This window comes from Ictidomys tridecemlineatus, chromosome 10 (assembly GCF_052094955.1).
Source record: "Ictidomys tridecemlineatus isolate mIctTri1 chromosome 10, mIctTri1.hap1, whole genome shotgun sequence".
Lineage (NCBI taxonomy): Eukaryota > Metazoa > Chordata > Mammalia > Rodentia > Sciuridae > Ictidomys > Ictidomys tridecemlineatus.
The window spans coordinates 31,186,633-31,329,761 of record NC_135486.1 but is presented as its reverse complement, the minus strand read 5'-3'; the positions used below and the strand labels follow the sequence as shown (position 1 = coordinate 31,329,761).

Here is a 143,129-nt window from a genome sequence, read left to right as displayed (position 1 = left end):
TCTCTCTCTCTCTCTCTCTCTCTCTCTCTCTCTCTCTCTCTCTCTCTCTCTCTCTCTCTCACACACACACACACACACACACACACACACACACACACGGCACTATCCATCCCATTGATGGAAAAGGGGGGCCAGGTCCCTACAAGGAAATAACTTATAACACTGAAACACATACACTGTAATGAATTCCCAATCTTTTCTCCAAAAGAGACCAACAGCTGGGGAAAGACCAACAGCTGGAGAAAGGGAAATGCCAATTTTCATGACTACTAGACCAGGTCTGGGTAAATTCTGATATCCAAAGATTTAAAGCATGATTACAGCCTCCTGTTACAGTGGGAGCTTAAGGGGGCCAGGTTATAAATGGAGTCTTTGCTAAAGTCATGCTTACCATGGGACCACTGTGTCCCCAGACCCACACAGTGAGCATTTTCACAGACCCTGTGTATAACTAGAATCAACATACTTGACAGTTGAAGTCACCCTACATTGGATCCTTGGCTTAAGGGATAGCAGCTATCATAATGGGGAAGATCAAGCCTCTGAAGTGCCCCCAGCCCAAGCAAAGATAGTAAGGAAAAATATTATATCCCAGGTTGGAGGAGGATATAAATGCCATTACAGATCTAAAGGATACAGGGGTGGAAGTTCTTCTCAAGTACCAGTTTAATTCATTAGTCTGGATCCTGCAGAAACCAGATGGATCCTGAAAAATAATCATAGATTATCTCAAATTCATCCACCTAGAAACCAAATCACAGCTGCTATGCCAGATAGGATATCATTGCTAAAACAATTAATAAGCCCTTGGGCATATGCTGTGCAGCCACTGATTTAGCAAATTCATTCTTCTCAATTCTGATTATGAAAGATCAGAAACAGTTCACATTTGTGTGAGACGATATTCATTTTCATCTTGGCCTCAGAGCTGTATTAACTTTCCTGCCCTCTCCCGTAATGCAGTCCAAAGAGATATAAACCTGAGACATCCCACAGAACATCTTACCAATCCATTACATTAATGACATCATGCTGATTAGGCAGGACAAGTAAGAAGTGTCTTAGTTGCTGGAGGTCTCAGTAACAGAGTGAGAGATAAACCCTTCAAAGATTTAGTGAAGTGAGCTTGAGTGATGTCTTCGGGCCAGGGGGATGGCAAGATAGTCTTTCTAATGTAGATAACAAATTGCTACATTTTGTATCTTCTACCTCAAAAGAGGAAGCAAAGTTCCTTCTAGGCTTTCTTGCTGGAGGCAACATTTGTCATACTTAGATATACTGCTCCAACTCATTTACTGGGTGACACTGCAAAGTGCTGGTGTAGAGTAATTCCTGGAGCAAGAAAAGGCTTCATAACAGGTCCAGACTACAAGGCAATAAGCCTTGCCACTTGGGCCAGAGTCCAACAGACTCTTAGGTGTCAGACTTTATAGTAAAAGAGAAAGATGAGGGGTGGAGTTTATGGGGAGCCCCAGCGGAAGAAGCATAATACATCCTCCTGGGATTCTGGAGCAAGGCCATAATCTGCCGCAGAGAATTATAGGCTTTTGGAGAAACAGCTCCTAGTATGTAATGAGAAACCAGCCTCTACCTCAGAGCAAAGCCTGTCCAAGGAACGGGGCGTGGCCCTTGTCCTTGGAAAAGCCAACGGAGCACTCCTAGGCACACACCCACCCTGCTGAGTTGTTTATCTATAAATAACAGGAGAGATCTGCAGAGCCGGGTGTCCCTGACTCAGGCTAAGTGAGGACCTATAGCAACCCCCTAGCAACCACCAATCAGCATGAGACAGGGAAAATACCTGGGATACCAGATGACCCTCCCAGTAGTTTATGGTGGTTGATAACATGTTGGGAAACCATGTAATTCAGCACGTACTCCCTTCGTGGCTTAAACCAATCAGTTCAAAGGAATCCCCCTCTTGTACTAACCAATCACCCTTACCCAACTTGTTCCCGCCAGTGAATGTGCTAATCAATATTAAGAGTTGTTGTTTGATTTTTCCATGATGTGTGATGATTTGCTAACAGATGCTATGATGTATGTGAAGTCCCTGCCTTCCCCAAAGAGTGTATAAAACTGCTGCAAACCCTGGGCTCAGGGCCTCTCAGCGTCACCAGTTGCTGTGAGCGTGTGGAGAATCAAGCTAGCTCAAAATAAACACCTCTTTGCTGATTACATCGATCCTGGTCTCTGGTGGTCTCTTGGGGGTCCTGAATTGGAGCATATTAGTAATTGAGCTCTGTTAGATACAAAATGCTTCTGCATAGAGCACCCAATAACTATGAGTTCAAAACATTCCTTTATGAGCTGAATTCTTTCATAAAGTCGGAAGTCATAAAGTCAGTCAGGCCTAGCAGCAACCCATCAAATGATGAAAACATACATCTAGGATCAAGCCTGAGCAGGTCAGGGCATGACAAGCTCATGAGCAGATAGTTCAAACTCCCATGTCACCCAAAACAGTTGCACCAGACCCTCCCCCAGCTCACACTTTTAGCCATATGGAGGGTCATAGGGGGAGGGTCTGTTGCAGGAGGAAACAGAAAAGACAAACTTGGTGCACATATAGATCTGTTCCATATGTGGTTATGATCTGAAAATAGACAGTGGCTGCCACATTCAGGAGTGACCTTGAAAGAGAGAAGAAAGATCTTCCCACAGAGCAGCACTCACAATTCCTGGTCAGTAGCCAAGGGTGTGGCTGTTTGTTCAGGGACCCGGAAGTAAAAGGACTAGAAGACTGGAGATAAGAAGGACTTGGAGAAGGGAATGGGGAAGAACACACGGGCTTGGGCACAAAGTGAAGATTTTTGTGTTAATACCAGAAAGCTTCTCCATAGAGAAAGCTCTGAAAAACCAAATGGAAAAATGACTCAACCAATTGACAATATTCAACCTGGATATGGCACAGTGGGCACATGAAGAGACTGGCTTGGTGAAAGACGTAGAGGATACATGTGGGGTCAGTGACGTGGACTCTCAAAAAGACTGACCTAGCTACGGCAACAGAGACCAACACAAGTAATCCATATGGCCCCATTCCTTGAGAAGATTAACTAGTCATGAAGACCTTCCAGTCGGTTCATCTTCACAGCAACAGATGTCTATTTGGGGATATGGTTGGTCCTTTCATGCCCACAGTCTCAGGTAGTGCCACTATGAAGGAGTTCATAAAAGGCGCGATCATTAGGTATGAAATCACATACAACATAGCGGGAGACCCACTTCACAGCTAAGGAGGTACAGAAGTGGGGCCCCGTAAGATCCACTGGTCATATCACTGCTGAGAACAAAAGACCTGACAAGAACAATTCAAGGAGAAAAGTTTATTTGGGGGCTCGTGGTTTCAGAGGTCTCAGTCCATAGATGGCTGACTCCATTGCTCTGGGCCCAAAGTCTGGGAGAACATCATGGTGGAAAGTGTATGAAACAGAAAAGCAGTGGGGAGCAGGGGGCCCAAGAAGGAGAGAGAGAGCAAGAGAGAGAGCTCTTGAACATGGTAAAATATAAATCTCAAAGGTACATTTCCAATGACCCACCTCCTCCAGCCACCTTACCTGCTTTCAGTTACTACTCAGTTAATTCCTATCAGGGGACTAATTCACTGATTGTGTTAAGGCCCTCATAACCCAACCATTTCACCTCTAAACCTCCTTGCATTGTCTCACACATGAGCTTTAGCTGGGACACCTTATATCTAAACCATAACAACACACCATCCAGAAGCAGCTGATCTCACCCGGCACTGGAGTCACTTTCTAAAGACACATCTGAATTGCCAACTCAGAGATGGGATTTAATTCCCTATTGCTGAGGGCCATTGCCAAGTAGGAATGACGCATCGGAAATTTCCTTGCCCGCGTACCCCATGTTAAATGGAAATTTGCTGTGACATTGCATGTGTCTTTGAGAAAGGTGACCCTGCTCAAGGACCAGGGTGGATCCAGGTTTAAGGTGTATCCTGCAGATTTTAGGAAGTATCCCAGTTTAAGATAATTTGGGTTTAAGGCATTCCCGGTTTAAGACAAGCTGGGTTTAGGGAAGTTCCAGGTTTAAGGTTATTGCTGCTGGGTATAGGGCGTTCCTGCTGCCTGAGTTCCTGTTGAGATCTGGTGGAATTGAGAAAGTAATTTGGGACGTGAATGGTGCGGGCAGAACTTGGATTTCCCCAGAACGTGTTTTTACAGGGCTGGTGTGAGTTCGGGAATAAAGAATTGCTGTTTGAATCTACAAGGTGTGTGGTGGCTCGTGATCTTGTGCCCAGCCAAGACTGTGGCACCCTATCCCTCCTCCCTTTGTGCAGAACGTGGTTCTGTAGAACTACACAGATGTTGAGGCCCTGGACTTTAGGTGTTCAACTCATAGACGGAATACATTTCTAACATAAAGCAATAGCACTCCAGAAAATCCATTTAAAACAACAAAGAAATAGGTCCTAGTTATTTTAAAAGAGGGTTTGTAGCATGGCAAGACCCAGTCAGCTGACTTGGATAATATTCATGGATCCCCACCTCCAGGTATTACATGCCAGCTGAAAAGTGGGGATAGATTCAGAAAAACTCCAACAACTCTTGATCTTCCAGGTCAGGAGATTGTGCCAATGGAACAGGCAAGTCCTGACCATATCATCAATGGACTTGGGGGAACTTTGGCGCACAGGCTGTATAGACAACTTGGATTGTATGTCTTGCTGGAATGTAGGCTAAGGTCTATAGATCTGCCCAGCTAATATGAACCAAATTCTTTGAGAAGAAAACTGAGACTGCCTGTAGAGAGCCCAGTACCCATTTGAAATCTATGTGATGAGGCCAAAATCAAGGCAAGGATTAATGAGCCTCTCAGAACTTCTCCCAACCTCCAATATAGAAGAAAGAAAGGTTGGTGACAAATTCTGGGGCTCTAACTCTGTCTTCACTAACCACTTTCTGGTTGTTTTTCTTCTACTCTATTACTCTTACACATCTGGGATGTGACTGGGATACAGAGGCACACAAACCCAAGGACAGGTGTTTACTAATGGATTACTGGATGAACATCAATCTTGCATTACTTACAACAATCTTCATAATCTAGACCATTCAGACTCATACCCTACTATCTCCTGCTCCACCCCAAATTGAGATCATTTAGTATGCTTTATTCCTTAGTGTTGCCTTTTAAAATTCTTAATTAAAATTCTAAAATTCCAATTCAAATCCAAATTCATCTCCTCTCTGAAACCTTCCCTGATTACCCAGAGATGGTTAATAATACCTTTTGATATTTTCATAACATTTCATGCCAAAATTTGTTATAGCACTTCTTTCAATCAAGAAATGTATTAAGTTCCTTCCATTTAATAAGAATTGAGCAGGCTGCGGATGTGGCTCAAGTGGTAGCGCACTCATCTGGCATGCGCGGGCTGACGACAAGACATGGGAGATTTGGAGACGTGATGACCTTGATTTTGGTGGTGATTACATGATTATATGTGTTTCTCAAAACCGCAGATTAAAACATGTGACTTTACCATAAAAATCTATATTTTAATTTATAAAAGAAAAAAATAAGATATTAGTACATGCCCATTAGAATGCTTAAAACTAGAAGGATTGAAAATACCAAGTGTTGCCAAAGAACTGAATGAACTGAATTCTCATATGTTGCTAGTGGGACTACAAAATGGCATAGCCACTCTGATAAATGGTTTGATAATTTCTTTTTTTTTTAATACTTGTTTTTCAGTTTTAGGTAGACACAATATCTTTATTTTATTTTTACATTGTGCCTAGAATCGAACCCAGTGCCTCATGCAAGCTGGGCAAGCGCACTACCACTTGAGCCCCTTGGTAATTTCTTATAGAGTTAAATCTATATCTACCACTCAAGTCGGCCATTCTACTCTTAGATGTTTCTCCAAGAGAAATGAAAGCATATATCAAGGGAGAAGGGAAGAATAGAAGAAGTTCATTGGATTAGACAAAGGGGAATGAAGGGGAGGGAGCGAGGATAGGAATAGGAAAGATAGTAGAATGCAGACATAACTTTCCTATGTTCATATATGAATACATGACCAGTGTAATTCCACACCATATACAACCATAAGAATGGGATCCTAATTAGAATAAATAATGTTCCATGTATATATAACGTATCAAAATACATTCTATTGCCAAGTATATATAAAAAGAACAAATAAAAATTTTTTAAAAAGAAAGCATATGTCCAAAGATTTGCATATAAATTTTCATAGTAGTTTATTCATTGTAGACAAAACTGAAACAACCCAAATGTTCATCCAAAGCCTTGAATAGGGCTGGGGATGTGGCTCAGTGGTAGAGCACTTGCTAGCATATGCAAGGCCCTGAGTTCAATCTTCAGCACCACATAAAAATAAATAAATAAAATAAAGGTACTGTGCCCCAACTACAACTAAAAAATAAATATTAAAAAAAAGCCTTGAAAAAACAAAGTGTGATATATCCACACAATGGAATACTACTCTGTAATAAAAGTGAAACAAACGACTGATCCAAGAAATGACATGGATGAATCTTGAAAGCATTTTGCTAAGGGTTAGATATGAAAGACTATATATTGTATGATTATATTTATATTAAATTCTAGAAAGGGTAAACTATAGGGATAGAAAGCATAACAGTGGTTTCCTGGAAAGAGAGGTGATTCACTCTAAAGAACCACAAAGGAATTTTTTAGGATGATAAAACTGTTTTGTATTGCCATGGTGGCACATGCCCATAATCCCAATGACTCAGGAAGCTGAGGCAGGATGATCTCAAATTTGAGGCCAGTCTCAGCATCTTAGCAAGATCCAGTTTCAAATTAAAAATATAAAAGAGACTGAAGATGTAGCTCAGTGGTTAAGTGCCCTGGGTCAATCCTCAGTACTTAAAAAGAAAAAAGAACCATTCTATATCTGGACTACAATGGCAACATAACTATCTACATTTGTCAAAATTCAATGAACTGTACACTTACAATGGTTTATAAATTATATTTCAGTAAAGTGGAATTACAATTTTTAAAACTAACAATTAATTATTCAAATCATACTGACATCATTTAAGTGCATTGGTAGAAAATAATCCCCAAGAAATAGGGATGTATAGAAACTGGATTTATCAGAGATTATGTGGCAGATGAGTGAGGAAAAAATGTTCATTTTAATAAATATCACAAGAAGGCATGGTCATCCCCATGGGGAAAATAATAGGATTGAAACACCTTCTACACAAAAATTTATCCTACATAATTTATAAGAAGAATACACAAAAACCATCATTACACACTCAGAAGCAGGAGAGGAGAGAAATGTTATGTGTAGTGATAAGGATAGTTAAATAGATTGGTGAAAGAAAAAATAGTAAAAATAACCATAAACATTCACAGTTCATAGTGACAAAAATGCCAAGATAATTTTAAGGCTCAGAGAGTCTTTTCCATAAATGTTGCTAAAACAACTGGATGTTGATACCAAAAATGATCCTCATTCCATAAATAAGTATTAATTTGACCTAAAGGTAAAAGTAACTTAAAGGTTAAAAAGACCTACACCTAGACTGAAAGGTTAAAAAATAGAAAGCTTCCAAAAGGGAACATAAGAGAATATCTTGGGATTTGGGCATGTAGCTCAGTGATAGAGGCCTTGGGTTCAATCCCCAGCATTACCAAAAAAAAAAAAAAAAGTGGGAGGGAAAAATCTCTTTAACAACCCTATAATTATATTTTTAAATAGGATGAAAAATCACTGCTCACAAAAAAAATAATAAAAAATTAAACTTCATCAAAATTACATGTAACTCTAATGAAAACTAAATTGCCTTCTTGATCTTCTCCATTTTAACTTTAATATCAATATTATTAAAGATTGGTTGGTTGGTTGGTTGGTTGGTTGGTTGGTTGGTTGGTTGATTCCTAGAAGCAGGATGAATGGAAAGAGAGAAAGAATTAAAAGAAGAGACTTTAAAAAGTGGGAGAGAGAAGGGAAAGGGTTTTTAGTTCAAAGAAGTTATGCAATAGAAGTCTATGGTTTTAAGATGCTTGTCCTGTCAACAACACTATCATAAGTGAAATTTTAAGTGTAGGAAGAAAGAACTAGAAATATAGTTTCCAGTAATGAAACTTCAGATTTTTACTAGACAGTTTTAGGTCCAAGAGAACTAGTGGTTTGAGGACCAATTTACAGTGACTAAGCCAGGTGTGGTGGCTCACAGCTGTAATCCCAGTGGTTTGGGAGGCTGAGACAGGAGGATCTCTAGTTCAAAGACCGCCACAGCAACTTACTAAAGCGCTAAGCAACTCAGTGAGACTCTCTCTCTAATAAAACACAAAATAGGCTGGGATGTGGCTCAGTGGTTGAGTGCCCCTGAGTTCTATCCCCAGTATTAAAAAAAAAAAAAATGCAGTGACTAATAGGAGACTCACTAGACAGCACAGCATGATGCCAATCTGCTGAGGGAGGCAGCCCTGATTTATGTAGGGGCACTCTCCTATAGAAGAAGGGATAATTCAGAATCCACCCTTGCTGATTTGATTCAAACTGACGGGTAATTTCCAAATTTCAAATCACAAGACTGAAAAACTGGTTTTGAAACTACACCTCTGTTTCAATCAATTTGACATCACTGTAAACAAAAGACCTGACAAGAACAACACAGTGGAATAAAAGTTTATTTTGGCTTTCAATTTCAAAGGCTCAGTACATGGCTGGCCGACTCCAGGGATCCAGACTCAATATGAAGTCAAACATCATGGAAGGATGTGGCAGAGGAAAGCAATTCAGGAGTTGGCAATCAAGAAGCAAGGAGAGGTCTGGTTACCAGGACAAAATATAAATCCCAAAGGCACAACCCCACTTCTTCCAGTCACACTCTACCTGCCTAGTGGTTACCAACCAGTTAATCCGTATTGGTGGATTAATCCATTGATTGGGTTAAGGCCCTCATAACCTGTTCATTTCACCTCTGAAAATTCTTGCATTGTTTCACATATGAGATTTTGGGGGGACACCCATAATTAAATTATAAGAGCCTCTATCTCACCCAGAAACATGCTTAATGTGAGATCAGAGAGGTGCACAGCTCCCAGTCAGGGTGAACAATGGTTGTCAGGGGCAGTCTCCTGGGTAGATGACTAGTTTCAGCTACCTCATAGAAGTCACTTTGGGAACTCATCCAAAGTGAAATTCTTGCCCTTTGATAAACCCTCAAGCCATTTTTTTTTCTGTTAGGCAGAAAGACTTCAATGGATACAGCACTCCAAACGCTTTGAAGATATGTACATGAATAGAAATTTTGGGTCACTTTCAGGTTTCCATCCATCTTACCAGCCTAGCATTGGGGAGATACAGCAACAAGCTTTCCTTTGGTCCTTCTGACCTGATTCAAAAAACTGCCTACAGTAATCCTGTAAAGGATCAGACACAAAAGTAAGTGTGGAGCTGAAAGACAAGATGCAATTTATTGATCCATAAAACCCATGAGGAGATTTGGTGTGAATTTGAAGTTTGGGGGAAAATGTAATTAACACTGAACCCCCAGTTTCCTTTTCTTGGCAACACAGTGTTTCTGGTTGGGTCTCCAAGAGCAGATGAGCCAGGGAAGCTCCTCCAGTTAACCCAGGGAGGAGGTGATGGACATAGAAACTAAATTGAATCAAACACTTTGATCTTTGCCTTTCTTGAAATGGGTACACATATGGGGGAAAAGAAGAATTTGAAGGGGAAAGATTAAGGCAATAATAAACAGATCATGGTATCCAGGAGGAAGAATTGGTAATAGGAAGTGGAAGACTTCCAGACAGGAAGAAGACACTCCAAGCTCTCTTTTTATGATCATCATCATTATCACCATCATCATCATCATCTTTATCAGTATTGGGGATTGAACCCAGGGGCACTCTACCAGAGAGCTGTATCCCCATCACTTTTTATATATTTTGAGACAGGGTCTCCCTAAGTTATCCAGGCTGGTCCCCAACTTGCAATCCCCCTGCCTTAGCCTCTCAAGTAACTGGGATTGTGAGCATGCACCACTAAGCCTGGCTCCCCCCATGTTTTCTGAGCAAGAGGCACTCAAGATCCATAGGTGATACAAGCCAGTCACAATGGAGCATGCCTATAGTCCCAATAATTCTGGAGGCTGAGGCAGAAGGATTGCAAGTTGAGGGCCAGCCTGAACAATTTAGGGAGATTCTGTCTCAAAATAAAATTAAAAGGACTGGGGATAGGGCTCAGTGGAAAAGTGCTCTTGGGTTCAATTCCTAGCACTGCAACAACAACAAAAGAAATTCATTGCTGCTCATATTTTTTTTGTGTGTGTGTAGCGGCTCCAGGTCCAGCACCATGTATTCTTGCCTATGGATATGTCTCATGTTTGCTGTGTCCTTATTCCTCCTGAGATTCTTCCTTCAAGAGAATAAAGAACAACAAGTTGATTATAACACAATATTGGTGAGTACCAGAGATGGAGGCTGGACCATTTGCCAACCCATCAGTAGGAAATGTTCACAATTATGTAAAACACTCTAGACTCATCACAGGCTTTCTGAGAGCACTTGGAAAATTCAGAGCATGTCACAGCAGAGATATGCTTTGAACCAGCCTGGAGATATGGTTAGGATGTGCGGAGGGACAGGGAAGAGGAGGGGGCACTGGAGGTGTGGAAAGGGTAGTACACAGACACCTCTGGGGGACTATGCTGATTGGCAAGACCATACTGATTGCCAGAACCGCAGGCCACCAGGACCACATGGCTGCTGCCACCACCCTCACCAGGACCTGACAGGGGACATGTAATTCATCCCATTTCTCACATGAAGGGACTTGAAGTAACTTCTCCACTGTAAACACCTGCGAGTGAGAAGACCAAATCACACATGGGGCGCACTGAGGCTTTGGAATCCACATTTTTTCTTGACTGCCTCAGACCAGCCAGACAGAAGCACAGGGTGGCCTGGGGAAGGGGTGCAGAACTGGGTGTGGTTAGGCTGAGCAAGAGGACAAACTTCAGACTGACCTGTGGCTGTGAGTCCCCTGAGCACAGGACCAGGCCTTGTCTTCAGCGTCTCCCTCAGAACCCAGCCCAGGCCTCAGGAGAGGTGTGACCAGGTGGAGAGAGAGGGTAGCTGAGCCCTGACATTCATTCTCCCTGGTGACTGGGTCCTGGGACTCATTCAGCCTGCCCTCAAGGGGGATGTGCCCCTCAGTTGTCTCCAGAGGGTCTGGGGATAAACCTCATGGCTGATACATATCTATTTTGTCCTCAGATGGAAAAGACAGAAATCCTTCAGCAGACAGTTCAGGAACAAATCAACTCTGAAATCAGTAACCACCTGAAAGTCTTCAGGGAGATGCAGAAAAACTCCCCTCTACTCCAGCATGCCAACTACACACTCCTGGCTGGAGCCCTTCCCCAGGAAAAGAGTGAGTATGGGGGCTGCAGGGAGCAGGCAGACTGGGCGAAGGTCAGACAAGGTATTTTAACTAGAAAAGGGGAGGAGGGCAAAGTGGAGTGAGCTGGTGGCTGGCAAGCACGGGAGGGCACTGTGAGCCAGGGCCAGGCTAGGGAATTCCAAGCAGGTCGCAATCCTGGGTGCATTTTCCTCTCTGCTGTTTACCTCTTGAATGCCCCACAGGATGAGAAGACCATAGTGACCCTGTGGTGGAGCCACCCCATGTGAAGCTCAGTCATGGCAGGTCCCCAGGGAGGAAAGCCAGGATGAGAGAGGAGCCCAGGGGAGCCCTGGGAGAGAGATCCAGGTAGAGGGAAAAGGGGGCGTGTGGGCTCTGTGTCCCAATACATTGCCTGCCAGACCCTGGGGCTTGCAGGGGTCCATGGAGGTTCTCTAATCTAGGTCTGAGTGACCCATGATGACTGAGATCATTCTGAAGGTCAAGGTCTTGCTAAGCATATTTGTCTTTGCTACATGGTGACCTCCTGCATCAGAAATAGCCTAGTCCTTCACAAAGGTTCCCCGACGTCCTTTCAAAGTACTGGACAAAAGAAAACACTTCACAACTTCTGATCCCTTAGTAACTCTCACCTGGACCATACACTCCCAGGGAAAAGAAAAGTGAATTTGTGCCAGGCATGGTGGCACATGCCTGTAATCCCGGTGACTTGGGAAAGAGGATCACAAGTTTCAGAGCAGCCTCAGCAGCTTAGCAAGACCCTGTCTCAAAAAAAACTAAAAAGTTCTGGGGATGTAGCTCAGTGGTAGAGCACCCCTGGGTTAATCCCCAGTACAATAACAACAAAAAGAAAGAAAAGTGTTTGTCTCGGGGATTGGCATGAAGGGGAGGGTCTTAGGAGAGTCCTGGGAACTCTCCACCTTCCTGAAGTGCTAAAGGTCTCCCTGTCTCTCCCAGAGCTGCTGACAGTGGGCATTTCCTCAGTGCAACGCCCCCAAGGGAGCTACCTCCTGGACACCCTGCAGTCCCTGTTCCAAGTTTCCTCAGAAGCTGAGCTGAAGTCTATAGTGGTGCTGGTGCACCTGTCAGACCCTGACCCTGAGTGGCTCAGCCAAACAGTGGCCAATATTTCAGACCTCTTCGACCTACACATTGAAGCCAGGAAGCTGCTTGTGGTCCACGGGCTTCTGGATGACTCCCCGCTGAGGAACATAAACCAATACTCCTCCTGTGAAGAACTTTATTTCAGGCAGAAAGTGGATTATGCCCTCCTCATGAACTTTGCAAGCAACCTCTCTGATTACTTCCTGTTGATGGATGATCATGTTCAGTACACTTTCTATTTTGTCTCTGCCATCTACTGGGCATTATCAGCCTGGAAAGAATTCCCCTGGGTGATCCTGGAATTATCCAGCCTGAGGTTCTCTGGGAAAGTGTTCCACTCCAGGGACCTCTCCCACCTGGCCTCTTTCTTCCTCCTCTTCCCCAAGAACACTTCTGCTCCCATGCTTCTCTCTAGATTTCATCTTCTCTTGGCACAAAATGTTCCAATTCATCTCAGAACCTCCATGTTCCACCACATGGGCAATTATTCTGAACTGGAGGACACATGCTTTCCTGTGGAGAAGGACAAGGTCTTTGGGGAGCCAGACAATCCCACGGCTGTTGTAGCCACGGACATGATATCCATACTGAACATTGTTCCACTATACGCTTATGTTCTGAACGAGGAGCCCTACACTACCTTGGATCCTGAAAAAGGCAACCACCTCACAGTGATTCTGGACAGACCACAAAAAATCATCCGAATAGTGGTGCTGACAGGCACTGAGGAAAACGGGATGTACCGACTGCAAAAGGGCAGAGTCCTACTGGGCTATGACATCATGGAGCATTCCAAACGCTGTGTTCGCTATTTCCTGCTAGGGCCACTGGTACGAGGAAATTTGGACCAGAGGGTATTTTATGACGAAGATTCTATGGAGAAGCTGAGTTGTATACGACTGGAGGTGTCAGAGTCTCAGCAGTGGCTCGTGATCAGGCAGATCAAAGTCTGGACAGACCCCGAGGACGAGGAGAGTTAGAGGTCACAGTGGGCATTCTGGAATAGGGTTTGGGAATAGAGCTACAGGATTCACAAATAAATCCAGAAACTGAACAACAGTTGGTCCTTTTGAATAGGGTAATCACGTAATTTATTCTCCAAACTGGGACCCTTCAGAGAATGGAAGAGAGTGCTATTGAAAACTATACTGGAGGCCACCAGTGTGACAACACCTGCCTGTAATCCCAGCTACTCCGGAAACTGAGGCAGAAGGATCGAAAGTTTAGGGTCATCCTTGGTAATTTAATAAGTCTCTGTCTGCAAGTAAAAAAAAAGGGGGCTGAGGTTGTGGCTCAGTGGTAGCACACTTGCCTAGGTTCATTTCTTAGCATCACATTAAAAAAAATAAACAAATAAAATATTTTTAGAAGAGTTATACATGGGGAAAAAGAAGATGAAAAGACAAGACACAAGCTGGTTTAAAAAATAAAATAAATTAAATTAAATTAAAAATCACCGGGTGTGTAAAGCATGCCTTGGTCAATCCCCAGTAATGCAAAAAAAAAAGCGGGGTGGGGGGGCAGGGGTGGAGTTGAGGGAGGAGGAGAAGAAGAAAAAGAAAATTATTTTAGAACAATAGATATAAACCAGGAACGTCCTGAGCAAAATGAGATGTATGTGTTCACCTAATTCTGAGTTTTCTAGGATTCTTAAGATAAAATGACACAGTCTAATTAGGGATGAGGGACAGAGACAAGTCAATGTTCTTCTGTTTCCAAACACCAGGTAGGAGGAGTCGCCATGAACTGCCTTGGTTCTTATCTGCACATAGGTAAAATGTCCTAGGATCTTTTCGTAAGGGAGAGATTTCTCTATCTAGAGTTGGGAACAGTCTTTTTTAATTTTTTCTTTTTTTCTTTTTTTTTTTTTTTTAGTTGTAGATGGACACAATACCTTTATTTTATTTATTTTAATATGGTGCTGAGGCTCGAACCCAGTGCCTCACACATACCAAGGGAGCATTCTACCACTGAGCTACAATCCTAGCCCAGGACCAGTCTTAATAGCATTGTATTCATGGAGTTAGAACTGACTTTGGCTCCTATTTGTAGACCCAAACCTCCTGTAAGCCATGTTTACATGTTTCTGGAGTAAAGTTTGCTGAGATGGGATTCAGGAAGGGCTGTTTCAAGTATCCATGAATATCCTAGAATTGTGTGCAAATTTGATAGAGGCTCATATATGCCTTTTCCTAAGTATTGGCTATTTGACTTTCATCAGAGCCTTGAAATGTTCCATATTTTCCCTAAAAAGTTTGGAATAGCTAAACCAGCAGCTTTAACCTTCTTAAAGGAAGAAACAATATGTTTCTCATAGAGATATCTATTTCCATTGGAAAATAAGGAGATAGGATCACATATTTCTTCATTCTCTTGTGTATGCATTGAGAAAATATTTGGGAGCATACTTAATGCTAGGTCCTTTTAAAGACAGATGAATAATTAGATGAACCAAGGGACTTAATAGTAAACATCAGTAATTAAAATGAAATGTATCATAAATGTCATTTCTTTCTAAATTGATGAATAAAATTGATGAATATCAATAAAAACACAAATGAGGTTTGTTTTTTTTTATTATTAGTTGTTCAAAACATTACAAAGCTCTTGACATATCATATTTCATACATTAGATTCAAGTGGGTTTTGAACTCCCATTTTTACCCCAAATACAGATTGCAGAATCACATCGGTTACACATCCACATTTTTACATAATGCCATATTAGTGACTGTTGTATTCTGCTACCTTTCCTATCCTGAACTATCCCCCCTCCCCTCCCCTCCTATCTTCTCTCTCTACCCCATCTGCAAAAGAGGTTTTTTTATAGTGTCTATATTTTTGAAAATTTACCTGATGTGTGGAAATCAATATTTGTGTATAGCTTATTGCCTTTCATTATAATATTGATTCTCCCATTTCATTAAAAATAAAATAGTATGTACATCATAAAAAGAACAAAGCTGGACACAGTGGTGCATGCCTGTAATCCCATCTACTCAGGTGGCCAAAGCAGGAGGATCATGAGTTGGAGAGCAGCCAGGGCAACTTAATGAAACCACATCTCAAAAATAAAATAAAATAGGGGCTGGGTTTGTGGCTCAGTGGTAGAGTGCTTGTCTGGCATGTGTGAGGCACTGGGTTTGATACTCAGCACTACATAAAAATAAATAAATAAACAAACAAATAAATAAAACAGCTGAACATGGTGGCACATGCTTATAATCCCAGTGGCTTGGGGGCTGAGGCAGGAGGATCATGAGTTCAAAGCCAGCCTCAGCAAAATCAAGGCGCTAAGCAACTCAGTGAGACCCTGAATACCAAACAGGGCTGGAGCTGGGGATGTGGCTCAGTGGTTGAGTGCCCCTGAGTTCTCTGGTACCCTAAATAAATAAATAAATAAAGGTCCATTTACAAATATATATACACATATGAATTTATTTTTTAAAATAAAATAAAATAGATAAGAATAACAAAATTCCTATGCCCCTTGCAATTTAGTTTGGCTAATAAAGTAAAAGCAAACGTCTCTGGGTTAGCTTTCCATGAAAAAAAATCCAACAAGGGTTTAGTCAGCTGACAGAAACCCTTCTTGGGTTGGCCTGATTATTCTTTAACTTATTACCTCATCGTTTCTTTCAGTAAAATGCATTTTGTATTTTTTTTTCAATCATCTTCAATGAGAGAATTGGCTCAGACTGCCTAGCTTTCTATGATAAAAAGCTTTTACGTGTAATTTGAAAAGATCTTGAAGACACACCATTAAATAAAAAGATCAGACTTCAATAAAATATATACTAAATTATTCATTCTTACATCTCTGTTCAGTGTGATTACAAAAAGAAACTACAGAGGATTCTGTCCTGTGGTTTGACTATGATCTCTACAAAAACTCTCCTGATTGAAACAACTAAATATATTTCATTTAATACTTAAAAGCTGTTTTTAAGTTTCTCAATGAAATTAAAAGAAAAGATATTATCAGAGTTCAAAGTAAGAACCCAGATAGGCACATCAGGGCTTATGCTGGCTTTTGCCCTTGAAAGCATTAGCCAAACACCAATGACACTGAGCTCTTCTTTAAACAGCAGTAGGGGGTGCAAGGGACAAGAGAAAATGTCAGGGATTACCCAAGACATAGAATGTAACTGGAGGTAGATCACCATGTAAAGCTGCAACATCAAAGGACCAGACTTATCACAGAGCTCAAAAAATAAACACATGCAATAAAATAGGATAGAAGTAAAATTAACCTATTTCAATCCATGCACTAAGAGAGAGAAAAAGAAAATCTTCCCTGGTAATTCCTAACATTAGCTTTCCATTTGCAATCCCTCAAATTAACACTGCAGGGTCACCTTTCAACTATTCCCTCTGGCAAAAATGGCAGGCGTCATTCTGACTAAACTGTGGCTCTCAACAGTCCATCAAGAATTTTTGCTTATGAAATTTTACTGGATAACAGTCATGAACATTTGCTCACGCTTGTTTATAACTGCTTTCATGGTATACAGGCAGAGATGAGTAGTTATGAAAGGAATTATAGCCCACAGTCTAAAATGTTTACAGACTGGAAAAGTTTGTCAACCTCTATGTAGAGAAATAAGAATTCTCCTCACTGTTGGTGGTAAGGCAAACCAACACAGTCTGGAAAACTGTTTGGCAGTATCTACAACAATTGAACTTTATGATGGAGCAGTTGCATGCCAAGGCCAATGTCTCGGCTTGGCACCAGAATCACGAGGCACTCACAGCTTTGTAGGTTCAAACAGCAATTCTTTATTCCAGCTCTCACACCACCTCCACACAGGTCCAGGGGCAAACGCGTTCTGCCGTCTACCCGCACAATCCACCTACTCCACGAGGCTATCTCCAAATCCCATTTTAATCTCACGAGAACTCAACGGGAACAAGCAGCAGGAACACCCTAATCCCAGCAATAATCTTCAACTTCCAACTTCCCTAAAACCCATTATCTTAAACTGGCAACGCCTTAAACTCAAGGAGCCGGTTACTTCCTCAAACCTGATCAGCTCTAAACCCGGATCTGCCTAGGTCCTTGAGCAAGGTCACCTCATTAAAGCATGCATGCAATGTTCCATCAAATGTCCTCTAAGCAGCATGGGGTACGCTTGGCAAGGAAATTTCGATGCGTCATTCCTACTTGGTAATGGCCCTCAGCATCTCCCCCTTTCTGATTAATTAAACAACAAGCAATGTGGCTTAGGACCGTGCCTGGTAGGTTGTCCAATTCAACATGTGGTTCTTACCCGTCATGGGAGAACTGACCTTTACACGTCAATTTCCTGTCTTAGGTTGAATCCACTGCAATCAGATCAACCCGTCGCTGACTACCGGTCCAGCATTCAGCCATGCTTGTGGATAGGCCTAAGCACCAGTGGGGGGGTGAGGTTCTTGCCTCACCTCTGTTGGCCCCCAAATTTAACCTTGGTGCCAGTGGGGGGGTGAGGTTCTTGCCTCACCTCTGTTGGCCCCCAAATTTTAGACCATCACTAGTAGAAGGGAGGAAGATACAGAAATGCCACGACACCAAGCCAATTGACGGCTCCTTTGGAAAAATTGCATCACTGGTGACACCATCAGCAAAGATGCCAGCATTACCACAATTAACATGGGGTGCGCTGGCAAGGAAATTGCATCACTGGCGACACCATCAGCAAAAATATGCCAGCAGTACCACAATTCGCTGCACCAGACGATAGTTCACAATGCATGCAACTGATATATAGTCCAGGCAAGTTCTGCAGGCAGTTCAAAGTGGAAGAGTCTATCAATATGTCCATTTCCTCCCAAAGTAAATCAAGTCCTTGATTGAGCATTACTTGTTGAGTTATATTCATTGATGCATCAGTTTATACAGTTTACTGTGGTAGCTATCATAGAAGCTGTAGTTTGGCTTTCTTAGTCTTCACCGGCACTGGGATGGAGATGGGAATTCTGGCAATGATGTTAAAGAGACATTATCCTGAACAGAATTATTAAATATAATGAAAAGGAAAAGTGAAAGTAAACAAACAGATCTGTTAATCACCTTTAAAAACAATAGTAAGCAAACAGATCTATTAACCACCCTTGAAAACAATCATTAACAGCTGTTTACCTAATTAGATTACACCACTTAAATCACGTGAATAAAAAAAAAAATTCGGATCCATTTTTTCATGAGCGCTCCTCATATAAAAATATGGACATACACACATACTGACATGCAACACAAAACAGGGCACACATAACATACAACATATAAGACAATAATAACGGCCTTGTAGCTTTACCTAGGTAAAATCTCCATTGCAATGTTTAAAAACTCCACAGTCAAAAAATAAAACACAGTCAAAAAACAAAACTGATCAGAAAAACATTAACCTAGGTTTGTATGAGCTCAAAAAATAAAATAGAACTACGATGTGGGAAAAATGCAATAATAAAATAGATATTGAAAAAAAAAAAAAGGCACCGTGGTTAATCACTGTCGCAGATGTAAGAATAGCCAAGCTGGAGCTCTGGATTTCAGCTGTTATGGATTTCAGTCAAATCATCTTCTTTTTCTGTAGAAATTGTTTTGGTTAACCTCTCTGGAATCCAAATCGGCTGCTGTTCTCCCTGTGGGAACACACAAACGGAACCCGGACTCCAGACAAACACTGGGTCAGGAGCTTTCCATTGTCCTGTTAGAATATCTTTCCAAAGTACCTTAGGCTTATGTACATTTTTCAGATACATATGTCTTTCCGCAGCACTAAGTCCTGATGAATGCAAATTTAGAAAGTTTAGAGTAAAAAAAGGGTTATTTTAAGTTTATCTTTGGGGGATATGTACCCCTTAAAGATCCTTTTAAATTTAAGTCTTTCAAAAGCATTTTGCCTTAGTTTTTAGAATTACTTTAGTCCTTTTAATTTTTTTGATGTGGTTTTAAACCATAATTGTCTTAGCCTTTTGCATTTCCTATCTGAAATACCTTTACTTGACATTTTCAACTATTTTCTATCTTATTTCTATCTTCTAGTTTTCTTCTAAGGTTTTTATATTTACCCTTAGTTGCTTATTACTCTCCTCGTTTTCTTTTGTTGTTTCCTTTTCTGTGGGTTTAAAATTCTTGTCTTTCTACATCTTTTTTATCTTCCTATATCTTATTTATCTTTCTACATCTTCTCTCTCTTTTTACCTTCCTGTACTTCTGCTTTTGAAGTTTTCCACTTCAAATTTTTAATCTTCTTTATCTAAATCTTTTATCTTATTATCTTCCCATTTTCATGGGTTATATTTTTTTTTCTCCATCATGAAGGCATCTTAACCACCTTCAATTTAACCTTTTAAAGCCTTTTGCAACTTACTTAGACATTTTACAACTTTTTACTTTACCACACAAAGATTATCTCATCTCCCTCTTTTTGGTTTAATAAGTACATTTTAATAGTTAATAGTTTGATGAGTAAAGCAATCTTTTATCTGCCATGAAGGTATCTCAACCACCTTCAATTTAACCTTTTAAAACCTTTTAATTATCATCTACACTGTACTTTTAAATGTACTTTTTCTCCACCTACAGCTTCACTCTTTTAAACGAGGCTTAGATTCTGTTTAAATCGCTTAATGTTAGTTTACATGGCTGCCCTTCAACCAAAGGCTTTTTACTCCATTAAGAAGCTTTGTCTCAATCTGCCATGTACAAATACCTTTTTCTTCTTTCTTCCTTTCTCAAGCTTATAAAGTAAGTCTAGTTTCCTCAAAATCTTTTTAAATGGCATATACAACTTTTTACTTTACCATACAGAGATTATCTCATCTAGAAACATTTATTTAACCTTTAACCTTTTATATTAAAATATATTTCCACATCTTGAACCTTTTTATATCCCTTTTTTAACCATTAACACTTTTTATAAATTCACATTCTGAAACAACCCTTATAAAATTACTCCACTTTAATAAGATGAAATACTTTTGTTTTCTAAGGTACTATTATACTGTAATTGAAACCCAACTGAAACTTCTTATACTCTCTGTATATAAATTACACATGAGAGAATCTTAACACTTAGTAACCTTGTTTAGCAAAGACACAGACCAAAGCAATATTAAACTTTTTTTCCATTTACCAATTTATGAAAACACACATAATGCTTAAATATATTACCTTATGGAACTTAATAAGTAAAGAGTACTTGATTTCATATTTAGTGGTTGATATTTTAACACTTTAGCTTTGTAAATTAATCAGCTGTCTGTAGAAACCAAGATCTTAGACAATTAAACAGAACTAGCCATCTCTTTCTTGTTCAAGAAAAATCCTTCTACAGGATACCATGATGGTCCTATTGATATACTTAATAACTCATCTTTAAAAAACCATGGGCTACATTTTTGTACTGTATCAACATATGCCCTAGCTGTTCTTGGTCTTATTGGGGTGCCTCCTTCCTCTAACAATTTCTCTTCCTCGGAGGCGAAAAACTTCAAACCTTGAGTCAACCATTTTCGCCAGTTTGCCTGAGAAAGTTCTAGGAACAGGCAACTTGAAATAAAAACAAAATAAATCAAAACAAGAACACGTTGTTTTTTGAAATGGTCACCCATTTTTTTGCTCTCCTTCAGGATCGAGCAAATTCACTTACCCCCAAGCTTCAGACATCCCTCGTACGGACCACCAAATGGCAATGCCTGGGCTTGGCACAAGATTCAGGAGGCACCCACACTTTGTAGATTCAAACAGCAATTCTTTATTCCAGCTCTCACACCACCTCCACACAGGTCCAGGGGCAAACGCGTTCTGCCGTCTACCCGCACAATCCACCTACTCCACGAGGCTATCTCCAAATCCCATTTTAATCTCACGAGAACTCAACGGGAACAAGCAGCAGGAACACCCTAATCCCAGCAATAATCTTCAACTTCCAACTTCCCTAAAACCCATTATCTTAAACTGGCAACGCCTTAAACTCAAGGAGCCGGTTACTTCCTCAAACCTGATCAGCTCTAAACCCGGATCTGCCTAGGTCCTTGAGCAAGGTCACCTCATTAAAGCATGCATGCAATGTTCCATCAAATGTCCTCTAAGCAGCATGGGGTACGCTTGGCAAGGAAATTTCGATGCGTCATTCCTACTTGGTAATGGCCCTCAGCAGTTGCATTCTTAGGTGTATATTTAACAGAAATAAAAATCTATGTGTATCAAAGACATGTACAATAATGTATAGAGGAGCATTATGTGTAATAGTCACAAATTGGGGGGAAAACCCAAGTGTACATCTATAAGGTAGATTGGGTAAATAAATTTGGTCTAATTGTACAATGGAAAATGAATTAACTATTCCTATCACAATAATACACATATATCTCTCAAACAATGCATAAGAAACCGACATAAAGAAGATATACTGTATGGTGCCATGTATGAATTCCTAAAAAAGGTAGAACTGATTTGTGGTGTTAGAAATCGATGTAGCAGTTACCTCTGAGAAACACTCAGGAGAAGGTATAATGGCTTCCAAGGTGCTGGTAATGTAAGAAGTAGAACATTACCTGGAGCTTAGTGAGTTTGTTCCCCCAACACACATTTTTTTTCACAAATCAATGAAAACTTACCTGTTTCCATGGTGATGTAGAAAAACCTGATTAGATTGAATTTAACAGGAATGAGAGAGGAGAAATTCAAAGCAGAAAAACTAGAAACAAACCAGGGGCAGTGATGCACACCTGTAATCCCAGTGACACGGGAGGCTGAGGCAGGAGGATGGCAAGTTCAACACCAACCTGGGTAACTTAGCCAGACCTTGTCTCAAAAACTAAAAAAGCCTGGGGATGTAGCTCAGTGACAATGCCCAATGAGTTCAGTCCCGTGAACCAGGGGAAAAAGAAAAGAAAACAAACAACAACAACAAAAAAAAAAACCTAGAAACAACTCTTTGGAGAAGTTTTGCTACAAAGGAAGCCAATAAATAAACAAATAGGTAGAAAATAGGGTCCAGAGAAGTTTTCTCTCTTTTTTGAAAATGCTGAATCCAGTGGAAAATGAGAAGCTGATGATGTAGAAGATAGAAAGGAAAATTTCGAGAGCCAAATCCTTAATAAAATGTGTGTGGGGGGGTGGGATCTAGTGCTGGTGCAACGGAAGTGGGTTTAAATTGATTAACCAACTTTAGCAGGTGGAGAATTAGGTAGGTGTGCGAGCTGGTGTGTGGACGTTCTCTTCTGATCGTTTCAATTTCTCAGTGAATGAAGAAGCAAAGTCATCAACTGAGAGTGAGGAGAGAGAAAAGGTATCGGAGGTTTGTTTTGAGGGCAGAGAATGTGAAACACTGTCTAGAGAATAAAAGAGAATGGACTAAAGAAGCATTACAGGCAGCAGTAAGAGCCACTCAAGGTACATGATCGTGAATTCAAAGAGACACTCATCAGCAGATTGAGCTGCCAAGGTTGGCCGAATAAGTGCAGGCTCCGAATAGACAGAGAAAATTGACCATTGGGTTTAAACAGGGTTGTGGGTTTGCTAAGTTGCACAATGAGTTCAGAAGCAAAGTTATAAGCATAAACAACATAATGACTATAAAAAGGGATCATCGCATTAAATCTAGGTAAGAAAGGGGAAAAGCACATCTTGTGGGTGAAGTCTGACCACAAGCGGAAACAGAGCCGGGTGCAGTGGCGCATACCTGTAATCCCAGTGACTAAGAGGGCTGAGACAGGAGGACCACCAGTCAAAGCCAGTCTCAGCAACTTCTCAGGCCCTAAACAACTCAGCGAGGCCCTGTCTCTAAATAAAATGTTTTTTAAAATAGCTACGAATGTGGCTCAGTGATGAAATCCCTCTGGGTTCAATCCCTGGCACCAAAAAAAAAAAAATGTGGGGGAAACAGTTTAATACATGGATTAGTATGTGGTATCAGTGATATAAGACGAGGGACCCAGGTGACCTTTTGTATTTGTCAGCAATCTTATGCAAGTACCTAGGGAAATCTCCTCCTGGGAAAACCATCCCTTGACTGCAGAACCACAGATATTCCTACAAGCAAAACAAAACAAACAAAAATCTAGCAAAGCAACCCCAAAATGTACATAAGGAACCTTTCTCAATTTCACTTGCTTTTTCAAGGGTGAGTCTGTGGTATGTAAATATCACTGGGTTTTAGGATGGGACTAGAAGGCAGAGTTCATGAATTCTAAACATAGCTCTACCTCTTGGGTAAGTTATTTTGACACACACATCCCTCCCGGGCCTTAAGTGTCTCATTTGTAATACAGGAATAAAAATAGTTCTTAGTAGAATGAGTCAGACATAATTTTCCTATGTTCACATATGAATATACGGCCAGTGGAACACCCCATCATGTACAACAAGGATAATATGTCAAAATATGCTCCACTGTCATGTATATCTAACAGAAAAATAAGAAAATAACTGAATGAAAAAAAATAGTTCTTGCTGAAGGTAGGAATGAGAGTAGACTGAATCAGACATTATTTCCCTATGTGCATTCTGATTACATGACCTATGTAACCAGGTCATGGTACAACCAGAAGAATAAGGTTATACTTCAGTTATGTATGAAGTTTCAAAATGCATTCTTCTGTCATGCATAACTAATTGGAACAAATTTTTTAAAAAAATAGTTCTAACTCATGGGGTTTTGAGGACTAAAGGAGAGTTTGTTTATTTTAACTACTACTCTCATTATTTAAAGGGTTAACTCCGAGTTCTTTAGCAATGATACAAACTAACTACTAACTATATGTGCTGGCTCATTTGCTACCAAACATCCTATTGTAGTCAATCTCTGGAATACCATTTCCCCCTTTAATCTTTAACAAAATTACAATGTTCAAAAAGGGCATGAAGAGCTTGGACTTGATTCAAACGTTAGTCCTTGGGAAAGGTGGATCAATGAGTAGTAGGCAGGAAAACTAAGATCAAAAAAAAAAAAAGAATTGAAAAAGAGAGAGAAGGAATTGATCTCAATAATGCCCAGGGCTCTTTATGTACACATGAAAGAAATTAATCCTCTCCAGATACCGGCTCCTCACCCCTCAGCCTGTGCCACCGCAAGAAAGAGTCAGGAAAGGTACAGCAGACATTAAAACACAGTGTTCCTCAGGGACATGGGTCGTTTTAAATAACAAAGAATAACAAAGACCAGAACAGAGGCAAAAGTAAAAAAGAAGCAATACAGAACTGTTCGGTTTTGCCTCCCCGGTTCCGTCAACCCTCACCCACATGTACCTTCATGCCAGGCTCTCTGCAGCTTATTGTTCCCAATGATCTTCAACAGTGTTCTGAACCAGGAAGATTTTGTCTCTTAGGACCTTTGGCAATGTCTGGATATATTTTCAATTGTCAGAACTGGCGGATGCCATTCACATCTAGTGCAAAGAAGTTGGATATGCTGATAAGCAACAAAATAGTTCCCAAATATCTGGCCCAAAATGTCAATAGTGCCAAGAAATCAATCACCGTCTGCCTTTGTGACAGAGTGAGAATACCAAGCAATAGGCTGGGCTGGGGATGTGGCTCAGTGGTGGAGCATTTGCCTAGCATGCTCTCAGGCCCTAGGTTCAATCTCCAGGACTGCAATCAAACAAATAAATATACCAATAGCAGAAGGTGTAGAAATCACGTAAGGAAAGAATAGATTTTTCAAACAGCAGATGGATCCAAAAAATACTTTCCTCCACAAAAGTCAGGACTACTACCCACCACCCTGAGACATAGTGAACAAATCAAGGAACTAAGACAACCAAAAGTTTAAATTACTGGCTCACATTGGTAGATCCAGATTTAGTAAGTTGCAGTTTAGAAGATATATGTGTAGAAAAAATGTTTATAAAGGAAAGAATTTACAAGAGTGAAAGCAAATCATTTCTATTAGGATTTATTTGAATGTTTTATGATTTTTATCTTTCTTATTTGTTTACTTTTTAAATTTTGTTCCAATCAGTTATACATGACAATAGAATGCATTTTGACATATTGTACACAAATAGAGCACAACTTCTCATTCTTCTGGCTGTACACAGTGCAGTCACTCTAGTAGGGTAATCATACATGTATATAGGGTAATAATGTCTGTCTCATTCTACAGTCCTTCCCATCCCCACAGCCGAACCCTCCCCCCACTCTCCTCTAAAGTTTCTCATCCTTCCTGACCTGCCCCCACCCCAGCCCCACTATGGACCAGCATCCGCTTATCAAAGAAAACATTTGGCTTTTGATTTTGTGGATTGGCTTATTTCACTTAGCATGGTATTCTTTAGTTCCATCCATTTACCTGAAAATGTCATAATTTCATTCTCCTTTCAGGATGAGTAACATTCCATTGTGTATATGTACCACATTTTCTTTATCCATTCATCTATTGAAGGGCATCTATGTTGGTTCCATAGTTTAGCTATTGTGAATTAAGCTGCTATAAACATTAATGTGACTGTGTCACAGTATGCTGATTTTAAGTCCTTTGAGTATAAACCAAGGAGTGGGATAGCTAGGTCAAAAGGTGGTTAAATGGTGATATCAAATGGTGATATCAAGTTTTCTAAGATAGCTCCATACTGCTTTCTATAACCGTTGCATCAATTTGCAGTCCCGCCAGTAATGTATGAGTGTTCCTTTTTCCTACATCATCACCAATACTTATTATTGCTTGTATTCTTGATAATTGCAAGTTTGATGGAGTGAGAGAAATCTTAGATTAGTTTTGATTTGCATTTCTCTAATTGCTAGAAAATTTTTTCATATGTGTGTTGATCGATTGTATTTCTTCTTCTGTGAAGTATCTGTTCAGTTTCTTAACCCATGTATTGATTGGGTTATTTTTTGGTGTTAAGTTTTTTTAGTTCTTTATGGATCTTAGGTATATAAAATGAGACCTCTATCTGAGGTGCGTGTGGTAAAGACTTTTTCCCATTCTGCAGGCTCTCTCATCATGTTATTGATTGTTTCCTATGCTGAGAAGAAGCTTTTTAGTTTGAATCCAACCCATTTATTGATTCTTGATTTTACTTCTTGAACTTTAGGACTTCTTGTTAATAAGTCTACTGTTTCTTCAATTAGGCACAGGGTCTCTGTTCTTGTGCCTAAGTCTTTGATCCACTTTGAGTTGATTTTTGCACAGGATAAGAGACAGAGGTTTAATTTCATTTTGCTATATGTGGATTTTCAGTTTTCCCAGCACAATTTGTTAAATAGGTTATTTTTTCTCCAATGTATGTTTGTGGCACCTTTGTCTAGTATGAGATAACTGTATTTATGTGGTGGGTTTGTCTCTGTGTCCTCTATTCTGTACCACTGGTCTACATGTTTATTTTGGTGCCAATATCATGCCATTTGTGTTACTATTGCTCTGTAGTATAGTTTAAGGTCTGGTATTGTGATGCTACCTGCTTCACTCTTCTTGCTGAGGATTGCTTTGGTTATTCTAGATCTCTTATTTTTCCAAATGAATTTCATGATTGCTTTTTCTTGTCCAATGAAGAATATCATTGGGATTTTAATAGGAATTGCATTAAATATGTATAACAGTTTTGGTTGTATGACCATTTTGACTATATTAATTCTCCCTATCCATGAACATGGGAGATCTTTCCATCCTTTAAGATCTTCTTCAATTCTTTCTTTAGTGTTCTGTAGTTTTCATTGTAGAGGTCTTTCATCTCTTTTGTTAGATTGATTCCCAAGTAATTTTTTTGAGGCTATTGTGAATGGGGTAGTTTTTCTAATTTCTCTTGCAGCAGATTCATTACTTACGTATAAAAATGCATTTGATTTATGGGTATTGACTTTATATCCTGCTACTTTGCTGAATTAATTTATTAGTTCTGGAAGTTTTCTTGTAGAATTTTTTGGATTTTTTAAATATAGAATCATGCTATCAGCAAACAGAGATAGTTCTTCTTTTCTTTATGTATATCCCTTTAATTTCTTTCATTTGTCTGATTGCTCTAGCTAGAGTTTCCAGGACTGTACTGAATAAAAGTGGTGAAAGAGGGCATCCCTATCTTATTCTAGTTTTTAGAAAGAATGTTTTCAATTTTTCTTCATTTAGAATTATATTGACCTTGGGCTTAGCATAGATAGCTCTTACAATATTGAGGTATGTTCCTACTATCCCTAGTTTTTCTAGTGTTGTGAACATGAAGAGGTATGATTTATTATTATTATTATTATTATTATTATTATTATTATTAGGCTACTGGTGATTGAACCCAGGGACAGTGTACCACTGAACCATATCCCCAGTGCTGAGGCTGTCCTCCAACTCATGATCCTCCTGCTTCAGCCTCCTGAATAGCTGCAATTATAGATTACTGGCATGCATCACTGTGCCCAGTGAATTTTTTACAATTTTTTTTAAAGAGAGAGTGAGAGAGGAGAGAGAGAGAGAGAGAGAATTTTTTTTTAATATTTATTTTTTAGTTCTCGGCGGACACAACATCTTTGTTTGTATGTGGTGCTGAGGATCGAACCCAGGCCACATGCATGCCAGGCAAGCGCGCTACCGCTTGAGCCACATCCCCAGCCCTTTTTACAATTTCTTAACGTTTGGATTTATGTGTTTGGTTGAATATAAGTTTTTATTTGATATTTGTAATGCAAAGATAATGTGAATTCTTGAAAGAATTGTATCTATACTTTATAAATCTATAAATGTCCCTCTTATCCTCTCCAGCCAGGATTTTGCTCTTACCACTTAACCAAAATTGCTCTTGTCAAGATTTCTTTTTTTTTTTTTAAAGAGAGAGAGAGAGAGAGAGAGAGAGAGAGAGAGAGAGAGAGAGAATATTTTAATATTTATTTTTTAGTTTTTGGCGAATCCAACATCTTTGTTTGTATGTGGTGCTGAGGATCGAACCCGGGCCACACGCATGCCAGGAGAGCGCGCTACCGCTTGAGCCACATCCCCAGCCCCTTGTCAAGATTTCTAATGATTGCAGAATTTGAGACTTGTCAGCCATAAAGCCATGGGATTACCAAGGACTGAGTCCTGAATTACTTCAACCTTAAGAGGTAGAACAGAAGAAAGGGAACCAGTAAAAGGGAGAAAGGATAGACAGAGAGGTAGGAGGAAAACCAAGTAAGTGAAACAGGAAGACGATATTTCAGGAGGATGGAATAATCATCCGGATCAAAGGCTTCTGCTAGAGCAAGTTCAACGAGGCCTCATCACTGAATTTAGTTGTGTGGAGAAAAATAGCTACAAAAGCAATATAATGACAACCAGGTCCCTCCCCTTTACTAGTTCTGTTCCCAAACATAACTACTTTCACGTCTTTGCACTGTTTTTTCTAGTGTTACACATTTCTTGCCACTTTAGGAAAGGCTTTAGCCCTTTTAATAGGCATCAAACATCCGGGGTGTTTGGATAGCAAACAGCCATAGAAGCTCGAGGTAGTGTCTTTCTCTAGGACAGAGGGCAGATTTGTTTATAAAGTCAAGGAGTCTTTGTAAGTCCCTCAGGAGAGATTTAGAGGCATGGTTCTCTGGTGATGGTTGCAGATCTTATTAAAGATCTCCTTCCCTCCCCAGAGAAGATTTGTTTTGTTTCCTAACCAGGATAACAAAGGTATATGCCTTGGTATAGAGCAAAGTTTGGGCAGATATGGTATTGGTCCCCTTATAAGATCAGGGGTTTCCTAAGCTTAGTGTTTCCCAGGTGTGACAGAGACCACTGTGTATTCAGCCTCCACTGGCTCACTCTGCTTTCCTTCCCATGGTCCCCCTTGGATTTTTTTTTTGTGTGTGTACTGAGAATTAAATTGAGGGGCACTTAACCACTGAGCCACATCCCCAGCCCCCTTTTTATATTTAGAGACAGGATCTCACTGAATTGCTCGGAGCCTCACTAAATTGCTGAAGCTGGCTTTAAATTTGTGATCCCCCTGCCTCAGCCTCCCAAGTCATTGAGATTACAGGTGTGTGCCACCACGCCCACCCTCCCCCTTGGATCTTGAGGCACAGGGCAAATTGTTGCAACATGAAGCTCATATTGCCTGCTGTGTCATGTGTAGTAAAGAGCCTACTGTTTCCTTCCCCACTGGGTTTATGGAAGTCTGGTAAGTCAGCCAGGGAGATACCCTGTGCTTAGGGATTACTTGACCTCTTGATTTAATGGTAACAATCTATGATTATAATTTCTTTCATGTATAATTTTTCCTAGAGCAAAACAGTTTCCTCTTTTCTTGTTTGCACTTTTCAAGGAACTTGGGTTGCATCAGTAAACAGTCAAGATTACTACCTTCATGGAGCTCACAGAAAGGGCAAGAGACAATGCACATAATAAATAAGTGTGGTGCCGAGCAATTGTAGGATTTTGAGTCAAAGAGTGGCATGGTCTGGCTGAAGTGATAGGAGGAGTGCTCAGCCTGCTGTGTGGAAACTGGATGGTAGAGGAAGATGGATGGAAACAGGGCTAATTAAGGTGCATCTAAGAGAATCCAAAGGAGAGAAAGGCGTGGTTTAGATCAGAGTGATGGCAATGGGAGTGGTGAGAGGTAGGTAGATGTTGAGTATGTTTTAAGATCAAACCAAGAGGATTTCCTGAAGGCTTATTGTAGAGTTTGAAAAAAAGGGGTCAGGATAACTCCAAAGATTTTGTGTGCACTACTGGAAAGATGGAGCTGCTATCCTCTGAAATGAAGAAGGTTTCTTAATATGGCTTTTTTTTTTTTTTGTACCAGGGATTGAACTCAATGGTGCTTAACCACTGAACCACATCCCCAGTCCTTTTTTTTTAATATTTATTTTTTAGCTTTCGGCAGACACAACATCTTTGTTTGTATGTGTTGCTGAGGATTGAACCTGGGCTGCACGCATGCCAGGCGAGCGTGCTACCACTTGAGCCACATCCCCAGCCCCCCCCCCTTTTTTTATGAGTTTTATTTTGGCCAGGGAGTTATTAACACAATTAGGCATAGCAATGCATTGTTGCTCTGTTTTTTTTTATGTTTTTATTTATTTTTATGAGGGTGCTGAGGATTGAACCCAGTACCTCATGTATTCAAGGTGAGCGTTCTACCACTGAGCCACAACCCCAGACCCCCACACAGTCCTTTTTTGATATTTTTATTTAGAGACAGGGTCTCACTGAGTTATTTAGGACCTGGCTGCTTTGCTGAGGCTGGCTTTGAACTCAAGATCCTCCTGCCTCAGCCTCTAAGAGCCACTGGGATTACAGGTGTGCTCCACCGTGCCCAGCCTTTATGTTTTATTTTGTTTTGTGGGGAGGGGAGAAGGTGGGCAGTGGAGATTGAACCCAAGGGTGCTTAACCCCTGAGCTACATCCCCAGCCCTTTTAATTTTTTATTTTGAGACAGGATCTCACTGAGTTTCCCAGACTGGTCTCAAACTTGTGATCCTTCTTCCTCAGACTCCCAAATTGCTTGGATTACATAAATTACATGTTCAAAGTCACTGGCTTTGAACATGCTTGACCATGCCCAGCTCTTCACGTCTTTTAAAGAAATTTAATCATTTTTGTCATGCAGACCTTGTACCTCCTTTTTATATTTATTGCTAGGTACTTCGTATTTTTTGTTGATATTAACATATTAAACTATTACTGCAATATTAATATTTTATACTTAGTAATTATGATATAATGAACTTTTTTCTATTTTAGGTTGAGGTTATATCTAGGTTTTTGTTGTTGTTGTTTGGTGGGGTGGATTGTTACCGAGGATTTTGTGGCACCATTGAGCTATACCCCCTGGGCCCTATGAATGTTGAATTTTCTCTTTGTTCCATTTGAGGTAGGATAGAAGAAATAAGAAATGGGTAGAAAGGAGACATCAAGGAAGGACAAAGAAATAAGATTTTATTTATTTTTACTGAGAATCAAACTCAGGCTCACTTTACCACTGAGCCACATCTCCAGTCCTTTATGAGTTTGTTATTTTGAGACAGGGTCTCTCTAGGTTGCTTAGGGCCTTGATAAATTGCTGACACTGGCTTTGAACTTGCAGTTCTTTTGCCTTAAACTTCCAAAAACCATTGGGATTACAGATATGCAGCGCCATTGCATCCGATTGGAAATAAGATTTTAAATTTTTTTTTAAGAGAGAGTGAGAGAGAGAGAGAATTTTTAATATTTATTTTTAGTTCTCGGCGGACACAACATCTTCGTTGGTATGTGGTGCTGAGGATGGAACCCGGGCCGCACACATGCCAGGCAAGCACGCTACCGCTTGAGCCACATCCCCAGCCCATGGAAATAAGATTTTAATTCAGAAGTTTTGCATACTTTTCAGGGCCTGTCACCACTTGAAGCCCATCTCTCTTCCAGTCTGTCTCTCCCAGGTTCCTGGGAAACCTGTAAATCGAGCACTGTGAATTAACTCCCCAATAAAGTGAAGAGAGTTACAATATTTCAAGAAAACTATAATTTAGGGGACTTTGCAGCGCTACCTACTGATCAGATAATGAAGACCATGTCAGCCTAAGGATCTGGAGATTGATCAGACCACCAGAAACCACATTGAGGTCAACAGACTGATATCATTCTTACATACCCTTTACACTCATCCCTTACCAAGTTTCTTTAATAGAAGAGCCAGGAACCCCCCCAAATGCATCTTTCATTCTTGAAAGGACCCATATTCTCCCTTGAATGTAACTCTACTTTCCTAAATAAACCTGTCTATGCTTCCAAATGGCACAGACAAATTATTTTTTATCATGTATGCTAAGAACCTCACTGGTCCTGAATAAGTTCCCCCTTCTCTCTGGAACACCTTGGACCCTTCTCCCTTTTCAGAGACACACCTTCTCTATGATGCATTGATTTTCCTAAATTATCTATGCAAACGCATGTTATAAGCTAATACTGATTATTTTGTTGCTTTCTTTTCAACTTTCATCCCTCATTTACTTTTCTTAAGTTATTGCACTGGCTAGTACCAGAATTAGCAAACCATGGCCTTCAGGTTAAATATCACCCCCAATAAAGATTTATTGGAACACAGTTATGCTCATTGATTTATGTATTATCTATGATTGTTTTTAAGCTACAAAAGCAAAGATGAATAGTTGAGACAGAGACAACATGTCCTAAAATATGTGCTATCTGTCCTAAGGAGAAAAGGGCTGTCACCTCCTAGTCAAGGATTATTAATATCATATCCAATAATATCATTAATTACAGACATTCTAGCTTTGTTCTAAATTAAATGAAATATATCTAAAAGCATGATGTTTACAATAGGATTTTGGTACATAATATTTATCAAGTTAAGGAAATTCCCATTTATTTCTAATTTTCTAAGAGTTATAGGGCTGAATGTTATTAAATGCTTTTTCTGCAACTAAGGAGATGATCAGGTGTTAATTCTTACTTAATCTTTTAAAACAGATTGTTGTAGAGTTTTTATTTTGGTCTTTGCTTTGATACTGGTGATAGTATTCCAGTAGGCACATGCTCTACCACTGAACTACATCCCCAGCCCATTTAATTTTTTTTTTTTTTGAGACAGAGTTTTGCTAAGTTACATAGGGCTTCACTAAGTTGCTGAGGCTGGCTTTGAACTTGCAATCCTCCTGCCTCAGCCTCCAGAGTTGCTGGGATTATAAGCATGTGCTATCGCACCCTGTTTCCTTAATCTGTAATTGGGAAGAAATTCATCCATAGACCTCTTATCTTTAACATCTTTCATTCCTGAGATAAACTCAATATGAAATAATTTTTTTAAATAACTGTTAGATAAAAATTTGCTAATACATTAATTAAGAACGATACATTTATATTCATATATAAGATGGACAATAATTTTCCTTTCTTGTACTATCTGTGATAACAAAGCAGTATAATTTCCAAATGTTCATTGAGCACTTAATATCTGAAAGTATGGAATGAAGGGCTGGAAGTATCCTACCCTAATAGAGGTCAAAGTTTAGGGAAAAAATCAAAAACATAATTAATTACAAAATAAATCAGACATAACCACCGTGGTAAATGCTAAGAAAATGCAGTACAGAGTCAGGATGTCAAATAAGATTGAGATGGTTGAAAAAATTTGCTCTGGGGCTGGGGTTGCAGCTCAGTGGTAGAGCACTTGCCTAGCATGTGTGAAGCACTGGGTTCAATTCTCACCACCGCATATAAATAAGTAAAATAAAGACCACTGACAACTAAAAAAAAAAAAAAAAGTATTAAAAAAAATTCCCTCTGAAGAAGAACGACAGTAAACCAACTCTTTATTAGTTTTCTGTTGCAACATAATAAATAATTGCAAACAGTGGCTTTAAGTAATTTTGAGGATTTTACAGAGATTTTATTAACAGTTCAGATGCTTTATTATAAAAAACAGAAAAACAAATTCAACATGACATAGGTTTCAGACTTAAATATGCATTTGCATTACCCCAGGGTTTTTTAAACCCCATCATAGCCTCCAATTCAATCCCTGGTACAAAAAAAAAAAAAAAAAAAACAGTGGATTTTTGAGTCCAGTCACACCAGTGCACCTGATGTGCCTGCGCCCCTCTGTCCTATCAGGGTGTAGATCACACACTGCTTCTCCTCATAGACTGGCTCAGGGTTCCAGCACATATCTTCAGGCACCTATGGAGTCACTGGTCATGAGCTGTCTACTTCCTTTGTAAACTCCTTGAGGGGAGGAGGTAGATCCTTAACCCTGTCTTCCTAACACATTTCTCTCTCAAAGGGATTGCACAAATAAATTCTTGGGTGATGAAACTATTCTATATTCTACTGTAGTAGTTGCACAAATCTGTACACATGCTGTAATTCATAGACCTGTACACCAAAAAAGTCTCTTTTAATGTAAGACAATTCACAAAAGGAGAATTTTTTAAATGGGTCTACGTAAACTTGAAACACCGACTTTTTTTTTTTTGAGGAAAGGAAGTATTATTGTAGTTATTTTTATGGGTAATAATGGCATTATGTTTACCTTTAAGTCCTTATATCTTAAAGATATCTTAAGTCCTTATATCTAAACGCGTTTAAGCATTTAGGACAAAATTGTAGGAAGTATGATATTTGGTTAAAAGTAACACTGGAGAAGGGAAATGGGTGGGGCACAAATGAAACAAGCCTGACCATGAATTAATAGTTTTTGAAGGTGGGCGATGGGTAATGAGGTTTCATCTTTGGTCTACCTTTGTGTATGCTTAAGCTTCCTTACTAGGAACATTTAAAAGGGGACAGTTGGGTTGTTAGCCTTCCATATCAGGCTGCCTGGTATGCCACTTGACTTTGACACTTAGCTGACTTTGAGCAAGCTACTAATAATCCTACACTTCAATCTCTCCATCCATAATATGAGGATAGTCATGATAATATCTCTTTCACAGGTTGTTTCAGGATTAAATGATTGTCAGAATATGTAAAAAGCAATTTACCTAGCTCTTGCACATGCTGAATAAATGTCAACTTATTGCATCTTCTGGTCTGATTCTTCCATACCATATCCCCTATATGAGCAGGTCTTTCTTTAAGATTCTTCCTGGATATCCTATGGTATTTCAAAAGGATCACTTTATTTTATGCCCTCCTTGAGAATTATGAAGCACATCTTAGAATTTTAACTTCCCCTGCACAGTACATTATATATTCTATTCTTCATTCTATTACTTACCCAGGAAGAAAACCTAAACTTAAAAGATTGGATTTTATTTATTTATTTTTGTTGTTGTTGTTGTTGATTGAGTCTTTTTTTTCTTTTTTTTATGGGTTGTTCAAAACATTACAAAGCTCTTGACATATCATATTTCATACATTTGATTCAAGTGGGTTATGAACTCCCATTTTTACCCCAAATCCCTTTGTTCTTCCAAACAAGGAGTATATGAAAGATTATTATGAGTTATGATGAAGTGGAATTTATCTCCTGGGCTGACATCATAGAACCACAGAATCTGAGACTGGAAAGACATGTGAGATTATCTGGTCCATTCTGTGACTCAGGGCAGCAACCCTCTCCAGCACTTCTTCAGCACCCATTTTCAGGACTAAGGATCTCACTCAGGGTTGCTAAGACCCTATAGCTAAAGTTTCCAGGGTAAGAGCCTTTTCTTATACATCCTGATTCCCAGCAACATACTCATACAACTTAAAATGTGACCCTTTGGATGGTAGTTATGCCCACCTTTCATTTTCTACCTCTCCCTCCCCTGCCACATCCTTTATCCAGTGAAGGGAAGAGGACTGGAATCCCTCCAGCCAGAACTGGACAATGGCAAGGATCAGTAGTTGGCTTCTTAGCTACTCCAGCAGTGGGGGTGTCAGAAGTCCCAGAACATAATTCCTTCAGTCTCTCCAAATAGAAAAGGGAAAGATCCCTCCCTTTCCCTCTTCAACCCTTCTTTCCCACACAGTGTGGCACACACTAACTTCCTGTACAGACCGCTTCAAAAATTCAGAGGGAGCCAGGCATGATGGTGTGTGCCTATAATCCCAGAGACTGGAGAGGTTGAGGCAGAAGGATCGCAAATTTGAGGACAACTTGGCAACTTGGTGAGAATCTGTCTCAAAATAAAAATAAAAGAGAGCTGTGCCCAGTTGCTGGGGCGGGGGGGCAGGCTGAGGCAGGAGGATCACAAGTTCAAAGCCAGCCTCAGCAACTTAGTGAGGCCCTAAGCAACTCAGCAAGACTTTGTCTCTCAAAAAATATATAAAAGGGCAGGGCATGGTGGGGCATGCTGTAATCCCAGCAGCTCTGGAGTCTGAGACAGGAGGATGGTGCGTTTAAAATCAGCCTCAGCAACAGCGAGGCACTAAGCAATTCAGTGAGACCCTATCTCTAAATAAAATACAAAATACGGCTGCGGGTGTGGCTCAATGGTTAAGCGCCTCTGGGTTCAATCCCCAGTGTATGTATGTATGTGTGTGTGTGTGTGTGTGTGTATATATATATATATATATATATATATATATATATATATATATACAGAGAGAGAGAGAGAGAGAGAGAGAGAGAGAGAGAGCTGTGGATGCAGCTTACTGGTAGATAGTCCTAGGTTAAACCTCCAGTACCATCACCAAAAGAGAAAAAAAAAAAAGATGGAGATGTACCCGGATCTGAGTGACATTTTCAGCTAGCTCATAAAGAAAACAAAGCATCTTTAGGATCATTCAACAGAGTACCCCAACTACAACTGAAAACAGGATTCAAATGTCCCTACCACCTTGATGGCATTAATTTAGGCTATTGACAATGATATTTATGGAAATCTCACCCATCACTGTACTTCAAAGAGCAAATGTCATTCATTCTAGTTGAGAAACTTGCATGTGAGAAAGGATGTTAATCTTGGCAAATCTGTAGTTCCAACGACTCCCAGTGTCTATTTCTTACTACTCCTGTTCCAAGCTTCTGCTGCCAACAGAACTCAGTCCCAAAACCCTAAATGAGCCTCCAGTAGCTTCCATCTGTTGAATGATTTACCCTATGACAGGCACTACACTAAGCATGTTAACATTTCGAATCAAAGTCTCACAACAACTCTATAAACTAAATACTACCTAATAGGTGATAATATATTTCCATCCAAGATGGAGAAACTCAGAGTTGATCAAGTTGTTTTAGGTCACAGAGTCAATATGTGCTAGAGGTGCAATTCTTGTTCGGTACAGTCTGACTCCAAAGCCCAGGTCTTTGAGAAGAGAGAACACAGATTAAGACCCAAAGGAAGCTTTTGAGTAATACTGGATGACTTGGCACTGGGAACAAAACCAGTCTTTTGCTCAGAGAGACCAGGAAATGAAGTTGCCATGCCGCTGTTCCTTCCTGAACAGTCCTTCCAATTATCTTGCTTCAATTTAACCTGCTGGAAAAAACGAAGGTAGCTACATGATGATTAATTTTCCTTCCTCTGACTCAAATGCTACATTTTCCATGAACGATTCTTAGATTCAAAGAGTTCCAATTGTCCAACTTAGAGTGGTTCTGTGTTAAAACAGAACTGCCATTCTGTTCTGGCATAAGTGGATCCAAACAGCAGAGACCAGAAGGCTGGAATGGAGCCGCTGGAGCTGCAGTCTTGAGAGATCTTGGACAAGCCTAGAGATGCTCGGCGTCGCCCAGGGAGGGAAAGCGGGGCGGGCCAAAGAGCAGGCCAACCCCGCCCCCTACAGGCCCCGCCTCCCGTGAACCACGCCTCCTGCCAAGCTCCTCCCCCGGGCCCGCCCCGCGGCGCATTGTGGGACCTGTCTGCCTGCAGGGTGGTGGAGGACGCTGCGGTTGGCCATGGGGATCCAGACGGTGAGACCCTCGCTCGGTATCCTGCACCTGGGAACCCCGCCCCATCTAGTTTTGGGCACTCAGCTCAGGACCAGGGACTCCTACGGCCGACCCCGCCCTACAGGGCTCCAGACCCGCCCTGGATGCTGGGGTCCCCGTATTACCCTCCCATCTTGGGGACCCTACCCTCTGGCCTTGGCATGCTTTCGAGTTGGAGTGCGGGATCATCACCCCTGGGGCGATTGGTCATACATTCCCGTCACCACCCACGCCCTGGGCTCTTCCCCAGCCGGCGGTCACTCTACCTCCTCTACCCACAGAGCTCAGCCCTGCTGGCCTCGCTGGGGGTGGGGCTGCTTACTCTGCTCGGCCTGGCTGTGGGCACCTACTTGGTTCGAAGGTCCCGCCGGCCCCAGGTTACTCTCCTGGACCCCGATGAGAAGTACCTGCTGCGACTGCTGGACAAGACGGTAAGCTGTGGAGGAAGGGTCCAGGGTAGAAAGGGGACCTGAGTTCTACTAGTATAAAAGGGATAGATAGCTTTCTTGGTGGTTGGGATGCCCAAGGGAGTGGCAACCAGTCCCACTTAGTGAAATACTTGTGTCATCCATCCTCCAGACCGTGAGCCACAACACCAAGAGGTTCCGCTTTGCCCTGCCCACCGCCCACCACATTCTGGGGCTGCCTGTGGGTAAGGAAAGTGTGCAGTGGGCTTTCCCTGGGATCCTAGGAGGGAGATTCTCCTGGGGTCTGGTGAGACGTGTTGCTTCTATCTTTTTCCTCCACACGACATTGCCCTTCCTTCACTTAGCTCTGGATCCTTCAGGCTGTGTGAGGTGCCACTAGGTACCTTTAGGTTGTGGCTTCTGTGTCCCCACCCATCTTTACCACTCAACAGCTCTCCCTATTTCCCAGAGGACTTGCTTATAACTCCCTCTGAGCAAACACTAACTTTTCCTGTTACCCAGACCCTCAGCTTACCTGCCCCTGCCAAGGTCCTGGTAGTAATTGTTAAGAGTTTCCCCAACAGGGAGGCTGGAGACAGGTCCAGCTGAGGGCTGTGTGGGCTGAATCCTCCAGCTCCTTGGGACTTCAGCAGGAAGCAAGACAGCCTGTTCTCTCAAACCTCTCTGGGTAAAAAGTAACAGGGTTATGGCACATCCACTAGAAGCTCTTACACAGCTCTCCACATGGTCTCCAGGCAAACATGTCTACCTGTCTGCCCGAATTGATGGCAGCCTGGTCATCAGGCCGTACACTCCTGTCACCAGTGATGAGGACCAAGGCTACGTGGATCTTGTCATCAAGGTAAGGGTGTAGGAAGGAACCCCAGAGGCGCCTTACCCCACTCTTTCTGGAATTTGTAGAAACTTCTCTGATTTGTTTGATGTCAGGAGAAGGCATGTCCTTTGTGGATATGAGGAAAGTATGTGGACTTGGAAAAGCTAGCATGTGTATGAGCCTGTTCCAGCCTGTTTCAATGACATTCTAAATCCGGTATTTTTCTCTTGGTCTTATCAGGTCTATCTGAAGGGTGTGCACCCAAAATTTCCTGAGGGCGGGAAGATGTCTCAGTACCTGGACAGTCTGAAGATTGGGGATGTGGTGGAATTCCGGGGGCCAAGTGGACTGCTCACTTACACTGGGAAAGGTAATGACCTGTCTTCTCCTCCAGCCTGCCATCCCCTGCTCTAGCTCCATAGTCTTAGCACAGTATGACTGTGCATGCCCGAGTGTGTGTACATGTATAAGGTCAAAGCTGCCCTTCCTTCCAATCTCAACTCTGATGCACAGAAAGGCCTATTTCTTGGCCCCATTTGCCACAAGAAGTAGGTCTCCATCCAACTGAATTCAGCAGCCATGACAGACAGCTGGGGGGATTACCAAAGCAAACATGCCTCTCTTCCCCTCCCTCCAAGATTCACGCTTCAGGCTGAGCTCTGGAGAGAGCCAAAGGATACAGCTTTTAGCCCTCCCCATGGGAATAGCTGGGTGCATTAGCAAGGCCCTGGAGGTATTCTGTGTCTCTAGGAAAACTATATTCACACTTGGCCCTGTGCCTGTCACCGTCACCAAGGATCGACCCTCTGCCAAAAGTTGCTGATATTCACTGTGTGATCCTGAACTGAGTGGTAGACAGATAGCTGTGGCCCCATTGTCCTTCAAGTGTATTATTGTCAGGGCTTACTCAACACAACCCCCACCCAAGTTCCAGGATCAGATTTCATAGCAGCTGCTCAACTGGCCGTTAGGCATATTTTCAATTTGGCATTTGTTTACTTAGTTTTCTATTTTGACTTTGTTCTTCTCCTCTCTTCACTTGACTTCTCAGGGAATTTTAACATTCAGCCCAATAAGAAATCGCCACCAGAACCCCGAAAGGCGAAGAAACTGGGAATGATTGCTGGAGGGACAGGTTCGTGTCACTTGAGGGGCCATTCTCTCTCACCTTGTTGGCTGTTGCCATTCAGACTCCTAAATGGCCTCAGGAGATTGGATGATCACAGCCAAGCTGGTAATCAGGGGTCCCTAGCAATGTCAAACCTCCCCAGTAAGTCAAAAACAAAACCATAAACAATAAAAACAACAACAACAAAAAAGTTAACTGATAAAATGAAAACAATAAATCAGGTGGGCTCTCCTCAAGTTGAATGAATCTAATAATTTTTAGGTGAAAGTAGAAAGAAATAGCTCAGAATAGTCAAGAAAGAAAATTAGGATTGGATACTACTATATAGTCAACATGGTGTAATCTGATAGATAGATTGGATACTACTATATATTCAACATGGTGTAGTCTGATAGATAGAACTAGTCCATTTTTGTGGTCTAGTTCACTACTATGTATTAGACACATATGTATCTCTGAAGTAGATACTACTAGCATTTCCCTTTTATAGATGAAAAAATGAGATTCAACTTTTAATGGCAAGAGGTAGGATTAGTATCTGGCTTTGCTTGACTCCAAAATACTTAACCTCTATGTATTCAGTGTTCCAGAACTGTCATCACTGAATCAGGAGGAACATGTAGTCATCTATGACTTTTGTGTCCCTGTCCTCCAAGGGAACTTTTAGAGGAAGAGTCTTAAGTTGGTTCCTTCCAAAGATTTCCATCTAATGAATTTATGTAAATATTGAGGATGTCCAGATATGGCCAGGGATATGAAGGAGGAGATTAGAGGATTAGGGTACTAAAGAAAAATGGAGTGGAATGTGAATGAGTAGAATTAAGATGAAAGGGTGAATCAGCTAAGGACCCGGGACAGAACGGAATGTGACCACCACATCTCACCATGGTGTATCTCATGTAGGTATCACCCCAATGCTACAGCTGATCCGGGCTATCCTGAAAGTACCTGAAGATCCAACCCAGTGCTTTCTGCTTTTTGCCAACCAGGTTAGTTTGCTTTTCTCAATATTGAGACTTCAGAGTTGCTATGTGGGTATGGACATGAGCAGTGGACCCAATGGGCAGAACTGGCCTAGTGCCTGTTCTAGTCTCTGAGCCAAGGCACCTTCTGCCAGGTACAGGACCCTCTACTACAATAAGGAGGAAATAGGACTGAGCATTGACTCAGATTTGTACCCTGATCCTCAAGGAAAGAAGAAAAAATTTAAGGCATCTAGTGCTAAGCAAAGACCCTTGGGTCTTCTTGGTTAAATACTTCACCTTTATTCCTTCATGATATCTAAATAAAGGTGTTCCCCTCATCCTAACTCCTTAAAACTGCTGCAAGTGTTGCTTATTCCCTAGAACTTTAGCATGGCTTTAGCAGCCTTTTTCTCTCTTGGTTGGACAGTTGTAATAGCAGTGAACTTTTTTCTTTTTCTGTTCTATTCTTTTTTGGGATAGGGTCTCAGTATGTTGCCCAGATTAGTCTCAAACTCAAGATTCTTCTGCCTCAGGTTCCCAGGTAGCTGGAATTACAGGCATGCGCCACAACCCCTAGTCAGAGATCTTGTATGATGTAGGCCTGAGAAGGTTTCCAAGACTCTGCTTTCCCTTTGCATTTCAGACAGAAAAGGACATAATCCTGCGGGAAGACTTAGAGGAGCTGCAGGCCCGGTACCCCAATCGCTTTAAACTCTGGTTCACTCTGGACCATCCCTCCAAAGGTATCCTCCCCATTTCTGTGGATAATGATATCCCCTCATTATCAAAATCCAGGCATTGCCCCTCTGTAAGTTTTAGGTTTACTGAAACCAACCTTCCCTGACACTGCCAAAGTCCCAAGTATGAGTACAGAGACACAGTGGTCTCCTGATCTCTTTCCTTTGGGTTTCTGTTTACCAGTGGGCGATAGGGATGGCTGTAACTGCTGTTACAACCTGAGACCTTCTTAGGAGCCCTTCAGGGCCCTCTCCTATGATCTGTTCTCATGGTACCACATTCCTATGCCAGCATGGGTCAGTTCTCTCTTTTCCTCTGTGCTTCAGATTGGGCCTACAGCAAGGGCTTTGTGACTGCTGACATGATCCAGGAGCACCTGCCTGCCCCAGGGGATGATGTACTGCTGCTGCTCTGTGGGCCACCCCCAATGATACAGCTGGCCTGCCATCCCAACTTGGACAAATTGGGCTATTCACAAAAGATGCGATTCACCTACTGATTCACCTACTGAGCACCTTCCCAGCTGCCCTGGTCCCATGTCTGCAACTATACCCAGTCAGTACTCAAACACTACAAGCCCTAGATTTTTTTTCCAGAGAATGTCAGCCCTTGGTATCTTGCACTGGAACTACAATGTAGATGATACCTGCAGGAACAACATTCCTGTAGCCATAGAAAAGGGCCAAGGCTGAGATATTCCCATCAAGGCCCTCAGATCTCCCTAGGTGAGGCCCCTGGAGCAGTCTCGTTCTTAGGGTTGAAAACAAGGAGGCATGTACATTTGTTCCAAGACTGGGCTGGTTCCTTGATAGCATCACATTCTCACCTTCTTTGTGTCTGTGATGAAAGGAACAGACTATGCAGAGGGTTTTGCTTAGTCTTCAGTACTTAAACCATGGGCAAATTTTGCTTATGTGATTGCAAGTTGATTTACAAAGGCAGTCTTCTAGAGACAGGGAAAGGAAGAAATGGTTTCCTAAAAACTTCAGACTAAGAAGGACTGTGAAATATGTTTTTGTGTTTGTCTCTCTCGGCCTCTGCCCAGGCTAGAGAGAAATGGCTATCTATAATCTAAGATTGCTACTTACACAGGAACCTCTGGCTCTTAAAATAAATAGGCTTGAGGCCCCAGTGTGATATATGAGGGGTTGTTGTGTTTCGGGTCCTTGTTTCAAAATGCCTACAGATCTTGGGAGAAAAGTCTTCCCAGCACAAAATCTCCTGGGTTTTCCAAAGAGCCTTTGAGCAGTTGTACTGTGTGCTGAAATGTGAGCTGCCACCAGACTCCGTGGTCATCTCAGCAGCTGTTTCTGCAGAGCCAGAGCTCAACTCTTCCCTGGAGGCTTCTGAGGTGGGGGAAGGAGAACACATGCTAGAGAGACGTTTTGGGAGCACAGGTACCCCTCCCAATGGTCCTTTGATTTGGCCATTCTTCCCCTCTTCCTTCGCTTAGCCTTTCTCTCACCATATTTATTCTTCAGGTTATTTGGCACACAAATCAAAGGATTGCCTTTCCATTTGGAAGGGAAGCTGTCTTTAAAAAGTAACCTGACATCACCAGCCCCAAACAGACTTGGTATCTGAACAAAGTTGGCCTCCCCCAGTACTATCTGTCCCAAGCATCCTTCCCTGCTATGAGAGCATACCCCAATCCACTCCCTTCTCCCAAGATAAAACTGGGGAAGCCTCTTCAGATTTGTGTTAGTGTCATTGGGAGAAAACAATGCTTGCGTTTAGGAGGGAGGCTGACATTGTTTTTCTTCATGGATCTGTGAGTTTCTGTCTATGGAGCCACTGAGAATGGCTGGTGGGACCCTCAGATTCTTCAGTCAACTCTGTTGGTAGTATTTCATCAAAAATTTCTTGATGTGCTAGTATGTATATGACATTGTGTTTGGTAAGCCACCTCAAATACAAAAAGGGAAAAAATATATTTTTGGAATTGGAAATTCAATGCAGGGACACTTTACCACTGTACATCCCCAGTCCCTTTTATTTCTGAGACAGGGTCTCACTAAGTTGCCCACCTTGGCCTTAACCTTAGGATCCTCCAGCCTGAGCCTCCCAAGCCCCTGAGATGATAGGCATCATGCCTAGACAGAAAGAAAAATCCTGCTTAGGATTACTGGGCTGCTAAGAGAATTTTCTACAACGGAAACTCACCAATCCTTGTTTCACACAAGACTGAGTGAGCCTCCTTCGTTCAACATACACATATTTATTAAGGACCTTTCATATGGTAAACACTGTGCTGGGCCCTGAGGATACAAGACCAAAACTGGTGTTAGACCCTCCTCAAAGAACTCACAATCCAAGGTAGACAAGTGACAATCATTACAATACAGTGTGATTGATACTATTGCAGAGTTGGGTGTGGTGGCACACTCCTGTAATCCCAGTGATTCTGGAGATTGAGGCAGGAGGATTTAAAATTTGAGACCCAGCCCTGAAGTCTGGGCTCAGGGTGTAGCTCAGTGGTAAAGCACTGGGTTCTATCCCCAATATTCCAAACAACCAACAAACAAAAAAGTTATCACAGAGATACATACTAGGTATAGACAGGAAGGAGTTGAGAAAGATTCAGAGAAGGGGGAAGAGAAAAAAGGGAATTATCATCTTTGATAACATCCCATGTACTGGGTACTGTGCTAAGAATTTATGCTAATCCTGTGAGTTGAAGATTAAGGATTTGCCAAAGGAAATACAACTGGCCAGCCGCTGATGGAACCTGAATCTGAATTTAGGATTATTTGGGGCCAACTAGAACTGGGCTTGGATCTTTCATCAGACAACTGGGCAATGTGGGGTAGGCAATTCAGCAGAAGGTTTAGAATATGCAAAAGCTACATGAAAGAGAAGTTTGCATTTGAAGAACCTAGAAGTTCATTGAGGCCCAAAATGCCAGAGAGAAATGGAAGAAGATGAATCCTGATAATAGGTTAGAATTAGCTTGTAAAGGACCATGCTGAAGAAACTAACTCAAAGCTGAAGGATAGCAGGAAGCTTCTAAGGGTTTTCTCAGTGGACAACACAGTAACAGCTCATTTATGAAGCATTGACTATTTGCCAGCCATAATACTAAAAGCCTGCAAAAATGATCTCATTTAATCCTGACAAAGGTCTAATGAAATAACACTATTTTCCCCATTTTCAGCTGGGGTAATTATCATTTAGAGGGCTTCAGTAATATGCTTACGATCATAGTCTAGCTGGGGAAAGGAAACTAGATCTGTGTGACTCCTCAGCTCACTTGTAGCCAGCACCAACATCACTGATCCCACTGCCCTGATGTGTCCACGCAACATAATGAGCTTCTTTCTCTGCATCTGGGATGGAATTAGTGCACACCATCCTTGGGAGAACAAGAAAAATGGTGTACCCCATAGATCACTTCTGTGTGTGTGGTTCATGGGTGTCAGGGTTGCCCTACCCTACATTGCCTCCCAGATATGCCCTTTGGGTGCACGTGGGAGCAGGATCTATGGTTGGGAATTCTCAAGCTAGACTGGTTTAAAAAAAAAAAAAATCCCGCCGTTTCTGATGAGAAATAACAGGAGCCAAAACAAAAGTCTAGCTCAGCGCCTGGCACAAGGAAGTGGGAGGAAACCACGAGACTCGAGAAGGTATTAAAAACTGTTCTGGAGATGAAACGATAGGCGTTGATAATAGGAAAGATGTAAATTATTTCTCGTCCTAGACAAGGCGTTTGATGGGAAATTATGCATTCCTTCCCAGGGTACGGTCTAATTCTCTGGAATTCCTTCTCCATCACGCGCCGCCGTTGGAGCCCGGCGAGGTAGGGTCTGCAATTGGACAGCGCGAGCGCCAAGCTGGGGGCGGTCGGCGTGAGCGATTGGAGCAGAGTCGGGAGGTGGGCCCCTCCGGGAAGGCGGGCCCGTGGGGCGGGGCCTAGGGAGCCGGCCCGCGATTGGGACTCCGGGAGGAATGCCTGGGATTGGAGGGGGTGAGGTAGAGCCTCGAGGGGGTGACGCGGCTGCGGAGGTGACGCCGTGTGGTCGCGCGCCCCTTCCGGCGCTGGGAGGGCGCTGAAAATCCCGGGCTGCTCGGCCGCAGGCCGCGTCCAGTGCCGCGGGATGTAGCTGGGGGACCGCGGCCCCCAGCAGAGCCTGCCCACCCGGCCGTAAGTTTCCTCGGGGCTGGCCGGTGGGCGGGGACTCGGCCTGCGCGCGGACTCCGGCAGCCCCAGCCCAGGCCTGAGGAGGGGACAGCCGCGAAGTAGCCGGCCTCGAGGTCCCCAGGGTCCCCGGCTCCCGCGCTGGAGCGGGCGCGGGCCTCCCGGCTTCCCGGCGGTCGGGCTGGTAAACATTTCCGGCCCCTCCCACTGCGCGCCGCCTGCGAGGCGGCCTCCAAATCCGCAGCCCCGGTGCGGGTGGGCTGCTGGTGCCCAGCTGTCCCCCGGCGCCCGGCATCCCTGGTGAGTGCTGTGCCCTCAACCCCACGGGGGGTTGGGACGCCCGGTTCCGGCCCTAGTCGCTACCGGACGACCAAAGCTGAGCCTGCGAGTGGGGGTGCGGGCCTGGGTTGCAGAACCTCCACTCTCAGCCGGGAGCACCCACCCGCCCTGGGTGACCGCGGGAGCGTCAGGCTCCCAGACCTCTAGTCTTCGGCGAGTCAGACCTGACAGTACTCTCATCTTGATGTGGTGGGGGGGCGGAGATTGGTGGACAGTTGTAAGGTAACCCTAAAAGCTGAAGTGTGAGCAAAATCCAAACTACTTTGGGGAAACGAAATTTCATTCGCTCAGAAATCTAGGATTGATGTAGGCTGAATTGGGGTCTTCACGCCCTTGGTGTTTACGAAAGTAAAATAGATAAGTGCTTTCCCTCCGTTTCTGGTGCTTCGTGGGAGTATAGGAAATCGACAGGGAGAATTTGGGTTTACAGTTTCTGATGTCAGCGGAGCAAAAGGAGGCCTTGGTACTCTACTAAATTAACCATAGCATTTCCCTCAAGTATTTGGAAGATGGATTAGGAAGCACCATGGTGAATATTTAGGCTGCTGTCTTCGATCAAATGAGAATGGAGATGGTTGGTTCTTTTCTAAGCTGAAGTAATAATGGGGTCTGTCCACTGCTTTTCTCTTTTGATAGTGGCTGGTTAGGGTATGATGGTGCAACCACTGTTCCTGAGATTTTATAGTATCTGTACACTGCCAGGAATTTAGACAGGGTGGCGCTAAACAGATTGCACAGATTGCAATGTCAGGGTTCCCGGCTTGCAGCCACTAATTTCTTTATTCTAGGAGTAATTTCTATGGTTGGTACTTGGGGACTCACTCTTAAAATTGGGGAATTTTAAGTCCATCTTAACATAGACCTTTACAAAATTATCTAATTACAGAGTAGAAACCGAAAACATTTTGTTCTCAGTGGTCAGGAAATGACATGATTCCTAGGGAGTAAATAAATAAATAAGTGACCACTTTGCCTACAAATAGGAGAGAATCTTAGAAAACTAACAGGAAGCAACAAGGCTCACTCCCCATTGCTAATGGATAAAGAATACCATCATAAGCAGGCTTTTAGGCTATCTTCAGTTTCTTCAGTCTGGCCTCATTTTACCTAAAACTCCCTTATGGAAAAGTGAATTATTCGTGCCTTAGGGGCTCTGTTCTTTCCTTCCCTTGTTTACATTGTGTACCCTCCTGGAATGCCCTGCTTCCATCTTTACTTATCAAGACCCTTTTAAAAAAATCCTTCCACAAAGCTCGGTGCGGTGGCAAATGCCAGTAATACCAGCATCTCTGGAGGCTGAGGCAGAAGTATCTCAAGTTCAAACCCAGCCTCAGCAACTTAGCGAGGCCTTAAGAAATTCAGCAAGACCCTATCTCTAATAAAATATAAAAAGGGCTGGGGATGTGGCTTTGTGGTTAAGAGCCCCTGGGTTCAATCCCTGGCACCCTGCCCCCCCAAAAAAATAGCCTTCCACAAAACTTAGTCTGGTAGTGATGTTATAAGAAAACAACCATTATTTCCTCCTCTTAAAATGGAAGTCAGCAGCTCCTTCAAGCTCTGACTCCTCTGTTTGCCTTTTCTCTGTACCCACATCATGTATATTGTATTAACCAGTGTAGTCTCAGATTAATAAAGAAAAGAATTTGCCCTTCTTTCTAGGCTAGTAAATTTGTTCTCTGTTTCCCTAGGAAATTTTCTTTGACTACTGTAGTATAAAGTCAGACTGAAAATTTTAACACTCTACTGCATTATCCTGTCCCATCTAGGTGAGATCATTCTGGTGAACTTAATAGTCATCTTCATAGCTAGAGGCTTTGTTAGTTAGGGTGGGTTTTTTTTTTTTTTTTTCTGGTGGTGGTACTCGTCAAAGTTGTTACATTTTGTCCTTAATGTTCGTTTGTCCCTAATGTCATTTACAGGTTTTTGTTCCTCTCACTGTGCTCAAATTTAATTCCCTTTTACTGCTCATAAAAGTTGGGAGCATGATTAATGTTTACAAAGTTTGTAGTCATTTTGGATTGAAAAGGTCCTTGAAAATGCCCTCTTACCAAACCAGTTCCAAGAGATTGGTTTTTAGACATGCACCTAGTTTGCTTTTGTTTAATTAGGGTTTCTGGGGTGCATGAAATAAATTGAATGCTGTTTTGTAACTGTATTGACCATGTATCTATGATGTACTTGAAAGTTGGTATTGAAAACAGGCTGGCATGAACATCTCTCATATGCCTGTATGGTGATTTTTTTATTTTGTTTTGTTCTGTTGGTTATACGTCATTAGGAAAGTTTATCTGTCTCTGTTGGGACGGAAAAGAACTCTTCTGTTGACAGCTTTAACAAGAAGAGAACTACAAAGGAAGTTGTTGTGATTTTTCCCTTCAGATTCTAAGTTGCTGACACTTGGCATCAAATAGAAGAGCTGAGACTTCATTATTGCAGTTCCATACTTTCAAATAGGCCTTTGCCTTGATTCATTTTTCCCCTTCAGAAAGGAGAAGATGGATTTCTCTATACTGCTAGACTTGTGAGAACAGTGAGAATCATGCTACTGGAGAGCCTCCCCACAGAGTCTCTAAGGGTCCAGAAACCCCAGATAAAAACTCATAAAAGCTTGAGTCAAAACCAAGGAGAATGTGTGTCATAGTCGGAAATTGTTTCATAGAATAAATGTCTCCAAACACTTGTAGGGGAAATAACTCTCTAGCTGCTGATTAAGAATCAACCTTTTCCTCAGGTTTGGCACAGGATTATCTTATTTGTAAGAGCACAAACACCTCCCTGCTTCCACAGCTTTACTTTTTAATATCCTGGGTTTATCCAGTTGGAAAGCTTAGTGGTTAAGGTTTATTAGCTTGAGTTGAAGAAATCCCATCAAAAATGCACTTGATGGAGTTTGGCTGTTTATAATTTGTTGTGCTGGGTGTGGCTAGTTTGAGAAGAAAGGTGTTTCCTCCTAAATACCTGAGGAGATAGAAAGCTGGCAGAAACCTGAAGTATATTTTGGCTTTTCTGAGTCACTCAGAATCAGTCGAATACTGTAGGGTTTGTGCTGATTTTATGTAATAGACTAAAACACTTCTTGTAATTCCCAGTTGCTTGCAAGTGGTCAACCTTATAGAAGTGCTATTTTTAGGGCCTAGTATTACTTGCTCTTCTTTCTTGCCAGACCTCCAATCCCTATCTCTTCCTTTCCTGACTCTGTGTTGCTACAGTTTAAAAGACCAAACTGGACAATGGACTTTGCTCACTATGATGACATGATCTCCATTGACCTCCATTGTATGTACTTTAATGCATGATGATATATTTTTTTTAAAGAGAAAGTGAGAGAGAGAGGGGGAGAGAGAGAGAGAGAGAGAATTTTTTTAATATTTATTTATTTTTTCTTAGTTCTCGGCAGACACAACATCTTTGTATGTGGTGCTGAGGATCGAACCCGGGCCGCACACACGCTAGGCGAGCACGTTACCGCTTGAGCCACATCCCCAGCCCCATGATGATATATTTTTATATGAGTTGTAGCTGATGGCTGGTTTATGAGTTGGAGTGTCTGTTAGGTTTGCTGGCTCTGGGTCTAGAAGATGGGGTGGGGTGATATAGGAGCTAGTGATGGAAGAGTTGGAGGGAATCAGAAGAATTTTTCTTAATAGCAGGTGATTTGGACTGAAAAAATAAAAAACTTCAATGGTGACTAAGAGACTTGAGGATATAAAAACTTTTCAGATCAAATGAGGAAATTAGTAAGACTACCAAGCTGGATTCTGCTTCTGATCTTTGGAGCCTAATTGTCCAGCTTAAAAGTTTGTCTATATTATTCTCACTGCCTCTAGTAAAATACATACACACTAAGTCTTGTGTAGCACCATGTGACACCATTCAAGTTGAGGGATTATGTTCTTTCACTGTCCTCCTGGAGCAATGTCTTGTATCACTTAATTTGGAAATATCATGAACTACCTTATGCCATTGGATCAAAAGTTCTTTGAAGACGATGATATAACTTATTCAACTTTGTATTTTGTACAGAGCCTTAGAATGTCTTAGTGGATACGACTAAATATGTTTGTTAAATATTCAATGACTATGTTTGTTAACTCTGGGGAAGGGGATAAGAGAAAGTCCCACAGCTTAAGGAAAAAGTGCACAAACCTTAGCTAGTGGCAAGAAGCTAAGGCATGTGCTTATTGGCTCGGATTTGCCCCATTCATTCATTCATTCATTTTGAAATATGGGTTCTGACCAAAAATTATGGGTATGTTTTGTTTTGCTTCTGCCCTTGTAGCCTACTCTAAATTATTGGTAGCAGTATTCTACACTGTCTGCTTTTCTTCTCAGACATCTCCAAGATGCCCAAAGCTATTTGTATTTTTTGCTCAATGTTATAAAAAAATTAGTAGTAGTAGTAGTAGTACTGAGGATTGAACCAAAGGCACTCTACCATCGAGCTACATCTTCATCATCATCTTTTTTTTTTTTCTGGCAGTGCAGGGGATTGAACCCAGGGCCTTGTGCACATGAGGCAAGCAGTCTACCAACTAAGCTATATCCCCAGCTTGCCTGCCCCCCTCCCATCATTTAAAAAAAAAATTATGGTTGTAGGTGGACACAATATCCTTAGTTATTTATTTTTATGTGTTGCTGAAGATCAAACCCAGTACCCCACACATGCAAGGCAGGCGCTTTACCACTGAGCCACAGCCACAATCCCATCCCCATCATTTCTATCTTTGATTTTGAGACAAGGTCTCACTAAGTTGCCCAGGTGGGCCTTGAACTTGTAATATTCCTCAGCCTCTCACATCACTGGAATTACAGGTGTGCACCACTACTAAGCTTAAATTATTTCTTAGTAAAGCTGTTTATTCAGTAGTACTTAACTTTGAGGAACTGTTTTGAGATCAGATGTTGAAAAAGATTTCCCAATGTGTCTTCTCACATGGGTTGCCTATCCTGAGGTTTTCAGGGGCCTCCTGTTTCCTGTTCTTCTTGAGCTCAATTGTTCTCTGTGTCTGCATGCTGGCAGCCCTCTTGTCAGAGTCTTGCACACTCAAAGGAAGAGGAACTGTCTATATGTTGACACCACATAAAGATCCGCTGTACAGTGAGTTATTGTTTTGTCTCCTGGACTAGATTTGTCTGTTGTTTTCAGCTGTGTTTATGCGTTAGCATAACATGATATGTGGCTGTTCTGAAATTTGAGGCTTGCCATATCTGAGGACCAATTGAAGTATTAGGTTTCTCCAGAAAGATTTAAAAGCAGATAGATAGGCAGGCAGATAGATGAAAGGGGATTTGTAGGGGAACTGGCTCACATGATTATGGGGGCTGACTCCCATAATAGGCTGTCTGCAAGCTAGAGAACCAGGAAGCCAGTAGCATGGTTCAGTCCAAGTCCAAGGACCTCAGAACCAGGTGATACGGGTGCAGGTCCCAGAGTCCAAAGGCCATAGAACTGGAGTTCTTGATGTCCAAGGACAGGAGAAGAAATATGTCCCAACTCTGAGAGAGAAAATTCATGTCCCTTTTTGTTCTGATTAGATAATGTCTACTTGCATTGAGTGAGAGCCAGATCTTCCATACTCAGATCTAACTAATTCAAATGCCAGTCTCTTCTGGAAACACTGTCAGAGATGTACCCATAAATAATGTTTTACCAGCTATCTGGGTTTCCCTTAAACCAGTTAGGTTGACACCTAAAATCACACCTGACTACATATACCCAATTGTAATCCCTGATAAGGAATTGTGATTACTCTTTGATAAAAACTAATGTAAGATGTCAAAGATGTTTATACATATAGTGAGCAGCTATGGGTTGTATAATGTCCACATTGGGAACAAATTGATGTTTACTTCCCAGCATGATAGAAGTGGGCTCCCTAAGCTTAAGTTTCTACCATTACCATAGTGCATCTCACTCTAGGCCCTCTCTGCATTGCCCTGCGGCTATTGGGGCTTGAGTAATCAGTACAAGAAAATGCTAATATTCTGGCTACAGCTATTACTGTGTGTAATAGTCCGTTGTCTCTAGGAGGAGGAGAGAAGAACTAGTAATTTACAAAATAGAAATCTTTAGAAACTGTCCCCCAGTTTTCTCAGCCCTCATTAAAGATCACTACTTGAAGTCTAACTCAAGAAAACCTAATGTTTCTGAGACTTTTCCTAGAAAACTGAAGTCAGGGTTTCTCTGGTTTTCCTAAAGGACCTGTGAGCCTGTGTCTAGTTTCTGGAAAAGTAATTTGAGTGGGGTTTAGATTATGGGCTGTGGTGGTTGGGACAAGCTTTTGTCAAGCTGGTTATGAGGTGTGTGTGTAACAAAGGGCAAACTTGGGGCAGCCTCCTTGTCTTCAGCTTCCTGCTTCCAGGTAAGTTACTGTCTGCCTTAAGGATAGATGCAATGAAAGCTTGTTATACAAGTGTTACCCAGGCTATAATCCTGAGATAGAATTAGTAGATCGTGAAGAGAAATAAGCCACCAAATATCCGTCTTTCAACAATTCCTTTTGTGTGCAAGGCACTTTTACTTGTGCACTTTTGTAGTCCCACCAAGTTCACTGGGCATTAAATTCATTTCTAAGCCCGGATGGTTTTGTACTAGTTGTAGCCAGGTGTTGGCTTCCTATTTTATGTTCTTCAGTCTCAGACTTAGACCTGCTTTAGTATGAGTTTGGGGAATGACAGGCAAGATTCATCTAATGGGCTCCATACCTGTGGGAGGGACCTTAGGGCCAGAACCTGATTCTCTGTAGCAGCAATTTGGTACAGTGATCATAGATCCTGTGAAGACAAACAACAAGATGAGTTATTTTTGGCTTCATCAGTAAAATGGATGAGGTTTTGGGTAAAGGGTGATATTAAAGAGAGGATAAGGAATAGATTTCGTTTAAGTGAACTAGCCTCTACAATTGGAGACAGGGTACAGACTAATTAGCTGTGTCTTACTCAGTATTGAATGATAGAAATGAAACTGTAAAAGGAATACATTGTCAGCACCCTTTATATTTGTGTTTGCTTTTAGTGTTTGCCATCACAGGGAGATCTCTGCCCCCTGGGGCTGAGAGACCCCAGCCTTTTCCCAAGCTGAAGCTGCAGGGTACTGAGGTACCAGCCAGATGTCTTCCCACAAAGGATCTGTGGTGGCACAGGGCAACGGGGCTCCTGCCAGTAACAGGGAAACTGACTCGGTGGAACTGGCTGAACTGGGACCCCTGCTAGAAGAGAAGGGCAAGCGGGTAATTGCCAACCCAAACAAGGTAAGGCATCTTCCTAGGAGTCCTCACATTTGTCAGTCTCTTTCTTTTCTTAAGACAGGGCTTTGCTATTTTGCTGAAGCAAAATTGCATGGCTTTTTTTTTTTTTTTTTTTTAAAGAGAGAGTGGAGAGAGAGAGAGAGAGAGAGAGAGAGAGAGAGAGAGAATTTTTTTAATATTTATTTTTTAGTTCTCGGCGGACACAACATCTTTGTTGGTATGTGGTGCTGAGGATCGAACCCGGGCCGCACGCATACCAGACGAGCGCGCTACCGCTTGAGCCACATCCCCAGCCAAAATTGCATGGCTTTGAACATACAATCTTTCTGCCTCAGCCTCCCCAAGTTGCTAGGATTATAAGCATACACCACCATGCCTGGCTGTCAGTTTATTTCTTAAGATCTACCCTTCTAGCCAGACATGGTGGCCCATGCCTATAGTCACAGTGGCTCTGGAGGCTAAGATAGGAGGATCACTAGTTCAAAGCCAGCCTCAGCAACGATGAGGCACTAAGAAACTCAGTGAGACCCCGGGTCTAAATAAAATAAAATAAATAGGATTGGGGATGTGGTTCAGTGGCCAAGTACCCCTAAGTTTAATCCCCAGTACCAAAAAAAAAAAAAAAAAAACTACACTTCCTTCCTTAAAAAACTATAATAAGTATCTTTTTAGCTGTTTTCCCCACTATAGGCTTTGGGAATTTCACTCCCCAAAAATACACAGCATGGGCTGGGGTTGTGGCTTAGTGGTAGAGCACTGGTCTACCATGTGTGAGGCACTGGGTTCAATTCTCAGCACCACAAATAAACAAATAAAATAAAGATCCATTGACAACTAAAAAATATCTTTAAAAAAAATCATCCTGGCAACATGTTAGGGTTTAAAAAAAAGTACACAGCATAAGGCCTGAAATCTAATATGAAATCAGTAAGTGAATGTAGGAGACAGAATAGATTTGACTTTATGTATCAAACAAAAACCCCTATAGCTTTGACAAGTTAGGAATCTCTCTCAAATAAAAGGATATGGGAATAATGAATCACACCTCCCCACCATACAGGAGGAGAAGGGACCATTCTTTTCTTTTAAATGAGAGTAACAGAAAGGACTTCGCAACACATAGGCCAAAACTTTGTTACATAGTTCTATTCAGCTTAATGTCTTCCCATTAGGCCTGAGTAAAATTGGAATAACATTGCATTGAATAAATCCAAGGACTTTGTTCCTTAGGATGAAAGAGAGTATTGGGGGAGGCAAGGCAGAATCTGCATCACAAAATCTGAGAGACACCCAGTACTTACAGGGACCTTCATCCAGAAAGATACAGTAAGCAAGCATAGTCCAGAGAAGGAATTGCGCTGCCAGGCTTCCCATCTCCATGGTCTGGAGCCCTAGGGGAGAAAGGTCTCCTATATAGGCAAATGCCCTCCCGGGTGTACTCAGTTGGCCTCAGGAGTCAGAACTGCTGTTTGGTGAGTAACCAGTTCTGAGGCCCCAAGCTCCTGGGAGCTGCTGTGGATACAAAGTTACAACCATGATAGCATCCCCAGAGTTGGTGAACAAACTATGAATACAATTCTTGTTAGGGAAATCTCTGAGACTCTTTATCTTTTTCATTGTTTTGAAAACTTGGTCAAATGGAAGAAAGAACTATTTGGGAAATTGGGGAAAGTTGAGAACCACTTGTTCTAGAGAACAGGACGGGTCATTCAGATAAAGAACATCTTGGGTGGTGTGCTAATCTTAAGTCCCTCCTATGCTAGGCTCTGAGAGTCTACCCTCCTGTATGCGGAATAGAACTCTCTCACTCCAACATTTATGAAACATTAATAAGCCTTAAACTACAATATTGTAAACTCAACAAACATGCTTTTGGAGAAGCGGCACAAGGTACTTGTGTAGGAGAACGGCTAGGCAGAATGGGTTGAGTTTGGGTGTCTGTGGATCTCCCTGACCAAGGAGTAGTACAGTCTATGAGATGACGCCTGGATTTTGTTTGTTGTTTCCCTTCAGGCTGAAGAAGAACAAACATGCCCAGTGCCCCAGGAAGAAGAGGAGGAGGTACGGGTACTGACACTTCCCCTGCAGGCCCACCATGCCATGGAGAAGATGGAGGAGTTCGTATATAAGGTGCAGCCTGGAGCTTTCATCTTGGAAGTGGGGATGGGGAGGGTGTCAGCAGGCCTGTCTGGGATGTTTCCAGCTGGCAAGTTTGTCTTGGGCTGAAGGGCTTGTATTCCTGTGGGTGCGTCTGTTTTTTTGGTTGAGGTGAAGACTGGCTGAATGTTTACTGCATATTGCGGTGGACCTTGTTCAAAACATAGTCTAAAATAGAGAGTTTTGACTTTCTTTTGCTATGGATCCCTTTGGCAGTCATCAAAATATTTAAATGATATGGGTTCCTTTATAACACCTTAAATATGTGTTAATGATAAATCCTAACGTTTTCTTAAAATTTGTAATTTCTGAGTAATGATGAATAGAAAACTTTGAAATCTCTGCAAATGAGTATATGAAAATATCCTGGGGATAGAACCCAGGGCTTTGTGCATGCTAGGCAAGCACTCTACTACTGAGGCAGTCCTAACCCTGAAAATATGATTTCTTTTGGTAACAGTCACAACTTCTGCTAATACTACTGAGATCTTTTGCATACTTTTATAATTGAGGGGCCCACTAAATTTAATCATAGATAAATGAGAATACAGATTCTTTTGCCCATCCAAGTTTCTGTCTACTTCCTAGATTCTGTGTATTATGCATGGATCCTAAATTAAGAACCCTACTCTGTAAAGATATAGTCCCAGCCAAGTAAGAACTTAGAATTTAGTTGTAGGAAAGGATGGAGCAGACTTCCTGGAGAAAAAGGAATCTATGTATATTTAAAACCCTTATCTAAAAAAAAAAAAAATAATAAATAAAACCCTTATCTATAATTTCTTTGTTTTTTATTCACTGTATTTTGAAATTGCAAGAAGCCAAAAGGAGGATATATACTATATTTTCTTTAAGAGTCGGAAAATACTTAGCTGAGGCATGTTCAGATAAACCACAAGAAATAAGGACAGGGGCTGGATTTGTGGCTCAGTGGTAGAACACTTGCCTAGCACACATGAGGCACTGGGTTTGATCCTCAGCACCACATAACACAAATAAATAAGGTATTGTGTCCATTTACAACTAAAAATATATTTTAAAAAATAGAAATAAGGACAAAGGAATTTTTTTTTAAGTTGTCAAAATATGGGTTAGTACTCTCTAGCCCCATTTGTGCTATGTCTTGAGTATCTTCTGATCCAGGCAGGTTTCCCACCAGGACCTGGAACCATCTAGCGCCTGACTGGCATCCTTATGGACTGATTGTCTTTCACTATCTACTTGGCAGCAGGGAGGCTAGTGTTCTCTAGAGCCTTTCCTAGAAACATTGTATATATTTTAGGTCTGGGAGGGGCGTTGGAGGGTCATCCCATATGATGTACTTCCTGACTGGCTGAAGGACAATGACTATCTGCTACATGGCCACAGACCACCCATGCCCTCCTTTCGTGCTTGCTTCAAGAGCATCTTCCGCATCCACACTGAAACTGGCAACATCTGGACCCATCTGCTTGGTAAGTGATTTGAACAGGGAAAAATACAATTTTTTTTTTTATCTCCTTAACTCAGGGGTTGTAGTCTTTGTCCATGGGAAAGAAGAACAAAATTGTTCTGGCTGTTTGATAGCTGGAATTGTGCCTTTAAACTACCAGTGACCTTGATTGACTCTTAATCACTGATCTTTAAGACAAAGAAGCGGACTAGATATTCTCTTGTGATCCTTAGCAGAACTGTTCTAGATGGAGGCGACTCCTATTTCCTAATTTCCCATAAATACAAAATGCCAACATTTCCAAAAAATGGTCCTTTTGTCAGGGCTTGTGTGACCAGTGCCACTTTCTCCTGAAAGTGGGCTTTATTTGCTACTGCATTTCCTACAGTAAGCCCCATAGTTCACTGATTTAAAACTACCAGCTGTCAAAGTGTTCCTTTTCCTCACAGGCTTTTTCTTTTTCTCTCCTGCAGGTTTCGTACTATTTCTCTTTTTGGGAATCTTGACCATGCTTAGACCAAATATGTACTTCATGGCCCCTCTTCAGGAGAAAGTGGTTTTTGGCATGTTCTTTTTGGGTGCAGTGCTCTGCCTCAGCTTCTCCTGGCTCTTCCACACCGTCTATTGTCATTCAGAGAAAGTTTCCCGGACTTTTTCCAAGTGAGTTGAAAGAACAGCAGGAAAGACTGTGTGCACCACTGTCACCTCTTGTGATCCCAGTGCTGAATGGGACTGCTTGACGAAAAGCTTTCTTTTCCTTGGGTACAGCAAGATGATAAAGCTTTTCTCATAAACACTTCATGAAGCCGGTTGTGGAATCTGTTTTCTACCTGAACAGTACTACCTTAAGTGGGTTATTTTCCAAGACCTTCCATTCATACTAGCTTATCTTCCTGTTGCCAAAGCCAGAGTAGAGCGTGACAAGTTGTCCATGCTTCCTCCTGCTAATGCTTATCTGTGCTGCGCAGGCATTTTTGGAAGCCCTGCATGTCCATCCCTATTTCCCCAACTCTGAGCCTGAGGTTCTTTTATTTGTGTGCTTCTTTTTGTTTTTACTAATAGCACCAGTAACAAGAATATATTTTCTTTGTTTAAAAAAAAAAAATTGCTGAGCCCTGTGATACATGCCTTTAATCGGCAGCTCTGGGGGCTGAGACAGGAGGATCAAGAGTTCAAAGGCAGGCTCAGCAAAAGTGAGGCGCTAAGCAACTCAGTGAGACCCTGTCTCTAAATAAAATTCAAAACAGGGCAGGGGATGTGACTTAGTGGCCAAGTGCCCCTGAGTTCAATCCCCAGTACCAAAAAAATTAAAAAATTTTAAAAAAAAATTGATGCTAGGCATAGTTGTATGGACCTAGTTCCAGCTACTAGGGAGGCTGAGACATGAGGATCTTTGAGCCTGGAAGTTAGAGATCAATCTGGGCATCCTAGCTGGACTCCATCTCAAAAAGAAAAAAAAAAGTCCATTAAAACAAAACAAGTGACAGTACACCTTAATAATACTCCAAATCTCAGGTTTTTGTTTTTAGAAATCATTCTGTCAGAATGGGAGACTATTTAGAGCCTTCCTGAGTGTGATGCTGGATTGTGGTAGAACTGCTAAATTCAAGTATCTACAACCAAGGGAGAGGGACAGAATTCTGTGAGCAGGGTCATTTAAAGACTTCTATTATACAGTAGAAGTGCTTGATCTTATGGAATTTTAATCTAGGATACAGGATTAACTGTATGGAAAGTCAGGAGAGACTAGAGATGTTCAAATCTGGGAGCAGGTAGAGAACAGAAAGAACTAGTTAAATGAACCACTTGGGATTCTTCATTTCTCTCACTGACTCATTGCATTTTGTGGCTCCTTTTTAGACTGGACTATTCAGGGATTGCTCTACTGATTATGGGGAGCTTTGTCCCCTGGCTCTATTACTCCTTCTACTGCTCCCCACAGCCTCGGCTCATCTACCTCTCCATCGTCTGTGTCCTGGGCATCTCTGCCATCATTGTGGCACAGTGGGACCGGTTTGCCACTCCTAAACACCGGCAAACAAGAGCGGGTAAGTAGGAAGATACAGTGTAAACCTCAAAGGTATTTGAACCTTGGGCTTACTTGTCTCAACCCTGGACCCTGAGGTTGGCAGATTTGAGAACCCTGCCCAAATCTTATTTGTGTGTGAAACTTTCAAAATGATGTGAATGTAGCCAGGCACGGGGCCATATGTCTGTAATCCTGCCTACTTGGGCAGGAGGATTGGAACTCAGGGCCAGCCTGGACACTATAGTGAGATCCTGTCTGAAAAGGGATGGGGAGACTGAGATTTAGCTCACTTGTAGAGTACCCCAGGTTTAATCCTGGTACCCCCCCCACACACACACACACACATTTTAAAAATGTGTGAATTTTCAAAGCTCTTTTCGCCTTCAGTTTTCACTAGTGTTTCAAGTTTGCTGTTAGATCATTACCCAGCGGGTCACTTATCTGTAAGAAAAGCTGTGACTGCTCTTATACTTGATTTCAAACAGTCTAACGATATAGCAAGCACAGTCATTTCAGTGACCCAGGTCCAATGTACTCAGACCAAGGGATTACAACGAAAACACCAGAAGCATTTTACTAAGGAAACGGGATGCCTGGCTTGGTGAATAAAATGTTTTGAGTGTTAACATGGCCAACAACTAATGTCAATAACTATAAGTATAAACATCTCTGTGTTTTCACTCTTTCCACTCTTTAAATTTTCTTTTTTGTAATCCCCACACACCCCAATACTGGGGATTGAACCCATGCCCTCCCACATGCTAAGCAAATGCTGTACCACTGAGCTACATCCCCAGCCCTTTTGTATTCTTTATTTTGAGACTACCCTCAAACTTGTGATCCTGCTGCCTCAGTCTTCCCAGTAGCAGGGCTCACACAAGTGTGCACTGCTTATTTTGAGGATTGTTATTTGCAGCAACATCACCAATTACCACCAGTTTGTAGGCTCTTTGGACTTAATAACTGCTGTGTTTTAAACTAAAAGAATTGTAAAATACAAGTGCCAACCATTTGGTAAGCACTGTATTTAAACAAGAGTAGTACAAAGGATGGTAGTCCCTCGCCCCCAGTCATGTAGAGTGTAATTGTAGGGGAAGTACCCATTCTTCCCTTGCTCTTGCCTCATTTGTGTGGGTATATCTCTCCACTCAGGAGGGCAGAGTTCTTACTTAGTTACCAAAGTCTTCATTGTGTTCTTAATGGGAAGCTTATTCTATTCTTTTCTGGCTTGAGTCAGTTAAAGCCTTGGCACCTAAGATTTGTACCTAGGTCAACCATCAGGATTTTGACATATCATTTTTGCCTGGGCTCCTTAATAGATAATGAATATTAATGAGGTATTTAAGTACTAACTCAGCCTTCTTCCCATTCTGGATCATAAGAACCCATCTTGTGGCTACACTTTTAAACATGTACTCTTCACCAAAAAATAGCTACTTATCATAAACATTTGGATTCCAGAGGAGAACAAGAGTGCCTTCCATGTAGTAGCTGTTTCCCTGCTTGACAGTTTCGTGTCTGCTCTGTTCAGGAGTGTTCCTGGGACTTGGCTTGAGTGGTGTTGTGCCCACCATGCACTTTACTATCGCTGAGGGCTTTGTCAAGGCCACCACAGTGGGCCAGATGGGCTGGTTCTTCCTCATGGCTGTGATGTACATCACCGGAGCTGGCCTTTATGCTGCTCGGATTCCTGAGCGCTTCTTTCCGGGAAAGTTTGACATATGGGTAAGAAATGACTTTTCCAGCAGGGCCTGTGATGGTGAGTGACCAGCCTAAAGTTAAAAGGTGGTAAAAGACTTGGATCACTTAGTGTGTGTTTGTATACATATTCTGACCACTGCGGGGAAGTGGCCAATATTAACTTTTCGGTGTTATCTCCTATAAAGACTTTGAATTCTTCTACAACAAATGTTACTTTTCTGATGTTAAAAAAATTGAGAAACTAGGCAGAGAAGACAAATGATTTTTCCTATATATTTCTAATTCTTCCTTGCCAGTATTCTAAAGGCTGTTCTCTTTTTATTCTTGCAGTTCCAGTCCCATCAGATTTTCCACGTCCTGGTGGTGGCCGCAGCCTTTGTCCACTTCTATGGGGTCTCCAACCTTCAGGAATTCCGTTATGGCCTGGAAGGTGGCTGTACTGATGACTCCCTTCTCTGAGCCTTCCCACCTTGAGGTGGAGGAGGAACTTCCCAAGTGCTTTTAAAAATAACTTCTTTGCTGAAGTGAGAAGAAGAGTCTGAGTTGTCTGTTTCTAGAAGAAACCTCTTAGTGAATTCAATACCAGTTAAGCTTCAGCTCACTTTCACAGCCACTGGGCAATAAACTTTCCATTCCCTTTCCCCTAGCTGGGGAGGGTGGGGATGGTCAACATAGTCATCCCCTTCCTCGGCAGTCACCCTCCTCGGCAAGACAAGTACCATTCCCTCACAGAGACAGTACTTTGAAGCTCATTTTGAGATCTTACTCCCTCCTTCAACCATTTTGGGAAAAAATTATGGACTGGAACTCTTCAGGAATTGTTTTCTTTTTTCCTGAAAGAAAATGTCCCTCTCTTACTCCCTGTCCTTACTTTGTAACCTGGCTTATAACAGGCCATCCATTTTTGTAGCACACTTTTCAAAAACAATTATAACCTGGTCCCATCTTTCTAGAGCCTAGATCTGTTTGCATAGCAGAAAGAATAAGACACCAACTTTTACATAGCCCGGCTAATCATGGAAGTGTGTCCAGGCTTCAAATAACTTGAGTTTTAATTTTTTTTTTCTTGGCAGAGTAATGTAAAATTAAACTGGGGAAAGATATTTAATATTTAATACTAAGCTTTAAAAAGAAACCTGCTATCATTGCTATGTATCTTGATGCAAAGATTATGATGAAAATAAAAGAAAGTACAGCAGACACTTGGCAGTCGAAGATTTAACATGTGTGGTCTCAAATATTTTCCAAAGGATTAATACTATAAAAATTCTTGATTTTGCTGAGGCACAATTTGAATCATAGGCTTTTACAATCTGGCACATGCCTGTCAATCTAATTGACTTCCTAGTATCAACTGCTTTGCCATCCAACTTTATTTTTCTTTACTTATTGCACAGATGTTTTATTAGAGAAATCAAAGGTATAGGGACATATCTTAGAGTTCAGTTTTATTAAAACTACCTTGCTTAGGTTTGTCTCATCAAGAGGTATTCCATGCCCTCTGTAGTTTGGTGAATGGACTCAACCTGACATGAGTGCTGCTCACCAATAGTGTAAGCCAGTAGTAACAATTTCTCCACTGATGTAGGCAATTAAGGGGAGTCTTGAATTATAAAGTTGGATTTACTTCAAGGGTCAAGTTTGTATAACCAAACAAATGATCTTTTAAACAATATCCACCTATGCCAACAAACAGGTAGTTTCTTAATTTCAAGTGGTAATCCGGGAAATGTAAATTAAAACCAAAATGAGAAAACCATTTCACTCCAAACAGATAGGCACAAATTTAAAAGGCTAATATTGAGTGTTAGTGTTGACATAGAGTGGACAGGATGCCACCGATGAAGTGTACCTTGGTAGAATCACTGTGTGGACATACATAGAGTATGTATATAGCATTCAAACATTTCATGAAATGGAATTGGGAGTGGGTGGCTCAGTGACACAGCAAATGTGTAGCATGCATGTGACCCTGGGCTCTATCCCCAGCACCGTACCAAACCAAACATTTCATGAAACAACACTACAATATAAAATGCACCTGGTATCTATGCTGGGTTACTTCATTAAAAAATGGTGCTGGTTCTGATCCCCTGAATTGTTTTTGTAACTCATTAATGGGTCATGACTCACCTTGAAAAACAAAGAGAACCTGCTCTTGAGAACCTTGGCTTATGCTAAGGTTCATTGGCACTGCTTGTAGTAGCAAAATAATGCAAACAATTAAAGGTCTAAAACTGTTGAATGGCAAAATAAATCTTGGCTTATTCATAAAATGAAACACTATCATTGAAAATAATTACACTGGTAGCAACACGTTATTGAATATCAAATAAGGTTGGCAGGGCCTGGCACAATGCATGCCTGTAATCCCAGAAATTCAGGAAGCTGAGGCTGAAGGATTGCCAGTTCAAGGCCAGCCTCAGCAATTTAGTGAGACCCTGTCTCAAAAAGGGCTGGATGTAGCTCAGTGACAGAGATGCCCTAAGTTCAATATCCAGGATCAATAAATTAATAAGGTTGGCAGACAGGGATACAGAAGAATACATCTGGTCTGACTGCCTTTTGTAAATTGAGAAATTTGCAGAATTAAGGACAGTTTAAGGATACAGACATGTTAAAGACTTTAAAAAGGGGAATGTTAAATTCTGAATAATGGTACCTCTGAATGTATAAGAACAGAACATTTAAAGTTTATTTCTTTATAACAAGGTAGTGAGAACCTGGGTACTCTTTATACTAAAATCTTTATTCTTGCCTATATGTAATCTGTTTAATCCAAAACAATTATATGTTTAAAAATATACTTAAAGAACTGTTAGCAGAAGTCATAAACTGCTGAGCACCATGGTATGCGCCTGTAATCCCAGGCTGAGGCAGGACAAACATGAGTTCAAAACCAGCCTCAACAAAGTCACAAAATGATTATCTATACATCCCAAATGCCCACAAACTTGTTTTGTCTGTCTTTGCACAGTGGGAAAAATCGATTGCAGCTCAAAAGCAACCATGTCTTTTTAGGGAGTAGGGCTTATGCTCTCCAATTTGTCATGGTCCCACCTAGAGTGATTCACTCATTGCAGTCATCTGTTGGCTCCTGGAAGCATTTGAGTTTTCAACCACTGGTGTAAAACCAGAAGGAACCTTCAGGAGCATCTGACCCAACGCCACCCATTTTCTAGATGAGGAAATAAGGAGATCCATAGCAGTTTATGAAAACTAGTGTTTCATTTTCCAGTACTAGACAGGACCATGGAATAAGGATCTGAGAATATTGAGCACCTACTTGTTCTTATGGTATGTCATTTTTATATCTGTATTTCTGTGAAGTAAGTTGTATGCTCATTCTAAACATGAAAAATATCTCCCCCTGATTTTTTATTTACTGACGGAAAATGGGTAGAGTCAGTTTCTTAGCCTTTCTTTTTTCTTTAATCACACTGCATTGTTTGCTTGGTTGGTTTTGTTTTTCCTTCTTTGTTTACTTGTTCTATAGTGCCCAGCACATAAAAGGTCCTCAACAAGTTTGAGGAGCACAGTAGGCCTCAGCTACTATGGATTGCCTTATGAGGACATACAGGAAATAGATGAAGTTGGATCATGTGATCCTTAGGTTTCCTTCAAGTTCTACACTTGTGGTTGCAACCTTGAATGCCTGCAGGGACCAGTAATTTTTTCTTAGCTGACAGGATATGAGCCAGTATTTGAATCCAGATCCTTCTGAACCAATTAAGCCTCATGTTCTAAAATCTCAAATCACTTAAAAATTCCTTTTGCTCCTGATTTCAGTATCCTCCCTTGCTTTTATCAGAACTTCTAACTAGCAACAAGTAACTATTACAGAATAAGTAAATGATGACAAAACACTAACTTTGATCAAAGAAAGTATAAATGCTAACAGTCTGATGATTTTACCCCTTATCACTAAATAAAATATTAGACTAACTTTCTCTAGAGGCCATACATTTTCCATTAGGGAAAAATTAGAATTTTGGAAAACTAGTAAACTTAAGATTATTACAAAGAAATAAGAGACCAAAGAAATTCTTGGATGCCCTGTGTATTCGTCTCGTTCTCAGGAAAGCATTTGCTCCGATAAAATTAAATGTGCAAGGATTTTATTAGGGGAAAATGTTTATATGTAAAGGAAAATACAAAGCTAGAACCATTTGACCTTGATGCAAGTCTGACCCCATGAAGGAAAGAGGAAGAGAGAACAGGGTGAAATGTCCAGGAAGTCCACCTTAAAGTGTAAGGTTCAGCAAAACCCTTTGGGATAAGGTCTTGATCCACTCACAAGTCCTTTTGTCAGCTAACCAAGGAGTCCCATCTCCCCTGAAAAAGGTTTGCATGCTTATCTCTGCTAACCTCAGTTGGAGGCAGGAACCAGCCCTTGGGAACTGTGGCTTTGGCCTGGGTGCAAATTCAGGAAATTCACTTCTAAGCAGCATTTGGACCCCTGCTTGGATAACACTCAGTAACCTGAGAGATGCATTCTCATGTCCAGCACACTGGCAGTATAAAAATGCAGTGTATTCTGCCTGGCCTGTTAACAGATTTGACATACTCCATGTATTTGATCTACAGTTCCAAAACAAATTTCCTGTGTTCCCCCACTGTTTGTAGCTACCCTTCACTCCAGGTGTCCAACTATAAATGCAAGATGACTTATGGAAACTGACTGATTCACCTTATTCAGACCCAGCCCTCCAGAATGTACCTAAGAAACCAAGAATATTGGGTCAGAGAGGCAAATGACTGGAAATATTCTGATATGGGAAGGATAATATTACCATTACATAAAGACCATTATGTGCTAGGACTGTAACCTTGAAGAAAACAGAAGCCTGAACTAATTCCAACTTCAGTATGTTATCTTTCTTGGTAACAGCTTCTCCATCTTTCTCCAAGAAAATGGGCTTTTCCACCCTCCCCTATACTGGGGATTGAGCCCAGGAGTACTATACCACTGAGCTACATCCCTGGCCCTTTTTATTTTTAGGCAGGATCTCGCTAAGTTGTTGAGGTTGACTTTGAACTTGCAATCCATCTACCTCAGCCTCTAGAGTAACTGAGATCAAAAGCTGTGCCACTGTGCCTGTAATGTTGTAGGGGACAGATGAAGCAGGACCCCGGATAGGAAACAGGAAGCTAGTTTATTTGGCTGCAGAAAGGTTCAGAGGGCAAAGCTTTCCGCTGTAATCAATCAATCCCCCTGAACCCCAAGTTCAGGCAGTTTCAGAACTTTATACCCATCTTGGAAGGGGAGGGGCTCAGAAGTTCAGTGTGCAGAAGTTCACCCAAAAGCAGCTTTTTCTTTCAATGTTCTGGGCAAGTTAACCCTTCAAGGACAGTGCCTGAGAAGGGGAGAGCTTCTTCTCCCCTTTCTTTCCTCTCCCTGCCAGCTGTTACCATGGAGCCCAATTAGTAACATCTTCTCTAATCTTCGAAATGTAAACATCTCTGTGTAGCTCCAGCCCAAGGCCAGAGGCCTCCTTAAAATAATCTTTTTCTTATCACACTCTGCATTTGCAGACACACTTCCCTTGAAAACCTTTACAGATTGTTATACATGTATACATATATATATATGTGTGTGTGTGTGTGTGTGTATATATACATTTTTTTTTTTACTAGATATCCATAAATGTTTGTGAAAATCTAGTAAAGAGGTGTTCAGCACCCGGAGTGTTGATCTCTTTCAGGCCTGTGGCCAAATTTAATTATTGTAAGAGCAACAGGAAATAGGAAGCTTAACTACATTGAACTCTTTTGTAGAGATTCTTTTGCTCATAGTCATATAATCAATTATGGTGAAGATTTCTGGAGAAGCTTAATTAAGATTTTCTCTTGGGAAGAGGGTGCCACTACAGTAATAGTGGGCATATACCTAAACAAAGCCTCTTTTACCTGTAATCCCAGAAATTTAGGACGCTGAGGCAGGAGGATATCAAGTTCAAGGCCAGCCTCAGCAATTTAGCAAGGCCTTAAGCAACTCTTGTGAGGCCCTATCTCAAAATAAAAAACAAAAAGGACCCAGGATGTGGCTCAGTGGTTAAGCACCCCTGAGTTCAATCCCTGGTACAAAAAAATATAGATATATTATAAAAATACATATATATTGGGCTGGGGCTTTAGCTCAGTGGTAAAGCGCTTGCCTCACATGTGTGAGGCACTGGGTTCCATCCTCAGCACCACGTAAAAAATAAAGATACTTTATGTCCATCTACAACTAATAAAAATTTAAAATATATAGTGTATATATATATATAGATAGATAGATAGATACATACACATACATATACACACAAAAAAATTTAAAAATCCCTCTTTAAGTTCTCTCTCATATTTGGAAATGTCCTTAATTTAGCAGTAAGAAACTAGGGCAAGGTCATTAAAGGTTATTTTTGCATCCAGAAAACAAGGAATTATTTTTCTTTTAAAGTGTACATATTTTTACGTCACATGTCCAGAAACAAAAGATTTGAAAAACCTCATCCCCCACCGATTCCCCCTCCAAGCCAACCAGTTCCTCTTCCCAAAGAAACCAATGTTATCACAATTACATTTTATATATATTCAAGCATACGAATATTTTATTTTTTTAATGCAAATAATAGTTACACTGTTCATAGGTTATTATTAAATTGCATAAATGTACCACGCTTAATTGAATCAGTCCCCTTGTTTTCAATTCAATCTACAAACTGCTGAAGTGTACAGCACGGCACATACATAATTTTTCATATGCACATGTACGAAGGATACATTTATTTAAAAACCAAGGTATATTTACATTCATAATTCCAGAATATCCTCAACAGAATTTATACCAATCCTGCACTCTCATCCACAAAATGCAAATGTCAGGGAGCGTTTTAGAACAGGAAGGTATAATATGGAAGATGGAAATGTTATGTAAAATTAGAATGCTGTCCACTTGGCTATGATTTTATTATCTTTAAGAATCAAAAGTCCACACAGAGGAAAACCGTGTAAGCAGACATACTTAGTTTGGACATTCACATAAGCTGGGCCAAGAAACATCTTTCCCTTCTTAGCCATAAGAGAAGTGCACAGAAATCCACCGGAAGCAAAATTTCTGAACAACGTTCAGCATCGATAACATCGCAAAAGTCAGAAGAGCACAGTGGAGATAAGGACTACTGGGGCCTCTTTAGGAAGACCGTTTGCAATTTTCCCTCACAGTGTTTAACTGCTAGTGGCCACAAGTCCCTTCCACTTATTGTCTTCTAGTGAAAGAATTAAAATAACCCAAGTGGTGATGATTGGGCCCCTTATGATGCAGAGAATGCTGAGACCTGTGGACCGCAGCCCTTAGAAGGCTCTCACCGCAGCGGTGGGCAGTGCAAAAAGGCCATCGTGGACCATGGCCTCGAAGAAATTGGAAGCCTCTGCGGGTTTTCTCTGTGGGAGTGGATTCCTAAATATCTCGCAGGTAAATTCTACTCCCTGCAATTAGATGCTCAGCTCTGAAAGCCTTGGAACCATCCGTGTCGGCCAACCACGGAGCTGCAAAGCTGCGCGACCCCCTCCCTGGCCCACCTTTTCTTTTTGGCCTCCTCCAGTTGTATGGAAAGTCGCGTACCGGGTACAGGCCAGTCACGTGATGCCGCCTACTCACATGATGCGGGCGGGGCGGGCCTCGTGCTGCATTACGTCATCACGTCGCGCGGCCGCAGAGACTAGAGCCGGGACGACCGCGGCTACCGCTCCAGAGCCTCCGGGTCTGGGCGGCGGCGGCGGCGCTCCGGCTCCCGCTGAGCCGCCTGCTGGCCCCGCGCCCCACCCCCTCCCCACGGGCTGGGGACGGGCCCTGCGCAGCTGGGTGGGCCCGGGAGCGGAGGTGAGTGGCGCGGAGGTGGTGGCATTCCGCCTTTCTACCCCTCAACTCCCGATTCTGGCCCTTCCCCCATCCTCGGTCGCCCTCCCAGGTGGAATGGGAGGGTCGTCGGGAGAGGAGGGGTGCTGGGGCTCGAGCGGCCTCCCCTCGGCTCCCCAGCGCCGCGCCCCTCCCGCTCCTCCACCTGGCGGTGCCTGGTGGTTATCAAGGGAGGAGACCCCGTTTCTTATCTGCAGTTGATCCTTCCAGAATTTGGAAACCGTCGCCCCGATCTCCGGTGGTGGAACCCCTGTATTCAGATATTAACGCAAGTTCTAGAATAGATCACTTCCAAAAGGTGAGGGCGAAGGCTGTACTGAGACTGCTCGGCCAGGCAGGAATGCCCAGAGGAAAGACAACTCTGCACTAAGGTTAAGGTCAGTTTTGACAAACCGTTAAGTCTAGCCACAGGCTGGGCCCTGCGGTAACGCCCCAGAGCACCTTCAGAGACTGCAGACATTTGATCAGACCTTTCTTGCATCCTTAGAGTTAAAACCAAGTTGATTTAAGGAAAACGTGTGCTTTTTTGTAAAAGGAATCTTGCTGAGTCGTCGGAGGGAGTATCTGGAGTGCATTTAGAGAAATGCAGCCATAAACAAGTTGAGAATTTAGGATCTGGTTTTAGCATTCAAAAATTAGGACTGAGTTGTGGACTTTTAAAGACCAGTTTGACTTTTCTTCCTCATTTTGGAAAGTTTTGTGTTTCAAATAAAACTGTCTCAATAACAACTAACCCCATTTCATTCCTCAGAAATTTCCTTGAAGGGAAAAAAAAAAGTCACACATCTAGTGTGACTAAAGCCCATCCACAATCAAGAAACTACTTAGGCTGATTTTCAAATGTGTAATCTGTTAGTTTATTTAATTAATGCATACAAGTGAACTTTGCACAGTCACCCCCTTGATCTTTACAGGGCATATAGGTCCCAGGAACTCAGAGTTGCTGAAGTCCCTTATATAAAATGGCATAGTATTTGCATATAACCTATTCACATCCTCCTGTATTCTTTAAACCATCTTTACGTTATTTATAATACAATGCAAATGCTATGTAAATATTCTTTACCTGTATTGTTTAGGGAATAATGAAAAGAAAAAAATTGTACATGTTCATTGTATAAGAAATTTTACTTGTTCAGTGTTTTTTGATTCATGGTTGGTCAAATCCATAGATGTGGAACTAGAGGAAGAAGAGGTAACTTTAACTTGGAATAGTTGGTGGCTAGATCAAGGTGGTGATGTCAGGAATAGGAGTGTTCTCTACTTGTGGATGTTTGGGTCTGAAGAAGCCTTTTCTTGATTCTTTAATTTATAAAGTTAATTGAGTGTATTCAGTTTCCCCATTTATTCATATATGCTCTTCGTTTTTTTTTCTCTTGCAGTGGCAGAATCCAAGGACCCTTTTTGTTTTTTCTCCATATTACTTGATGGGAGGCATTATGGCCCCCAAAGACATAATGACAAATACTCATGCTAAATCCATCCTCAACTCAATGAACTCCCTCAGGAAGAGCAACACCCTCTGTGATGTGACATTAAGAGTAGAGCAAAAAGACTTCCCTGCCCATCGGATTGTGCTGGCTGCCTGTAGTGATTACTTCTGTGCCATGTTCACGAGTGAGGTAAGTGGTATGATGTTGCCACACAAATGAGACTCAGAATACATAATCTTGTTGATGTCTCTTTTCACTGAATAAAATAGTAGAAGTTTGATATGATAGTGAATTTTTATGGTAGAGTAGCTAAAACAAGCAGTCTCTGGATAAGATGTGTGTTGTTTTCCTCATCTCTAAATTAGGGGTGGGAATGATAGTACTACATAATAACATGAGATTACTGTAAAGATTATTTTAGAAGATTACATATAAAGTGCTTAGAAGAGTCTCTAGTGTATAGTAAAACACACAAATGCATTGGATTTTACTTAATGTTTTTTAAGTTTGCCTTCCAGTTTTCTCCCAAGATTTTAAGGTGAATACCAGGGGAATAGGAAGGAAGGAAAGAGGAAGAATAGGATTCAGACCTAATCTAATGCCTTCTAACAATATATGATGAAAAATTAGTATCCATTCTACCAGTATAGATTCCAGAATGATTTCAAATGAGGGGAATAAAATCTAGTGAATGACTATGCAGTTGTAAAGAGTATGACTTGGGGAAAAAAACTGACTCAGGAGTCTAAGAATTAACAAAGGGAATTAGCAATAGGTTGTCTTTGACAAGTTAAGGATAACTATTTTTATGGACCAGCTACTGTGCTCCATGTTTGTTATGCATATCTCACCTTGGGGATAGTGTTGCCATCTCATTTTACAAATAAAGGAACAAGGTATATTAAATGAGTTGCCCAAAGTCTTGAACTTGTAAGTGGTAGAGGTAGAATTTAAGCCTGTATTTTCTGACTCTAAGGCCCAGTTTTCGCCTACTGTGTTAACTCAGCCTCTGAAATATACATTTTATATAGTCTACAATCTAATTTTAAAACCGATATAGTTTATGTTACTGTGAGCCAGTGCTCAGTCACATGGTTGGTAGGAAAAACAGAAACTTGACAGGTCGTTCCTGCTAATCTAGGCTAATTTAAAATGATCTTATGTAACATAACCTTACATATCCTTGTGCTATACTGTTTTCCACAATATCTGCCCATGAGAAGCAGTTGGCAGGTAACTGGGTAAGGAGAATGCAGCTGCTGAGCATGAAATGGGCTGCTAATGATATATTGTGCATCCTGTTTTTTGTCAGCTTGAAAAAATTTGTCTACATTATTTTTTCCCACATTGAGAAATAAGTATGGAGTTTTGTAAAATCAATCTTTTTTTAAAAACTGTTTTTATATATATTTTTTGATTTTTGATGACTTGGGCTTACTAATCTGCTACACTCCTGATGTATTTATTCTACCTTAATTTCATGTTATGTATGCAAAATATATTTATCCCTTTAAAGTAAAAAAAAAAACAAAACTGTTTTTATCAGGCAAAAATGATACGTGGCTTATGTTTGCTCTTAAGAGTAATTGATTTAAAGGAATTCCCAGACCTGGAATTCTAGGTTTGTTTTCTTGGCAGTTCTGTATGAACCCTAGCAATCATCTAACTGCACTGGGTGGATGTGTAAAAGAATGGTTGAACTAGATGGTTCCTTGTTATCTTCCATCCATAACATGTTTCTCAAATGTGCAAATGAGAGATCACAGGACTGAGACCAGAGGACCTGGGTTTTACCTTCTCCTTGTCCCTTACTAATTAAGTTACCAAGCTCAGGTCATATAACTTATTTTTTTAATTTTTTTAGTTGTTAATGGACCTTTATTTATTTATATGCAGTGCTGAGAATCTAACCCAGTGCCTCACACATGCTAAGCTCTACCACTGAGCCACAACCCCAGCCCCCATATAATTTCTGTAAACCTTAGATCATTTATCTCTTAAGTAACAACAACATCATGCTTAACCATCTAACCAGGTGATGTGGGAATTAGATGAAATGATCGTAAACAAGAAGCATGCTGACAGACTGTGGCGCAAAATGTAAATGTGAAATGTTCTGAGTTCTTACATAAATAAAATAATTTTCATATTTAAATTGATTGTCTACTGGGAATACATTTGATTTATTGAATGACAGAATACACATACTCATATCTTTTTTTTTTTTTTTTTTTTTTGGCATCAGAGATTAAACCCAGGAATGCTTAACCATTGAGCCAAATCCCCAGCCCTTTTTAAAAAATTGAGACAGGGTCTTGCTAAGTTTCCCAGGCTAGCATAGAACTTGCAGTCCTCCTATCTCAGCCTTCCACTCACTGGGACTACGGGCATGTACCACCACAGCTGGCTAGTAGTGATGTTTTTTAATGTCAGGGATTGATTTGTGTTTTTGCTTTGGTAAATAATGCTTTTTGATTATTCTATGGTTTGATGAAGAAATCAAAGATAATAAAGCCATCTAGTTCATAGTGTAAGTGTACTAGGGTTTTGTGGGTAATATCACTAAAGTTTAGATCTAGTAAAGTTTTCATGAGTTAATCAGCTTTCAGATAGATTATTGTCCTGTAAAGTTGAAGATTTTTACTCTAACGATTTTTTGCTGGGCATGATGGCACACACCTGTATTCCCAACAACTCAGGAGGCTAAAGCAGGAGGATCACAAGTTCAAAGCCAGCCTTAGTAGTTTAGTGAGGCCCTAGGTAACTTAGTGAGACCCTCTCTCCAAATAGAGATAAAAGGGCTGGGGAATATCTCAGTAATTAAGTACCCCTGGTACTTCAATCTCTGATACCAAAAAACCCCACATTTTTCTGTGATTATCTGGCCTTATCAGTACTCATTATTTCAAGGAACTATTCTAGACCAAATGTACAACCAATTACAAGTTACTCAGTAATCCTAAAATAGAATCATCCCAATATTTTATAATTGAATTTTGTATGTGTGTGTGCTAAGGCGCAAAGCTATGGCCTCACACATGCTAGGCAAGGACTCTGCCACAGAGCTAATATCTCAGAGACCCATTTTTTGAAAAAGTATCAAACAATTCAGTTATATTGAGAATGTTAATAGAAGGCCCCTTGAGGTAATCTGCGTGTTCCTTTTCGTTGTTACCAACTTTAGTCTAAAGGTAGGTGACAGAATTTGGTAAATTTGGAAAATGTGGACTTGTAACCCACAGGATCCTCTAGAAGCTTCAAATTTTGTATGTTAAAAGCACGTGGCTGGGTGCAATGGTACATGCCTGTAATCCCAGTGGCTCAGGAGGCTAAGCAGGAGGATCACGAGTTTAAAGCCAGCCTCAGCAAAAGCAAGGTGCTAAGCAACTCAGCAAGACCCTGTCTCTAAATAAAATATTTAAAGGGCTGGGGATGTGGCCCAGTGGTTGAGTGCCCCTGAGTTCAATTCCTATTACCAAAAAAAAAAAAAAAAAAGCTCATGGACACTAGTGGTATATTCATACTGCATTTGTTCTATTCTTTAAAACATCTATTTTTGTTTTAATATGGAATTGGGATTTTAAATTATTCACTTGTAAAATTGGTATTCTACCTCTCTGTACTCCTAGGGTTACAGATAACTGCCTTCTCCATTTGAAAAGCTCCAAATTTATGCCCTATTTCCTTTATACAAACCCAATAAATAGATCATCATTTTAAAAAAGATGTTTATATGATTGATATTATTAACATCCTTTTTATCTGTGGGGATTTGAGATTTTACCTTTATGTTGTAGAAGTATTCTTAGAAAATATTCTTAGATAGAAAGTAGTCTTCTTATCCTGTGAATTTTCAGCTTTCAGAGAAGGGGAAACCATATGTTGATATCCAAGGTTTAACTGCTTCTACCATGGAAATTCTGTTGGACTTTGTATACACAGAAACAGTCCACGTGACAGTAGAGAATGTACAAGAACTGCTCCCTGCAGCCTGTTTGCTTCAGCTGAAAGGTACAGACATTGAAAGTTGGTGTTGTTCATACCAGAATAGCCCTGGAAATATTTAAAATAGGTATAAACTTCATCATAAAACTCATGGAAACCAACTATGGGAACATAAGTTTACCATCCATGGTTTTTGAATCTTTGAGCAATGAAAGATCAGATGTCAATAACATTATGAAAAAAACCTCTCCAAATATGAGTATCCAGCTATGAAAGAGAGTGTTTACACCTCTTCTGTTTTTTATAACAGTGGAAGAATGAATAATATATATATTTTCTGACACATACGTGTATACGATACCCCTGTAAGAGTTCGTTCTTCTAAGCCAAGGAGGAATGGAACCTTATGGTATTCATTGCCTGCATAGATATATTTAACTGCTTGGCTATCACATGGCCAGATTGATATGGAGCCTACGGGCACTTTTCATGGTAAACTTTTTTGTATCTTTAAATTTTTGATCCATGTAAAATATCTATTAAAATTTAAACTGATATAAGAAAATGATAGTGTAAAAGTCACACAAGTAGACATAATCTCCCTTCCAGTTTCCAGACTGTTTTCATTCTTTCCTTTTTATATACATATAATTGAAATATTTTCCATTTTTATTCCAGGATAAGATAGTTAGAAGTTTTTGCATTAGTCCAGAGAAATAAAATTAAGATTACACTCTGAACTTTTTTTTTTTTTTTTTTTAATATGGTACCAAGGTAGAACCCAGGGCCTTGTGCATAGTAGAATTTTAGGCAGGCACTCCACTACTGAGCTACAACCCCTACTTTGGTCTTTCTGATTAGAGAAGTATGAAATTGTTTGTGGTATTTTCTGTTTTTTCCTTCACTGGAGCCTTTTAATAAGGTTTGATGTAGAGTATAAAATAGTTATATTTGCTGAATTATTAATTAATTTTATAGATTGATTTTCAAGTTTTATAGTTTTGCTTAATTGTGCTAGTGTCCCTGGAAGCAGTTCATCTTGCTATACTCATTTTAAAGATGAAGCAGAGGCAGATATAAAATTCTTATGAAAGTGACATAGCACATAAGACAGAAATAAGATTTTAATTCCTTAAACATAGAATTTCTAGCCAGGCGTGGTAGCACACACCTGTAATCCCAGTGACTTGGAAGGCTGAGGCAGGAGGATTGTAAGTTTGAGGCCAGCCTCAGTAACTTAGTGAGACCTTGTCTCAAAATTTAAAAAAAAATTGAAAAGAGCTGGGGATATGGCTTTGTGGTTAAGCACCCCTGGGTTCAATCTCTGGAACTAAAAAAATAAAATAAATTTTCTAATCTGCTTCTTAGATGTTGAGCTGGTATTCCTCTAATAACATACAAAGATGATGGTTGACATCCAAGAATATAAGACCAATTCACACCTGACCCAAATGTCTTGGAAGTATATTCACTACCTATGTTTGTTCTAGGGGTGAAGCAGGCCTGCTGTGAATTCTTAGAAAGTCAACTGGACCCTTCAAATTGCCTGGGTATCAGGGACTTTGCTGAAACTCACAATTGTGTTGACCTGATGCAAGCAGCTGAGGTTTTTAGCCAGAAGCATTTTCCTGAAGTGGTGCAGCATGAAGAGTTCATCCTTCTGAGTCAAGGAGAGGTGGAAAAGCTAATCAAGTGTGATGAAATTCAGGTAAAGATTTGGCTTGGTGTTATGGTTTCTTCAAAACGGCCGTATCACAATGGTGGAGGGGATTGGCTCTCATGAAGATTCAGGGAAGAACAGGGGAGTGGAAGGGATGAGGAGGGAGGGAGGAAGGAAAAAAGATGGAATGAATCTAACAACATCATGTTTTATTTATTTATACACACTCTAGAGGGAATATCTCCTTTTTTGTATTTGAAAGAGTCAATCAAGAAAACCAATAAAAAATAAATATAGGAGTGAAAAGATCAGTAAAGAGAAAAGGGGGAGGGGGAAAAGGAAAGGGGAATGGGGATTGGAAATCAGATTCCTTTTATGTATAATTATGTCAGAAGGAACTCAAATAATATGTATAAATATAATGCTCTAATAAAATAAAACAGGGCCATTACAAACTTGCAAAGGAGTTACTATGCTTCTGTATCAGAGCTTCATAATTAAGCTGGCTCCAAAAATATTGGCTCCAAAGACTTCAATTTATTTGCCTGGTTATGGAGAAGGAGTTTACCATATTCTTGCTTAAATATATGATCCTAGTGGTTAAGAACCACTATTAAATAGAGCCAAATAAGCAGAGATTGGAAGCAAGATAAAGGTCCAAAGAGTACTATTAACCATTCACTCATTTTACAGAGATTTATTGAGAGTATCTACTATGTGGCAATCACTAAAACAGGTGCTATGAATCCAAAACTGGTAAAATACAATTCACAGTGTAGAACTAGACACAGACATATAGACAAAAAAAGAATAGAATATAATGAAAATAATGGGCATATACAAAGTAAGAAAATCACACTGGGCGGCACATGCCTGAAATCCCAGCAGCTCTGGAGACTGAGGCAGCAGGATCACAATTTCAAAGCCAGCCTCAACAACTTAGTGAGGCCCTGAGCAACTCAGTGAGACCCTGCCTCTAAAGAAAAAACCAAAAGGGCTGGGGATGTGGCTCAGTGGTTAAATGCCCCTGAGTTCAATCCCTAGTACCAAAAAGAAAAAGAAGAGTAAACTTTTGCCCAGGAGTGGATCAAAAAGGAAGAAACAAAAAACTTTGGGCTGAGCATGGTGGTGCATACCTGTAATCCAAGTTACTAGAGAGGCTGAGGTAAGGAGATCATAAGTTTGAGGCCAGCCTTAGCAACTTAATGAGGCCCTAAGCAATTTAGCAAGACCCGCTCTCAAAAAAAAAAAAAATTTGAAAGGCCGGGGGTGCTGGGGATGTGGCTCAGTGATTAAGCACCTCAGTGTTCAATCCCCATTACCACACACACAAAAAAAAAAGTTTGGTAATGAGGGCCTGCATAAGCAAGAGCCAGACATAACTGCTTTACAGAGTTGCACAGGCATGGAAGGAAGGGTCCTGTGAACTGGATGTTAAAAGAGTAGTGATTCATCTAGCAGAGGAAAAACTACCTGTGCCAGGTACCCACTCAGTAACTGAACCCAGCAAGGAGAATCTTAGTCAACCCCAATTCTAAATCAAAGTACCTGAAGTTTAGCAAAGTTTTTATGCAGATAGGTCTATAGTTAGGCTTAGAATTGGAGTGAAAAATCCAATGCCTTTGAAACCTGTAGTTTTAATCTCTAGTAGCCTAATTCTGTAGATAGCAACTTCTAGAAAAATACCTGTCAGAGCCGAGTGGTAGGATAGACTGTTGGATTTTGTTTCCCCCAGTTAGGAGAAATTTGATTTTCTAGGCAAGCTAGTAAGATTCTCCTCACTTTTCTCCTCAATTCTCCTTTGGTAACAAGAAAATGGAATTTTCATTAAGGAGTTTCCTCATGGAAGCTAGTGGCACCTCAACAGGTGTACCTGTGTTTAAGCCGAGATTTAAATTTTATAAAGAATTAAAAATTTGATTAATGTAGTCTTAAGTGCCGCAGGAGGAATTTGCTGCTTAAAGAAATTCTCGGGCTGGGGTTGCAGCTCAGTGGTAGAGCACTTGCAAAACATGTAAGGCACAGGGTTCGATTTTCAGCACCACATAAAAATAAATAAATAAAGATATTGTGTCCATCTACAACTTAAAAAAAAATAAATAAACAGAAAGAAAAAAGAAATTCTCTGATTTTTGGGGGGGGGTTGGGGGCATACACCAGGGATTGAACTCAGGGGTACTCAGCCACTGAGCCACATCCCCAGCCCTATTTTGTATTTTATTTAGAGACAGGGTCTCACTGAGTTCCTTAGCATCTTGCTTTTGCTGAGGCTAGCTTTGAACTCACGATCCTTTTATCCCAGCCTCCCAAGCCACTAGGATTACAGGCATGCTCCACACTGGGCCTCTGATATATTTTTGTAAACCAAATGATTACTTCATGAATTATTTTGTCAGAACTAAGATTTTTATGTAATAAAATGACAGATTATATATATATATTATTATATTATATATATATTGTTATATTATATATATATATATATATATATTTTTTTAATTTTAGCCAACTTTTTTGTTACAGGTTAGTGACTTTTCTGAGGGAAAATTTATTAGGACACATTGGTGAAATTGTTTCTAACAAAAGAGGAATTATCTTGCAACTTCACATGCTGTTTCAGCCCAAAGAGACTGCTGTTACAAAAACTGCTGAGTCAAGAATATGCTAAAGGGGGATGGGGTTGTGGCTCACTGGTAGAGCACTTGCCTAGCACATGTGAGGCGCTGGGTTCAATCCTCAGCACCACATAAAAATAAATAAATAAAGTATTGTGTCCATCTATAACAAAAATATATATATATATATATGTTAAAATCTTAGTTCTCATTCTTATGGTGTAGGACATGTAAATCCTTGTGCTGACAGGCCAAGCATAGCCAAAAATTGTATTCTTCAATCTTGGAAACTGGCAGTTTGTTAGATTTGCTTGAAAATTGGCAATTTGCTTGATTTTTCTTGATTTATCCATAAAATAGAAAATACAGTGAATGAAATAAGCACTATAGACACTGTTCACTGTATGTGATAATTTACTCAGCATTTACTATTAGTTTATTTACCAAATATTTATTGGGCACTTACTATGTGCCCAGAACACTTCTAGGTGCTGGGATCCAGCTGTGAACAAAACAGACAAAAATCAGTTTCTTGGAGCTTCCAGTCTAAGAAGTCTGCTCTTGGTATTTTTATCTTATTTAATTCTTATATCTCCATTTAAAAAAAAATATTTATTTTTTAGTTGTAGTTGGACACAATACCTTTATTTCACTCATTTATTTTTATGTGGTGCTGAGGATGGAACTCAGGGTCCCACACATGCGAGGCAAGTTCAAGGCAAGCGCTCCACGGCTGAGCTACAACCCCAGCCTCTATACCTCCATTTTTGAAAGAAGAAACTGAGGCTTGGAAATTAATCATTATACCACACCTAGTAAGTGGTTGAGCCAGGATTCAAATGCAATCAATCTGGCTCCAGAGTCTCTTCTATTAACCACAAAAGCTGGAGCTTTGTCACATGGTCAGTTTGTTCATAATTTTCCAAATGAGAAAGCAATTCAGATGTAATTTATTTTATTTGGGAACTGTGAAGACTTAGGAACAAAGTAAAATGTAACAAAGCCTTATTCAGAAGTTAGAAGCTTACATGAAAAACAGTTTGAGAGGGGTTGTTTTGTTTTTGTTTTTTTGTTTTTTTAGTTTTCCGTAAGTATATATTAAGACTGGCCTTTGCTTTTTATCTGTAATTACAACAAATGGCATATTTTTCTGTTTATATACCAGCCAGAAATAGGAACCAGATGTCTTGATTCCCAGTTGCTAACACTTCCTCTTATTAAATAAGACAGTAGTATATAAAACAGTGGGAAGAAGTATATCATGTTGGTTAAAATAACATGGATTTTACAGTCAGAATTGGGTATAATCTTGGCTGTGTAACATGTGTTATCTGTTAACTTTACATTTCCTCTCCTATAAAATGAAAATAATATTAGTATTAGTACATAAAACTATTCTGAGCATTAAATGAGAAAGCCAGTGGCTGATACGTAGAGAAATCTTCGTGAAAATTCATTAAAGAGAAACTATTTTTTTCTATAGTGAAACATTAACATTGAAGTTTTTCTTCCCCTAAATTTAGCTGTTTCTCTGCAATTCTAATTTATTTGGCTTCAGTAAAAGTAAGAAGTTCTTCCCATGATTGAAAAACTCATCTTTACATTGTTGTATCTAATTTAAACCTTGAAGCTGGGCATGGTGGCGCAAACCTGTAATCCCAACTACTCAGAAGGCTGAGGCAGGAGGATAGGAAGTACCTGGCCAACCTCCGCAACTTAGGAAGACCCTCAAATAAAATGAAAGGCACTGGGAATGTAGGTTGGTGATAGAGTGCTTGCTAACATGTGTGAGGCTCTGTGTTCCATCCCCAGTACCACAAATAAATAAATAAAATAGATAGTAATTTAAATCTAGAATGTTTCAAGAATCTAGCATGCATCTGCTTTAAACTATCATTCCTTTAACAGCAACAAAAACTTACCAAATCATGGACACACTCTGCACCCTCCCCTGAATTTACTCCATCAATATCCTGGAATATTTTGACCTCCCAAATACTTCTCTAGTACATCCATTTGTATGTGTGTGTGTGTGTGTTGAGGAGTGGGGGTAATGGAGATTGAACCTAAGGGCACTTAGGCACTTAACTCTTTCCCTACCCCCTTTTTATTTTTTATTTTGAGACAGAGTCTCACTAAGTTGCTGAGGCTGGCTTTGAACTTGTGGATCCTTCTGCTTCAGCCTCCCAAGTACCTGGGATTAAAGGCATGTACCAGTGCTCCCGGAGGACATCTGTTCTTTATCACCACTGCCACAACTTAATCTAAATGCCTTAATCTTTTGCATATTATACTAGAATGACATCTAATTGATCTTCCAGCTCTTGGCCATTCTAAATTCTACTTTTTTTTTTTTTTTTTTGGTTTTTTTTTTGGTTTTTTTCTCATCTATAGGACAAGGCTGAAACCCACCTAATAAAGATTCGTGTCGGGACGGGTGTTGGGGACTGAACCCAGGGGTGCTCCTACCGCGGAGCTACATCTCCAAGCCCTTTCTAAAATTTTTTTTTTTTTTTTAAAGAGAGAGTGAGAGAGGAGAGAGAGAGAGAGAGAGAATTTTTTTTTAATATTTATTTTTCAGTTTTCGGTGGACACAACATCTTTGTTGGTATGTGGTGCTGAGGATCGAACCCAGGCCGCACGCATGCCAGGCGAGCGCGCTACCGCTTGAGCCACATCCCCAGCCCCCCTAAATTCTACTTTTGAAAGCCAGGTTTTTGTTTGTTTGTTTTTGATTTTGATTCCAGGGATTAAATCTCGGGACACTTAACCACTGAGCCACATCCCCAGTCCCCTCCCTTTTTAATATTTTTTTTTAGTTGTCAGTGGACCTTATATTATTTATTTATATGTGGTGCTGAGAATTAAACCCAGTGCCTCACACATACTAGAAAAGCACTCTACCCATGAGCTACAACCCCAACCCCCCAGCTTTTTTTTGTATTTTATTTAGAGACAGGGTCTCACTGAGTTGCTTAGGACCTCATTAAGTTGTTGAGGCTGGCTTTGAACTTGCTATCCTCCTGCCTCAGCCCCCTTAGTTGTTAGGAGTGGTGTACCACTATGCCTGGCCCCAGGTATAAAACACCAAAATTCTCATATTTCTAGATTGCTTGAAACCTTCTAATAATTCCCAGTTTCTGTTAAAGTAAAATCCAGTCGTCTTATGTCCTGGGATCTTGCCCTTATTTACCTCTCCATCATAATCTGTTTTTTGTTTTTTGTTTTTTGTTTTTTTTTTTGGGTTCTAGAGATTGAACTCAGGGGCACTCCAGCACTGAGCCATATCCCTAGCCCTATTTTTTGTATTTTATTTAGAGACAGGGTCTTACTTAGTGCTTCACATTGCTGAGGCTGGCTTTGAGCTCACAATCCTCCTGTCTCAGCCTTCTGAGCTGCTGGGATTATTATTATCATTTTTTCCATTTCTTCATTCATTCTACTACACTGGCCTTCTATCATTTCCTCAAGCTGCCAGTTCTTTTTTTCTCTAGGAGAATGCTGTTCAACAGCATATTCTGTAAAAGTGGAAATGATCTGTTCTGTCTTGTTTAATAGCCACTAGCCACACATTGTTGTTAGGTATTTGAAATGTGATCAGTGCAACTAGAAGCTAAAGTTTTTATTTAATTTTAGTTAATTTAAATGTAATACCCATGAGTGGCTAGTAGCTACCATATTGGACAGTGCAGCTGAACAAGTACTTTTGAATGTGCTCTTCTATCTTCCTTAGAGTACTCTCCTTCTCCCTGGCTATGTGCTACTCATCCATCAGATTGAAATGTACTGCTTCTCCAGAGAGGCCTTCCTTGACCCATTAATGTAAATTAGGAAATCACATGCTATTCTCTCTCATCACTAGTACTTTCCTATAGAGTACGTATTAACAGATTGTTCAGTTTTCCATTTAACAGTTGCCTCTCCACTTAAGAGGAAGTATCATATCTGATTTATTCACTGCTACATAGTTTCAGGACAATGTCTGGCACTTAGTTGGGTTTCAATAAATCCATCAAATGAATGAACTTTCTGAAACACTTTCTGCACTTCCAGAATGAACTTTCTGAAACACTTTCTGCACTTCCATAGTTCTTGAAAAAAAAGCTCACAGGGTAGTTTTTTGTTTTGTTTTGTTTTAATCTAGTCCCAGTGATACTCTAAAAGGTATCTCTCAGAACATACCCTAGTGCCTGGTGGTAAGGACACAGGGACCTATTCTTTGGTGTCTGTCTTTGGGAAGTCCTAGGTGTTGTTATACTTAGTGTCCTGGTGGTATAACATAAGGCTTTTTAGGAGGTCTTATCTTATCCAGTTTGTTATATACAAGCCTAGACCTAAGTTCCCCAAATAATTAATTATATATAACATCTCAAATAACACAGTGCCTAATACTTAATAGTTGCTTAAATGCTAAGTGACAGTGCTTTGAAAACTGTAGCATTCCAAATGATGACAATAGAAGCTTCTGCTTCAGAGCTTGTGTGATGATTTGGAAGATAAACCCAGAATATTTAGACCAGAATTATGAATAAAAGTTACTTCAAGAGCTTTTGATTTGGACCACAGATTCTCCTACCCACTTTCCCTAAGGTTGCAGAAATAACCAGGCAAAAATTCAGAAATGGGCAACAAGTGACCTATTATTAATTGGGTACTATCTTAATCTCTGTTGTTGTTGTTGTTGTTTAATCAAAGTTGACAGTGTAAAATCTTTGTCTAAAAAGATTGTTTCCAAAAGAATGTTTATTACCTATTTCTGGAAGATGGGAAGTAATGGTGTTGAGCAGCAGAGAGCAGAAAGGACCAAGTAAACATCGTTACACTTTTTGAGATTATGAGCTAATCATAAAAGCAAAAAATTCATGATGTGTAATTGTACATTTACAGGTAGATTCTGAAGAGCCGGTCTTTGAGGCTGTCATCAATTGGGTGAAGCATGCCAAGAAAGAGCGAGAAGAATCTTTGCCTGACCTGCTACAATATGTGCGGATGCCCCTACTGACGCCCAGGTACATTACAGATGTAATAGATGCTGAGGTAAGTCATGCAAGACTCTCTGAATCCAAACCCTTGACTAGCTCCTATAGTTTAATATTTACTGTGTCCTTAAAACTGGTCATTTTAGTGTGCTTGGAGTCTCTTGGTTTGCCTCTCCAGGAATGCCAGAGAGGATAGTGCTGGATCATCAGGCACATTTCTAAGAAAAGTAGAAGTCAGACTCCTGACACTAGTCAAAATCTGTGGTTTAATTTAATTTTGTGTGTGTGTGTTTGTTTACATACCTCTAAGGGTTTTACTTAAGCAACATCAGATGATATACTTTATTCCCTTCCCTATTGCACACAAATTGTTATAGATTACCCTAAAAAGAAGAGCAGATATGCTTTGCTTAGCAAGCTTCTTTATTTTTGCCCTCTAGTGAAGCCAGCGTGAATGTAGTTTAATATACTTTATTTTATTTTTTTTCTTCTTCTTCTCTTTTTGGAACTGGGGGTTGAACCCAGTGATGCTTTACCACTGAGCTACATCCCTGGCCTTTTTTTAAATTTTTTATTTTGAGACAGGATTTCACTGTTGCTTAAGTCCTCACTAAGTTGCTGAGGCTGGCTTTGAACTTTTGATCCTCCTGCCTCAGCCTCCCAAGTCACTGGGATTACAGGTGTGTACCACTGTGCCCAACTGATGCATTTTACTATCAACCTTGTTTAAATGTTGAGTTTACTTACAGAAGTGTTTCCTCAACTTAAGATTTTTGTAGTATGTTTTTAAAAGTTTTATAATACATACCACCTATTACCTTAACCATACCATGAGAGAACACTGATTTATAACATATAGGTCCAGGTTAGCAAATGAGTTCCTTCTGTGGACACAGCCCTGAGTCAGTGTGGAAGTTAAATACAAAAACATTTTCTTTCTTAAAACCTTGCACATATGCTTTGCATCCAATTCTTCTTTTTTTTTTTTTTTTTTTTTTTTTTTTTTTTTTGTTCTTTTTTCCTCCCAGGTACCCTACTACTGAGTACATGCCCAGCCCATTTATTTATTTATTTATTTATTTTGGTGCTAGGTATTGAACCCAGGGATGCTTAACCACTGAGCCACATCCCAAGCCCTTTTTTATTTTTTATTTTGAGACAGGCTCTCTCTAAGTTGGTTAGGGCCTCACTGAGTTGCTGAGGCTGACCTTAAACTTGTGATTCTTCTATCTCAGCCTCTCAAGCCACTGGGATTGCAGGTATCTGCCACCATACCCAGCAGCCCTTGTATTTTTTGAGACAGGGTCTTGCTAAATTGCCCAGTCTGGCCTCAAATTTGCAATCCTCCTGCCTCAGCCTCCTCAGTAGCTGGGATTACAGGTGTGTACCACTGTACCTGGTCCCTTGTGTCCAGTTCTTCACCTATCTATTATAGATAGTGCATTGACTCTGGAGCCAGAATCAGGGCTAAAATCCCAAATCCAACACTTACTATATGAGCTTTAGACAGATTACTTAGTATATTTGTACCTGAGCTTTCTTGTCTGTAAAACAGAATAACGGGGGACTGGGAATATAGCTCAGTTGGTAGAGTACTCACTCATATGCGCAAAGCCCTGGGTTCAATCACCAGAACCACAAAAACAAAACAAAACAAACAGAATAATGTTATCCACCTCAGAGGTGGTTGTGTTAAGTAAATAAACGCTTTTAGAACTGTTTTTTTTGCAGGTTGTATCTCAATGGTAGAGCGCTTGCCTAGCACATGTGAAGCACTGGGTTTGATCCATAAAAACTAGTATATAAAATAAAGAATGTTTGGAGCATGATATTCCCTAAAAGAAAAGAACTGTGTCTTTGCTATTATTATTTGTTTCCCTTTCCAATTCATATTAAAACCTTCTTGGACCAGGTTAATAGATGTGCTATGTAATTAGAGCTTGTATCAGTCAGGGTCCCCATAGGAAACAGATGGTGTGCTCAAAATAGTACAGTTTAAGGAAGGTTTATAGAGGAGCTGTTTACAAAGGTGTTGGTGTAGAGAAACAACAAAAGAAAATGAAATAACAGGGCTTTTGTACGGCCAAGATGTTAACAACCTTTAATCCTGAAAGGCCAAAGTAAAGGAGTGGTTATGAGAACATGAAAGGAAAGAGAATCATGGAGAGACTCGCTCTCTTAAGAGAAACTTTAACCTTTGGTTGGGCCAATTCCAACCAGAAGCCAGGGGTTATGGAACCTTATTGACATAGTTCATACAGGGCAATCCTCTGAACCAGAGTAGAATGGAGGAGCATAGCGAATCTGAGAGTCAAATGACAGTACAGAGCTCCTTGGAAATAGACCTGGGCATTGTGACAGTGCCCATGTGAACCCTGGGGAAATTATTTCAGACAAGATGTATTTCCTCCCTCTCATCCCAGAAAATGACAGAAGCCTTTTGCTTTTTCCTTAAATTCTTACTAATTAAGAATTAATTAGTACTATTGGGCTGGGGATGTGGCTCAAGTGGTAGCGCGCTCGCCTAGCATGCGTGCGGCCCGGGTTTGATCCTCAGCACCACATACAAACAAAGATGCTGTACCCGCCGATAACTAAATAATAAATATTAAAATTTTCTCTCTCTCTCTACCTCCCTCTCTCTTTAAAAAAAATTAGTAATATTAATTAATAGTATTTGTATAATCTCTAGAATGATATACAAACTAATAAAAGCAATTCCTCATAAGTGCCAACGTTAGTGGGGAATATATATATGTATTCTCAATATATCTTTTTGTATCCTTTGCTTGGGTGTGTGGGTGTTGGAGATTGAGCACGGGGCCTTGAGCATGCCAAGCATATACTCTACCACTGAGATAATAACCCCAGCTCCCTCTCATTTGATTTTTGATCCATGTAATAAATTATCTCTTCTAAATAAATAAATTTTTTAAATTGTTTCTGGAAACCCATGGCATAGTTACTAGCAGCAATCCTTCTGAAATCACAAACCTTTGAAACTGGTTTTCTGTATTAAATTCATTCGTTGTATGCAAAATTTTACTCTTGCAGTATTAGAAATGGTCTATGTGGCTCACTGTGCTCTCTGCTGTATTTCAGCCTTTCATTCGCTGTAGTTTACAGTGCAGGGATCTAGTTGATGAAGCAAAGAAGTTTCATCTGAGGCCTGAACTTCGGAGTCAGATGCAGGGACCCAGGACAAGAGCTCGTCTAGGTAAGCTGGCATCTTGACTGAATTAGGTGATATCTCTCAATTACCTCTTTCAGGTGGCATAATACAATTGAAAAGACATTCTGTAAGCAGTACAAAGACTTTGTTTCAGACCTGCTCTTAATCTTTTATTCTGTCATCTTAGGCAAGTCACTGCATTCTAAGCTTCCTTTCCTAGGAAGCAAGAATATCTTTCCTATGTATTTCACATAACTATTTGGAAATTAAATGAGATAATGTTTAAAAGTACTTTATATATTGTCAAGTGTTATGTAATATGTTACAATTTTCTTGGAGTATTTTTGGTTTCTGTGAGAGACTTATTTTGGATGTCATGTGGTAAGTGGTAATACTCTCTCCCACTTCTCCCCTTGTCCTTAGCATGGTCCTTTTTTCCATTCTAGAATGAAAAAAGGAAGGAAAAGTAACCCAATATAGTAGAAAATACAGGAACATTAGCAGTGACATGCACAAGAGCCCAACCCTGGAGCCAGACTTGTGGGTATCCACAGTTCACCACTTACTAGATACATTAACTTGGGTAGGAAACAACTTCTCTGTGCTTTAATTGCCTCACTTGTAAAATAGGAATCATCATAGCACCTACCTCTAAAGCTATTTCAAAGGAAGTAATTTGTGAAGGCCTAGCATAGTTCTTGTTATCTATTATTTTAGTAAACAAACCTAGGTTTCAAATCCCAGCCCCACCAGTTGCTGTCTTGGTTGGACATGATAACAGTTTATCTGAGCCTATCCTTCTGCCTCTAAAATGAGGGTTGGTTTCTTATCCCACTGGGTCACTAGGATTAATTGAGACAATACAAGTAAGATTCCTACCAGAGCTGGCACAGAGTAAGTGTGAAGATAGTTCTTCTCTTCCCATTTCCTATTGTCTCTAGTTCACTGTCCCAAGACACTAACTGTAATGTGTAACAGTATTTTATAAATTATGAATTACTCTATATATATTGAAGTGGTATTTTTATTGTTTCCTTTTTCTTATCTTGCTATGGAATCATGCATGCTAGGAACATAATTGATAATTAAACTGGTCACTCATAGGTTTAAGGGGAATAGTGTTTTATTTCTCTCTTTTTTAATATCATAAGTACCATATTTTCAAGGTATAAATTTTATTTATTTATTTGGTGGTGCTAAAGATCAAATCTAGGGGTTTGTGCATTATAAGCAAATGCTTTACCACCAAGCCATGTCCTAAGTAAAAATTTTAAAAATATAGAGAAGCATAAAATAAAAATCATCTAGGGCTGGGGATTTGCCTCAGTGGTTGAGGTGCCCCTGAGTTCAATTCCTGTTCCCAAAATAAATTTTAAAATTAATTAATTAGGGGCTGGGGATGTGGCTCAAGCGGTAGCGAGCTCACCTGGCATGCATGCAGCCCAGGTTCCATCCTCAGCACCACATACAAACAAAGATGTTGTGTCCACCGAAAACTAAAAAATAAACATTAAAAATTTCTTTCTCTTTCTCTCTCTCTCTGTCTCTCCCCCCCTTAAAAAAAATAATTAATTAATTAATTAATTAAAGGTCCATTGAAAACTAAAATTATTTTTTAAAAAAATCATCCATAGGGCTGGGGATGTAGCTCAAGCGGTAGCGCGCTCGCCTAGCATGCGTGCGGCCCGGGTTCGATCCTCAGCAGCACCACATACCAACAAAGATGTTGTGTCCGCCGAGAACTAAGAAAAAATAAATAAATGTTAAAATTCTCTCTCTCTGTCCCCCTCTCTCTCTCACTCTCTCTTTAAAAAAAAAAAAATCCATAAATCCATAATCCCACCACCCAAAGATATTGTTTTTAAAAAAGGGAACTCTCAGATAAGGCATTATAGATGGTACTGTTCTGATAATTCCTGCAGAATGACAAAATGTGATCTGTATGTCATATAATATATACAGAAATATATGTTAACACAAGAACCACATATGTAAAATTATAAAAATATTAGAAGGTATAGAGAAATATTTGTTTAACTTCTGAATGGAAAGCCTTATCTTTTTAAATTGTAAAATAAATGTAATGTAAATTTTGCCATTATAACTTTTTTTTTTTTTTTTTTTTTTTGTACCAGAGATTGAACCCAGGGGTGCTTAGTTATTGAGCCATGTCCCCAGCCCTTTTTATTTTTTACTTGGAAACATGATCTCACTAAGTTGCTTAGGTGTTGCTAAATTGCTGAGGCTGGCCTCAACTTGCAGTCCTTCTGCTTCAGCCTCCTGAGCCACTGGGATTAGAAGTGTATATCACTGTACCTGGCCATTATGACTATTTTTAAATATACAAATGAATAGTATTAAACACATTCACATTTTTGTATAACCAATCAATCATCTGATCTCTTTTTACTTGGCAAAACTGAAACTCTGTACCCATTAAACAACAATTCTAATGAGTAGGAACCTTTCTAGCCAAGATAGAAAAACAGATTCTCACAAGGTTACTTAACTATATCAGTTATATATATATTTTTAAATTGATGGCAAAACAAAGAGATGAACTGGAAAAATACATATTCTATATGGTTAATATTTTTAATATGAAAACAACCCACATAAATCAACAAGAAAAAATAATAATAGGAGATCAGCAAAATTGCTGTATAATAGCATACAGAAGAGAAAATAAAAGTGACCTTTAACATTTAAAAATACATTTCAGGGCTGGGGATGTGGCTCAAGCGGTAGCGCACTCACCTGACATGCATGCAGCCCGGGTTCGATCCTCAGCACCACATACAAACAAAGATGTTGTGTCCACCGAAAACTGAAAAATAAATATTAAAAAAATAAAATAAAATAAAAATACACTTCATACCAGGCATGGTGACACCTACCTCTAATCCCAGTTATCTCAAAAGGTAAAAAGGCTTGGGAATGTAGTTCAGTGATAGAGCACCCCTGGGTTCAATCCCAGGTACAGCAAAAAATAAAAATAAAAATATACTTCACTAGAAGGTCTAGAAATTAATATTAAACAAAGTAATTATTTGAGTTTAAAATATGTAAAACCCAAAATAAAATGTATACTTCTATAATTTATAAATAAAATGCCCCACTTCTAGGAATCTATGCTGTACAAATAAATACTAGTATGTAAAAATATACATAAGAATGCTTACCATAAACTGATAATGTTGCCAGAAAAAAAGGAATACAGCCTAATTCCATCTGAAGGGGAATGAATGATTGACTAGATTATAATACAACTATACTGGCTAATATTTTGAAACACACTTCTCCCCTGTCCCTAAAATAAAGAACACGTCACTACCAGGATGCCTCAGTTTTAGTGATGTGGGTTTTTTCTCCACATTGTTCTTGTCAGATATCCTAGGCACACTTCTCTCATTAAAAAATAAATAAATAAATATTTACCTTTGAGGTGTTCACAAAAAGCAAAGGGAGATCAGTAGAAGAGAAGAAAGGGACCACAAGGGGAGAGGGCCATCAAGTGGTGCATGCCTGTAATCCTAGCAAGTCAGGAGGACAGGAGGATCACAAGATTGAGGCCAGCCTCAGTGTCTTGGTAAGACTCTGATCAACTCAGCAAGACCCTGTCTCAATAAAAAGGGCTGGATTTATAGCTTGGTAATAAAGCACCTCTGCAATCCATAAAAATACAAAAACAAAACCAAAAAAATACATTTATTGGCAAAAAACAATAAGCTTCCTTCCAGTTGACTCTTTTACATTTGTTTTACACATTAGTCAAATTGTTTTGTGTATTGGTCCCCAACTTAGGATCCAATGATATTTAACCCTTAGGAGTCCTTCCAGAGGAGACTTTCTAGGCAAAAAGCAAGTAACAAAGGAAAGCATATTGGACTAAATAAAAACTCATATACAAATTTTAAAGCAAATTAGGAAAATAAGTTTGGCACTACCACAGTAAAGGGTTAAAACCATTTAAAGACTTGACTATACAGTTCAGAAAAGGACAAATATAATTGACTAGTAAATATAAAGGAAGAAAGTTAAACCTAATTAATAATAGTCTTTATTAGTAATAAAATAATAATGAAAACAGTTACTTTCCTACCAGAATATTAGCTATTAAAAAACAATATTCAGTGCTACAAAGCATTGAATGAGTTGGCCTTTTAATAGTGTTGGTGGGAGAATAAATTGGTATAGTCTCAAAAAGTCCTTTTCTATCAGAAGTCTTTTTCCAGTTCACATTTTTCACTCCAGCAATCCTTCAGTTTCTTTATTAAGAAAGTTGTCAGTACCTGGGAGATACAGCTTGGTGGTAGATTGTGTGCTTAGCATGCGTGTAGCCCTAGATTCAATCCGTAGCACCAAAACACAAAACAAAATATAACCAGGAAAAGTTTCATTTCCAAGGATATTTATATGTGATTATAACCCCTGAAATGCCTAAGAATATTATAACCATGTATTGAAATATTTTGTTAATATCTTTGGAAAGTGAAATAAAAACTGCAGAATAAATATATATGGTCCCATTTCTGTTTTATAAATATGTAGAAACACATCTGGAAGGAAATAATGTTACATTTTGATATGTCTTTGTACTGTGGAATTATGGGTAAATTTTTCATAATATAAAATAGTATTTCATCATATGAAACAAGCATAATGTTTGTTTTCCAAGTTTTTAGTGAAAATGTATTATACTGTATTAATAATTAGAAAAATAGTTTTTAAAAATCTTTTTAATGAGAGCATTAATCTTTTTAATGAGAGCATTAATTCACATATTAATTATGTGAAAGGGGAGGATGACTATATTAGTGCTTGAGTTGCTTTTTCTTAAAGATAACTTAGGAGGGGTGATTCATGCCAGTATCCCAGTGACTCAGGAAGATGAAGCAGGAGGATCACAAGTTGCAGGCCAGCCTTGGTAATTTAGTAAGAATGTCTCAAAAATAAAATGAAAAGGACTGGGAATATAACTCAGTGGTAGAGCGCCCCTGGTTTCAATCCCCAGTACTTCAGGAAAATAAAAGAAAGAAGAAAGAAATTACTTTATTACTAGTCTCTCAAAACACAGGATGAAGTCTTTCATAACAAAGATGTTTGGGATTAATGACCCTGGGGCCCAGTCCCCTGGAACCATAAATTCCCCAAGTGACTCACACTGACACTTCTTCCAAGTTCTGCTGTAGAAATATTGTTTACTGAGAAACCTTCAATTAACTGAAGTACTGTTAGTTCTTTGGGTTTTGTAACAATCCATTTCTTATCTGCTTCTGTGCCTCATCTTTCAAAAGCTTCCTCAATAAAATCATATCAAGACAGTTTTTTTTTAATCTAGGAATTACATAAAGCAACAAAATAACAGTTGAAAAATCAGTGGAATAGAAAAATAGTTTTTAAAAATCTTTTTAATGAGAGCATTAATCTTTTTTAAATCAGTGGAATTAAAATTTGCCAAGTGCAGGAAGTACTTCTCAGTTGTTGTAGCTATCTTCATTCCCTTCTACCTACAGATATCTTCACCTAGTGTAACATTCATCTACAAGAGGAAATGTGTTTAGTTAGAACAATCACTCTCACATTCTCTGTTCAGATCAGGAAGGGAAGAGGTGGGTTCGATTCTCAGCACCACATAAATATAAAATAAAGATATTGTGTCCAGCTAAAACTAAATAAATATTTTTTTAAAAAGGCAGATAGGTAGGGGAGATAGTGCTGCCATGGAATTTGGAGGCCAAGCTCAATGTCAGCCTCAGCAATGTAGCCAAGCCATGGAAGACACAAAGAACTTATGGTTCTGGCTTCTTCCAGCTTGAGGAAATTTTAGGCACATAAAAGTAGCTTAATATTAAAGGAACCTGCATTCAAATGCTTTGTTTTTCTAAGGAGCTGCCTACTAAAACCTACTTATTGACTCACTTTGGGGAAGAGTCTGCTTTATTTGGCAAGTACACAAGACAGGTGCCCTCTTAAAATATGAGGTTAATTCTGGGATTCATGTACCGATATATGAGTGTGTGGTAAGAAAAATTTTATAAACATTTATTAAAAAAATATCAGGAGGATATAATGATTTCCCATACCCATCACCCAGTTTCAACAATTAACAACTCATGGCCTAACTATTTTAAAGCAAATTCCAAACAGGATATAATTCTATGATAATATATGCTTCAGCATGTATCCTGAAAAGATGAGGAACCTTTTTTAAAAAAACACATCCAAATTATCAGTCTAAAAAACACATACGGTTCCTTATTATCATTAGATATCAAGTATATGTTTTTAATTTTTTTCCCCATAATCAATAGTTGTTTTAAGGGTTTTGGGGTTTGTTTGTTTGTTTTGTTTTTTTGTTTTTTTTGTTTTGTTTTGTTTTGGTGTTGTGGATTCAACCCAGGGGCATTTTACCATTGGACTATGTCCCTAGCCCTTTTTGGTTTTTATTTTGAGATAGGTTCTCGCTAAATTATTTAGGGCCTGCCTACATTGTTGAGGCTGACATTGAGCTTGGCCTCCAACTTGTGATCCTTCTGCCTCAGCTTCCTGAATAGCTTGGATTAGAGGTGTGCCACCACCATGACCACCTGTTGCCTGTTTTTGAACACTGAAATTGTTCAAATCAGGATCAGATAAAGTCCATACAGTGCAATGGTGTCCTATGTCTCTTTAGGTCTTTAAACCATAGATTTTTTTTTCCCCTCCTGCTTTGGTTTTTCCTTTGTTTGTTGACAAAACCAGGCTGTTTGACCTGTGAAATTTCCCTTATTCTGTATTTTGTTGATTACATCCTTATAAAATTATTTAACATGTTCTTCTTTCTCCTGTATTTTGTATAGACTGATGATTATACTGGAGGCTTGATAAGATTTAGGCTCAGTGTCTTGGAAAAATTACTTCACAGGTTGTAGTGTTTTTTTGTTTGTTTGTTTTCCTATTCATCAATCACATCAGGAAGCACACAGTGTCCAGTGATAATATATTAGCTTTTCACCTAATTACTGTAGCAGCCATTGATGATAATTATCAAATCCATAACTTCATCTGTCTTTCTTGTCAGCTTCAAAGTGTGCTACATTTGCTCTTTCAAGTCCAGGTTACTTATAAGATCTGCTTGGTCTCCTAAATGCCTTCCTAGTGATTGAATTGTCCAAAGCTCCACCAACTGTTCTCTCCATGAATTCTCATAGACTTTGCCCTTTGAAAAGAGCCAAGGTAGGAAATCTTTTATCAGAATAAGACCTTAGGGGAGAGGGGAGGAAATAAAGGCTGTCAGAATAGCTTCTTTGGGAAAATAGAAGGAATGACTTTCCTTTAAAAGCTTCATCTTTGGTAACCTCACAGTTTTGATGAATTGACAGAGAATGTGATCATATAGTTAGCCAAGTTGGAAAAATAAATGTTCGTGAAAAGAGATTTCTTAAATCTTGCCAGGCGCAGGGACTCCTGTCTGTAATCCCAGAAAAATAAATGTTCGTGAAAAGAGATTTCTTAAATCTTGCCAGGCGCAGGGACTCCTGTCTGTAATCCCAGAGACTAAGGCAGGAGGATTGCAAGTTCAAGGCCCTAAGCAATTTAACGAGACCCTGCCTAAAAATAAAAATAAAAAAAAGGACAGGATACATGGCTCAGTGATTAAGTGCCCTTGGGTTCAATACCCAGTACCAATTACAAATAAAATCTTATCACTTGGTTTCTAAGCCTTAACCCTCACCATTTTTGTGACAAGGTTAAGAAAATGTTTTTTTCTTCATTAGAAAGAAATTTCCAATTTGGGTTTTCCAGGCTGAGGAGAGCAGGAAAGGAGCCTCCCAACTATATTTAGGACTCCAGTTACAATGTTAGCCAGAATCATCTAGCTATTTTGAAATGATGTAGTGGAATATTCCGGTTCACCTTCTGTAGTTTTAATGTCCAGAAACTTTCATTGCAGAAATTCAGGTTCTCAAGAGCTAGACTCTTAAGAAGAAATAGTTTCCCACTAAGCAACCCTGATTGCTGCTTTTGCTTACTTAAAACAAGATAACCTAGAGCTATGTATGCTTATTCTTCCCTGGGAGTAGTTACCGAGCCAAAGATGATGACATAACGTATTTTTTCTTTGTCCTTAGGAGCCAATGAAGTGCTTCTGGTGGTTGGCGGCTTTGGAAGCCAGCAGTCTCCCATTGATGTAGTAGAGAAATATGACCCCAAGACTCAGGAGTGGAGCTTTTTGCCAGTAAGTGGTAGTGGAACCATTCGTGGACAGAGAGCTTAAATGTCCTACATTCCTGACTTAAGATGATAACCAGTCTAGCCCACGAGTAGAAAAGCATAGTAGCCACATATGTTTCTTATTACAATGTTACACACACAGTAGGTACTCCATAAATGGAGTGTTTTGTTTATTTTTATTCTTTTGTGGTACTGGGGATCAAACCCAGAGCCTGACACATGGTAGGCAAGTGCCCTGCCACGGAGCTACACCTCAAGCCCCTCAATAAACAATTTAGGTTAGAAAATCAGAAGATTAAACTTCAGGAACATTGGTGTTCCTGTTTGAATTTAATTCAGCTGTCCACCATTATTTAGGTACCGCTGGTCATACTATATTAAATGTTTTAAATCAAACTTGTGTTCAATTGAACTCAAAAGCTTTGTATCTTTCATCCTCAGTATTTATTATTTCAGTACTGAAATATTTTCTGAGAAAACTTGGAAATCTTTTGATCAGTCCTTCCTTTTGTAATTTTGAATACTGGCCCTGTGATTGATTAGCAATGTGGGGATACTTTTCCACATTATAGAAGGATATCAGTCTCTTAGCCCAGTGCCTCTGAAGTCAATTACTTGGTGTAGTAGAAAGGCATGAAATCTCTTGGAAATCTTGGAACAAAGTAAATGTGCTTCTAGAAAGCACCACAGCAAAAATTCCATTCAGCATTCGGTCAGCTGGAGGCCACTTGAGGAGGAACCACTGCCTCAGGAAAAGTTCATGGTGACAGGTAAAAGAAGCAAAGAAGTGTATAATAAAGACAGAAAGGACAGCAAAATGTAAGGCCTAAAACTTGCCTGAATGAAATCCTCTGTACCTCTTCTTTCCCAAATCCATAGAGCATCACTCGTAAGAGACGTTATGTGGCCTCAGTGTCCCTACATGACCGGATCTATGTAATTGGTGGCTATGATGGCCGTTCCCGCCTCAGTTCAGTGGAATGTCTAGACTCCACAGCAGATGAGGATGGGGTCTGGTATTCTGTGGCCCCTATGAATGTCCGACGAGGTCTTGCTGGAGCTACCACCCTGGGAGGTAGGCTTGCTGTGCAGACCATGTTTCCATCTCACTGTAACTAGACCAGTGTATCAGCATTCTTACCTCTCCTGTTATATGGCAGGAATTATGGAGGATAAACTGGCAAGGTTAAATGTTTCTTTTTGGTTTTGGAACTGACAGTGTTACAGAAGCTGTTTGATATTTGTGGATCTTTCAATAATGACTCCAAAGTTGGTAATTCAAGTTCCATTGTGCTGGATGAGAACTAGCACTAGTTGTATTTCAGATTCCCAGGTAGTCTTTGAATGCTTTTAAGAATTTCATCTTACACCATTCTTTTTAAAGATCTTTTGCTGTGCTGTCTTCCTTATCTCGGAGACATAATTGACTTATCCCAGTTAAACACAACATTTTTGCTCCCAGACATGTGAAAAATCTGTGGGGAATTGTAAATAAAAGAATTCTTTGAAATCTCTCATTCTTTAATAGTCTGTAATTTGTTCATTCTGAACAGATATGATATACGTCTCTGGAGGCTTTGATGGAAGCCGACGTCACACCAGTATGGAGCGATATGACCCAAACATTGACCAGTGGAGCATGCTAGGAGATATGCAGACAGCTCGAGAGGGTGCTGGACTAGTAGTGGCCAGTGGAGTGATCTACTGTCTAGGTATTCAGCCTGGGATACAGGGATGGTTAGCAGACTCTAGGTAGAATTCCTTTTTATCCAAATTAAGTTCATAGACTTCCTTCCACAAGGAATGTTGGTCTGTCTCAATATATTTTCCATTAACTGGGATTATCTTTTTTTTTTTAATAAGCAAACAGTAGGGTAGTATTAGATTTCTGTTTGGGTTATTAGAACTCTGTGGGAGAATTGAAACTAAAAAAATTATGTGAAGCATTAAGGGAATGCTAACTGGGAATGGGCCTGAGGGTTTACCTTTCTTGTTGGAATGATCTCTACTTTATTTTCCAGGAGGATATGATGGCTTGAATATTTTAAATTCAGTTGAGAAATATGATCCACATACTGGACACTGGACTAATGTTACACCAATGGCTACCAAGCGTTCAGGTAAGACCAGTAGATTTGAGGGAGGAGGCAGGAAACAGTGCTGTCAAATCTTTACACATGCAGTATTAATGTACAGGACGGTATCAGTAAATCAGAGTTGCAATTCCTGTTTCCCTATAGACTTGTATGAGTTACATTCAAGTTTCTTCCTTGCCTCTTTTCTTTAAATATTATTGAGAAAAAGATAAACTTTCAACTAGATTATAAATTTGAGGGCAAAAGCTTTTTTGTTTTACTCATTTTAATGTCTTTATTCCCTTCCTACATGACAAAATATTTAATACAATTTTGTGTTGTTGTAATATATGTTAAATAAAACATCTAGTGTATAAGGACAGAACAATAGCTGTTTACCTTCACTGAGAGCTTTTTGAAATTGACTAGGCTAGGTACATAAGAAAAGAGAAAACACTACTCCTCCAGTTTTCTTCTGGATAAATATTGGACCATAACCAAAGTAATGACTCCTTTCTTTCCTCTCACCATTATTGCCCCTTCCTTGTTTTCTCCTACTGTGAAGAGATTGAGCTCTGAGTTAATGAAGATGAAGAAGAGAACCATTTCAAATTTTCTTTTATCATTCTAAGTCCTAGTCAGAGAGTTTACAGATGAGCCAGGCATAGCTATAATCATAGTAACTCTAAAGGTTGAGGCAGGAGGGGGCTGGGGATGTGGCTCAAGCAGTAGCGTGCTCGCGTGGAATGCGTGCGGCCCGGATTCCATCCTCAGCACCACATACAACCAAAGATGATGTTTCTGCCGAAAAACTAAAAAAAAAAATAAATATTAAAGTTTCTCTGTCTCTTTCTCTCTCCTCTCTCTCTCTCTTTAAAAAATAAATAAATAAATAAATAAAAATAAAGGTTGAGGGGCTGGGATGTGGCTCAAGCGGTAGCGCGCTCGCCTAGCATGCGTGCGGCCTGGGTTCGATCCTCAGCAGCACCACATACCAACAAAGATGTTGTGTCCGCCGAGAACTAAAATAAATAAATGTTAAAATTCTCTCTCTCTCTCTGTCTCCCTCTTTCACTCTTTCTTTAAAAAAAAATAAAAAATAAAAAAATAAAGGTTGAGGCAGGAGGATCACAAGTTCAAAGCCACTTGGAGCCATTTAGCAAGATCCTGCCTCAAAATAAAAAAATCAAGAAGAGGGTCTGGGAATGTAGCTTAGTGGTAGAGAGCTTAAGTTCAGTCCCTATACAGAAGGTGTGGAGGTTGGAGATATAAAAACCTGTACTGCCCTAGATTTTTTCTAGGCCTGTGTAGGGCATTTCCATATGCCTTGCCTACCCCAGAGCTCAGCTAGCCATTAATGACCATGTTTTGTTTCTAGAATTCAAATCCTAGGCACAATAACATTACTTGGCTAATACACTCTTTTTTTTCCCCAGGTGCTGGAGTAGCCCTTTTGAATGACCATATTTATGTGGTGGGGGGATTTGATGGCACAGCCCACCTTTCTTCAGTTGAAGCATACAACATTCGCACTGATTCCTGGACAACTGTCACTAGTATGACCACTCCGCGATGTTATGTAGGGGCCACAGTGCTTCGGGGGAGACTCTATGCAATTGCAGGGTAAGAATTTAGAAACCAGAATAGAATCCTGCATCCAGGGCAAGAGTCTCTGGGATCCAAACCCCATATTTGGGTGGAGACAATTTAGGTGGAGGAGATATCTCTAGTGATAACCCTAATGAAGGACTGATACATAATGCTCATTTCTTTTCTTTTGCTTTTCCCCACTCAGATATGATGGCAATTCCCTGCTGAGTAGCATTGAATGCTATGACCCAATCATCGACAGTTGGGAAGTAGTGACATCCATGGGAACCCAGCGCTGTGATGCTGGTGTGTGTGTTCTCCGAGAGAAATGACCATTGTTAGAGCACCATCCAGAGCTAGTGACCAGTCCAGAGGACAGATTATGGAAGAGTCAAGGATCCTTTCCAGAATATCTATTTCTCACTGTGTGCACAGAGTGATTACAAGCACCAGTGCAGTGATGATTGTACTTATTTGACCACACTCCCCCTCGCGCTGGTAATATCCCACACAAGGGTGTGAAACAGGTACCCGAGGGAAGAGAATGCACAGTGAATGGATGTGAGACCAGATAGCCTCTCCCTCTCGTCTGGGGAGCACTTTCTTATTATTTCTTTCTTACCATGTGCTTGGGAGTGTGTGTGTGTGTGTGTGTGTGTGTGCTGCCTCTTACATTGCAGAGAACTAAGGTGGATTACCATGTGCTTGGGAGTGTGTGTGTGTGTGTGTGTGTGTGTGTGTGTGTGTGTGTGTGTGTATGTGTGCTGCCTCTTACATTGCAGAGAACTAAGGTGGATATGGCCTCTACATATAGACAGTATCCAGCCTAAATGATTGGAGGGATTCCAGCTTGAGTAAGCTTGGTAAAATCCAAGTCCAAGTCCCTCCTGCCCCCACCCCGGAACAAATACCTTTTCTAATCTACAAGGAGCTGAGGACTCCACAGTTCCATTCAGAAAAAAACAAAAGGGAGAGCCCTATCAAAACTTTAGGGGCCAAGGGAAGAGTTCTTTGTGACATCCCTTAGGGGAAAAGGTTTGGTATATCCAAACTGAGGTTAGAATAAGTGACATGAACTGAGTTTGATGGGATGTGAGTGAACCTACACTACCACTAAATATAACCTAGAAGACTGAGAAGGATATATTATTTGAAAGATCTTTTTATTACCCCAAGTTCTTTCTAAAAGTAAAGTGCTATACATCTTGGCACTGGAGACTGAGATAATACAGAATGAACAAATGTTGGAATGAGAGGAAATGGCTTAAATATACCTGGGGATAAACTAGAAGTACCTGTGATTTTACAATCATCTTATTCCCTGCCAGGGCTCTTGTAGCCATGGCAATGTTTATCTTGAAAGGGTGAAAGACTTTCTTTGTTGAATCAAATACTACTACATTATTACACTATTTATTTGGGGATGGGGTGGGGGGTAGCAGCAACCTGGTAGTTTAACTACCTGATTACTACCCCGTTCTTTTAAGGGCGCACTTCTGCTAAGAAGTGTTTTTTACTGCTGTGTTTGGTACATTTAGTCTTCTTCCTGCTATAAGTTTCCCTTACCTGTCTTTCGAGTGAATTTTATTCATCCCAGGACAGAATAATCAAGAACAACCAAAATTCTTGTTAGTTCCAGTACCTCTGCTCTCACCATTTCTGAGCTACCATTCAGACCTCTTCTGTGTCATAAAGTTGTAGCATTATGGGTATAGGAGTGTGGGAATGTGATAACTTAAAACAGGATGCACTTTCCCTTTGCTCTGGAATTCCACTTTTTCCTCTTTCTGAGTTGTATTGACCTACAGAATTAATTTCCTTTGTATTTTTTTAAGAAAATAAAAAAGTCAACTGTCTCAAATGCCTTTAAGAGAGTTTGTGTGGGCAGGGGATATAGCTCCGTGGCAGAACACTTACCTGTCATACATGAACTCTGGGTTCCATCCCCAGCACCATACACACACATATACATACATGTTTGTGGCTAATGAGCTCTGCCTTCAGACATTTTAAGGAATAGGCATACAGATCAGCTGTAGGTCCTGACTCTCTCTGTTCACCATGTGTGTGCCAACTAGCTCTGCAGTTTTTGTTAGAAAAGGGTAAGAAATAGCATTTTGGCCACAAAGTTCTCCAAACTGTTCAGTGTTAATCTGAATTTGTCGTATTCATTGGCCATTTTCCCACCTGGAGTTTACTTGAAACCAAAGGAAATAAAGAGGTGCAGTCTTGAACTTATTTAACACCCACTTGAATTTTTCAGTCACCCCAATCCTTTGTTGTGATAGGTTTTTGTTTTTGACATACTGGGAATTGAACCAGAGCCTCATGCATGCTAGGTAAGCACTCTACCACTGAACTACATCCCCAGCCCTTTTTATTTGATACTGAGACAAGATCTTGCCATTTTCCCAGGCTGGCCTCAAATTTGAGATTCTGCCTCAGCCTCTCAAGTAAACTGGGTACAGATGTGTACCACCACACACACCCACCCCAGTCCTTTTTCTGTTTACTTCAATTTACTGCACATGATGTAAACAGCTATGCAGAAGGCCTGCGAAACTGCAAAAATTTGGATGTTCTCAGAGCAAAAGGAAGTGCTTAAAAGGAAATCATTTTCACTACAGAGGCCTGCCAGCCTTTCTTTATCATATGGATTGACACATTGTAATTTTTGTTTTTATTATTGCTTTTTTGTTTTGTTTGATCTTTGGGGTTTTTGTTTTTGTTTCTGGGGTTGTGCCTGCTAACCACAGCCTGTGAAACCTGGCTCATCTTATCTCAGGAAGAGATCAAGGGGAAATTGCAGGTGAGGCAGAAATGGAGGTATAGGACTGATGGCTCTAGTACCAACTCCTGAATTCAGACCAAATTCAAAAATACATGAAGCCACCAAATTCATGTAAAACATGAAGCCGCAGCTGAATGTTCTACAGGAAATCAACATGTAAAACTCACTGCTCCTTTTCTACTTTATTCCCCAATTTTATACACCTTCACATTTTCTCACTTGTACACAAGGATCTCCCTAATTTGGTGGTTCCTCATTATTCTAGCTCCTATAACTAGTAGCCAGTCACCTACTTACTTAGCTAAGGAAAGCTTTCTCTTGTCTGTCATCACAGTAGACACCCAGTTAGTTTCTAAGTTCTTACATTTCTTAGTTTCAGATCCATTCCCATATCTTCATTCTCTTCTACCAGACAGCTCAGGCCTTTATGCTGGATTCATGAGGTAATAATCTCCTGATGTCCTTACTACTACTCTTCTTCTGTTATCCGATTCCTTTATTCTGTGAAGCTCAGATATAATCATTACAGTACTTAACATATAAGAGATTATTGGTATATATTGTGGTTATTTCCAGCCTAAAATTCCATAGATTTCCATTTCCTATATTTTAAAGTTAAAATTCCTTAGTATGACATTAGACCCATGAGATCTAGTCCCATTCTACCTTCTCCCAGGGATAATGTGCTTCTGTCACTTGTCTATTTACCATTCCTAAATCTGCTTTAACCCTGGTTCGTGGATTATACTTTTCCCTCTAAAATCGGGCTTTCCTGATAATCCCAGTCGCCTCTTAATGCCTAGTTAAAAAGTCACCTAGGTAAAGCCCTTTCAACTCCCCAGACAAAAGTATTCCCCAGTCCATTTAGGGTATTTTGCTCCTTAATGTTTTTTATTACATGCCATTGGGTTCAAGTGTCTTCCTGTTCAGGTTATATTCACGTATACAGAGACCCTAATTGTACCTCAGGGTACAGCATCATGTCTGGTGTATTATTACTAAAAATGGAACTAATGAAAGCAGCAGCAGAAAACAGCAGGAGATGTTGGGCAGATTACTTTGTTCTCCCTGACCATTTCAGTAAATGTTACCTATTGTACTAGAATGTACTGAGATGTAACTAAGATGCAACTACTAAGTTGGAGATGTAAAGACTAATAATTGAGGTGATATAATATAGTATAATAAGAATAGTGATTTTAGAGCTGCATTCATTCTGTGGACTCTGGAAAGAAATTTCTGATCTTTGCCTTCCTAGTGTGCCAACCCCATAAGGAAACTGCAATGATTTAACAAGTTACAAAACCCACTAAAGCACGTTGCTTTGCTGCCTAGTAGTCACTATTATTACACCAGAGAGTAACAAAAACGTCCACGCATCTTTTCCAACACCAAAAAGACATTCATCTCTCTTAAGTTGCTTCCTACAAAAAAAGATAACATGGTTAGACCTTGCTGAAAGGGGAATTCGACCCGAATTTCCTCCACAGTATTCCCAATAATATCCCTATCCATTCGCAAGACGCTTACAATCGCAGAAAACTGAAGGGTAAGGCCATCCTTAATGCTTTGTCTAGATCTTAATACTAAAGGGAGCCTGGTCACCGGGTGGGTATGCGGAGTAAGGTTTTGACAATGGTCACAGGAGGTGTCCCTGTCACAAAGCCATGCTGACAGCCACCCGGGCTGGGCAATGAATGAGGGCGCTTGCGCAGCAGGTTACAGCGCGGTGGAAGCGGACGCCTGCGCAGAGGGGGTGATCGTGCGCTCGCGCCCCGCCTCTGCCGAGCCGCGCCAGCGCAGTCAAGTGCCAGCGAGCAGAAGCAGCGCCTGCGTGGTCGTGGCCGGGGAGGCTGTGGCGGCAGCGGCGATGGAGCCAGCGGAGCCCCCAAACGAATTGGTGTCAGCCGAGGGCCGAAACCGGAAGGCGGTGCTGTGCCAACGTTGTGGCTCTCGCGTGCTGCAGCCAGGGACCGCTCTCTTCTCCCGTCGACAGGTAGGAAGGCAGGTTAGAGGCCGCTTACATTGCAGTCTTCCACGGGCCGAAGCAGTCTGAGTCCCGGCTCTTGGATTTCCGGAGACCGCGCCCCTCCTCGCGCCGTTCTTAAGCCCCGCCCCACTGGCTCCTGGCGGCGAGGCTCCGCCCCTGCGGCCGTGTCGGGGGAGCTGCGTGGGCCGCTTCCCCGGGACCGGTGAAGCCTTTGGGTGGAAGGACCTTCCCAGATCCTGCCGCAGGAGAGCTTCCTCTGCGCCAGCCTCCCCCAGGCGTCCCTCCCGAGCGCGGGCAACGCGCCCCTCCGAGCCCAGGGAGGTTTCCGCGTGCTAGTGCGAGGAGTGCTCCCCAGCCCGCTGCTTCCAGGAGCTCTGGCCAACCTGTGAGACCCGCAGGTGCATCTTTCAGTCGCCGATCTGTTGTCGCCTGGATCCTTACTCCACTGTATCTGGAGCTCCAGATACAACTTTGGTGTAGGGATACGCAGAATAATTCCTGGTACACAATTTTCCAGGGCACTACAAGCCAGTTTTGAGAAGAATCATTTCATGTGAGATAGATATCTGAAATTCTGGAAATAAATTTCGAAGGAAAACAAATAATTTTTCTTCAGATTAGGACTTTTAATACTCATCGTACCACCATCACTCCAAATGAGAAAGTTGATACATTTTTTTTTATTTTGGTAAACTTTTTATTAAAATGTAACATACCCTTAGGAAAGTGCAGGAGTATAATTTCATTGCAACCACATGCATATCCTATCATTCCAAATGATTTTTTAAAAATAACATAGACCAACTTATTATTTCATGCAGTTGAACTGATTGTAAAGTGCAGTTTTCAGTATAGTAGCAAGAAGCCCCTTTTCCTCCAAAGCAGAGAGCCTTTTTCATAAGAGAAGGAAAAAGGAATCAAACCCACCCCCGCCCCCATTCTGTGGGAGTTAGATGACTTCCCCTCTAGAGAGATTGGAGTCCCACCTGCTCTCTTGGGAAGACTCCCAAGGATTGGAAGTAGAGTTCTCGGCTTATTTTACCAAGTTAGTAGTATCACAGAGAGGTGGAAAGAACATGGGTCTCAAAATTAAATCCTTACCTTACCATTCATAAACATTGCCATGAGGGGCTGGGGTTGTAGCTCATTGGTAGATCGTTTGCCTGGCATATGTGAGGCACTGCATTTGATCCTCAGCACATAAAAATAAATAAAGGGCTGGGGTCGGCTCAGTAGCAGAGTGCTCATGTAGCACGCATGAGGCACTGGGTTCTATCCTCAGCACCACATACCAATAAATAAAATTAAAAATAAATAAAATAAAGATATTGTGTATATCTACAACTTAAAAAAAACAAAACCATGAACTTAAGATTTCTGGACTGAAAAATGAAGATGATGTAGGGAAGAATTTGTGTGAAAGCATTAGCATGGTACATACTGTATTCATATCCATTTCTTATGCTCTGAAAGTTGTCTACTTTTATAAACAGACATTAAGAAATTCCTGCTGGGCGTGATAGCACATGCCTATAATCCTATTAGCTTGGGAGGCTGAGAAAGGAGGATCACGAGTTCAAAGCCAGTCTCAGCAAAAAAGCTCGGTGCTAAGCAACTCACAGAGATCCTGTCTCTAAATAAAATACAAAATAAGGCTGAGGATGTGGCTCACTGGTTGAGTGCCCCTGAGCTAAATCCCCAGTATGAAAAAAAAATTTCTTTAGGTAGGCTGGGGTTGTAGCTCATTGGTAGTGCTTGCCTCCCATGTGTGAGGCATTGGGTTTGATTCTCAGCACCACATGAAAAACAAAGGTGTTGTGTCCATCTACAATTAAAAATATTTTTTATAAAATTCTTGGGTAATTTTATGTTTAAATTATTTTTTGTTTGATATATATTATTGTAAACTAGTGTTGCCAAACATTGTGTAAGCAAATTACATTATGCATGTTACATTTCTTTTTCACACAGAGTGGCTGCTGTTCTAGAAAGGAGCATAAGAATTGTTTTTTAGGTGTAATGCTCACCTCCACCACCCCTCTTTCTCTTCTCTTTTTTATTTTTATTTTTTCCCCTGCAGTACTAGGGATTGAACCCAGAGGGACTCTACTACACAGCTACATCTCCAATCCATTTTATTTTTTATTTTGAGTCAGGGTCTCCCAGGCTTTGAATTTTCAATCCTTTTGCCTCAGCCTCCTGAGTAGGTTGGTATTACAGGTGTACACCACCACACCTGGCTAATATTTTTCCCTTATTTTATTTTGGGATGCCTGGGGATTAAACTCAGGAGTACTTTACCAATGAGGTACATTGCTGGTCTCTTTTTTTGGAAATAGGTTCTTACTAAGTTACCCAGGTGAGCCTTGAACTTGCAGTCTTCCTGCCTCAACCTCCTAGGTCACTGGGATTACAAGCATGTGCCACCTCCCTCTTTTTAAAAAGACATAAAGAGATAGGGTTGTTTGTTTTGGTCTTTTGTTTTTGTCTATTAAGTTTGTGTTTTACCATTGCTTCAGAGTTTCTGGAAATTTCCTATTTCTTGAAAAAGGCTATTGGAAGAATATTATGCTTTCCCCAGACTCTAGCAGCCCTACTCTGATCCAACCCAGATCCCCCCTTGATTTTAGTACTATTTTTCAGTACTCCTTTCTTTCCACAAATAACATAAATTCTAGGATATGATGTGAACAGGAAGTTGAGATCTCATGGAAGATTTCTAACCAGTTATTACTTCTTCACCTATTATATGTTATATATTTCAGGGAAGAAGAAAAAAGTCCCTGCCCTTATAGAGAACAATTTGCAACTTGAAGGGCACTGCACTCCCTAACTGAAACCCTGTAAAGCTTTAGAAACCTTGAAGGGAGAAAAAAAAAAAAAGATCTAGGGTGCAGTAATTACTGCATCTCATATTCCATAGTTCTTTAGTCTAAAGCAATGTTTCCATAGTTATGTCCCTCAAAGGGAAAAATCTAGAGACATATCTAGAGATTTTTTTGGTTGTCCAAATTGGGGAGGGGTGCTACTGGCATCTAGCAAGTAGAAGCAAGAGATGCTGCTTAGCATCCTGTAACACCCAGGCCTGTTCCCAGAGCAAAGAAATCTTTAGTTCAAAATGTCAGTAGTTCCAACATTGAGAAATCCTGGCCTACAGACTGGAAAGCACTCACATCTATCATCTCAGTTGATCTTATTAAAATATTTGTTCTGTTTGCTGCTTATACACTAGACAATGAGGTCCATATCTCTACATCTTGTACAACTAGACTGTGCACATCAGTTAGAACCTAGGAAATGTTTGGATTTAAATAAATTAATGAATAAAAAGCTATGAGTCCAGCTAAATAATGTGTTAGTATGGATATAGTGGATCAGTATGTTTAGCCAGCACCAAAACTGCACTATTTATGTAGCATGTGATTTATGTTCTTTTTATTCATAGAATTGGTTTCACAAATAAAATATCCCTATCCCTTGAAAAGGACTAAGTTGACTAGTCCTTTTCCAAAATGCATAGGAATAGGAGTGTTTTATTTTTTTATCTTTTGCATTGCTAGCTATGAAACTCAGCCTCTTGCTTGCTAGGCAGGAGCTCTACCACTGAGGTACATCCTCATCCTAGGAGTGTTTTAGACTTCAGATTTTTTGGATTTGGAAATATTTGCAAATACATAATGAGATATCTTGGTGATGAGACCCAGGTTTAAACATGAAAATCTTTTGTTTAATATACACCTTTCCACATAGCCTAAAGGTAATTTTATGCAGTATTTTAGTACCTGTGTTTTGACTATGACCCATCAAATGAGGCCAGCTGTGGAATTTTCCACTTGTGGCATCATGTTGATGCTTCTAAAGCTTCAGATAGTGGAGCATTTCAGATCAGATTTTTGGTTTAGGGAACCTATATTTGTCATAGCCTTTCCTAAAGTTTTTAGTGGAGGAAGTTATAATTAAGCTGAGTAGAGTCAGGGTGAACAGCATTTTATAGCTGAGAGGAAGTATAGTACATCTGAAGAACTGAACATAGTCTGATAAAAGTGACAGAATCCAGGCACAGTGGCAAATGCTTATAATCCCCAGGGCACTGCAAAAGGAAAATCACAAGTTCAAGACCAGCCTCAGCAACTTAATGAGACTTGTCTCAAACAGGGCTGGGGAGCTGGGTGTAGTGGCGCACGCCTGTAATCCCAGTGGCTCCGAAGGCCAAGGCAGGAGGATCGAGAGTTCAAAGCCAGCCTCAGCAAAAGTGAGGTACTAAGCAACTCAGTGAGACCCTGTCCCTAAATAAAATACAAAATAGGGCTGGAGGTATGGCCCAGTGTTAGAGTGCCCCTGGGTTTAGTTCCCAGTCCTGGGGTGGAATGGTGGCAGGAAATGAGGCTGAAGTGGAGTTAAGATAATTAGAATGGAGGTGGGGAGAGAGCCATGGGGGTGGACATCCATGAAGTGGATAGGATATGAATCAAAAGAAAGACTCATGCCAGGCATGGTGGTATATACCTGTAATCCCAGCAGCTCAGGAGGCTGAGGCAATTTAGTGAGCTCTAAGCAACTCAATGAGACCCTGTCACTAAAAATAATTAAGAAGTCTAAAGATGTGGCTCAGTGGTTAAGTGCCCCTGGGTTCAATCTCCATTATGAGGGGAAGGGGAAGGGGGAAGGGAGGGAAAAGAGAAAAAAAGGGAGGAAGGGAGGGAAGAAGGAAGAAATCTTAAAAGATTACATATTGTATGCTTCCTTTTACATAACATTTTCAAAATGACAAAGTTTTTCATAAGCAAAAATTTTGTGGTTGCCAGGGGATAGGAAATGGGGTAGGGGTACACTGAGTGTGATTATAAAAGAGCAGTGTGAGGGTCATTGAGGCAATGGAACTATTCACTGTCTTTCTGTGACAGTGGATATACAAACTTACATGTGATAAAATGGTATAGATAAATATGCCCATGCTGAGCATGGTGCCACTAGCTACCCAAGAGGCTGAGGCAGGATCACAGTTGATGCCAGCCTGGGCTGGGCAGCTTAGTGACCTGCTGTCTCAAAATTAAAAAGGGCTGGGGATGTAGCTCAGTGGTAGAGCAGCCCTGGGTTCAATCCCCAGTAATGGGAAGGGGAAAAAAAAACAAGAACTAAATACACAAGTGTACAAATGAGAAGTAACTGGTGTCATCTGAATAATTAAATCTATGGACTAATCTGTGTTTATATGCTGATTGGGATGTTGTGCAGTTTTGCAAACTGTTATCTTTAGGGGGAACCGGGTAAAAAGTACATGGAATTTCTGGGTTGTTTCTTTTTTAATTATTATTTATTTTCACTTACTTTTTTTTTTTTTTTTTCAGTGCTGTGGATTGAACCCAGGGTCGCTTTACCACTGAGCTACACAATCCTAGCCCTTTTTTATTTTGAGTCAGGATCTTGCTAAATTGCCTAGGCTGGGGCTAGGACTGTAGCTCAGTGGTAGAGCACTCACCTTGCATGTGTGAGACCCTGGGTTTGATCCCAAGCACCAAATAAAAAATAAACAAATAAAGATATTGTGTCCATCTACAATTTTAAAAATTATTTTAAAAATAAATAAATTGCCTAGGCTGGTCTTGTACTTGCAACCCTTATGCTTCAGCTTCTTAAATTGCTGGAATTATAGGCATGCACCACCATGCCCAGTAATCTGACTTCTAATTTAATGGCTGAAGGCCCTCAGAGCAAGTATCCCAAGAGAAACACAAGTTGCATGCCCTTTTTAAACTAGCCTGGCACTTTCACTGCCTTATAGCCAAGGCAGTCATCTTGGCCTGCCCATGCTCCACCTCCTAGCAGAGAATTATCAAAGAGTTTATAGATATGTTTATTTATTTTTTTTTTTTAAAGAGAGAGTGAGAGAGGAGAGAGAGAATTTTTAACATTTATTTTTAAGTTCTCGGCGGACACAACATCTTTGTTGGTATGTGGTGCTGAGGATCGAACCTGGGCCGCACGCATGCCAGGCGAGCGCGCTACCACTTGAGCCACATCCCCAGCCCTATAGATATGTTTAAACCACAAGTTTTCACAGAAGGGAGATAATTACCACAAAGTTAACAGAAGTTTACTCTGCATTATAACAGTTTTTATTCTCATTCAAACTGTAGTATGCTTGCCAAGTTTTGTATGAGAATGTATTTTTACAATGAGAGGGAGCTGTTTTATTTTTAAAAGGGTACTGTGATCAGTGCATCAACAGAAGCTCACTGGGTTGTGGTGTTCTATCTATTCCTGAAGAAGCTATCCAAGAGTAGGGGTACTAACTAACTAACTGTAGTACTGATAACAAAGATAACCTACCTGGCCAGGATATCACTGGCAACCTTGGTCACCAACTGAGACACCTGCTTTAAATCTGATATGAATTTTTTTTCAATTGTCAATGGACCTTTATTTTATTTATTTATATACAGTGCTGAGAATAGAACTCTGCCTCACACATGCTAGGCAAATGTTCTACCACTGAGTTGCAACCCCAGCCCCTGATATGAATGTTTTATTTTTATTTTCACCCCAACAGTCATTCCAGAAAGCCTTATTTTATTCCAGATGTCATAGCCAGTCACCTGGCCCTAGAGTTTTTCTTGGCCTTGGGATGAAAAGGTTGAGGTCCAGGCACAGATGTGCATGTACATGTGCATACGAAGGTGTAGTCTTACTACATGTGGGTCTGGCTTATAGGAGCTAAATAAAAACAAGAGTGTTGAGGAGTGTATGGAACAGGGCCCAAAATGATGCCATGAATGACAGTTAATAACAGCAGTGTCTTAGGTCTTAGTGGCTACCAGAGGAGACACTGAAGATGTACGCTTTGCACTATAATCGGGAACAGGAGAGGGAAGCTGGTGCCCCTTTGCTGGGCACCTCCTAAAGACAGTTGGTTTAAGCACTCTGTTTTGTTGGACACACTGAATTCTTGGTTGAATATCTTAACTAGTTACCAAATGTCTTAACTAGTTATTCTGCTTTTGGTGTGACTTCACACCTGTAAGACAAAGGACAGACCAGTAATATTTTTTTGGAAATTCAGGCCCACAGAAAGTTACAGACAGGTCTGGAATTCAAGTGTCTTGGTTCCTGAATTTTGATTCCCAACTCTTAAATATTTAAGTCTCTGCTGTTCTCATTTTCATTTAGGATAAGAAAAAGCATTGGGGACACATTTAACTATCAGATGAAGCAAAGAAGGACTGAAATGACAATGTAGCAGAAGGAGGAAAAATTTCATATTTTTAACATCTTCAGATGACATCTCAGGTCACAAAGCCAAGGGTAGTAGAGATATGTTTTAATAAGCCAGGTGCCAGGCTGGGCATGGTGGCACAAGCCTGTAATCCCAGCTGCTCAGGAAGCAGAGGCAGGAGGATCACAAGTTTGAAGCTAGCCTCAGCAACTTAGGAAGACCCTGTCTCAAAATAAAAAAAGGCTGGGGTTGTAGCTCAGTGACAGAGCACCCCTGGGTTAAATCCCCAGCACCACAAATAATAATATTAATAAGCTAGATGCTTGAAGGATGTGGAGTAGACATGTTCTGGATCAGGGCTCCCTCCCACCCCTCAGGGATCCTCTACACACTACAGTGTGGCCCAGGTTTCAATTCTGCTACCTCCAATGCCAGACTAGCACACCAAGGCCATCCTATAGTAATGCAGTTTGGAAATGCATTAGAAATATATTGTGAGGTGAGAAAAGAGTAAGATAACAGCAGTAATAATGAGAAGCAGAGGGGCATTGTGTCTTTCAGCATTCTGGATGCAGCTAAAGTATTATAAACTGCTCTTGTGGAGGAAGTTAAAAAGAGTCATGTGCAGCTGGGCACAGTGGTGCATGACTGTAGTTCTAGCAAGTCAAAAGACTGAGGCAGGAAGATCACAAGTTCAAGGCCACCCTCAGCAATTTATGAGGCCCTGTCTCAAAATTTAAAAGGATGAGGATGTAGCTCAGTGGTAAAGGGCCCCTAGTTTCAGTTCCCAATACCAAAAATATTAATGATGATGATAATCAATCAGAAAATAATAACAAAAAAAGTGGAAGCAGCATGAGGAAACTGCTAAGAGTAATGAATGTATTAGTTATCTTAATTATGATAACAGTGTTACCAGTGCATAAATGTGCTGAAATGTATCAAACTATATACTTTAAATATGTGTAGTTTATGAATTGTTCATACTTATACTTCAATCAAACTTTCTTTTTTTATCTTTTTTTTTCAGAGTTTTTTAATATTTATTTTTTTAGTTTTCGGCAGACACCACATCTTTCTTTGTACGTGGTGCTGAGGATTGAACCTGGGCCGCATGCATGCCAGGCGAGCGCGCTACCACTTGAGCCACATCCCCAGCCCTCAAACTTTCTTTTTGAAAAAAAAAAAAATGCAGTGGGCAGTATAGAAAGCTAATTCAGGCTGGTTAGAGACAACTTCCTGAGGTTATATTTGAGCTGAACACCAAAAAGGTACTGGCCAGGCTGGGGTTGTGGCTCAGCGGCAGAGCACTTGCCTCGCACATAGTGAGGCACTGGGTTGGATCCTCAGCACCACATAAAAATAAACAAAATAAAGATATTGTGTCCATGTATAACTAGAAAAATATTTTTAAAAAAGAAGGTGCTGGCCATGCCCAGCTCTGAGGGCAGAGCAGACTTGTGCTAGTGCAGGAAGCAAGACCAGTGTGCCTGGAGCACAATGAGCCAGGGAGAGCCTGGGGCCAAGTGGGGCCTTCAAAGCCCCACATCAGTCAGTGCAGCAGGGAAGCCACCAGCTGAGCTTCTCTTCCATCTCTCTTTAGACCCAGAAGAGCCACTCAGCATTCCAGTCTATATCCTGAGGAAAGGGCTCCTCATTTCCCGCCCCCCCCCTTCAGAAAGCTGCTAGGAGCAAAGTGTAAAGAGAATGAGAGTGACAATGTGACTGGGCCAGTTCAGCTTGTATGTTCCTTATGTTCTCTTCCACTGCAGCTTTTCCTTCCCTCCATGAGAAAGAAGCCAGCTCTGGCTGACGGCAGCAACCCTGAAGGCGATCTCCTCCAGGAGCACTGGCTGGTGGATGACATGTTCATCTTTGAGAATGTGGGCTTCACCAAGGATGTGGGCAACATCAAGTTTCTGGTCTGCGCAGACTGTGAAATTGGACCCATTGGCTGGCATTGCCTCGATGACAAGAACAGTTTCTATGTGGCCTTGGAACGGGTTTCCCATGAATAACTGAGGGGATGGGGACTCAGATCCACCCCAACTATAAAAGCTCTCCCCACAAGAACTGGCGTTGGACCTTTGTAACTCCTGTGCTGCCTTCTCTGTACTAATACAAGTGACGAGCACCAACACCTCCACTGGAGCACGCACAGGGCCAGGCCTCCTTCCTCCGCGCCCCCTGCATGCCTCAGGCCAGGTCCACGTGCATAACGTGTCCTGATCCCTTTTCCCCTTGTTTTAAGATACTGTCATACCTCCACAAATCTAGTCTCATCCCTGGCGCTCTGCCGAGGCTGTCTTTTACCCAGGACTTGCTTTTGTTTTTTTCTTGCTCTAGAAGAGCAGAATTCAACTTTTTAGCCATGACATATGACAAAAGATGCTCATGTGCTGATAGTTAAAACTCCATCTTTTTCTCATTCAGGAAAGCATATTTGGGGGCTGGGGACATAGCTTAGTAGGTAGAGTGCTTGCCTCGCATGCACAAGGCCAGTGGTTCAATCCCCAGCACCACAAAAAAAAAAGAAAAAAGAAAGCATACGCATGCTGGGCACAGATTACGACTGTAATCCCAACATCTCGGGAGGCTGAGATAGGAGGATCAAGGGTTCAAAGCCAGCCTCATCAATGGTGAGGCACTAAGCAACTCAGTGAGACCCTGTCTCTAAATAAAATTCAAAATAGGGCTGGGCATGTGACTCAGTGGTTGTGTGTCCTTGAGTTCAATCTCTAGTACCCCTTCCAAAAAAAAAAGGCATACACATATCTGAGACATACTGCTTTGTGGCTAACCTTGTTATCTACATTAATTTATTATTTCTAAAAGTAAAACATATACAGACTTCAGTATTTAAATCACTAATGAGAAACACATTACTTTGGGTACATCTCTAATATCATGTTTGAGAATCTTTGCTCTGGGTGGACACTGGTGTTTTATTGCAAAGATGGATGTGGCCCCTCTTTCCTTCAAAAGTTAATGTGGTTTCTCCTTTTATTGGCTCCTCATGCCTACAGCCTGTATATTAGCCTCAGACTGTCTGCCCCATCTGAGCCACCCAAGGGAAACAAGCTTGACAGTTAACCAGCCTCTCCTGGAGACTGGAGGATATGGGATATATGAGGGAAAGGCCTTTGCCTATCTCCTCTGGACAGGTAACTTTATTACCTTGTTCTTAGGACAGACTTCTGTAATAGATAGCATCATGATTTATCGGACATGCTCAGTGTGTTCCTCAGAGTTTTGATTCAAATGAATCTCCCTACCAGTCCAGAATACAGATTTTTCCCACCAATATGCCTCTTCTATTGCTTTGGGGTTGTTGTGTTTGATACTAGCAAGCTTAAGTATTCACCATGATTTGCAAGTATTCTGCCCTTTCTTTTCTGAAATGACTTACTTTCTCGGAAGGGATCTGTATGACTAAATATTAGGTGTCCTCCGAGTGACCCCCACCTCCAGAGGCCTAACATTGAAATTAGGAATAAGTCCCTTCCTTTGCATCTGTTGCTTCTTTCTCCCTTCATTCCAGAACTTTCTAAGGACTTCCCCACTAAAGTACAGGCCTTGAGCATAGTTTTGCAACTAACCTATTTGCTTAAAAAGGTGGCTTCCTTCCCCATTCAGCTTGAATGAGCTCTAGTAGAAACAGAGAACTTTTCCTGACATATGGCCAAATGTCCATTATTATGAGATTTCATGAACAAATGAGAATTACCCACTCATGTCAGAAGAACAAAACCAAGTAATTGCCCCTAGGGACATGGGGCCGTTCACATCAGAAGTCAAAACCTAAGCTCAGCATTTTTTAAAATTAGCCTTTAACTTTTCTTTTTTTTAAAAAAAAAAAAAAAACAGTACATGTTTGTTAAAATAAAATTTTAAAATGGGTATAATTTTTTTCAGTTAATTCAGACTTCTACCATCCAGAGATTGCCAATGATAATGCCAAGGATATACATGTCCTTCTCATTGTTTTTATATGTATATATTACATGTACAGTTTTTAAAAGAAATGTGAGTTCATACTGTACTCTTTTATAACTTGCTTTTTGTTGTTTAATAATATAGAGTGAAGGGGTTGGGGATGTAGCTCCATGGTAGAGTACTTGGGTACAGTCCCCAGCACTACAAAATAATAAAAGGGTGAATATCTTCCCTTGTCAGAAGCTACCCATCCATGTACACCATTATTATTATTATATTCTATTGTATCACTTCACTATAATTTATTTCTATAACCCACTATTAGGTTGCCTGCAGTTTTTTATAATTGATGATATAATGTGCAGCCTCATAGTTAATTCTATATCCCACATTTTTTTAAATTTGTTTTTGGCAGTACTGGGGATTGAAACCAAGGCCTCACACCTGGTAGGCAAGGGCTCTACCATTGAGCTGCATCTGACCTTTTATTATTTTAATTTGAGCTTAGTCTCGCTAGACTGTCCAAGCTGCCCTCACCTCCCAAATATCTGGGATTACAGGCGTGCACCATCACACTCAGTTTGGATCCACACTCATAATTATTTCCTTGGCATTATGAGAAGTGGAATTGCAGGGTGTGCACATTTCCAAGGCTTTGCTGTTTTGACACTTGTTCCTCAAAAAGCTGTGCTAATTTACCCTCTTCCGGCAGAATAAAAGAGCACTCACTTTCTGACCCTTACGAACACTGGGTATTTATTATCATTAAAAAAATGTTTTGCCACTTTGATAGAAAAAATAGTGTATTGTTTTTATTTGCATTTTACTTCTAATGAAAATTTTATACACTTATTGGTTACTTGTTTTTCCTGTTTTTAGAATTGCCAAACATTATTGCACTAGTAACCAAAAATATTGAGTTGACTATTCTACCTTTTCAGTTTGATTTGAAAAAAATAAAAGAATTTAAACAGTGGAAATTAGAGTTCTGTCCATACTTGGGAAGAGGGCTGGGAATGTAGTTCAGTGGTAGAAAGTTGGCCTAGCAAATGTGAGGGCTTGGGTTCAATTTCCAGCACCTCACCCCCCCACAAAAAAAAAAAAAAAACTATTTGGGAAGAATACGTAACTTGGAAAAGCAGAAGAGAGCTAAAACGTGAACTCTAGGGTTTAGCTTGAGGTCTCACAACTACCTAACTAATCAGTATCTGTTATATCATACGTAATAGATTCTCCATAAACACTTGTGAATCAGTTAACCCAGTGTTAATACAGGTCAGAAACTGAGTGCTCTTTTACATTGCTGGAGGAGCAGTGTACGCCCTGCAATTCCACTTTTGATAATGTTTGCCAAGAGTACCCAAGAGGTAATGAGAAACACATTACTTTGGGTACATCTTATTGCCATGAATATAGAAACCTGCAATTCAAGAGCAGGGTTGGAGCTCATTGATAGTGCTCCGTGCTTAGCATGTCCAAGGCCCTGGGTTCCATCCCAACACCAAGACAGAAACCATGCACAGTTCTTGTTGGTGAGAGTAATTGTGCAAGGGCCTAATTGTTTCTATAAAAATTATGTTTTTTAGTAGCCCGGTTCGGTGGCACATACCTATAATCCCAGTGGCTCAGGAGGCTGAGGCAGGAGGATCACAAGTTTAAAGCCAGCCTCAGCAAAAGCAAGGTGCTAAGCAGCTCAGTGAGACCCTGTCTCTAAACAAAATACAAAATAGGGCTGGGGGTGTGGCTCGGTGGTCCAGTGCCCAAGTTCAATCCCCAATACAAAAGAAAAAAAAATATGTTTTTTAAACACAAAAAAGGACAGTGGTGTACTAACATTTTGCATATTGTAAAAGACCATTCAAATAACTAACACAAAAATTATGAGGACTTAAGCTCCTGGTAATGGTAGGTAGGTAATTTAGATTGACTATCCTAATGGGGAGGTAACTAGATAGCCTGGAAAAATATTTTTTAAATTGCTTAAGGCCAAGCACAGTGGCTCATGCCTGTAATCCTAAAAGAGTTAGGAAACCTACAAGTTTGAAGTCATCATTAGCAACATAGCAAAACCTTGTCGCAAGATTTAAAAAAAAAAAAAAAGCTGGGTGTATCTCAGGGGTAGAACATTTGCCAAATGCTCGAGGCCCTGGGTTCAGTCCTCAGTACTACAAAAAAGAAAAAAATCTTTTCAACTCTTTATGCTAAGAATTGTGTCTATAAACACTTAGTGTGGTGCAGGATTTGACATGCCATCATAGGCTCTCTAACATAACTAGACTTCCTCACACCCCTGGTAATAGAATTGTTTAGCTTTATCCCAAGAAGCCTGGGAAAGCACATGTAACATGCCCAGATATACTTAGAGGGGTTGATCCCACAAGCTTTTAAGGGATTGTCTAAAACGAAAAAGCACCTGAGCAAATTCTATGGTGGTTCCATGTGTGCTGAATGCGTAACAGGCTCAGGCCTGGTTTCCCTGTCTAGGAACAGAAAATTGTCAAGTGCCAAACGCACCAGCAGAGCCAAAAAGCTAAATAGTAAATAAAGTTGTTTGTTTTTTTTTTTTTTTTAGTAATTTGAAAAAAATCAAAAGACTGGAAACTATCTATTTGAAGACATCAGAGAGCAAACATGGTTTTGAAATACTATTAGACCAGGACCTTGAGGATATGGAGGCCTGGAAACTGGGCTTAAAGTTTTCAAACTTAGAGGCTGTTCAGAGGCTGATCTGTGATTGGGGCAGGTGTTGGTATGGAACTCAGGTTCTCACATGTGCTCTACCACTGAGCTACATCCCAACCCCAAGATCAGTGTATTTTGACAGTTTTCCAAAAGTATGGACAGGGCTTGTTAAAAACCTGGACAGTCCCTTGCTTTCGGTGGAGACCATCAGCCTTTGCAACTCAGAAAAAAAAGGTGAATGGAAAGAGGGAAATAGACTCCCATAAGGGATTGCTGCTCAACTTCCAGTCATATCAACCTTGAAAGTAGATTAAGGTGCTCCCAGAGTGTCAGTTTCCCCAAACCCATGGCATAAGCTAATAAAAATTCTCTCTGGAGGAAAATATAATTCTAAATCTCAAATTATTTCTACAAACAAATTTTACTAATGCAATAATCCTGAATATAACAAAATGTAACTAGGCATATGAGACAAGATAGTAAGAAAACTAGAAAAATAACAGACAGTGCAGAGGCCCATCATGGCTGCAGATACCGGAGCTTCAAATGTAGACTTTAAAATAACTGCTGAATATGTTCAAGGAGATATACAAGTTTAAGTATTTCAGCAGATACCTATATATCTTAAAAAAAAAAAAAAGGAGGAGGAGGGGGGAGCTAGGGATATAGCTTGGTGGTAGAGGAGGAGGAAGAGAGCTAGGGATATAGCTTGGTGGTGGTGGTGGTGGTGGTGGTGGAGGAGGAGGAGGAGGAGGAGGAGGAGGAGGAGGAGGAGGGAGCTAGGGATATAGCTTGGTGGTAGAGTAGTTGTGTGGCTGGCATGAGACCCTAGGTTCAATCCCCAGTACTGCAAGGAAAAAAAAAAAAAAAGTACATTATAGAACTTTCTCAAAACCCAATAACCCCTATAGTCCCAGCTACTTGAGAGGCTGAGGCAAGGGGATTGCTTGAGACCAGGAGTTTGAAGTCAGCCTGGGCAAAATAGCAAGACCCTATTCCCTAAAAAATAAATATAATATAAACTTTCTGGATGCAGTGGCACACACCAGTAACCCCAGCAACTCAGGAGGCTGAAGCAGGAGGATCAAGTGCAAAGCCAGCCTCAGCAACTTAGTGAGTTTCTAAGCAACTTAGAAAGGGCTGGGGATAGTGCTCAGTGGCTAAGCACCCCTGGTTTCAATCCCTGGTATCAAGTACGTAAAAATAAAAATTCAATAATCAAATTAAGAATTAAGTGGAAGCTTTTAATAGCTGATTGGGCACTGCTGAAAAGAGAACTAGAAGGGCTGGGATGTGGCTCAAGCGGTAGCGCGCTTGCCTGGCATGCGTGCAGCCCGGGTTCGATCCTCAGCACCACATACCAACAAAGATGTTGTGTCCGCCGAGAACTAAAAAATAAATATTAAAAATTGTCTCTCTCTCTCTCACTCTCTCTCCTCTCTCACTCTCTCTTTAAAAAAAAAAAAAGAACTAGAAAACAGACCTATGCATACTAACAGACATGCAAGACTGCGACACAAAACCTTTTATATCATTACTGAGAGAAATTAAAACAAGTTCATGGGGCCAGAAAACAAGAGCCTACAGCCAGATCCATTCAGCCTACATGTGATTTATAAAGACTGAGGGGCTTGTGTGCTGAAAATTGTTTCTACATTTCTTTTTCCCTGCAGTGAGAATTGTTTCTACATTTCTTTTTCCCTTTTTCCCAGGGAAAAAGAAATGTAGAAACATCCCTTGCACATGCTAATCAAGTGTTCTATCTCTGAGCTACATCCCAAAATATATTTGTTTATATTTTTAAATAGTTAAGAAGTACCTACATTATATTGTCAAATTTGTCTCTTGGCCCACAAAACCTGATGTTATCCAGTTCTTGAAGAAAACAGTTTGTTGACCCAGAAATGCCAAACCTTGCACAGTTGGGTCTGGATGCTGTTCCGCAGGCTCTGGATGGGATTCTTTGTCCATGAAGAGACTGGCATCATTTACAAATGTGGCTGTGGACTTCACAGAGGAAGAATGTCAGGACTTGAGTGAAGCCCAGAGAACCCTGTACAGTGATGTGATGCTGGAGACCTAAAGTGGCATGAGTCCTTGGGGCACTGCATTACCAAACCTGAAGCTCTCTTGAAGTTGGAGCAAGGAGCAGAGTGCCATGACGGTAGAAGAACCTCCAAACCCCAGCCTCCCAGATGTCCACACAGCTGATGACTTAATTGAGAGATTAAAAAAAAAAAATCACAGAAGACATTTGTGGTGAGTTAGAATTACCACCAGCAACACAGAGGAGAGAGGTGAATTAGGAAAAACAGCATCACAGGATTCAAACTGGACTGAAACTTACGGAATGTACTAGAAAAGGGATAGCCCTCTACAAGGAGGCAGAATTATTAACACATAAGAACATGCATAAGGGGAGACCTATCAATATACTGAATCTGGGAAAGCTTGTGATAGAGAGAAGAAAACTTTCTGTAAAAAATCTAACCTCACCAAACATCAGCAAATACACAAAGGGAAGAAACCCTATGAAGGCATCAAATGTGAGGGGAAAGATTCATTAGCAAATCAGAACTCAGAATACAGAGAATTCACACAGGAGGGGAAAAAGAAAAAAACTACGAATGTCACCAATATGAGAAAGTCATGGAGGCCTTATTGCCTGTCAGAATTCACACAGGGGAAAGCCCAGGAAAACCGGTCACAAGGCTTCTTTCTGTACAGCAGAGAATTCACATAGGAGAGAAGCCCTAAGAATGTAACAGGAACTGGGGGTATAGTTCAGTTGGTAGAGTGCTTGCCTTGCATGCACAAGTCCCCTGGGTTTGATCCCCAGCACCAAAAAAAAAAAAAAAAAGAATGTAACAAATGTGGGGAGACTCTGACCCAGGAGCCTAACCTCAGGCACAGCAGAATATTGTCACTGGGGAAAGCCCTAGAGATGTAATGGATGTGGAAAAGCATTCTCTGTGACGGCCACCCTCATTTCACATAGCAGATTTCACACAGAAAACTCATGAATGTAATGAATGTGGAAAATTCTTTCACCAGGAGTTGCATCTCAGCTGACATCAGAGAACTCATGGGACAGAAACCTTATGACTGTAACAAATGTGGAAAAATCTTTGGTATGAAGTCACACCCCAGAAAACATCAGAGAAACAGTCTAAGGGGAAGGCCTGAATGGTAGAAGCTATATGTGCACTAAAATTCATTCTCTTTTCTCTGGAACACATACTTACCCTCCATTTCTCAGCCTCTCTTTATGGGTGGCACAAAGTAACAGCCCTGTCAAGGAAAGTGCAGGCATAAGTGATGGGCATTACTTCCAGGACTAGCCCACATGAAAACTTGAATGTAGTCCTCCTTGATTTCTTATGATCTCTGGGACTGAAATGCAGATGACCCCCACAGAACCTTGGGAGCCACAGGGAGGAAAAATTCACCGTGATTTAAGACAGAAGGAACTGATCGGATAGAGCAGAGATTTCCCCACCTCTCCATTTTGTCTTTATGTGAATCAGAGGTAAATACCCTGTTTAGCCATAAGAAAAAAAATTTGCCAGGCAAGGTGGCGCATGCCTGTAATCCCAGTGGCTCAGGAGGCTTAGGCAGAGGATTGTGGGTTCAAAGCCAGCCTCAGCAAAAGCGAGGCCCTACGCAACTCAGTGAGACTCTAATACAAATACAAAATAGGGCTGGGAATGTGGCTCAGTGGTCAGATGCCCCTGAGTTCAATTCCCAGTATCTCCCTCCCAAAAAAGAAAAAAGTTTATTGACTCCTAAAGTTATAAAGATGTCAGCTTTCCCCCAAACTGGTATATAAATTTAATAAAATCACAGCAAAAAAAAAAAAAAACCCAACTGTCGTGTGTGAGTGTGGGGGGGGGGGTGTAAAATTCAACTAAATTGACTCTAAGAGTTATAAAAATACAGAGAACCAAGAATAGGCAAGACTGTCATGGAGAAGAACAGGTAGAAGAATTTCTTTATTGGATGGATATGTAGCTTGTCACAAGGAGAGGCAAACAAACAAATGGAACAAAATAGCTCAGAAAGAGACCCACATGTATGGTCATTTGGTTTACGGTACAGGTAGGGGTAATGACTTGGAGGGGCACATGAAGGAGGCTTTTGCAATGCTGGTAATATTCTGTTAGTGGTTTTGAATTGGGTTGCTGAGCTGAACATCTTTTGTACACTTTTCCAAGTAGATATTATATTTCCATAATAAAATTTTTTAAAAGAATGTAAACATTAAGAATGTATAGAAAGGGGAGTGGGGTTGTAGCTCAGTGATATAGTGCTTGCCTAGCATGCATGAATCACTGGGACTGATTCTCAGCACGGCATATAAATAAATAAAATACAGGTCCATTGACAATTAAAAAAAAAAAAAGAAGAAGAATGTACAGAAGGGCTGGGGCTGTAGCTCAGTGATAGAGCACTTGCCCAGCATGTGTAAGGCACTAAGTTTGATCCTCAGCACCACATAAAAATAAATAAACAAAAGGTATGTGTCAATGTACAAATTTTAAAAATTAATTAAAAATATATATATAGAAGCTGGGTGCATACGTGTAATTCCAACAGCTCCAATGCTGAGGAAAGAGGATTGTGCGTTCAAAGCCAGCCTCAGCAACTTAGCAAGGCCCTGAGCAACTTAGGGAGACACTATCTCTTAATAAAGTTTTTTTTTTTTTTTAAAAAAGAGAGAGTGAGAGAGGAGAGAGAGAGAGAGAGAATTTTTAATATTTATTTTTTAGTTCTCAGCGGACACAACATCTTTTGTTGGTATGTGGTGCTGAGGATCGAACCCAGGCCGCACGCATGCCAGGCGAGCGCACTACCGCTTGAGCCACATCCCTAGCCCCTTAATAAAGTTTTAAAAAGGGCTGGGGGTGTAGCTCAGTGGTTAAGGGGCCCTGGGTTCAATCCCAAAACAAACAAACAAACAAAAAAAAGTATAGAGAAAACCTAGATAACAGGAGAAAATCTTTTTAGCTACACTTCTGACAGAGAATTAACTTTCAGTACATATAAATACTTGAAAAACTTACCATCAAAACCATAAATAACCCAAGTAATAAATGGGCTAATGAACTAACAAACACTTCTCAAAAGAAGAAATACAAATGGCCAACAAATATATGAAAACATTTCTAAACGTTAGTTATTTCCTTGATAATCAGATGGCATTTCATTTTCACTATCTCCTAAACCTATACACATTTAAAATTAAACCCATGACTCTACTCTCTCACCTCTAAGGGTGATAAATTCCATAAACGTAGGGACCAAGAATATCCACTTTACCCTTGGTGCCTAGCCAAATGTCTGCCATATTTTAATAGTTCAGTAAATAGCTATTAAGGAAATTTAAAATAAACTCTACTGAATGATGTATCTAAAATAATGGGACTAATTTATAGTAGTTGGTACAGATTTTTGAAAATGGTGTTAGAGGTTAGAGTGAATTCTATTTTGATGCAGAAATAGTGGGATAAAAATTAGAATAGGCACTGTACTAATTTCCATCTATTTGACAAGATGTATAGTATCATACAAAGAATACATCAATCAACGTGGCCATGACTGTAGCTAAGTCTTTAGAAGGTAAAGGGATAAGAATGTTAACCTCAGCAACCCTTCAACTGTGACCAAGGTCTTCTTGGGCTTGGTAAATTAAGATCATAGAATATGTATCTAAGCATCAGAATTTCTTTATTTATTTTTGATGTTGCTGGGATTTGAACCCAGGGGCTCCTATATACTAAGCACATGTTTTATCACTTAGCTATGTCCCTAGCCCCTAAATGTCAGAATTTAGAGTTAAGTTGCAAGTGTCCACAGAATTCATTTGAAGTCAACTGAAATGCATTTAGAATGCATTTTGCCTTGGATAGAAACAATGTTATAGATTGTAACTCAGAGCATAGTACTGTGTTCTAATTGCAGATGACAAGAATAGGCTTCCAGTGCAATGAGAGCAGATTCCTACCAAACCTGGTGACCCCAGACAGAACATTTCAGATTGGGAGTCAGGGTGAATGGTGACCAGGTAACAATGAGGGTAAGGAGATCAAAGTCCCCAAGAAGGACAGTGAGCAAATCACGTGGGTCTCTACATAATTCCCCACCCCCACTTTGTCCTGCTGAATAGGCTCTTATATGAGATGTGAAATAGCACTGGGTGGAAACTGCACATGCATCCTAGATTGCCCCTGTCAAATGGGAAGTAAGTGTAAAATGAGACAACAGGAAAAGAAAGTGAGTATGGACATCAGCTTGGGCAGCTATACTAGGCATTTGTAAGAAATTCATTCATTTGAAAGCCAGGTAGGAACTGGACATTTTGGCACTGGCCCCCAAACAAATACTGAAGCATGGCCCTGGTATCTTGTCGTTTACCCTGATTCTTCACTGCTTAATGAACAGGATATTCTTGTTCCCCCAAAGTCTCTCCATCTTCTTTTGCCCCTCCCTTGCCCAAACTGATGAGGATGTCATTTCAGTTCAGTGTAATATCATCACTAAGTGGTGGAGGTGGGTGGGGAGAGAATACACACAGCCAGGGGATGCAGGCTTATTGGATCCTTCAGATTGCTTGAAAACAGAGCTGACTATGGAACTCTCCCCCTGAATTTTGGATGTTTTAATTTCTAGAGAGATTGTGACAGTGATGCACAGGAGTTGAGACTAGTGAAGTAAAATAGAAAAGGGAAGAAATAAGTAAAACTCTAAGCAGTCCAGAGCATAGAAATGAATCTAAATGCCTTATAAGAGAATTCATTTTAGTTGGAATGATGTACATTGCAGAAAGATAGGTTTTGTAATTTCCACAAATAACACTAAGGATGTCACTGTTTCCAATGTATTTATAATCCCTGGGTTATTGTCAACTCTGTTCAGTGGGAATGGAAGAACATTTTTCTCTGGCAGACTCTAATAGCTGGTAGAATGGATGCTTAATGAGGTGAAGCAAGGAAGAGATGATAGTGTTGAGTTTAAGATTTTTTTTTTTCAGTTTATGACTAGATAGCTTCATGTTAATCACTTATATGCTCACCTTTAGTAGGGATGCAACATTTGAGTTGTTTTGCTAGGGGCAGTGACAATCAATGAATAACCATGTCTTGCCTATGTATATACAAGGGTTTTCAAAGCACTTATTTGAATGTTCACCCACAGACTCTTATATCCTAACCACAAACATCCACTTTAGAACTGGCAACCTCATAAAACCCAGTTCCAAGAATGAAATCGAAGAATACTTTGCAGTTTGAAATTAACTTTTGCACCATGGACTTAAACCTCCCAGAGTCACCTGAATAAGCACTGAGTTTCAAAATGTTTCAGGACAATTTTGAGTGGCATGATTAGAATCTTGAGGAAAAAAAATGAGTGTAGGAATCCAGGGAGCAGGTAGTCTGAAGTTGCAGTGACTTTGAGTCTTCTGAGCTCTATCAGCACAAAGTCATTTGGACTGCTGATTTTCCTTTGGCAGTTCGAGTCTACAAGCCTGACTCAGATAAACTGGGTGCAGTAACCTTTTCACTAGGAAGTGATGACATTCCTCTGGAATATGCTACACAAATATCAAGAGTAATCATTTGATGGGTAAGGTATTCAATCATTTGATAAAACCAACACCAATTAACCCTCCTAGACTAGGAAAGGGACTAATTTGTTATGCTTAGACATTAGATATACACTGAGGTAAAACCTCTTCTCAGCCAACAAACAACTTGGAGGATGGGAACATGTGCATGTGCCTTTTAGCATGGAAGAATATAAAACTAACATTGGAAAAAAAAAACTAATGTTTAAATAACATCTAATCGGATCACCCCTCTGCTCAGAAACCCTCAAAAGTGTCCTATAGCCAGTGGGTTTATGGTGCGAACTCTTCAGCCTTGCACTCAAGGCCTTACCTTGCTTTTCCATCTTCCTTCCCCAAGTCCCCTTCAGGCTGCTTTGGCCAGCTTGGACCTCTAGCTTTTTTAGGAATTTGGATAACCTGAACCAGAGCAATTTCCCCAATTAAACGGGAAGTAAAAATTCTGCTATAGGCACCTGCAATGTTCTTTCCTACACCTGTCTGCCCGCCGCCCGCGCCCAGAGCTTCATTTTACCCGACTTTAATACTCGCCAGGCCCTGGTTTCCATCATAGCCTCTTTCCTCCTCTAGCGGTTTTAGAGCTCAAGTCTGCACCATCCTTCGAAGGATGCACTTTTCGAGTCAGGTCTGCGGTGTTACTGGAGTGAAGTCTCGAGGCAAAAGCAGAACGAAGGTATGTCCCCCCAAATTGAACTTCTCTCACCAATTATACACTCCAACAGAGAAGAGGGTCGAGCTGGCCGGTCGAGCGGCCAGATTCCATAGGAATCTCTCGATCTCCGAGATTTTCCCTCCCTGTGGCTTTACAAACTGCCCAATGGCCAGCTGCGGCGGGGATAGTTCGCGAGAGGCCGGCCAATGGCGGGCAGAGGGGCGGGCCTCGGTTGAGAACTGGCCCAGTGAGGGACGCGCAGCGGGGAGGTCCTTGTCGGCCGCAGCCCAATGAGAGCCCCTCTGGGTGGGGCCTGGCCGGCGGCTGGGTGGGGCTATATAAACCCGGGCTGCTGGCGCGACTTCGGGATTCGTGGTGGAGCTGGAGACTCGTAACGCGTCTGCAGTCAGCCACTCTCCACAAGCTTTACCTATCGGAGCAGCCATGGTGAGGGGGAGCTGGGGGCGCTCGAGGAGTCCACGGTGAGGGTGCTGCTTGCGGGGAAAGCTGGGGTCTGTGGCAACAGCGGGCTTCGCGGGAAGGAGGAACGCCCAGGCAGTCCAGAGTGTGGGTGGGCTGCTCCAGGATGCGAGGGGTGTTCAGGTGGTGAGGTGAGCCTAGGGACGCCCGGGGAATCCAAGCACTGCTTTTCTGGGCCCCTTCCTTACGGGAGGGGGATACGACCGAGGAAAGTTCTGAACGTTCCGAGAGCACTACCGACTAGCCAAAGGTAAAGCGCCCGGCGTGGGGCAGGCAGCGCGAGAATGTTGAATGGCGGTTCCGGCTCTTAAGTGACTTAAGAGTTGGCTCCGCGGTGAAACGCGCCCTGTTGTCCGGAGCGGACCTAGGACCCGCCCCAAATTTCTCCCGCTGCAGTCCGGGACAAAGAGGCGCCCGCCTCTAGCTGCAATCCCCGCCTCCCGTAGAGAGCATTCTCCCGCGCAGAAGGATGGACCAGGAATGATAAGGGAATTCCAACAGGTTTCTCAAGTTGAGAACCCGTTTCCTGAATGCCTTTGTCTCAAGCGGCCAGCTCAGGCCAGAAGTCCACGCCTTTTGGCCCCATTACCTGACCAGGGGTTTCTGTATGCCCCTGGTACCTGGGGAATAAAAAGTTCTTTGCTCCAACTTCTCTATTTGGGTGTTCAAGGGCATGAGATTCCCTCAGTTAAAACTGAGAACTTGGTGTGTCCAAGTCCTCCGTAGGAATCTCTTGATCCTCATATCTGCCTGGAGCCCCCTTGAAGGCTCTGAGGCTACCTTTGAAGATAGTTCCTAAGACTGCTAAACTGTTCCTACCGTGCCCCTAGAAGGTCCCCTCTACATCTGGGAGGCACTCTTCCCTTTCAAACTGTCCGGACTGTAGGTTGGGGGTGAAGGACCAGAAGGGAAGATTTAACCATCGTAGAATGTACATCAGAGAAGACACTTGAAAGGTGGTCCCAACACTGGGACCCATCACCGGGACTCTCAGTGGTACTTCCTTGGATTAATCTATCTGTACTAAATGGATAGTGACAATGTTTAGACAGGTAATACCCCCTGAAAAAGGGAAAATTGTGGGTGAACTTTCAAAAATCTGACTGTAATTGCTTTAGTTAATTCACAGTTCTGAATTTGGTCTTCTGCCCCTTCAGCATATGGAGGAGATAAGAGAGCCACCTCTTCTCCCTAGACACCAGTATTTTGAGCCTAGTAACTCCAGATGGGCCCATCTTGAAATTCAGGACTCTGAGCTTTTCCCAAGACACCCCAGCCAGCAGAAAGGGCACTTTGCAGTGAGATATGGCTGCTAAGTTTTTACTTTCTCCAGTTACTAACCTCCAAAGACCTAAACATAGTGACTAACCCCCAAAGACCTAAACATAATCAGTTCTGAAAGCTTGGGAAGACAACCCTGTCCTTTGGGTTATATACTAGGTAACACACAGCTGCAGCCTTCAGGAGGGTGGAGAGATAAGGGGTGCTCCCAGGGAAGGCTTTTTTCCAGTGCCATCTCACTCCCCACACTGCTCACAGAATGTCACTCTGTTCCCCGACAGCGTGAGTGCATCTCCATTCATGTGGGCCAGGCTGGGGTCCAGATGGGCAATGCCTGCTGGGAACTCTACTGCCTGGAGCATAACATCCAGCCTGATGGCACCGTGCCCAGCAACAAGACCCTGGGGAGTGGTGATGACTCCTTCAACACCTTCTTCAATGAGACAGAGGCTGGCAAACATGTGCCCAGGACTGTCTTTGTGGACCTGGAGCCTGCTGTCATAGGTATGTGGGAAACCTGTATTCTTGCCAGCCCAGAGTGAGTGGAATGCTCTGCTTAGGGGGAAAGCATTTGGAATGCAGGCAAGAACAACACTGGAGTCTGGAGTGTTGCTAGATGTTGTCTTCAGAAGGGGACTCAGAGCTCCCTGTGCTGAGAGGGAGATCTTTTGCACAGCTCTTTCCAGAAACTGCCAGATATCTGAGTCACAGGTCCAAAACAGAATGAGTCCTGCAGAAAGGAATGGATAAACAACAGACCTGTTAAACTTCCTTTTCCCTACCCTCAGGCTTGTGATAGTATTGCCTAAGAACCTGGGAGCTGAGGACATTCCTAATAGCTCCCTGCTTAACTTTGCCTGAAATAGGTCCCTACTAGGATATGGGCCCCTGAACTTGGCTGTTGCTAACTCCTTGGGCTTTACTGCTTCCTCCCTTCTGCATCTGGAGCTCCTTAGTTTCCTGTTTGTGAAAATTCTACCTCTCCCCCATCTTTCTAAAGATACTGTTTTAGATGTGAAACTGTGGAATGTTTTTTCTGCTCAAATCTATATTTTTATCCCACATAAAAGTTAAATGAAATTCCTCTGAACACTGATTCCTCACCAAGAAAAGAAGTGGCTATGATCAGAAGGAACTGTTAAAGGTGTCCCCTGACTTCCCCCTCAGGCCTAGGAAGTGGCTTCTGGAACCTCATGTGTCCAACACTCTTGTGCAGTTACACCTGGGAAGCTTAGCAGCAAAGGCTCTAGGTCCTTTTTGTCCTAATCTTAGAGAATGAGTACAGCCTCTTAACCTTTGCCCTCTCTCTTCCCCTCAAGATGGGGTAAGAACTGGCATTTATAGGCAGCTCTTTCACCCTGAGCAGCTGATATCTGGCAAGGAAGACGCTGCAAACAACTATGCCCGAGGCCACTACACTGTGGGGAAGGAGATCATCGATCTGGTACTGGAGAGAATCCGAAAACTGGTGAGCATGACCAGGTGCTCCTGGCACCTGCAGGAGGTCATGGTATCCTTAAGCTCCCTTCCTGGCCCTGGGAGCTGAACATATACTGCCAGAAGTGGAACCACCGGCTATGGCTGGTACCTAATATCATTCCTCTCACATGTCTACCCAACTTCCCCTAGGGGGAGCTGTGTGTCCTGTGCTGGGTGTGGATTTAGGGTGGAGGGCGGAAGAACTTGCTCTGTCCTGAGTTTGTGGACTCGGGCTTCTGTCCTGCTGGTTCTTGCTTACCAGGTCTGACTCTCTGGTCCAAGCCTTCTTTGAACTTTGATCTGTCTCCATATCCTCCATAGCAGCTTAGTGTGTTGTTATTAGACTCCTGTGCAGCTCTTGCTAGCTGGTAGAGGTTTCTGCTTAACTCTTCACTGTTTCTCCAGTTTGCCCATCCCCTGTCCAAAGAAGTGAGGCCAGCTGGGAGCCAGTATTTTAGCTATTTCTCTACAGGGTTTGTCTAGACATAACTTTCTGTTACTCAGTAGAGGCTGAGGACTCGGAATGACTCAAGGAATGGGTTTCTGTGCCCTAGGATTAGGTCTTTATTATAATGTCATTGCCATGTATCTGTTATAGATTGATAACTTTTCAGGTCCAAGGAATAGCTACATCAGAATCACCAAAGGACTTGGTAACCTACAAGTTCCTGAGTTCTTATCCAAAGTGGGGCTTGAGAATCTGCATATTCAGTAGGATCCCTCCACCATTCCCAGTCTTCTGCAACTATGTGGCAAAACAACAATGAAGCTGGTCCAGCTCTCTGACCACAAATCCTGTGCCCCACCCAACCCTCATTTCCCCTATGCCCCTCACCCCTGTACCTCACACACAGCACTATCTTCCTAGCTTAGTGGTCTCTGGAGAACTCCAAGCCTCTTGTAGATATTCTTTTCTCACTGTCCTGGAGGTCATACAGAAGGGAACCTTTGGGAGATAATAGTAATTTCTGTATCGTAATTGGATTGGTTATATAGGTTCGTGGACTTGTCAGATCATTTTATGTATAAAATGTATTCAAGTATAAATCATTTCAAATTTTTAGAATATAAAAGTGAGTGCCGTTGTAGTTGGGTAACAGTTGCTTTGCAGACAAGAAAGAGCTTCCTGAGGGGAGGGATGGTGGCATGCAACAAGCCATCTGCATCCTTAACGGTGTTACTTGCTATTCCAGACAGACCAGTGCACTGGACTCCAGGGCTTCCTGGTCTTCCATAGCTTTGGAGGTGGCACTGGCTCAGGCTTTACCTCTTTGCTGATGGAGCGGCTTTCTGTTGACTATGGCAAGAAGTCCAAGTTGGAATTTGCTATCTACCCAGCCCCTCAAGTGTCCACGGCGGTTGTAGAGCCCTATAATTCCATCTTGACCACCCACACCACCCTGGAGCACTCAGACTGTGCCTTCATGGTAGACAACGAGGCCATCTATGATATCTGCCGCCGCAACCTGGACATCGAGTGCCCAACCTACACCAACCTCAACCGGCTCATTGGCCAGATTGTGTCCTCCATCACTGCCTCCCTGCGTTTTGATGGTGCCCTCAATGTGGACCTCACGGAATTCCAGACCAATCTGGTGCCCTACCCCCGCATCCACTTTCCCCTGGTGACCTACTCGCCCATTGTTTCAGCTGAGAAGGCCTATCATGAGCAGCTCTCCGTGTCAGAGATCACCAATGCCTGCTTTGAACCCTCCAATCAGATGGTCAAGTGTGACCCCCGCCATGGCAAGTACATGGCCTGCTGTGTGCTCTATCGTGGAGAAGTGGTGCCCAAGGACGTGAGCGCTGCCATTGCCTCCATTAAGACCAAGCGCACCATCCAGTTTGTAGACTGGTGTCCTACAGGTTTCAAGGCAAGTTGGGTGGTGGAGGTCCCATTCACCTGGGACCTGCGTTACTACAGAGAAAGATTCCTGTAGAGTTGTAGGCATAAAGGACAACGCACTGGGGGTGGGGAGAATACGGCAAACAGCAGCTCTATGGCTCCTTGTAACTGATAGGTCTCAACTGGTCTAGAAGCTTTTGGCCCAGAAGCTGGGGTGGGTTCTACTTAGAAGACTGACTTCATGAAAGGAAAAGTATCTATTTTGTGTCACTTAGGCTAACAAACAGCATTCCCTAGACGTGCCAGTCAAGTTAGGGAGACCGGCCTCCTTGTTCACATGTACCAGGGACATAAGCCACAGGACACAGCCTGTTCAGAAGGGATAGCTTTTGGAAGCACAGAAAAGCCCACCCCCAGATTTTGGGAGAACCATGGGTCAGAAAGCTTCTGGAGTTCTCTGCCTGTGAATGTAGTCACTTCCTTTTGCAGTGAAAAGCTACTCATTTAGGCCCCACCCTATTGTCGGTTCACATTCCCAAGATACTGGGCATATGACCTAGTTTAAGTTTTATGGACTTTGCTCTAGGGTAAGACTCAGGAAAAATTAAAGGTAGCAGCTATGACATTAGAAAACATACAGCCTTCTTACCCTACGACACTTGTGACCAAAACAGTCAGGGACATGATGACTGCTGATCATAAAGGTAATAATAGCTGCTTGCTATTATTATTATTAGAGTGCTGTAGCTCAGTATGCAAAATGAGGGAGCGAGGCAGACTATTTCTTTCTTCCAAGAACATACACTCAAAGGAAGAAATAGACTGTTTTCAGGAAGCGGTAGGCTTGCTGTCACTAGAGACAATAATGGGAAGTCGACATTTTGCGGGTGGGTGAGCACTGAATATGAAATATATTTTCAAATTCCTGTTGGGTATTTTTGTTTTGTTTTGGTAGTACTAGGGCTTGAATTCAGGGGTGCTCTACCACTGAGCTGCATTCCCAGACCTTTGTATTATTTAAAGACAGAGTGTCATTAAGTTTCCTGGGCTGGCTTTGAATGCAATCCTCCTGCCTCAGCTTCTCCAGTCACTGGGGTTACAGGCATGCACCATGCACTCAGCTAATCAGTGTTTAAAGTAGGTTAGATTTAGATCCAACAAGAGATCTTTAGGATGTTCTATTTTTTATTTTTATTTTTTAACTATTGAGTTTCTACACTGTAGGAAAAGACACTAGTAAAATTAACAACCACATGCCTGCTACACGGTTTTAACATCTAAATATATTTTCTTTATTTTTGCTTTGCTGACCCACTTAACCCCACTTCAGTAAGCAGTATAACAAACCCATTTTTATGCCTCATGAGATTAATAGTACTTCCCCCAAATAAGAACACCTAATCAGTTAAGGGAGTCCTTGTACAGACCCCTCCCAGGGCGCAAAACCAGGTAGTTAGACTACTTTCTGTTTCTTCTTAGGTTGGCATCAACTACCAGCCCCCCACAGTGGTACCTGGGGGTGACCTCGCTAAGCTGCAGCGGGCAGTGTGCATGCTGAGCAACACCACAGCCATCGCTGAGGCCTGGGCCCGCCTCAACCACAAGTTTGACCTGATGTATGCCAAGCGTGCATTTGTGCACTGGTATGTGGGTGAGGGCATGGAGGAAGGAGAGTTCTCTGAGGCCCGAGAGGACCTGGCTGCCCTGGAGAAGGATTATGAAGAAGTGGGCTCAGAGTCTATGGATGGCGAGGATGAGAGCGAAGAGTTCTAGGGCTTCCTAGCCCCTGCCACACCTGGTGTCTCGCTCTCAGTTTTTTCCTCTCATTCCAGTGTCTCTCCAACACCCTGCAAATATAATTCATGTCTCCAGTGGTGTGGGTTTCTGATGTGGAATTCTGTCCAGGCAGAGGGCCTTCCCATTATTATCATTTATCATCCTTGCTGAAGGAGAAGGCTGGTGATGACCTCCAGGGACTCCAGCTAGGGATGTGTGCAGGAGGGTTGGCACTGCATCATTCTGTTAGCAGACTACCCTGAAAATATGCACTGGTTCAGCCCTGGGCTGGCCTGCTTCAACTTCATGTGGGTCCCTCACTAAGTTGCTAAACTGGCTTTGAACTCACCATTCTCCTGCCTCAGCCTCCCAAGCTGCCCCCAACATTGTGAGGCAGAAGTTGCTCCATTTCAATGTTTGGAAGGAATCAAGCCTTTTTAAGCATGTCCTCCTCATGGCCAACAGAGGGCAGTAGAGGTTGCACTCAGGCCAGTCTGCAGCAGCCATCTTAATATTTAGGGCTCTACCTTGATGCCTTACAAAGACACAAAATAGATTTAAAAAAAAAAAAAAAGGTTGTTAGCCTGAAGTTATGAACATGTAAAAATTTTTAAAGGTACTTATGAGCCTTTTAGGCAAGAAAATCTATCTTTATTCTCAAAGGAGTCCCTAATAAGGAAGTTAGGAACTGTTCTAGGGGTTAGCCATATCTGGTCACATATGGTCTTAGGGATCAGTGTGTTAGTCAGTAAAAAGATCTGGCAGTAGCTAAAGGCTAAACAGATGGCACGGCCCAGGCTCAAAGAAGCATCGCTTTAATAATGAGCTTGACACGTCCCCTTCAACCAGGCCGAGGTGGTAGACTTGTGTGCTCTGAAAAGGTAGTGAATCTCCAGGGACCCCAGCTCTGTTCTTGGCAAGACCACACTGAACAGACCCCTCCCCCATATCCCTTGGCTTGAATATACCTGCTGAGTGTCAGACACTCAATTCTAGCATGTGACTCAGGATGTGTGTCTGCTTTTTTAAAGCACCACTGAGCCTTGGAGCTGCCTGGAAATGTCTCCTGTGACCTCACTTTGGGTCAGGAGATTAGTGTTAATGGAGAGATCCATAGCAAGCATCTGTGAGCCTTGCCTGGTTGGTGCCTGCAGGGCTTTGCTGAGAGGTTGATAGACCCCAGGCCTGCAGATTTTTGACCCCTTGTAAGGAGTGGTATTGTTGAATCATGGCTGTGGGCCTGGGAGATTGTTTTCTGGTGTTCTGTGTCTCTCCGTTTTTCCATCTTTCTCTGTGATTGTAGCTCTGAGTATAGAGATCTGACAGTCTCGTGCTTGTTTTTTTTCCCCCCTTTTCCCTCATCCTCATAATCCCAGAAGACAAGACTCAGCCTACTTTATTCTTTTGTCTTGATTTCCTGAAAACTCAGCTCTGGCATCATTTTGTGCTTTCCTGACTGGTGTCCTCCCCTTTTCCAATTTAAGTCAGATCTCCCTGCTACAGCTGTTGACTTTCTATTTTAGAATCTTTTCCAAAACCATTTGTGGTGGACAACCTCCTGATTCCCCTTGCACTCAAAGGGCTGTAGTTGGAGGAGGAATTGGGTGTAAGGAAAGAGAGAGGAGGCAAACCTCCTTATTAAGGTGCCTGTTAGCCAGGCACTGTGGCATGCCTGTAATCCCAGCGGCTCTGAAGGCTGAGATACTTGAGTAGTATCACAAGTTCAAAACCAGCCTCAGCAACTTAGCAAGGCCCTAAGTAACTCAGTGTAACTCTGTCTCTAAATAAAATATTTAAAAAGGGTTGGGGATGTGGCTCGGTGGGTAAGCGTCTCTGGGTTCAATCTCCAGTATCAAAAAAAATAAAGTGCCTATTAAAGGATGTGGATTTGTTTACCTGTTCTGCCAGTAGCATTACCCAGCAACCAAGAAGCTGATTTTTTTCTTCTTTCCCTGCTTTTCCCTCACTGGCTCCTGACTTTATACATACTAGCAGTTCTAACTCAGTTAGTGCAAACTATGAGAGAGACTACGCTTGCCTTCCAGGTGCCTGAGGCAAGGGGAAGGACACCATCCATCAAGAACTAGACACCTAACTTTAGCAGTCTTATTCAGCTCCGTGGAGTCAATCGGTTACAACTGAGAGGAACGATAGGTGATTTATTTGGATAAACTAGCAGGTGCCATCCTCCTCATAGCACCCAGGTAGAGTGGACTATTGAGGAGCCCTGATGGGGTGAAGATAGAGAACATGAATTCATGCTTTGGATGTTGTGATAAAAATGGTGGATAATTGTAGTTTGGGTCTTATCAAGTATTCTCCTTGAAGGATAAATGTGAAGTAAGCATTGTCTATAGGAGTTCTTACTCGAGCCAGTAGCAAGTGGACTCTGGCCCTGACCATAGCCAATTCTCAACCTAGATGACCTCCTGCAGGCACCATCACCTTCCCCTTGAAACTGCCCTAGGACTGAGGAGCCCATGCAGGGTTGGCTCCATGGAGTCCTTGGAAGGCAGGGTGGCTGTTCTAGTGATCTAGCACCAAAGACTAGGGGGATTGGCTAAATGAGAAGGAGGACCAGCATCCTCTGCAGAGTGCCTGTCCCAGATGAAAATCAACACGAAAAACTTTCTGCCATCCAGAAATATATAGATGGGATGGGAGAGTGTTTCTTTTTCTCTGTGGTGCAGATCAGACGTTCACTAAGCTTTATCTGGTTGTTGTTGGTTTGGTTTGGTTTGGTTTTGGGTGGTGGGGGAGATAGTCAACCACTGAGCCACATCCCCAGCCCAGTTTTATATTTCATTTATATTTTATTCAGAGACAGGATCTCACTGAGTGGCTTAGCACCCTGCTTTTTTTTTTTTTTTTTTTTTTTTTTTTTTTTTTTTCCTCTCTCTGAGTCTGGCTTTGAGCTCCCCATCCTCCTGCCTCAGCCTCCCAAGCCACTACTGGAATTATAGGCGTGGGTCACCACTCCTGGCCTTCACCTGGTTTTCTCACTGTTTCTTCACCAACAGATACTCTGGGCTGTGTCTGAGGTATAGAATCTTAGACTCGACTGCTTCAGGGATGTATAAACTTGTTTTCTTTTGAATGTATTTGACAGCTGTCTGCCTGGATAAAGTATGTTGGCTTTCTGTCACTAAAACAAAATACCTGAGATAATTGATAAAAAGAAAAGGCTTATTTTGGCTCGTTTCAGAGGTTCCAGATCATGGATTTGTTAGCCTATGGCAAAGCAGCCTGTCATAGCAGAAGTGTGTGGCAGAGCAAAACCACTGACCTTTTAGCCAGAAAGCAAGAGAGGAAGGAACCAGAGTCCCATAATCCTCTTCAGGGACATATTCCCAATGACCAAAGGACTTCTCACTAAGTCCCAACTCTCAGAGTTTAACCATCTGCCAGTAGTGCCACTGTGGGGACCAGGTCTTTAACACATGTGCCTTTGGGGGACATTCAAGGTCCAAACTACTGCTACAGCGGTGAGAGAAGGGATCTTGTGGTCTGGCTGTTCCTTTGGGAAGGCTTCTGCCAGTCTTCCAGTTCTCAGCTCAGCCCTGCCTCCTTCAGCACTTGCCAGGGTTTTTCATCGAGTTCCTCATCTTCTGGATCCTGTGGCATTAATCATCTTGCTTCCTGCAGGCATTTAGTCTTGGGTGCCAGTCCTTCTGCCATAATGAGGTATCTATTTGCTCTCTCCTCTTCCTTCTTCCTTAAAGCTCAGAATTGGGATGAGATCCATGTACAGTGTGCCTAGGAAGCCCCAGCATCGCCAAGGGGAGGCTTCCCGAAGGATTGGCTTTTGAATCAGGTAGTAGAGATGGATTGGGGTACAGGGCAGGGTATTCAAGGCAGGAAAGGTATGAAAAACATGAACACATTCTATTCAAGTGACATTGAATAGTTTAAAATTTGGGATGAAAGGAAGAGAAACTAGAAAAACAAGGTACAGAACTGAATGACCTTGGTTTTTATTATGGTTTGGATTTTTTTTTTTTTTAAAGTACTAGAAATTAAGCCCAGGAACACTCTACCATCCTCAACCCTTTTTATTTTGCCCAGGATTGCCTAATTTGCAATTCTCCTACCTCAGCCTCTTTCATAGCTGGGATTGTAGGTGTGAGCCACCGCTCCCAGCCATGGTTTGGATCTTAAATGTCCATAGAGCTGATGTGTTGAAGGCTTGGTTCCCAGTGTTCAGAGGTGGAGGCTTTTGGGAGGCCATAGAATCATGAGGGCTCTAACTTCATAAATAGATAAATGTATTTATGGACTCAAAGCTTAATGGGTTTGGGGAGCTTTGTTTGGAAAGCAAGCTCTCTGCTTACTGGCTGTCATGAGATGAACCATTTGTTCTACATGCACTCTCCACCACGATGTTCTGATTTGCTATGAGCCCATAGCAACAGGGCCAGGTGACCTTGGGCTAAAACCTCTGAAACTGAGCCACAATAACTTTCCTCCTTTTCAAGTTGTTTAATCTCAGGTTTGTTTTTGTTTTTGTTGGCTGGGGCTACCGGGGATAGAACTCGGGGGCACTCAACCACTGAGCCACATCCCCAGCCCCCCCACACCTTTTGAACTCACAATCCTCCTGCCTCAACCTCCCAAGCCACTGGGATTATAGGCATGTGCAGCACCACGCCCTGCTTATCTCAGGTATTTTAACACAGTGACAGCTGACCAACAGCCAGGCGTGGTGGTGCACACCTGTAATCCCAGTGATTTAGCCGGCTAAGGCAGGAAGATCACAAGTTCGGAGCCAGCCTGGGCAATTTAGCAAGACCTTGTATCAGAAAACAAAAGGGACGTAGAGTGGTAAACAGTGGTAGAACACCCCTGGGTTCAATCCCCAATACAAGGGGGGGGGGGGGAAGCAAACCAGTTTTGTGTTTCTTTTTCAAATATTTATTGAGCAATTGCTGTGTGCCATAGATGATTCTAGAGGGCCATTGGGGATCAGAAGAATTTGAACTTAATCTTCAGTGGCCTTCAAGTGCCTACATTGAAGGATCACCTATTCTAAAGCAGTGGTTCTCGATCTGGGGTAGCATTGACCTCCAGGGGACATTTGGCAATCCTTAGAGATATTTTTAGTTCTTCAAACTGGGGTGAGCCTGTTCAGATATGTAGAGACCAAGGATGCTTTTCAACGTCCTACAAAGCACAGGATGGTCCCCTAAACAAGATCATCCCACTCCAAAATGTCAAATAGTACTGAGATGGAGAAACCTTGCTTTAAAGGATTGCTTAACGATTGCAAGAAGGGTAGATTGCCAGGCACAGCGCGGTGGAGTCCTAAAGCTATTACTAATCAAGGTGAAAAGTAAGGCTTGGAACAGTGCAGCAAGACGAGGAGGGAAGGAAGATAAGAGAGTTGGAATTGCAGCACTTCTCAGTTGACAAGGCACCTGGAGAGAAGGGTTGTGGAACTCTGCCTTGGCTAACATTAGATGTTCTCCTGTGGCTCCCATTTGGTTGGGAGATGAATGTACAGTTTTGGACACCATATGAGTCTGCAAAGGCTGCCTCACAGATTACTACAAACTAGGTGGTTTAAACAACCAAAATTTTTTTCCTACTATTCTGGAAGCTCCAGGTCCAACTGAAGGTGCTGGCAGGATTGGTTTCTTCTGAGGCCGCTGCATGGCTTGGCTCTTACATGGCTGCCTTATCCCTGTGTCAGACTCTGGGCTTGTCTATGTTCTAGTTTTCTCTTAAAAGGATACCAGTCATGGACCTACCCATCCATCCATATGACCTCATTTTAGCTTACTTAGCACTTTAAAGGCACTATTTCCAAATGCAGTCATGTGAGGTGTACTAGGGTTAGGGATTCAACATATGTATTTGAGGGAGAGAAAGAAACTATTTGCCACTCAGCCCATAACAGATATATTGGGATTGAGGTGACTGGGGACTCGTAGCACAAGGTGCTACTTTGGTACCTAGAAAGTCAGGACTTGCAGGGCTGGGGTTGGAGCTCAGTGGTAGAGCACTTGCCTAGCATGTGTGAGGAACTGGGTTCCATCCTCAGCACTGCATAAAAATAAAGATTATGTCCATCTACAACTAAAAAATAAAGGTCAGGACTTGCATCACTGGTGTGGATTGGGGTAGCTAGATCTGAGGGTCAAGAGGTCACCTGTGGAGCTGGGCGAGGTAGCACACACCTGTAATCCCAGCAGCTCAGGAGGCGGAGGTAGGAGGATTGAGAGTTCAAAGCTAGCCTCAGCAACAGGAGGCACTAAGCAACTCAATGAGACCATCTACAGTCATTAATCTCTAAATAAAATATAAAATAGGGCTGAAGATGTGGCTAAGTGCCCCTGAGTTCAATCCTCTGTACAAAAAAATAAATAAATAAAAGGTCACCTGTGGAGAATACAGAAGAGCAGAGGAGTCCTCTAAAAGTGCGGCTGTCTCAGGGTGTAGACAATCAGTCCAAGAGATGAGACGACCTGTCTTCATTCTTGATGCTAATATCAAATGTAGCAGCAGTCGGCAGGGGGGCACTCGAACAAATGTTTCTAGGTGGGATTCCTGGTTTCCTTTTTGTGCATCAGAATTCATTTATTTTAGAAAGGAGACACTATTCACAACTTTCAGTTTTTCTCCAGAGGAAAGAAGCATCTGAGAACCCTCCAGGCCTTAGTGGCAGTTCTGTCAGGCAGCATGTCTTCCCCCATCCCCTTCTGAGCCCTTGAGTCCCCGGCATGGCCCCTTCCAAGGAGGCCCCAGCACATGGGGCATGAAATCAACATGCAGTCCGAGTCTCAGCGTTTGAAGGAGCCAGTTAGGAAGCGGAAGCTGGGTGAACAAATCACAGTATAATATAGCAACGATGAGGAGCTGGGGGCACACACCTATAATCCCAGTGGCTTGGGAAGCTCAAGCAGGAGGATCGTAAGTAAACAAAGCCAGCCTCAGCAACTTAGGGAGGCCCTGAGCAACTCAGTGAGACCCTGTCTGTAAATAAAATACAAGAAAAGGCTGGGGATGTGGCTCAGTGGTTAAGTGCCCATGGGTTCAACCCCTAATATCCAAAGCAGGGGAAAAACATGACAATGATGAACTTCAGTGTGGGTAAAGCCCAGAAGCTGATGGTGCTAAGGACCTGGGATCCCCAAGACTGAAGAGTTGGCCACGCAGACCAGGAACAAACAGGGCAGAGGGCAGAGAACGAACAGGATGCTATCTCAGAACTAGGACTAGCTCCCCGATGCTGGGACTTAAGGCATAAGACAGCGATGGGAAACAGGTGGAAATGTCCTGGGGACCATGGGGCAGACATCTCCTGACCCCAGCAGTCTCAGGCTAACAGTGGGAAGAAAGGGCTTCCTAGCACATGAGCCTTTGAAGACAGCCTGTGTGTTTCGCTCACACAGCCCATGGTGGTGGCCCACCAGACTATGCTGAGGTTCTGAACCAGGAAGATAGAAGCTGGTGTGCCAATTTATGGTCTCAGATGGTGACCACCCAAAACCAAAATGTCTGATAATTGAAGTCAAAGGGATAGTAATAAGTAAAAGATGCCCTGTGTGCCTGGCCTCTTACTCAGAAGACTGGCTCATTCCTGTTGTCCAGGGAGGGAGGGAATAAAGTTAGAAACCAAACTGGTGAGAGTTCTGGGCCTCTGCCTCAAGTGGACATGGTTTCTGTGCCACTTTCTGGCGCACTGACTGCCCTGAGGAGGGCTGTTGATGCTGGCTCAACCATGGACTTGAACAGCTGCTCTAAAGGACATGGCAGTCCTCAGTCCTGGGGAAGAAAAATGGTGCAGCAGAGTTTCCTCAGCAGGGGAGAAGAGATGACCTACCCCTCTCGCTGAGGAGAGGTGGAAACCTGGACTCAATCTCCAATTGAAAATACCCCCACGTGCCTGTGCTCTAGAATACAGAACCTAGGGAGCTGGGAAGAAAGTGAAGGACTCGGGGCTGGGGATGTAGCTCAGTTGGTAGAGTGCTTAGCTCACATGCACAAGGTTCTGGGTTCAATCCCCAGCACCATAAAAATAAAGTATGTGGAAGGACCGAAGGATGGGGGTGTCAGCTGCAGGCATTCCCCCACACCTACCTACCCCTTCTTGCTGATCATCTGAAGTCATTTTTTTCCCCCCATCAAGTCTGGGCAGGCTTCTTAGAGGGGTTGTGGCTGCTGCCTCTGGGAGGGGCTGCTTCCAGGCTGTCAGAAGGCAGTGGGCAAATCCCATAAAGCACTTCACACAGCAGCATCTGAAGGAGAGGCAGCAGGCACTGTGGCGCATTTGGTCATCTAGAGTTTTCCCCCAGGGATAGTTCCCATCCCTGATGCCTGGGCCCCTTGGAGTAGACTTTACTAGTCCCAAGCACAAGCCATGTCTAATGGCTGTGCTGAAGGCTCCGCAGAGGTGAGAGAGATCCATTTTGCTGCCCTTTAATCGCACAGAGTAGCATAGCTAGTGATTAACAGCACAGATTCAGAAGCCAGAATACCTAGATTTGAACCCCAGATTTGCCACTTAATAACTGCATGGCCTTGACCAGGTTACTTGGGCCTTGGTTTCCTGATCTATGATAACATTAGGCTCTTAGAATGAGTACATGCCTTAGAGTTGTGAGGAACTACTCTATGGTGTTTACCATGCCACCCGGGACACAGTAAGTACTGATTAGTGTTAGCCATGATTAATCTGATTGAAATCATAACCCACCCCAAAGGAGGAAAGGGGAGCGGCCCTCTGTTTAAGCACTTTCGCTTCCATCCTCATATAATAATCCTCTGTTCCTATTCTAAGTAATCACTTCTTTCTGCTTCCCCGAAGCTCTTCATTTCCCCCAAAATTAAGCTCTTTTGAAGACACTCATTCTCCAACGGTTAATTATTCCAATTTTCCCCTTAGCTAAGGCCTCTCCCTACTTGCCTGTCTCCCCTTACCCCACCCGAGGTTGCAGTGTTCTGGAGCCCACACAATCAGCTCTGTGCGTCCGAGCTCTGGCTGCAAGCCCACCTCCACAAAGCGCCCCCCTGCCCCTTCCCCTGCTTGCGCCAGAGCCTCAGCTTCCCACCCATGCGCTCAAGCTTTAGGTGGGTCAGAGGGTGCCATTCATTATATACAAGCACGACTGTGACCTCATTCCCAGCCACTCAGCCAACAGTGAGACCCAAATATGTTATCTGAATGATAGGCAGGCCTTGGGCCTGACGAAAGGCTTTCAGCAGGAGGAACTGAACCTTAATTACAAAGGGCCAGGCTTGGTACAGTTATCTCTTGCTATGTGACAAACTACCCCCAAACTTAGTGGCTGCAACAGCCATTATTTGCTCATGTTTCTGTAATTTGGATAGGGTTTGGTGGGAGTGGGTCACCCTCTTGGTGTGGGATTGACTGGGGCAATCCAAGATGACTGCATCTACCTCTGAGGCCTCCGCTGGAATGGCTGGAGGTGGGCTGGGCCTCTCTTTCCTTCTCATCTTCCAGGGCTGTTCTCTAGCAGTGTAGTTGGACTTCATATGACAGCTTCCAGAGAGTGGGTTCTTAAAGTTCTAGGCCTTGAAGCCCAGATTCATTGAGATGTGCTATGGGTTAAATTTTTGCTTCTCCCCCTGCCCCCAATCATATTGAAGTCCTAACCCCCAGTACCTCAGAATGGACCCTTCTTTGGAAATAAGGTCATTGCCCATGTTAAGATGAGGTCCTACTTGGGCAGGGTGGGCCCCTAATCCAATATGGCTGGAGTTACTGTAAAAGGGAAAATTGGGCATCCACATGAACCTGGGAGAATGCCAGGTGAAGGTAGGAGTTATGCTCCCAGCTGACAGGTGCCAGAAAAGGGGCTTTCAGAGCAAACATGGGCCTTGACCTAGACTCCTGGCCTTCAGAACCACAAAATAATAAACTTCTGTTTTAAACCACCTGGTGTGTGATGCTTTGTTACTGTAGCCCTAGCAAACTAACTGAGGGAAGATCAAGACCATCTCTTGATGGGAAGGGTGACATACAAAATTGGGAGGAATAATTGTTATCTTTGTTATCTACCAAGGCTGCCCAAGAGTGGTCAGGGCAACAGGCAGCAGAGAACTAGAGATGGATGGGCAAACCCAGATTCTGAGCCAGACTCTGCCAAGAACTTGATGGGAAGCTGTTTTAATGCTCCCTCTTCTCTCCAGGGTACAAAGGACGGATAAGATGTCCTGTTTGATTTCAGCTTCAAAATTTTGTGCCTCCATTAGAGTTCTTCAGCCTGCATGAGGATGCCCTGTAGGGCTTGTCAACACAGATTACCAGTCCCACTCTGAGTTTCTGACTCATATAGTCTGGGGCAAGGCCTGAGAATATATGTGTACTTCTAACACAGTCCTGGTTTATGCAAATGCTGCTGAGACCACACCAAGAATCTCCATGTTCAGGTGGTGATTCTTGACTATGGCTGCACATTAAAATTGGGAGTGGGAGCTGGGGGGGAGGGGGCCTTTAACAAGCACTGGTGCCTGGGCTCTGTCTCAGAGCTGTCACACAGCTAGGATGGCCTAGGATTAGGATGTGCTGGGTTTTTTTTTTTTTTTTTTTTTTTCTTTTTCCAATGCACAGCTGGAGTTGAGAACCACTGCCCCAGGGGCCCCAGACATTTTCAGAAACAATACAATCAAACTGTGTTGGTGCATACTTTTAAAAAATTGTTCCTCAGTCTAGCCCAAACAAAGTATCTATAGCTTTAAAAAAATGAGGAGAAATTTGTTCACTAATTTCCTGAAGTTAAGAAATTTGAAATCAAGGTTACTGACTCAAGTTCTCGTCATCTTTTTTGAACATGTTGTAAGTGCTTCTTGTCCCATCATCCCTATGGCTACTAACAGTTAACAGCCCAAGAAGGAGGTAAGAGTTCATTCCTCAGGAGAGGCCCTTGAGTTTTACCTCCCTGTCTCAAA

The 143,129-nt window shown here is 41.4% G+C and overlaps 5 protein-coding genes and 1 long non-coding RNA gene across 12 annotated transcripts; 5 read left to right on the top strand and 1 right to left on the bottom strand.

Annotated features, from left to right (window-relative positions):
• Positions 1-18,974: 18,974 nt before the first annotated feature.
• LOC144367168 (uncharacterized) lies at positions 18,975-21,696 on the bottom strand. Its single transcript, XR_013426466.1, has 2 exons — positions 21,154-21,696; positions 18,975-19,141 (listed from the first exon to the last, which is right to left on the bottom strand). It is a non-coding gene; the product is annotated as an uncharacterized LOC144367168 (long non-coding RNA).
• Positions 21,697-37,620: 15,924 nt separating this feature from the next.
• Positions 37,621-42,983, top strand: Cyb5r1 (cytochrome b5 reductase 1). The gene is made up of 9 exons (XM_005330327.5): positions 37,621-37,747; positions 38,047-38,196; positions 38,345-38,417; positions 38,928-39,034; positions 39,248-39,377; positions 40,059-40,142; positions 41,040-41,125; positions 41,745-41,844; positions 42,166-42,983. Exons 1-9 carry the CDS (start codon positions 37,733-37,735, stop codon positions 42,336-42,338), a joined length of 918 nt encoding a protein of 305 aa, XP_005330384.2. The 5' UTR covers positions 37,621-37,732; the 3' UTR covers positions 42,339-42,983.
• A 2,857-nt stretch (positions 42,984-45,840) lies between these two features.
• On the top strand, positions 45,841-62,094 carry Adipor1 (adiponectin receptor 1). 3 transcript variants are annotated; one of them, XM_005330328.4, is made up of 8 exons: positions 45,841-45,980; positions 53,329-53,563; positions 55,574-55,690; positions 57,000-57,171; positions 57,623-57,809; positions 59,010-59,197; positions 60,710-60,903; positions 61,210-62,094. In XM_005330328.4, the coding sequence occupies exons 2-8, from the start codon at positions 53,423-53,425 to the stop codon at positions 61,336-61,338; spliced, it is 1,128 nt and encodes a 375-aa protein (XP_005330385.2). In that variant the 5' UTR covers positions 45,841-45,980; positions 53,329-53,422; the 3' UTR covers positions 61,339-62,094. The 3 variants fall into 3 exon arrangements, with proteins under 3 accessions (XP_005330385.2, XP_005330386.2, XP_021585532.2); XM_005330329.5 differs by lacking the exon at positions 45,841-45,980 and adding an exon at positions 46,135-46,274; XM_021729857.3 differs by lacking the exons at positions 45,841-45,980; positions 60,710-60,903 and adding an exon at positions 46,135-46,274.
• A 6,466-nt stretch (positions 62,095-68,560) lies between these two features.
• Klhl12 (kelch like family member 12) lies at positions 68,561-100,329 on the top strand. Of its 2 annotated transcripts, XM_040278381.2 has the most exons (12): positions 68,561-68,746; positions 70,165-70,404; positions 74,073-74,226; positions 75,651-75,868; positions 83,323-83,472; positions 86,517-86,631; positions 94,701-94,807; positions 95,683-95,878; positions 96,357-96,515; positions 96,825-96,923; positions 98,315-98,501; positions 98,674-100,329. In XM_040278381.2, the coding sequence occupies exons 2-12, from the start codon at positions 70,210-70,212 to the stop codon at positions 98,798-98,800; spliced, it is 1,707 nt and encodes a 568-aa protein (XP_040134315.1). In that variant the 5' UTR covers positions 68,561-68,746; positions 70,165-70,209; the 3' UTR covers positions 98,801-100,329. The 2 variants fall into 2 exon arrangements, with proteins under 2 accessions (XP_040134315.1, XP_077878730.1); XM_078022604.1 differs by lacking the exons at positions 68,561-68,746; positions 74,073-74,226 and having other exon boundaries at positions 70,266-70,404.
• Positions 100,330-103,050: 2,721 nt separating this feature from the next.
• Rabif (RAB interacting factor) lies at positions 103,051-113,766 on the top strand. Its single transcript, XM_005330331.5, has 2 exons — positions 103,051-103,255; positions 112,235-113,766. Exons 1-2 carry the CDS (start codon positions 103,130-103,132, stop codon positions 112,478-112,480), a joined length of 372 nt encoding a protein of 123 aa, XP_005330388.2. The 5' UTR covers positions 103,051-103,129; the 3' UTR covers positions 112,481-113,766.
• An 11,494-nt stretch (positions 113,767-125,260) lies between these two features.
• Positions 125,261-142,115, top strand: LOC101968254 (tubulin alpha-8 chain). 4 transcript variants are annotated; one of them, XM_040277482.2, is made up of 5 exons: positions 125,261-125,377; positions 127,399-127,621; positions 128,437-128,585; positions 129,790-130,470; positions 131,922-142,115. In XM_040277482.2, the coding sequence occupies exons 1-5, from the start codon at positions 125,312-125,314 to the stop codon at positions 132,213-132,215; spliced, it is 1,413 nt and encodes a 470-aa protein (XP_040133416.1). In that variant the 5' UTR covers positions 125,261-125,311; the 3' UTR covers positions 132,216-142,115. The 4 variants fall into 4 exon arrangements, with proteins under 4 accessions (XP_040133416.1, XP_005330389.2, XP_021585533.1 ...); XM_005330332.5 differs by lacking the exon at positions 125,261-125,377 and adding an exon at positions 125,691-125,803; XM_021729858.3 differs by lacking the exon at positions 125,261-125,377 and adding an exon at positions 125,718-125,838.
• Positions 142,116-143,129: the final 1,014 nt, after the last annotated feature.

What these genes read in the sequence shown, in the direction of transcription:
- Cyb5r1 (XM_005330327.5), top strand. An exon ending in CATTCTGGGGCTGCCTGTGG is followed by an intron (nt 38,418 to 38,927) that starts GTAAGGAAAGTG and finishes CATGGTCTCCAG; the next exon opens with GCAAACATGTCTACCTGTCT. An exon ending in ACGTGGATCTTGTCATCAAG is followed by an intron (nt 39,035 to 39,247) that starts GTAAGGGTGTAG and finishes TGGTCTTATCAG; the next exon opens with GTCTATCTGAAGGGTGTGCA.
- Adipor1 (XM_005330328.4), top strand. Translation starts at nt 53,423, where the DNA reads ATGTCTTCCCACAAAGGATCTGTGGTGGCACAGGGCAACGGGGCTCCT. An exon ending in CATCTGGACCCATCTGCTTG is followed by an intron (nt 57,172 to 57,622) that starts GTAAGTGATTTG and finishes TCTCTCCTGCAG; the next exon opens with GTTTCGTACTATTTCTCTTT. An exon ending in CGGGAAAGTTTGACATATGG is followed by an intron (nt 60,904 to 61,209) that starts GTAAGAAATGAC and finishes TTATTCTTGCAG; the next exon opens with TTCCAGTCCCATCAGATTTT.
- Klhl12 (XM_040278381.2), top strand. Translation starts at nt 70,210, where the DNA reads ATGGGAGGCATTATGGCCCCCAAAGACATAATGACAAATACTCATGCT. An exon ending in CTGTTTGCTTCAGCTGAAAG is followed by an intron (nt 74,227 to 75,650) that starts GTACAGACATTG and finishes TGTTTGTTCTAG; the next exon opens with GGGTGAAGCAGGCCTGCTGT. An exon ending in TCAAGTGTGATGAAATTCAG is followed by an intron (nt 75,869 to 83,322) that starts GTAAAGATTTGG and finishes GTACATTTACAG; the next exon opens with GTAGATTCTGAAGAGCCGGT.
- Rabif (XM_005330331.5), top strand. Translation starts at nt 103,130, where the DNA reads ATGGAGCCAGCGGAGCCCCCAAACGAATTGGTGTCAGCCGAGGGCCGA. An exon ending in CTCTCTTCTCCCGTCGACAG is followed by an intron (nt 103,256 to 112,234) that starts GTAGGAAGGCAG and finishes CTTCCACTGCAG; the next exon opens with CTTTTCCTTCCCTCCATGAG.
- LOC101968254 (XM_040277482.2), top strand. Translation starts at nt 125,312, where the DNA reads ATGCACTTTTCGAGTCAGGTCTGCGGTGTTACTGGAGTGAAGTCTCGA. An exon ending in CCTGGAGCCTGCTGTCATAG is followed by an intron (nt 127,622 to 128,436) that starts GTATGTGGGAAA and finishes CTTCCCCTCAAG; the next exon opens with ATGGGGTAAGAACTGGCATT. An exon ending in TGGAGAGAATCCGAAAACTG is followed by an intron (nt 128,586 to 129,789) that starts GTGAGCATGACC and finishes TTGCTATTCCAG; the next exon opens with ACAGACCAGTGCACTGGACT.